This window comes from Oncorhynchus tshawytscha, linkage group LG31, assembly GCF_018296145.1.
Source record: "Oncorhynchus tshawytscha isolate Ot180627B linkage group LG31, Otsh_v2.0, whole genome shotgun sequence".
Classification (NCBI taxonomy): Eukaryota; Metazoa; Chordata; class Actinopteri; order Salmoniformes; family Salmonidae; genus Oncorhynchus; species Oncorhynchus tshawytscha.
Genome location: NC_056459.1, coordinates 25,361,747 through 25,505,272, shown reverse-complemented (window position 1 = coordinate 25,505,272; position 143,526 = coordinate 25,361,747). Strand labels below are relative to the sequence as shown.

The following is a 143,526-nucleotide window of genomic DNA, read 5'->3' as shown; positions in this document are numbered from 1 at the left end:
GTGACTCCAGTTGTGTCCACTGTCGTTTAGCAATCGAAAAAAACTGTAAGTCAATCTTGAACGACCTGGCTGTGCATACTAGGAGTGTTGTGTGTGGGTGGGAGTTTTGGGGGAGCTGTGTGTGTGTGTGTGTGTGTGTGTGTGTGTGTGTGTGTGTGTGTGTGTGTGTGTGTGTGTCTGTGTGTGTGTGTGTGTGTGTGTGTGTGTGTGTGTGTGTGTGTGTGTGTGTGTGTGTGTGTGTGTGTGTGTGTGTGTGTCTGTGTGTGTGTGTGTGTGTGTGTGTGTGTCTGTGTGTGTGTGTGTGTCTGTGTGTGTGTCTGTGTGTGTGTGTCTGTGTGTGTGTGTCTGTGTGTGTGTGTGTGTCTGTGTGTGTGTGTCTGTGTCTGTGTGTGTGTGTCTGTGTGTGTGTGTCTGTGTGTGTGTCTGTGTGTGCAGTTTGATGAAGCGCAGGGGAAGAAATTATCTTTGGTAGTCAGCCACTGTTTTTACACAGCTGGACGATGTAGCGTTCTCTTTAACTCCAGAACGCAGTGAATAAACGATCACTCCTTTAGTCCTCATCATTCCTTCACTCTTTTCCTCCATCCCTCCATTTTTTTACATTTACATTTGAGTCATTTAGCAGACACTCTTATTCAGAGCGATTTACAGGAGCAATTAGGGTTACATTGCCTTCAGAAAGTATTCATACCCCTTGACTGATTCCACATTTTGTTGTGTTACAGCCTGAATTCAAAATGGATTAAATCATTTTTTTCTCTCACCCATCTTACATTCAATACCCCGTAATGACAAAGTGAGAACATGTTTTTAGACATTTTTGCTAATTTATTGGAAGTGAAATACAGAAATATCTCATTTACATAAGTATTCACACTCCCTCGTCAATAATTCCAGCTGTGAGTCTTTCTGGGTAAGTCTCTAAGAGCTTTCCACACCTGGATTGTGCAACATTGGCCCCATTACTCTCTTCAAAATTCTTCAAGCACTGTCAAATTGGTTGTTGATCAACGTTCTTAACCGCTAGGCTACCTGCAACCCGATCCTCCACCCCCTATCTCTACCCTCTCTAGTCCATCTATTCTCATATCCTTCAAAGATCCTGAAAACAGAGGCGGTGAACGACAAACTAAAGACAAACAGCTACCCATGAAATTACAGCATTTTTTATGTTTCTTTAGACAGAGAAAACATTGTAAAACTTAAAATCATCCTGTCCCTACAATGTTGAGATGGCCATGTTGGTCTGTTTCCTCAGAATAGGAAATAGATTAGGACAGAAAATGGACCAGTCCCTCCTAAGATTTGGGATATGGGCTGAATTGTTCAAAGCAATGCCTTGATTAGTTGTGTTTTGCCTCACCTCATGAGGTTCTTTAATTCTGTAAGAGTGGAACATTGGAGTTGATGATCATTGGTTAGTGAGATGGTGGATGTGTCACATATTATGACCTGTTTTATGCTGACTGTCTAGTCTTAACTGTTCTTATAATTGATGTTACACTCTTCGAACCATCCAAACAACACGTCACAATTATTTCCCTGAGCTTTTCCTCTCCTTTCTCTCCTCCATGTTAAAATGTCTCCAATTAAACCTGCATGTTACGGCGTGTCGTGTTCTATGGAGTGTTTACCTTCTGAGTAATTACCCTCTTCATCTTTTATTGTTGCTGTCTGTTTCCAGGTGAAGGGCCTTGTCAATCAAAAATGGTTGTGGTTCCCATGGCAATAGGGGAGTAGAAGTAGTCATCCTCTTCTTCAGTTGATGACCAAAGTCAATACTCACCAATTAGCTTTCAGCCAAGAGTAGGGTTGCTATGGCGAGACAATTACACTTAACAGGGTAGGCCTAGCCATGCCAGACTCATTTTGTAGCTCCTGCCCTGTTCCAAAATAACTTGGTTATCTCTCTTTTCTCTCTCTCGCTCTTTCCCTTAAGTTTGTGATGTGGACAGGCACATTATGTTGATGTTAGGTCAAGTAGTCTTATTCTGTGATTTTTATTCGTAAGAAGAGAAACATCTCTTTCTCTCTCTCTCTCTCTCTCTCTCTGTGTGTGTGTGTGTGTGTGTGTGTGTGTGTGTGTGTGTGTGTGTGTGTGTGTGTGTGTGTGTGTGTGTGTGTGTGTGTGTGTGTGTGTGTGTGTGTGTGTGTGTGTGGTGGATATTCCTGTCATCACACACATGAAATCAAAGTGGCAGCTTTCAGACAGGATCCCTTCCACCGGCTTCCTCTTCGGTCCCACACCAGGAGGACACAGGTGCAACCATACCATCCCACTAACACCCCCACCCCACTACCCTCCACTAACACCTGTTCAACACACACACACGAGAGACACAACTAAACAGGTGACTGCCAGGATGACGACACACGGACACGTGACCATGTTCAGTGTTGCAGCCGCACCAATCAGAGATTGATCCAGTGTGACTTGGCCCCACGCCTGAAAAGTAGAGAACATTTCAGTGGGCGTCTGTGTTGTTGAGATCCTCGTTAATCTGAATCTTTACTAAAACCTTAAATGTTGCCTGCAAAGGAACATTGATTGTTTCTCAATTTAAACTTTGGATTAAACCTATTTTCATTAACACTGATCTGCCGAGAATAATTAGATTCATTAATCCTAACATCTATCTGCATATTGAAATTAACTGTAATTGTCACGGTGGCTCTTCTGAAATACAGTATAATTTTCATTTTATTCTGTTTATCACATTTGTGTGTCATTGAATCTTTGAAATATTTCCAGAACTGTGTGTGGATTCGTCATCAACTGGTCTGTGTGATCTATTTAGAGAAACAGTATGAGATATTTTGTATGTAGAGTATGCATGTGTTCTACCTAATGTATATACAGCGGCAAACTGTAGGAATTCTACATTTTATGTAGAAACTTTTCTATATAGTGTAGATTCTAAAGTAATGAACAAATCAATATCCCAAGATTTGTGTCCCAAATGGCACCCTATATAGTGCACTACTTTTAACCAGAGCCCATAGGGCCCTATGTAAGGCTATGGGCTTTGTTCATAAGTAGTGATCTATATAGGGAATAGGGTGACATTTGGGACACAAATCTTGGGATATTGAGTAGACAATACCGCCCCTATGGACTGGAGTACGGCATCCTGATAACCATGATAAATAAAATGAATGCATTCTCCATATCCTGGTTTTGAACAGTACAGCGCAGGTCAGTGGAGGCTGCTGAGGTGTATGACGGCTCTTAATAATGGCTGGAACGGAACAAATGGAATGGCATCAAACCATTTGATACCATTCCACTCATTAACATGAGCCCATCCTCCCCAAATGAGGTACCACCAACCCCCTGTGGTGCAGGTAGAGACAGTGTTATTTTGTAAGGTGAAACTATCAAATGAAGACAACAAGAAAAAAACGGAGAATGGGGCTGAAGTGGGAGGTGGGTAAGTTTAAGACTAAACATGGCTTTCAAACTTTATTCTGAATCGAACTTGGAAACATCAGAAACACCTTGTGATGATCTTGAGATCATTATCCCCAGATGAGACTGTTTGGTCATAATGGTTATTCATTATCTATTACAATTATATTATTATCTATTTGGAATAGTGCCTCAAACTAAGCACGTTGTGTGTTAGCTTACGGTTAGTTCTTTCCAGTTCGTTTGATTATTTGGTAGTTTTCTTACTTGATAGGGAGGTGGTTGGTGGGCTGGTTGGTTTGGTGGATGAGTTTCCTCTTGATGATACTATCACGTTTCAGGTATTTCCCAGGTGCAGACAGTGTTAAAGAAGCAAAAGTGTATTCTTTGAACAGGGGCAGGCAAACGACAGGTCAAGGCAGGCAGGGGTCAATAATCCAGAGAGGATGTAAAACAGCGGAACAGCAGGTGGGCTCAGAGTCAGGTCAGGCAGAGGTCGGTAATCTAGAGCAGTGGCAAAGGTACAGGCCGGCAGGCAGGAACAGTCAAAAACTGGGTAACTAGAAAACAGGGACTGTAGCAAAGACAGGAGCAAGGGAAATGCTGGTAGGTTTGAATGAACATAATTAACTGGCACAGACAGAAAACACAGGTTTACAGTGGGGCAAAAAAGTATTTAGTCAGCCACCAATTGTGCAAGTTCTCCCACTTAAAAACATGAGAGAAGCCTGTAATTTTCATCATAGGTACACTTCAACTATGACAGACAAAATTAGGAAAAAAATCCAGAAAATCACATTGTAGGATTTTTAATGAATTTATTTGCAAATTATGGTGGAAAATAAGTATTTGGTCAATAACAAAAGTTTATCTAAATACTTTGTTATATACCCTTTGTTGGCAATGACAGAGGTCAAACGTTTTCTGTGTAAGTCTTCGCAAGGTTTTCACACACTGCTGCTGGTATTTTGGCCCATTTCTCCATGCAGATCTCCTCTAGAGCAGTGATGTTTTGGGGCTGTTGCTGGGCAACACGGACTTTCAACTCCCTCCAAAGATTTTCTATGGGGTTGAGATCTGGAGACTGGCTAGGCCACTCCAGGACCTTGAAATGCTTCTTACGAAGCCACTCCTTCATTGCCCGGGCGGTGTGTTTGGGATCATTGTCATGCTGAAAGACCCAGCCACGTTTCATCTTCAATGCCCTTGCTGATGGAAGGAGGTTTTCACTCAAAATCTCACGATACATGGCCCCATTCATTCTTTCCTTTACACGGATCAGTCGTCCTGGTCCCTTTGCAGAAAAACAGCCCCAAATCATGATGTTTCCACCCCCATGCTTCACAGTAGGTATGGTGTTCTTTGGATGCAACTCAGCATTCTTTGTCCTCCAAACACGACGAGTTGAGTTTTTACCAAAAAGTTATATTTTGGTTTCATCTGACCATATAACATTCTCCCAATCTTCTTCTGGATCATCCAAATGCTCTCTAGCAAACTTCAGACGGGCCTGGACATGTACTGGCTTAAGCAGTACACGTCTGGCACTGCAGGATTTGAGTCCCTGGCGGCGTAGTGTGTTACTGATGGTAGGCTTTGTTACTTTGGTCCCAGCTCTCTGCAGGTCATTCACTAGGTCCCCCCGTGTGGTTCTGGGATTTTTGCTCACCGTTCTTGTGATCATTTTGACCCAACGGGGTGAGATCTTGCATGGAGCCCCAGATCGAGGGAGATTATCAGTGGTCTTGTATGTCTTCCATTTCCTAATAATTGCTCCCACATTTGATTTCTTCAAACCAAGCTGCCTACCTATTGCAGATTCAGTCTTCCCAGCCTGGTGCAGGTCTACAATTTTGTTTCTGGTGTCCTTTGACAGCTCTTTGGTCTTGGCCGTAGTGGGGTTTGGAGTGTGACTGTTTGAGGTTGTGGACAGGTGTCTTTTATTCTGATAACAAGTTCAAATAGGTGCCATTAATACAAGTAATGAGTGGAGGACAGAGGAGCCTCTTAAAGAAGAAGTTGCAGGTCTGTGAGAGCCAGAAATCTTGCTTGTTTGTAGGTGACCAAATACTTAATTTCCACCATAATTTGCAAATAAATTCATAAAAAATCCTACAATGTGATTTTCTGGATTTTTTTTCTCATTTTGTCTGTCATAGTTGAAGTGTACCTGCGATGAAAATTAAAGGCCTCTCTCATATTTTTAAGTGGGAGAACTTGCACAATTGGTGGCTGACTAAATACTTTTTTGCCCCACTGTAAGTACCCAGGGGATAATGGGGAAGATGGAGACAAGCACAAGAACAGCTGAAAGATCAGGGAGTGACAGTACCCCACCCTCTAGGGATGCCACCTGGCATCCTACCTGGGCATTCCTGGTTGAGCGGGGTGCCAGCGTTGTAACTCAGAGATGAGGCCTGGGTCCAGGATGTCCCTAGCGGAGACCCAGCACCTCTCCTCTGGGCCATAACCCTCCCATTCAACTAGGTACTGGAAACCCCTGCCCCGAGGTCGAACCTTCAGGAGGCGTCTCACCATGTACGCCGGTTGGCCATTGATGTGACGGGAGAGAGAGGTGGGCCTGGAACCAGAACGGGCTCCAGCCCACGATGGCACCAGTAGACCAGTCAAGTGAGGGATTGTGTCGCTGGAGCCAAGAGAATCCCAAGACTCAATTAGCAGGAACTGGATCATCTCACTGTGGTTCCCTGACACTCGTAGGTTGATGGGGGTGGTATGGTGGGTGACCCAGCCTATAGACCGCCCGTCTAGCGCTCTAACATCCAAGGGAATGGAGAGAGGTTGAGTGGGGATGCCCTGTTCGGACGCCAGGGTAACATCCATAAGACTCATATCGGCCCCCGAGTCGATGAGTATTTCGACTGGTCGCCCCACAGCAGGGTGGCGAGTAAGGTGAGAAGCAAAATTGTCCTTAGGACCCACCAGAGTACTCATTCCTTCAAATGAGCTAGGTCTCTTGAAGAGACAGGTAGACACAATGACCAGCAGTACTGCAATACAGACCACTCTGGGGGTTAAGTCTGCGTACGCGTTCGGCGGTAGACAGCCTAACCCTGCCCGAGCTGCATCGGCTTGGGAAGAAGTAAATTGGCAGTCTTTGGAGGCTCTTGGAGGAACTCGGGTAAGCTCGGATCCTTTCGGGGACGTAGATGCCAGGGACTTCCGGAGTGCATCAGATGCAAGGTGGGATCCTTGAGTGACCGCAATCAGACCTCTTCTCCCTCCTACTTTCCCGTAGCCGTCCATTGATCCGGATGGTTAAGGCAATGAGTGAGTCGAGATCAGTTGGTAGTTCGCGGGCTGCAAGCTCATCCTTTACTTCCTCCGATAATCTGTGCACCAACGTGTTGAACAGCACTTCCGGGTTCCAGGCACCCTCCGCTGCTAGCGTGTGGAAATCTACCACATAGTCTGCCACACTGAAGGAGTTCTGCTGAAGCTGCAGTAACTTCCGGGCAGCCTCCCTCCCGGACACCAGAGCCTCAAACTTTTTTCACCTCCGCCACAAAACCCTCCAGACTGAAGCATAATGCCAACTGTTGTTCCCAAACGGCCGTAGCCCAGGCGAGGGCCTTCCCGGACATCAGTGTGATGAGGTACGCTATCTTATAGCGGCCCGCGGAGGAAAGGTGAAGCTCCATAACGAGGGAACACTGGGCGAGAAACTCCCGATAGGTGCCCGACTCTCCGTCGAAGCGCTCGGGGGGAGGTAAGCAGGGTTTCTTGGTTTCTTGGGAAACGGCGTAAGCGGGGTTTCTTGGTTTCTTGGGAAACGGCGTGATGGTGCTGCTACCAGCCGGGTTACTGAAGGGCTGGTAGATTACCGTTGTGGTAGACTGTCTAGTAGACAGTCAATGCTTGGACACATTAATGTTCGGGCCAAGCCAGGAACCCTTTTATCAGACCGCGAAGCAACTCCTCATGCCCACCAATGGTGGCTCCTTTGGAGGAGATAGCATAGCAGAGCTGGTCCAAGTCTGCTGGGTCAGTCATGGCCAGTTCGTATTATCACGTTTCAGGTATGACCCAGGTGCAGACAGGCGAGCTCAGGGTCAGGTCAGGCAGAGGTCGGTAATCCAGAGTAGAGGCAAAGGTACAGGCCAGCAGGCAGGGTCAGGGTAGGCAGGAATGGTAAAAAAACAACAGGAAACTAGAAAACAGGGACAATAGCAAAGACAGGCGCAAGGGAAACCGTTGGTAGGTTTGAACGAACGAAACAAACTTGCATAGACAGACGGAAAACACAGGTATAAGTACCCAGGGGATAATGGGGAAAATGAGCGGCACCTGAATGGGGGTAGAAATAAGCACAAGGACAGGTGAAACAGATCAGGGTGTGACAGATGCCTTCTGTTACACAGCTATTTTCTTAGGTTAATTTAGTTAATAAAGCCACATACAAACTTATATTTTTTGCTTTCTTGAGTAAGCAGCTCCAAATTGCAGGTGTTTCAGTCTAGTTCAGTGCTTTCCGTGGTGGGGCAGCCAGAGGAAAATAAGGAGTGCAGAGGTTGGTAATGTTCTCTAGTTGCGCCGTGATTGGGTAATGTTCTCTTGTTGCGCCATGATTGGCTCAATGTTCTGTCACTCATGGGGACACGACGTCACCGCCAAATTTAAGGGTAGAGCTCTAAAATCCAAGTCCCTTGGGTGCTGCCATAGAGTTACATTAGAAGTGTCCGTCCAAGAAGGCTCAAGGTCATTAGTCACAGATAAAATGACATCAAATCACGTTATATCTACCGTAGCTTTGAGTGGACTGATCATGTCAACATCATACTTTCAAAATCTTAGCTAGCAAGCTAGCAGTCATCATCATGGATAAAGTCGACAATCTACTGGCAATTGCTTTTTAATCCTTGTCATATGAAGTGAAATAATTTGAGAAATTATATATAAAACGTATCGGTGCTCCTTGGCCATTGGACATAAACATTACACAACAAGTTGGAAATCGCAAATTCAACAATGAGTGGTTTGGAAGGAATTAGTGGCTAACTGCAAGCATTGCAAAGCAATCACTAGCCTGCTATTCGGTGGAGTGGCTTTATGGTTCGAAGTCTGGGTTAGGGTCTCTTTTCCAAGCTTAAAAGGATAAAAATTCAACATTGGCCATGCTGTCAATCCAGCATGAATTCTGAAAAAAACTAGCTCTGACTGGGAAAATACGTTTTGAATGGTCATCAAACTCGGAATTGCAAGTCGGGAACTCGGGCCTCTTTCTAGACCTCTGACCAGGAAATCACTAACATCATCATGATTCAACCTTGTTTTATTCCAAGTTCCCAGTTATCTTGAAAGCACCAAAAATCCAGAGAATGCCAGACTTTGATGACAAATTTGCTCACGAAGGACCGCCGCGCCACCTTCCTGTTCAAGTGAGCACAGCACAACAAGATGAGTCCAAAAATGTATTGTATGTTGCTGCATAAATGATGTAATATGCCAGGGAGATATGTATACTGTAGCTAAGAAAGTAATACTAAGTGTACAGTACAGTGCCTTCGGAAAGTATTCAGGAACCTTTACTTTTTCCACATTTTGTTAAGTTACAGCCTTATTCTAAAACGGATTAAATAAAAAAAATGTCCTCAGCAATCTACAGACAGTACCTCGTAATGACAAAGCGAAAACAGGTTTTTAGACATTTTTGCAAATTTACCAATTTTACAAAAAAACTGAAATACCTTATTTACATAAGTATTCAGACCCTTTGCTACGAGACTCGAAATTGAGCTCAGGTACATGCTGTTTCCATTGATCATCCTTGAGATGTTCCGACAACTTGATTTGAGTCCACCTATGGTAAATTCAATTGATTGGACATGATTTGAAAAGACACACACCTGTCTAATTAAGGTCCCACAGTTGACAATGCATGTCAGAGCAAAAACCAAGCCATTAGGTCGATGGAATTGTCCGTAGAGCTCAGAGACAGGATTGTGTTGAGGTACAGATCTGGGGAAGTGTACCAAAAAAATTCTGTAGCATTGAAGGACCCCAAGAACACAGTGGCCTCCATCATTCTTAAATGGAAGAAGCTTGGAACCACCAAGACTCTTTCTAGATCTGGCCGCCCGGCCAAACTGAGCAATCAGAGGGAGAAGGGCCTTTGGTCAGGGAAGAGACCAAGAACCCGATGGTAACTCTGACAGAGCTCCAGAAACCTTCCAGAAGGAAAACGATCTCTGCAGGACTCCACCAATCAGGCCTTTATGGTAGAGTGGCCAGACGGTGAAGCCTGGTGGTGGCAGCATCATGCTGTGGGGATGTTTTTCAGCAGCAGGGACCGTGAGACTAGTCAGGATCAAGGGAAAGATGAACAGAGCAATGTACAGAGAGATCCTTGATGAAAACCTGCTACAGAGCCGTCATGACCTCAGACTGGGGCAAAGGTTCACCTTCAAACAGAACAACGACCCTAAGCACACAGCCAAGACAATGCAGGAGTGGCTTTGGGACAAGTCTCTGAATGTCCCTGAGTGGCCCAGCCAGAGCCCGGACAAGAACCCCATCAAACATCTCTGGATAGACCTGAAAATAGCTGTGCAGCAACGCTCCCCATCCAACCTGACAAAGCTTGAAAGGATCTGCAGAGAAGAATGGGAGATACTCCCCAAATACAGGTGTTGTTTTTGTTTTATTTATTTATTTAACCTTTATTTCACTAGGCAAGTCAGTTAAGAACAAATTCTTATTTACAATGATGGCCTACACCTGCCAAACCCGGACGACGCTGGGCCAATTGTGCGCTTATGGGATATGTTTTAATATGTTTTATAATGAGGCTGTAACTGTCACGCCCTGACCTTAGTATTCTTTGTTTTCTTTATTATTTTGGTTAGGTCAGGGTGTGACATGGGTGATATGTGTGTTTTTGACTTATTCTAGGGTGTTTGTACTGTCTAGGGGTTTTTGTAGATTTATGGGGTTGTATTCATCTAGGTGTTTATGTTGGTCTATGGTTGCCTAGATTGGTTCTCAATTAGAGGCAAGTGTTTATCGTTGTCTGATTGGGAACCATATTTAGGCAGCCATCTTCTTTGGGTATTTTGTGGGTTATTGTCTATGTGTAGTTGCCTGTGCCAGCACTTGTTATCATAGCGTCACAGTTGTTGTTTTGTTTTAGTGTTCTTTGTGTTTTTCGTCATTCAATAAAAGAATGGATTCACACCACGCTGCGCTTTGGTCTGCTTCTTACGACGATCACATAACATAACAAAATGCAAAAAAAGTAAAGGAGTCTGAGTATTTTCCAACGGCACTACATGTTGTGTAGTATGCTGTTAGTAGCCCATGTACCTTACCATAATAATTTGGTCCCTTTTTCACCTCTTAATTTCGCCTACTGTTTTCACTTGGTGGTGCACATGTAGTCTATAGCCTGTTTTAGAGAAATGTAATAATCACATATTGTAAGAGCTTTCATTGTCTGCTTATTTGCCCCCTTTATTTATCATACGGTTCTGACTTGGTGTACAGTGAGAATACTGTAAGAACAGCCCATGTTCTGAATTCTGTCGCTGTAAATTTCAAATGTGCTGAACAAATAGTTATATTGACTACGTCCGTCCTAGCTCGCTCATTAAAAGCTTAATCGAAATTACGGATTGCCTCTTGTCCGCTCGTTGTCCCCTTATGCCATAGTTTGTACATCTCAATTGTCAGTAGAAACCACATTTGTTTAAAGAATTTAGACATATCAGCTGTGGGATTTTTTTAAGGCAGAAAATGAGGCTGACTGAACTGTTTTGTTGCCAGACTAGGCTCCGCTGAGAGCCAGGTGTAGCAGTGGTAATGTGTTGGGACTGCTGTTGGGATTCTGCTGCTGGGACAGCTTTATGTATGCCTTAACAGTTTGTGGGCACCGTTTGTCACCATTATAGTGAAATTAATGTACTGTTTAGTGTTGTGTAGTGGCTTTGCTGGCATTCATCTAAAAATAAATGTTTTAGTTTGCTTGATAAAATCACCACTGGATACAGAAACCGGATGAGTATCACATTCAATTTTTCAGTCATTCATTTACATGTCATGTGCTTATTTGAGTGCCACTTTTAAAAATAAGTAGTATTTTCTATTTGTCTGGGTAACAAGGCCTGAGTAATTCAGCATCACAAGATATCTGTTGCACAACAAAAAGTGGCATCTGTAGTTAATAGATTGTCAATGAATTGTTCCGTTATTTGCTGTTTTGCACTGCTCACTCTAAATTCAACTACATACAGTACCAGTCAAAAATGTGGACACACCTAATCATTCAAGGGTTTTTCTTTATTTTTACTATTTTCTACATTGTAAAATAATAGTGAAGACATCAAAACTATGAGATAACACATATGGAATCATGTAGTAACCAAAAAAGTGTTAAACAAATCAAAATATATTTCATATTTGAGATTCTTCAAAGTAGCCACTCTTTTGCTTTGATGACAGCTTTGCACACTCTTGGCATTCTCTCATTCTCTCAGCTTCCTTGATCTCTACTCTTGTCTACACTTCACTTCTTTTCTATCTTTACAGAGGTGTTCTACAGTTCTCTGCTGCACTCTAGTGTTTCATTGGAGAATTGTACTCTCCCTCTCCTGGTAGCTCTCTCGAAGTAGGCCATGTGTTCCTCCTCTCTGGTCCTCAGGTCAGAGAGAGCCCTGATCACAGAGCTCTACACTCTACACATCAGAGGGAAACATGCACCATTAAATTAACGGAATACATCTATAATGAGACTAATTTAATATCTGTTTAAGATCTCTATAGGATATATATGATCTATAACAGGGTTTCCCAACCCTCTCCTCGGGCCCCCTCGGACACAATTTTTGTTTTGTTTTAACCCTAAACTGGCATACCTGATTCAATTAGTCAACTAATCATCAAGCCTTTGACTAATTAAATGAGGTGTGCCAGTTTAGGGGTAAAACAAAAATGTGAAATGTCTGGGGGAGGCCCGAGGAGAGGGTTGGAAAACACTGATCTATAGATTTCAGAGTCTCGCTTGGCCATCCTTCCAAATCTCGTACATAAGAAGTTTGTGCTTCTGAGGCTCGACATTCCAAAGGAAACAGTCGTAATGATGTCCCCCAAAGTCTCCTATAGCTAGGTTGGGTTCTGACCTGTACTGTAGGTCCACAGGCTTTCTCATACACATGCTCTTGGAAGGCTCCGGGATGTTGAGACAACAGGACAGAAAGAAGTGGGGCAAACACGCACACAGACACACACACACACAGACGCACACAGACGCACACACACACACACAGACGCACACACACACATAGTTAGTCAAGAGTAACATTTAGACATCTCATATACTGTATCTACGGCTGAGATTATACTTCTAGATTGACTGAGACGTCTATACTGTAATTCATCATGTGCCTGTCTCTTGTCAATGAGTCTGTGATGCTGCCTGGAGGTCTCCCTGCCCCGCTGTCATCCAGTGTACCTGTCAGCCAGGGAGCTGAACCCCATTATACCCCCATGGCTGCGTATGCAAAGTCACTGCCGACCCCGGGCCCCCGTTGCACCATAGTCTTCACCAGTGTCTGGTGGGCGGAGCTAGGATGGCCACACCCACAGGTGTAGGGGCTCTGGAACCCAGAGCAGGAAGTGCCTGAGGACAGGAGAAGACAAAGAGATGAGAGGTAGGTCAATGTAGCCTCACCCTGATCCTATACAACACTCAGCAACTACTTTTAACACAGCAAATTGGAAGGCTGGGTGAATAGAAGGAATATTATAACAATGCTTCAGTGCGTTGCTAAGCAATGGGAACGGTCTCTACCAATGGTCTCTGCACCTTCCCCCCCTTTCATTTCTCCCGCCATTGATTTAGGATTGTAGGCGCAGGTACCTTGATTTACCAATACCTCATCTACCAGTCGGTCAAATAAGCCATCTAATAATTCCTTTCCAAAACGCTTACACTGTTTTGAATTTGAACTTGTTTAATGTTTTTTTCTTCTCAATTTAGCGCCGTGATTGTCTTGTTTTGCACACTTTGTACAAAATAATAAAATGCAGTACTACAGGATATTTCTTAACGTAGCTCTTTATTAGCTAGCTATAAGTGACATGTTCACGTATCGCCAACCAGGATCAAACTGACCATGATTGAACCATTTGGGTGGTCTTAACCAATCATAGCACAGTATGATATGGCGGTAAAATGCATCCAATTACAATTCAGTATGTTTACACATATGACTATTACAGTGATGATAAGGAAGAATGAGCACACTGGACTCATTGACCAAACACTTGCATGCATGTTTATGAGCAATATATTTCCCACAAATCCCTACGGCAAACAGTGAATCGTGATGACGCAAAACACAACACGAGGAGAAACCGGCTGAACTCGCGAACGAATAAAAAAATCAATCCTAGACATGCAAACAATTATACAATGCAAGTTTTACTTCCGAATTGCCTATTTGTTTCAGTTACATTACTCATGAAGATGATTGAATAGTTAGAAGCCGTACTAGCAGAATTTCGGTATCTGCCCTGTGCACTCGTCTGTTCTCGGTTTTGGAATGGGATTGCAGACTGACGTTTTGAACAGCAGAGTGACTCAAAACGAACAAATCCAGGTAATATAACGTTCATTTGTTTTTACAAGGGTTTGATAAAAGGCAATTAAATACTGTTTGAGGTGTGAGACAACTTTGTGGATGTCTGATTTGTCTGACATGCACGATATCAACAAGCTAGGCTAGCAGCTAACTAACTGCCTGAGCACTGGAAGCTAGTTATCTATACCTAGATTTCTAGAAAACAGCCTGACTAACGGTTAAGATAACAATATAGCTATCTCTACTAATATCAAGCTGAAATGTATGTCTTTGTCAAACGGTTATAAAGTATGCTCAAAGTTGAGTCTTGAGGCTCCAAGTCAAGTTATTTTATATCAAATCAGTCATCAAATTTGTGACTCGAGTCCAAGTCATGTGACTCGAGTCCACAGCTCTGGGAAATACTAATATTAATGGATAATGGCAGTGGGAAACCAAACTAATAGATTGCAGTCTCCTTGTCCATAAACTGCTTTCAAGGTAAGGACACAAATATTTTGTTTACTCTCTCTTTAAAATAGATCTGGAAGAAAATCCTGCTTGCTCTGGTATTGGCTTTTTTGTCCTCCAATAATCGGTATCGGCGTTGAAAAATCATAATCGTTCAACCTCCAGTTCATAGTGCTATGGCAAGACAGGACAATGATAAGAGGTTCCACTCGTGTTAAATTGCATTCGCAGATGCTCCGATTTAAAAAATTATTTGGAGCACAGTTGAAATGTTAACACACTATACAAATGGACACATTAGAAAAATAAAAGCAGCACTTTTCAATGCATGAGAAGAGGGTCAAATGCATGTCTCACGGCCAATGAGTGAGAGTTGACAGCTCTGATAACAATGCTTGACAGACATCAAATTGTATTTGTCACATGCTTTGTAGACTAACAGTGAATTGCTTACTTACTGTTCCTTTTACAACAATGCAGGGTTAAAGACCACAGTAAATTTGTTTTCAGTTTGGATATTGGTTTGATATTTAGAATTTGCTCATCAATACCTATTTGACGGGAGGTCCAAGGATGATTAGGGTGATACATCTAGAATCAGATGACAATAGAGAACAAGGTACAGCCAAAATGTTGTTTTACTTCGTTTTCAAAGTGACTATGTTAGTTTCAATTGTTGAATTTTACACACTGGTGGCTAAGGGACCGTCTTAAAAGTGCAATCAGCCAAACCTGCTGTTTAGAGAAACTACATTTTTGTCTCAATTAAATTATCTAGAGATCAACTATGTTTTTACCTTTTTAAGAGAGGTCAAGGAACCCACCGCACTTGTCTGTAGATCATATCGACAGTGAACTATTGCAAACTAGACCTACTACAGGAAATAATGTAAAATCTGTGAAATGAAAAACTGCAATTCTAAAGGGTGTACTATGGAGGAGGGACGTCAGTGACCAACTAAGTTATTTTAGATGTATATGTCATTTGGATTGGCAGCTATTGAAAATTAGATCTGTACATTAATAACCACAGCTGTACTAGGGGAAATATTTTTTTACATTTAAATCACAGGTGAGGAATTTTGAAAAAATAAAAGCTGTACCTTTTGATGAGAGAGGTCGAGGAACCCAATACACTTGTATGTTCATCTGTAACTCATAGACAGTGAGCTGTTGAAAATATCAGGAAATATGAATGGAAAATTGAGCGAATTGACGAGCGGACTCCAAATATAGAAAGTAAAAACACATTTACTGTGGTGAGTTAAAGATAAACTAAAAATATAAATAGTGACATGCAGTCTTTTTTTCAGCATAACACTGGTCATTATGAATTCAAGTTATAAACCTTTTCAAACTAACTTCTACAAGCATTAACCAGAGAGTCTGTATGTTTCTCAGTTCACCATGTAACAATTCACTGCAATTCAGTGCCGTGTCAGGAACACCAGCCTGTTGACAGTTTCTTGCTTCAAAGTTGCCCTATGGCATGTGAACACATTGCCCCCAGTTCTAAATGCTCTCTGAGGGGCAACTTGTGGCAGGGATGCATAGATATTTCTTTGTCTGACAACTCACTTGTGAGAAGTTGGATGTGTGGCCTCTCCACCACTCCAATGGATGAGCCTCACTGTCTGCTACCATCATCAAAGTGTAGCTGTCCAGCTCTTGCTCAATGACCTGTCTCGGTGTTCTTAAGGCAGATGCACTACTGGTTTTCTTAAAAAAGGCACCAAGGCTCTTGGACTTATTTACTGATTGTGGAGCAGTGGCAGCTTCTTTCTCACTCTGGTCCTCTTCAAGAGAGAAGTCTCCCACGGCTGTGTTCCCTACCAGGAGGGCTTCTGTCTCGGAGGCAGCTCTCACATTCACCTCCACCAGCTTCTCAGTGGTCATGTAGGTGGTCATGAACCTTGGGTCCAGAAAGGTAGCCATGGTGAGCAGCTCTACTGTTTCAGGGTCGGTGTATTTGTCATTCAGGTAATTGAGGACCATCATCTTAATCTCTCGGATCAGTTTGGCTTCGCCCTCATATGATTTCAGAACCTCCCTCTTGGCGATATGGAGGACGGGCTTCAGATAGGACACACTCATGTATGTCTCTCCTGACAGGGCATCTGTGAAATCCTGGAGAGGCGTAAGTGCTGCCGTGACAGATTCTAAGACCTCAATGTTTTACCAGGAGTGTGCAAGTTACTATGTTTTTTTTGTCTGCTGCCAGGACTTGTGTGATGGCCTTTTCCTGCTCCAGGACTCTCTCCATCATCGGCAGGTGAGATCCCCACCTTGTCGGGGATTCTGTGATGGGCTTGTGGAGGGGCAGGCTCAGTTTCTCCTGTACACTTATCAGGGCCTTCTGCTTCTTCCAACTATAGGAAAATGTGCTGACCACTTTCTTGTACACTCCTGTGGAAACCGGAGGTTCATTTTGGACACTCCTCTCTAAAAAATAAAAAGGTGAACAATTATTACATATGAATCACAATTATTCAATAGAAATAACTTGGCATCTGCTGTAATTACCATTTACAGAATGGACACTTGGCGTGATTACAAATGTAATCCATCTATAGATTTACATACAACATTTGTGATTAAGAGAGATATGTTCCTTTAGAAAATGGGATCATTTATTGAATAGGCTATTTATTATTGAAAGAGGATAGATTCATATATGGAAACCATAGGCCAATGTATCAATTCTAAATAAAATGGAAATGGGGGTACCTAGTCAGTTGTACAACTGAATGCATTCTACTGAAATGTGAAAAGCTGTAACGGCTTTCTTCCTGGGAAGGAGAGGCGGACCAAAACGCAGCGTGGTTAGGGTTAAACATCTTTAATAAAGACGAATACCGAGAAAACACTACAAATATACAAAACAATAAATGTGAAAACAGTCCTGTGTGGTGAAACAAACACAGACACGGAAATAATCACCCACAAAAACCCAACACAAAACAGGCTACCTAAATATGGTTCCCAATCAGAGACAATGACTAACACCTGCCTCTGATTGAGAACCATATCAGGCCAAACACAGAAACAGACCAACTAGAAACATAACATAGAATGCCCACCCAGCTCGCGTCCTGACCAACACTAAAACAAGGAAAACACACAAGAACTATGGTCAGAACGTGACAAAAAGCAATGTAATCCATGTAATGTTTGGGTATTGCACAGATTTACAAAATATTCTAGGTTACTAGTCCAACGCTCTAACCACTAGGCTTCCTGCCGCCCCAGCTATAACTTTAAACAGAGATAAGGAATACAATAGTTTATTCTGCATTTAAGTTGTTGTTTTTAAGTTATGTTATTTTTCTACCTAGCTCTGTGTTTTGGACATTGAAACTTACCAATAACAATGTAGCCTGTCCCCGAAACACCCTAGTCTTGTCCATTTGTTCAGCTCCAATGCTTTGACCATGTTCGATCTGCTGTTGGTAGTCATGCATACTTGACGCAACTCTTTTAAGCCCCAGGATGAAAGTGCCTCCCTCAGCTCAGCTGGAATTATTTCTCAGGTGTGGTCATCATTGTGTTTCCAAATCCGTACCGCAAGCGATGCGTATTCATGTTCAGACAGAGCGCCGCGGTGCTTAACAAAACTCGCCCCTACGGAAGATACCTTTGTCCGATGACTCTTATGTGTAATGGAACTAAGAGTCATGATCAGAGGCTAAGCCGTTCCTAGCTAGCAGATTGTAGCACAGAGAATTTTCATCCATCCTTGACTTGCCGATACGATCTTCGTTCTCGATTCGGCCAAACGTGTATCTTCTAAAATGTCTGTGTCCAGTTGCATGTGGTTTGTGTGAATTTATGAAATGCTCTTATTAAAATAAATGTTTTGCTCCATGAAGTAATCCAACAATTTATACCACCGCTATTTCAAATATTCTCTTATGGATTTTAGACCGGTGGATCACCCCAAAGTGTCGCATGTCATGATACACTCACCTGTCTTGATCAATGAGAGGAAGATTCCAAATAGACAAGATGTTGGCGACATGTTTTTGGATTACTTCATGAGGCAAAACGTTTGTTTATTTATTTTAGTAATGGAGCATTTTCTCAATTCAAATAACTGGACATTGACAGAAGAGAACAACAACAACAACAACAACATGATTGGTCGAATCAAGAACAAAGATAATTTCGCCAAGTTTGGTTGACAATTCTTTGTGCTAAGCCAAACAGTGCATATCCTTTAATGGCTAGTGGAGCATCACATTCGCCCGTTACAATCTGCTAGTTAGTCGTTCCTGTTCCTATGGCCACTCTGTGAGGCCTCTGAAAGGGCTTAAAGGTAGCTTGTCATCACCCCCCCCAAGTTGTTTTGTCTGCTATACTGTTGTCCGTATCAGTGTGGCCGATACCATAGAGGTCACAGGAAGGGCATGTGTTTGAGACAGTACACTGAACCTGAGCTTCTCTTGTTGTTCTTTTCATAATTTATTCCCCTCTGTTCAGTGTCCCTCGTCCCTTATCTACTCCCTCAATAGGATGTGCCACTCCCACACTCATGAGACAGCAGAGAAATAATTAAAGCATTGACAGAACTGCTGTGAAAAGTGAGATATGATTATTTTATTTCAGTTTTACCTGCATGTATTATTCAGTCTTGATTTAGAAAATGAAAGTAACCTATATATATCACTGTCTGTATTAGAAAATAGGCCTACTGGGCTTCCTGAGTGGCGCAGCGGTTTAAGGCACTACATCGCAGTGTTGAGGCATCACTACAGACTCTGGTTCGATCCCAGGCTGTGTCATTACCGGCCATGACTGGGAGTGCTATAGGGCGGCACACATTTGGCACAGCGTTGTCCAGGTTTGGGGAGTGTTTGGCCAGGGGGGCTTTACTTGGCTCATCACGCTCTAGCAACTCCTTGTGGCCGACCAGGCGCCTGCAGGCTGACCTCTGTCGTCAGTTGAACTGGGTTTCCTCCGACACATTGTTGCCCCTGGTGTCTGGGTTAAGCGAGCGGGTGTTAAGAAGCTTGGTTTGACGGGTCATGTTTCGGAAGGACACATGACTAGGGCTGTGGTGGTCACAAAATTTTGTCAGTCGGTGATTGTCAAGCAAATAACTGTCGGTCTCATGGTAATTGACCGGTAATTAACATAAACACATTTAGCATCTCCTGGTTTCCTCCAAAGCCTACCTTTGGAACATCTACATTTTAAAAAGTCTAATAAATCCATGTAATATAGCCTACACCTTCACAATAAATAGATCATTTATTTTAGACAGATCTAAAGAAGCATGATATGAAGAAAATGTAGTCTATTTCAGAAGAACAGAATAGCATAACTCTGAGTTGTCCTAATTTTAGGTCCTGATCTGGCTATGCCAAATGGCTGAGGGCTACATTAGTTCATTTATCAGACAAGATTTGCTTAGAATTCAGTGGTATTATTTTATAGTATGAAGAATACAATTGAACAAAGCTGAATAAAATAGAAAGGATATTTTCTCCAAACGATTTAATGGAGTGCGCACATGCGGCTATTCTGTTTTGAGAGGTTAACAAAGAAATCATTATTCCTATATGTTTAATTTAGAGTTATTAATGTAACTTTAGTTATTCTACAAACATTGGGCTATATGTTTAGATGTTTAATTCATTGGAAGGCTAAATGAATGTGATGATTTGAAAAAAGTTGCTTGAAAGACATGAACTCTGCTTGTTTTTTTTTGCACAGTCACTCATTCATAATTTGACAAGCACATGATAATGCCTGGAATTTCACGGCGGCATCCCCTTCGTGTGGCCGTAATGCACCATAACAAATCCATGCCTTTTGCCGCCAGTGGCCGTTTTACACTTCTTCCTGAGTGCTGCGCTCTCCATCACGTGATCGGGTCTTTCTCACAGTCTACAAATGAAGACGCACACATTGGGGACGCAGCCGCGCGGGTCCTTATCCAATACCGAGGTGCATATTGAATAACAGCAAGAACACTAGCCTATGTCAATATACTATCCCCCATAGTACAAAGGTCAGCCTATTCTGTGCGAGAAATAAATATTCCAAACATAGTCTGGGACAGTTGTGGGATGCGATAGATCCCAAATGAATACAACCACTAGCATCAAAAAACCTTTTATGCAATGTGGCTGATGCAACACTGCATTTAGCTTAAAATGAATGTTTAGCTTAAAATGAATGTTTAGCTTAAGATGTTGATAAACTGTTAGGATATTTCTTCACGTTATAAGCACAGCAATGCGCACATAGTAGTAGGCTATAAGCGTGAATGTTCCATTATTATAAAGGTGCATTGTAATGGTGAAAATTGTCTTCCCCAAACTTGACTCACACTCTGTTTATATATGCCAGTTAGGCTCTACACTCCTTGTAAAGCAGGTGAATGTGCTTAATTTTAAGAAGTTATTTGGCCACTTTATTTGTGATACAAACCTTATTAATTTAAAACATATAAGCCTATGGGCTAGGCAACATAAGGTGTATGACTATGATTCGAAAAGTCGCAAAAAAAGGCATTGTTTCTGATGCTGGGCATCATTCAAATCAAATCAAATCAAATTTTATTTGTCACATACACATGGTTAGCAGATGTTAATGCGAGTGTAGCGAAATGCTTGTGCTTCTAGTTCCGACAATGCAGTAATAACGAGCAAGTAATCTAACTAACAATTCCAAAAAAAACTACTGTCATACACAGTGTAAGGGGATAAAGAATTTATCAATTGATTTCACAATTTCACATTCACAATTGATAGGCTAATATTGTCACCCATCAGACTATTCTTGATTTTAAACTTGTCTTTACATATACTAAATATACAGTATATGTGAAATTTGTCTTGATTTAGAATTGACCATTATCATGCACCTGTATCGAAACGGGATCAGCGGGGGAAAAATACATGTCATCTATGCACTTAAATAGCGACTGGTGGGTGCTTTTCCCCGTGATTTATTTTCATGCCAGCCAGGTAGGCTATACTCCTGTTGTGAATATAAGCAATGTGCTTAATTGGAAAGTTGAGAATTAAATATAGTAGGCCTAGCCTATATAAAGCTGATCCTCCTATTTTTAGTAGAGGCCATCACTCTGTTGTCTCCTGCAATTGCATAGCCTATTGGAATGTTGTGCAACAAGCTCATGGGCTCTCATGAAGTGTTTGATTCTATTTTTTTTGAAGACATTTGCATTGATGTCAGAGTGATTTAGCGGGACAATTAAAGTGCTGAGTACCAAAAATCAAATCAAATGTATTTATATAGCCCTTCGTACATCAGCTGATATCTCAAAGTGCTGTACAGAAACCCAGCCTAAAACCCCAAACAGCAAGCAATGCAGGTGTAGAAGCACGGTGGCTAGGAAAAACTCCCTAGAAAGGCCAAAACCTAGGAAGAAACCTAGAGAGGAACCAGGCTATGTGGGGTGGCCAGTCCTCTTCTGGCTGTGCCGGGTGGAGATTATAACAGAACATGGCCAAGATGTTCAAATGTTCATAAATGACCAGCATGGTCAAATAATAATAATCACAGCAGAAGAGTTGAAACTGGAGCAGCAGCACGGCCAGGTGGACTGGGGACAGCAAGGAGTCGTCATGTCAGGTAGTCCTGAGGCATGGTCCTAGGGCTCAGGTCCTCCGAGAGAGAGAAAGAAAGAGAGAATTAGAGAGAGCATACTTAAATTCACACAGGACACCGGATAGGACAGGAGAAGTACTCCAGATATAACAAACTGACCCCCTGACACATGAAATACAGATAAAAATGCCATTAACAGAGTTGTTTCTTCCATGCTCATGATTTCTTACATTTTAGTCATTTAGCAGATGCTTTAATCCAGAGCGATTTACAGGGGAAATTAGGGTTAAGTGCCTTTCTGGACAGATTTTTCACCCAGTTGGCTCAGGGATTCAAAACAGCTACCTTTCGGTTACTGGCACAACGCTCTTAACCACTAGGCTACCTCCCTGTCAAAGATGTCTGTTCTACCCAGTGCTTTCTTTCTGAAGTACGTTCCACAACATTGATGTGCCCTTCTGAACCCGGCCCAGATTTCTGATTGATTGTGTCTTGGTGTCATAGATTCTCCACAGATTGAAACATGACACGGATGACTCACCTGTTTCTGTCTGTCTCTCTCTTTCAGATCCTCCCTCTCTGAATGACTCAGGCAGCTATGTATGTGTTTGGGTCCCATGGTTGACTGCCAGGTTTGGGCCCCATGATTGGCTGCTAGGTTTGTAAAGTGTTCTACTCCTCCAAACCCAACCCAACCCAAGCCCTATATCCCCCAGTCATAATCCCTTAGCCCTGTGTCATTATTTTTGCCTGACTAGCCCGAGCTCCACACACTACTAGCCCCAAACCCTTAAGCCTTTGCCTCCAGATCCCTCTCCTTTCTTTCCTAACACCAGCCACCTCCAGACCCAGTACCAGCCCCAAGCCCCTCTCCCAACCCTGTTCTTCCAGTCCCACCCTCTATTCCCCCAGACCCCTACCCCTCTCCCCTGGCCCAGCTCCACATCCAGCCCCAGTACCATGCTGGGGAGGAACATGTCCCAGAAGCTGAGCGTGCTGCTGATCATCATGGGGCTGGCGTGGGGGCTCATGTTGCTGCTCTACACCGGGCAGCAGCAACACCACCAGAGCAGTGGCGAGCTGCATCAACAGATCCTGGAGCTGAGCCGGCGCTATGTCAAGGTGCTAACCGAGGAGAACCGGAACGCACCGGGAGGCCCGCAGGGCACCTCCATGGCTGGTTACGGTAAGGGTTGCTTTAGAGCTAGAGAAAAGTCCAGAAGCCACCATTTAGTATTTTGTTGTGGCACTGGAAATGAGGAAACACTCATCTACTACTTAAACAAAACTACTTACCACATTCTACTTGAACCAAACAAATTGTTTAAGATTTTTATTCTCTCTTTCTCTCTCTCACGTACGTGCACACACACACAAACACAGCTGATCTGAAGAGGACCATAGCGGTGTTGTTGGATGACATCCTGACACGCCTGGTCAAGCTGGAGGGGAAGATTGAGCTGGTGGCCAACACTTCAGTCACTAACTCCTCCCATCTTGCTGTGGGTGCCCTGGCCTCAGCTCCAGTTGCCTTACACAAAGCCACCAAGCAGGACACGCCAGGCAACCACCACCTGGAATCCGCTCACATCTCTCCATACACACCCAGCAGACCTCGGCCAGGGGTATAGTAGGTTGGGTAGCGATTGAGGCCCTGTTCAAGTACTTTACAAGTGCATCCTTTCTTCCTAAGATGGTCACTGATCTAATAAGGTCGGTAGGGTGGTAACTCTCATTTCACTTGTTTATTAATTTACAGATCAGTGATTTATCTCAAGGGAGCAAGGAAAGATATATATATTCCAGATCATTTAAACCTAACCCTGAGAAAGGACTGACTGCCTGTTCATTTCCAATAACTACATGGCTGATTTCAAATTTTTTACGAAGACATTTTAGCACCTTTTTTAATACCTTCAGTCATGGACTATTTTAGGCTTGAATTTTAGCTTCACTTTTTTAATGGTTTCAACATGGATGGGTCTACAAACTGCGGATGTCTTTGAGGATGTCTGTGGGTAACAACATAGCATCAACAATAGTAGAGGAAATAGACAAACTTCTATACTCTGTAGTGTCTTCAAGGAAGCTGATGATGCTGAATGTGAATGGCACTCCCACCCGGATATGACTTACCTCGGACATACTGCCTGCGGATTTGCAATACTGCTTCTAATCCCATCCATATCAGAATGCTGAACTATAAAATGTTCTCATGGTAGTTTGGGATATATTTTGTAGTTTACCGCAGCTCCTGGTGTGTGTGTGTTTGAAATGAAATGAAATAAAACATTTAAATAATAATAATTTAGTCGTTGTACAGTAGACTTTAAAAGGATAAAGTGATGATCCAAAGAATGTTATTTGCACTCTCCTTGAAAGCTTGAGAAATGTGTGTATAACATGTTGAATGTAACTCAATAAGCGGATGATGACCAAGTGATTGCTATTGCCCAATTCCAACTCCAACTTTCCTCTTCGTCACTACCCAGACTGTTAATCCTTGTCGATTTCCCTTTGCCGATCCGAATGGTTAGGACCAGGGGGTTTTCTGACCTGACCAGTAAAACCTCCTATCCCAATCAATGTACAACCTGCTTTTGTCCCAATTTAGCCCTCTGAGGAAGTTGCTTGCCTATTGCTTACACATATCAGTTCCTTTAGTCTGAGATCACATTACACAGTGACTGTTTGGGGAAGCCCTAAAAGATAGTGGGCTAGACCAATCTTTGTGTTTTTTACTTATTGGAGTGCCTTTCTATGGCACACGCTTACCACTTTAATACAAACCATGGGCTGCCTCCAGATTCTCCACTGTTTCAGAAGCGTGCATGGATTTAAAAGCATTGGATTGGTTTAAGCAAAACCCAATATCAGCATTCAGGGGCAACTTCACACAGCACCCTTGTTTGACAAGACAATGGCAAGTTGGCCAAAGCAGAAACCGACTGGAACCCAGGAGGATGGATACATGAGATCTCAAATTATATTTTTAATATATGGGTTTGTAGTTTAACAAAACTGGCACGTACACAATAGTTTACAATGTTTATTAAATGCGTAAATAAATTTGAACAATGAGCACTTGTCTCTCAAATGCATAGTTACAGTTGTTGGTTAGCTAGCTAGCGAATTTGAGCCATATTAGCATAGACGTCAGTGAAAACACCTCAAAACAAGACATGGTATCAAGAACAAGATCAAACTAGCCACTTACGGTTCCCCACATGGTAGTTACTTGTCATTGTTGCGAGCTATATGGCCATCCAGAATCGCAACGACACACGAACTTCTGTTTGGAGCGATTTCAGTGCCAACAGAAACTATTTGAATTCAATATTTTTTTTATTTAGATATTGAATTTGAAGCCAATATTTTTGAATTTGTAATGGACAAATTGAATAATTGAATTCATAAATTGAACTTGTATTTCATGATTTGAAAGTTAATTGAATTAATATTGCATTCAGTTTTCAAATTAAATTGAATTCAAATTCAGTATTTATATATTCAGTTTCAGTATCAATATGGTAAATATTGCATTCATTATCTATCAAGTTTACAAACTATAATTTCTAGGTGACCAAAGTTTCATATTCAACTTCTCAGAATCAGTTCCCTCAATTCAGATTCAAAACCAGAGACGACATCCTAAAACTTTGCATGCAAGGAATGGTAGAAGAAAACAAATATAATCAAACACGCAAAACAATGAGATTATTGTGGACTACAGGAAAATGAGGGCCGAACAGGCAGGGCTGTAGTGGAGCGGGTCAAGAGTTTCAAGTTCCTTGGTGTCCACATCACCAACAAACTATCATCGTCCAAACACACCAAGACAGTCGTGAAGAGGGCACAAAAACATCTATTCCACCTTCAGGAGACTGACAAGATGTGGTATGGGTCCCCAGATCCTCAAAAAGTTCTACAGCTGCACTATCGAGAGCATCCTGACCGAGCATCCTGACCGGTTGCTTCACCGCCTAGTATGGCAACTGCTCGGCATCCAAGTGTAAGGAGCTACACAGGCTAGTGCGTACGGCCCAATACATGAATGGGTCCAAGCTTCCTGACATCCAGGACCTGTATACTAGGTGTGTCAGAGGAAGGCCAAAAAAATTGTCAAAGGCTCCAGTCACCCAAGTCATAGACTGTCCTCTCAGCTACCGCACTGCAAGCCGTACCGGAGGGCCATGTCTAGGTCTAAAAGGTTTCTTTACAGCTTCTACCCTCAAGCTACAAGACTGCTGAACAATGAATCAAATGGCCACCTGGACTATTTACATTGAACCCCCCTTTTGTTTTTATACTGCTGCTACACACTGTTTATTATAACTTTACCCCTACCTGCGTGTACAAATTACCTTGACTAACCTGTACACCCGCACATTGACTCATTATTGTTATGTAATTTTGTGTTACTTTTGTTTATGTAGTTCATATTTTCTTAACTATTTATTGAACTGCGTTGTTGGTTAAGGGCTTGTAAGTAAGCATTTCACGGCAATACATCTGTTGTATTTGGCGCATGTGACAAATTTGATTTGACTCTGTTAAACATGTTTTGGGTGTTTTCTGAGGCCAATGTGGCATGTTGAATTAAATTTCTTAATATGAATTTGGCTCTGCCGTTTGGGCTATAAGCTATTATGTCCAATTCCTGAAAGTGAATACTCTCTGGAACATTGTCGTGCCTTCTGTTCCCCTCTATGTTAGAAGGGAGTGTCAAAAAAAAAAAAAAAATTGACCCCATAACAGTACAGTTGAATAGCACTTCTAAGGATAGCTATTCCACTCCCTATTTAATCTTGCTCTTGTGAATGACTGGGTTCGAACCGGGTCTCCTACATGTCTCAAGACTGTTAGCCCATTTAGCTAATGGGCTAACACAGTCATTCACAAGAGCACACTATAGGGATGAGATTCCCAACTGGTTGCAACCTTGTTCAGTCAATCCATGTGATAATTTGACCCCTATTAATTATTTCACGTATTCATTAGACCCCGAGAATCAAATGAGGTGACATGAAATGCTTAGTAAAATACTTATCTGAAATGTGTCTTATCTGACTGATGTTTGCATTGTGTACTATTTTCCTGTTCCTATTTCTTGGGTTTTCTATTCAAAACTGAGAGACAAATATCCATCAATGGTCAAATGGGTAGAGTTGCAATGGCTTACTATGGTACACATTTGATGACCATTTGGGTCATACAGCAATGGAACACTTGTAATACCATAGCTATATCTCAAATCAAATTGTCACATGCTTTAAAAAAAAATGTACTTGTTTTTTATTTATTATTAACTGCTTTGTTAGTTAGGGGCTCATAATAAGCATTTCACTGTAAGGTCTACACCTGTTGTAGTCGGCGCATGTGACTAATACAATTTGATTTGATTTTGCTTCATAAACAACCGGTTTAGACTAACAGTGCTATGCTTACTTACGGGCCCTTCCCAACAATACTGAGGGGGGAAAAATTTGAAATAATAGAAAAATAATAACACGAGGAATTAGTACACAATGATTAACGATAACTTGGCTAGTCAAGATTCTCAGTTGATTGTCATTCATAGGCCTACAAGATCTTCACTTGCATTTGGATGGACTACTATGGAACTGCCATCAGTATCAAAAAGGCGTGGCAGGAATCACGATGACGTCGGCACAGTCTTCAGTTTATAAACAAATTGCAGTGTCCGCCATCTTGTTACACCGCGAGAAAGAGCAGCACAAAGGAGGACGCGGTTATTTTGTCTGAACACGTAGCGAGCTATATCGTTAGCTATTCTAGTTACAAAATGAGTGACCTAGAGGATGGACACTTTGATGGACGAGTAAGTATTAACGTGCAACGAAAACCAAAATAATGTCTTATCGTTCCTCTCTTTTGCTGACATAGCTAGCTAACGTTAGCTAGTTACGGTTGTTATCAATTGATTCGTTAGTAAGTTAACGCTGTGGCTTGCTAGCTAATTTGCGAGTTTAGTTTGTAATTTAAAATAAAAAGTAGTTAGATTGCAACTTAAAATGTTCCTCACACAATTGTAAGATTGCTGGGTTAACTAGATGAACTCAACATTATTCTTCTAAATGAAACAGATTAGCTAACTAACGTTACCTTTCGCTATTTGTTGCCAGCTGAACAATACAATAGCTAGCAAGCTAATTTACCTAGCTAAGTGGCTAACGACGTTATCGGACATGACGCTACCGGTATCGTAAATGCAACGTTATTACACGTTACACAGATACGCTAACTAACGTTAGCTGTTGCTAGGTTCTAGCTAGCTCACGGGTAAGTTTGGTGGAAGCCTTTGTCGCAATAGTAAGTTGCAATCGGAGCTTCAAGCCACTTCCTGTAGTGTAGTTAAATAAGTTAGAGGTAGCAAGTGTGGTGAGACACAACTGTTATCTCACAATGTTAATTTACTCGGTGTGCAGAAAAAAAAAAAAAACTATGTATTGCAGTTGTAGTCATCATCACTGAACCCTTATGAGTTGTAGGGTAATACAACATTTCTGCAAGTCAAGTACTTGTCCTGCTACAGATACTGTATACATTATTTAACGAAAGATCTTATTTTTCTATAAATTCATGATCTTTAATTTTATTAAATGTTCTTTTTTCATTAAGGTTAATGATCGTGAAGGATTGGAAGAGTTTTATCCAAGAATGTGGAAGAAAATATCCAAGAATAAACGAAGCCTTATGAAAAACAGTTACAGAGCAGAACATAGATGTGGGAAGGGGAAAAATCAATGAAACTGGAAGATTGGTGGTCAGATATAGAAGCGCTTGCAGTATGTATGACTAAAGGTGGAAATTGTTTCTATTTGGGGAAGAGAGAACCCGGAATCAGAAAATGAAAACTGAAAAAAGAAGAACGACGAAGAACAGTAGAATTCCTGAGAGAAGGAAGTAGAGTATATAAAGAAACTGGAAGAAAGAATGAATGTGTCCCTAGGTTAAGTAAATGTATGGTATATGTTCCAAGTGTCTCTACACTACTATGCTCCCTTTCTATAGATAAAACATGCATGATGACTAGTTTGACCCAGGTAGAAGAAACGAGACATGGCATTTGTTAACATTATGACAGGGTTCTAGCAAATTATAATTCCAATTGAAGGATTTTTCCCCATTCTCTATCACATGTAATAGACGTGGTGGAGCGCTAACCTTTTCCTCCACAGTGTATGCGCTCTAGTTGTGTATGTCTGACTTTGAACAGTTGCTTGTCTGTTCCTGTGTGTGTGTAAGTAAGAGGGGTCCTTTTTAACACGTGGTTACTGTAACATTAGGACTCTCGCTCCCCATCCAAATCGGACCGTGGCAGTCCTGTTCGGGTCAAGTCGGAGAGCAGATCCGGGTCGCCGAGCCCATCCCGGGTCGCCAAACACTCAGAGTCTCGGTCCCGCTCCAAGTCCAGGTGAGTCTGTCCTCCTGTTATTGGAACCCCCACTTCCTATCTCATTGATTCCATTCTCTTTTTGAAGGGTAATGTCAAATTGTGCTTTTGCTTAACTTGACAGTGAATCCTTTCTCCAGGTCTCACTCTCGTAGGCACTCTAACCGCCGGTACAGCCGCTCTCGCTCCCCCACCAACCGGAAGAAGTCCCGCTCCTACAGCCCGGAATACCGGAAGAAGAAGAGCCAGAGTGCATCACCTAACCGCCGCCACCCCAGCAGCAGGGTGAGTGACACATCATTTACAGGTCAGGGTCTGGCTGCCGATGGGGGTAGAGCAGTACCTTCTCCTCGGTAACCACCTGACGTTTCAGATATTTGTTGTAGCCCTAAACTGGCACACCTTATTCAACTAGTTATGGGCTTGTTGAATAAGTTAACTGGTTAAACCAGGTGGGCCAGTTTAGGGATACAACAGATATGTTAAACATCTGCTGGTTACCAAGAAGACCGTTGGGAAACTCTGTGGTAGAGGGACCGCTGTGTTGTATAGAAAATACAATTGTCAGATGGGTTTAATGTCTTGCAGCTGCTTTATGGGATTTGATTACGGTGTGTGTAGATAGTTTATGATAGGAATGTTTGATGTTTAGGCAGCACGTTCATTTACCAGTTAGTATTCCTATGCTGCTCCTGTCCTGACCCCTCATGTATCGTTTGTTACAGGAAACAGAATGTGGCATTTAATAACCCCTCTTATTAACCCTCCCTCTTTGTCAATAGAGCCATGACTTCAGAAAAGAGACATTCAGTCAGGGAGCGGGAGGTGGTGAGGATGCCAGGGTATGTACATCTTCTTACCGTGATGCCTTCTACATAGTGTTCTACACAGAATGCAATGTCTGTGGTTTGGCAGTGTGGTCATATTTATGCCTCTCGTGTGTGTGTGTGTGTGTGTGTGTGTGACTGAGACGAAGAGTGTGAGGGCAGAGATTGCATGCTACACCTAGTGGTAATGTAATGTTCATATCAGCTGCTGTGAACTCTGATCCCTTTGACCTCCAGGCGAACCCTGACCCCAACCAGTGTCTGGGGGTGTTTGGCCTGAGCTTGTACACCACGGAGAAGGACCTGAGGGAGGTATTTGGCCGGTACGGCCCTTTGGCTGGGGTTAATGTGGTCTACGACCAGCGCACCGGGCGCTCCCGTGGCTTCGCCTTCGTCTACTTCGAGAGGATCGCCGATTCCAAGGAGGTATGGGACAAACAGAGCAGTCTGGGCATCTTTCTCAAAGGCCCTTCCCCTCAGAACTTATCCAATGGGTTTTTGAGAAGGTGAGAATGCCGGGAATCAAGAAAAGATTAATTGAGAAAGAGCCATGGATTAAGAAGCACATGGTGGGTCCTATTTAAAATAAGAAGTAATGTTGATCATGTTGTGATACACCTAAGAACTGATGGTAACTTTGCTTTTGGTGCCATCAATGGCCTTATTCCTCGGTTCTTAACGGTGTAAAATGTTCAATAAGTCTGTTATGCTAATTCACCTGGAACCGTTGATATTGTACACGGACTAGTCTGTACACTAGTTTCGTTTTCATATTGTGACTCGTGGTTGTGTGATTACTCGTAAGCACCACCAGGTGTCAGTCTTGCCACTCACAAGTGACACAAACTCATCACTGTAATGAAGGTTCAGTCTAATCCCAGGGGCCCAACATCGCGAGACTTCCGGCAATGCCTGTGAAGCAGACTGGGGTTTGAGACGCGAAATGTTTCCTTAGTTGTTCATTTTCACCATTTAAAGGCACAACCTATGTTTGAGACAATGTCTTAAGGAGCTGAACATGTTATTACTCCAACCTCCTAACAGTGACAAACTGTCATCAAATATGACTTTCTTGGGTGCCACCGCCTGCGCAGTTCGGTGTGAGACAACCGTTTGCCCCGATGACTTGTTTCAACACATGAGCTTGGCTAGCCACTGTCGCCTTGACGTCGCCTACACTCCTATTGCAGAAGCAGTTTCTACATATCTTCACACTGAGCCATCTTTGGTTCAGCATTGGCCCAATGGGATGGTTCAAGCTGTGCTCAGTATTAAAATACAAACCTATTCTCTTTTTCATTACCTCAATTCTTTCCCTGTACTTGTAGAACCCATGAGATGGAGCTCATTTTCAGTGATGGATTTTTAAACTGCTGTCTTTTTGTACCTCTGTTTTCCTAGGCAATGGAGCGGGCCAACGGTATGGAGCTGGATGGGAGACGCATTAGAGTGGACTTCTCTATCACCAAGAGGGCCCACACCCCTACGCCTGGTATCTACATGGGCCGACCCACGCAGTAAGTATAGGATGGCGAATCTCTGCTCATTGTGTGGTTTTATGCAGATTTCCACCTTTATTGCTGTAACTGTTTGTCTCCTGTGTGTATTGCTGTTTTATCATCTTGGATGGTCTGGTGTGAAGTGGTGATACTGGGGGGTGACTTAGTTTATTGGCCTGGTGTGAAGTGGTGATACTGGGGGATGACTTAGTTTATTTGGCCTGGTGTGAAGTGGTGATACTGGGGGATGACTTAGTTTATTGGCTTGTGAAGTGGTGATACTGGGGGTGACTTAGTTTATTGGCCTGGTGGAAGTGGTGATACTGGGGGATGACTTAGTTTATTTGGCCTGGTGTGAAGTGGTGATACTGGGGGATGACTTAGTTTATTGGCCTGGTGTGAAGTGGTGATACTGGGGGATGACTTAGTTTATTGGGAGTTATGAGCTGTCTGAAGTGGTACCCCATCCCCTATATAGGGAATCTGGTGCCATTTGGATGCAGCCAGTGTTGTGTTTGAGGAAGTCTTAACACTTGTTGTTGTTCCTTTCCTCAGTAATGGTGGTGGGGGGGAGCGAAACAATGGTGGTGGCAGCGGTGGTGGAGGGAGGAGGGGACGGGACTCGTACGACCGATACGACGATCGACGTGGTGGCGGGTACGACCGTGGATACGACCGTGGATACGACCGGGGAGACCGGGGATATGACAGATATGACGAGTATGACAAGTACAGGTGAGTGATACTCAAGATGTTAACTTCTTCCAATAGATTCACATTCACCTCGGTTAGCTATGACTATACAGTACCAGTCAAAAGTTTGGACACCTACTCAAGGTTTTTATTTTTTACTGTTTTCTACATTGTAGAATAATAGTGAAAACATCAACTGAAATAACACATGGAATCATGTAGTAACCAAAGGTGTTAAATGAATCAAAATATAATTTTGATTCTTCAAAGTAGCCTGCCTTTCACAGATTTGCACTCTTGGCATAGTTAAAATAAAAACCCTGGAATGAGTAGGTGTCAACTTTTGACTGGTACTGTATTTGGAATACAGATGAACATATTGAACTCGTTAACACTGTTGGTGTTCTTCAAGTTAAATATGAGGGGATGAATGGGGTTGCTTGTCCTGTATTGTGAGTGTATTGTGTTCTTCTCACTAGTATAAATCTGTTCTCTCTGTCCTTCAGTCGCAGGCGCTCTCCCTCACCCTACTACAGTAGATACAGGTCACGCTCCAGGTCTCGCTCATACAGCCCACGTAAGTACACATGTCCACACACACCTCAAAAGCCATTGTTCAACTCTTAACTATACTCAGTTTGATGTCTGAGGGACTCACACTAACATGGATCCTATCACACTAACATGGATCCTTGTCTCTTTACAGGACGATACTAACAAACTTTCATCAAGGTCAAGGTTTTTTTTCCCTCTTTTTTTTCGTTAAGCACATTGGAACAGAGCGGATCGGGAGCGCTGTCAAGCCAACTGAAGTGTATGTCAACAGACGAAGCGCCTCTGCAAGAAAGTCAGTTTGTAAGAAGTCTTGTTTACGTGCTGTAGATGTCTTTATTTTTTTACTTTGATGCATCCATGTAGTGTCTGTGCTGAAGACCGAGGGGAGTAATGAAACTCATTGTGCCCGTTTGAGTATCTTTTAAAACAATCCCTTCTCTTCAGCTTGTCACTGATCTATAAGTGACTGGATAAATTGAATTGCTGTGTTGCTTTCACCAATCCAGCCTTGTCAGATCAGTGGTTACCTCAAGGAAGGAAAGAAGGATGTTCAATATTCAAAGTATTCAAACGGGCTTATTGGTTTTGACAGTAAATGTGAAATTTATCAAGTATCATTGGTTTGAGGAGGGTCTTTGTTGTTAAGTTTCGGATGTTATTGGGATATCCTCCAGAGATGTTTATTTTGATGTTTTTATGGAAATAATAAAACTGAATCCTCAATGTAAATGTATTTTCATTCTGAATTCAAAGTTAAGCTGTGTGAAGGTATCATTCAGAAGAGTTGTCTCTGGGATCCGCATGGCAATACATTTCTTTGAATGAAAGTTTTGATTGATTTTATGTACTTGTTTTACCTGTTTGAGCAATAAAGATAAGTGGTGAAATACACTGAACAAAAAATATAAACAATTTCACTGAGTTACAGTTCATATAAGGAAGTCAGTCAATTGAAATAAATAAATTGGGCTCTAAATCTATAGATTTCACATGACTGGGATTAGATGCCCCAACAAACATAGGGGTGAAGTTGCTGAATATTGGCGCGAGTTAGTACACATCAATCCCAAACATGCTCAATGGGTGGTGACCTGTCTGCCATGGAAGAACTGGGGCATCTTCAGCTTCCAAGAATTGTGTATAGATCCTTGTGACATGAGGCTGTGCATTATCATGCTTAAACATGGTGATGGGTAAATGGCACGACAGTGGGCCTCAGGATCTCATCACAGCATCTGTGTATTCAAATTGCCATTGATAAAATGCAATTGTTTGTCTGTAGCTTATGCCTGCCCATACCATAACCTCACCTTGGGGCACTATGTTGACATCAGCAAACCGCTCACCCACACGCTGCCATCTGCCCAGTATAGTTGAAACCGGGATTAAGCCGTGAAGAGCACACTTCTCCAGTGGCAATCGAAGGTGAGCATTTGCCCACCGAAGTCTGTTACAACACCCAACAGGTCAAGACCCTGGTGAGGACAACTGGTATGCAGATGAGCTTCCCTGAGATGGTTTCTGACAGTTTGTGCAGAAATTATTTTGTTGTGCAAACTGTTTCATCAGCTGTTGGGTGCCTGGTCTCAAGACGATCCCGCAGGTGAAGAAGCCGGATGTGGAGGTCCTGGGCTGGCGTGTTTACACGTGTTCTGCGATTGTGAGGATGGTTGGATTTACTCCCAAATTCTCTATAATGATGGCGGCGGCTTATGGTAGAGAAATTAACATTAAATCTTCCGGCAACAGCTCTGGTGGACATTTCCGCAGTCAGCATGCCAATTGCACGCTCCCTCAACTTGAGACATCTGTGGCATTGTGTGTGACAAAACTGCACATTTTAGAGGGGGCTTTTATTGTCCCCACCATAATGTGCACCTGTGTAATGATCATTCTGTTTAATCTGTTTCATGCCACACCTGTCAGGTGGATGGATTATCTTGGCAAAGAAGAAATGCTCAGTAACAGAGATGTAAACAAAATTGTGCACACAATGAGAGAAATAAGCCTTCTGTGCATATGTAAAATGTATGGGATCTTTTATTTCAGCTCATAAAACATGGGACCAACACTTTACATGTTGCATTTATATTTTTGTTCATTGTATTTGCCAATGACTTGCTCGTAAGAACAGTATAAGCACACATGATTGATAAATGAAACCACTGCTTTTGACATTCATACCTTCACTGAAATGTGCCTACTTCTCAAGCTAATTATCCCCGACTGACAAGTATTGTATTCAGCCCATCTCTGATCAAACAAGCTAAATTCACACCTCTTTGCTCCTCTGTTTTTGACAATACCTGTTAATGTTTACACTAGTCAGACACTCCTTTATAGTGTGTGTTCAGCATGGGGAACCATACCCAACACTGCAGATAGCAATACACTAAATACTGTAGAAAGAACCTGTTCTCCACATAAAATGTGAATTACAGCTCTACACTCCACTCAAGAGGACATAGCGTTCAGATCAATGTGGTGTAGAAGAGCAGATCATAGAAGACCACAGGGATTGTCAGCTCTATGCATTGCATTTCTGCCATGCTGGATAATCCAATCAGTCCAAGAGTGAGTGACACACCTTGGCTAAGAAAATGCTGAGTAAAAAAAGTGCCAGAGAAGATCAGGCAGGCTAGGTGACTGAGCAGAGGCAATGGTATAATAGAAGGGAGAAAACAAATGTTTATCTGGAGACCTTGGCCCTAATGACAGTGGAGCCACCTGGGTAATGGCTACCATCACACTACTGTGGCCAGGAACATAAACTATAGAAGATAATGCTACAGATTCATAAGAAACCATTAGTTCTAGTACAAGGTTCAAAGTCTTTTCTCAAGAACAAAACCATTTTTATTCCAAGATACACTTACTACGGAAAATATAAGTAAGTACACCTACTCTACTAGTCTATGTTGACCAGCGGTCAAAAAGTACCCAATTGTCATACATACTATCAAAGTATAGATACCTTCATAGAAAATGACTCAAGTAAAAGTGAAAGTCACCCAGTAAAATACTACTTGAGTAAAAGTCTAAAAGTATTTGGTTTAAGTATACTTACAGATGAAGTCTGAAGTTTACAGGGGGTGGCCAGTCCTCTATTGGCTGTACCGAGTGGATATTATAACAGAACATGGTCAAGATGTGCAAATGTTCATAGATGATCTGCAGGGTCAAATAATAATAATCACAGTGGTTGTAGAGGGTGCAACAGGTCAGCACCTCAAGAGTAAATGTCAGTTGGCTTTTCATAGCCGAGCATTCAGAGGTCGAGACAGCAGGTGTGGCAGAGAGAGAGAGAGTCCGGTGAACAGGTCAGGGTTCCATAGCAGCACGACCAGGTGGTAGTCCTGAGGCATGGTCCTAGGGCTCAGGTCCTCTGGGAGGACAGGGAGAGGGACATGGTGCATGTATATGTGTGTTTATTACTGTGTGCATGTCTATGGGTAATTGACTGTGTTTGAGTGAGACTCTTACCCATGGAGTGCCATACGTAGACGTAGCCCTTGTGTCTCCAGTCGTTGCTCTGAGGGAAGGGTTTCCCATCTGGGAAGACGTTACATCTCTTCAGGTCAGTACACTTTCCAAAGCCGTAGTCATCTAGCCAGGAGGTCCAGTTAAATACATAGCCAGACTTAAGCTGACTGTTCGCTGAACAGGGCAGTGGAGGGGAGAATTATAGTCAATTCACAGAATGTAGTACACCCTAGCCTATTTCAGCCTATTTCATGTGTTATTCCATTTTTGTTTATGTATAATTAACTTGTTATCAACTGTCGTGGTGTTGTAAAGTGTGTGTGTGCATTTATGTGCAGGGGCGTATTTAGTGATTTCACAATCCCCAAGTGAAGAACAGACTATGGGAGGTGCACAGTACTACATAGAGCCATGGCTACATGGAACTCTATTCCACATCAAGTAACTGATGCAAGCAGTAGAATCACAATTTAAAAACAGATAAAAATACACCTTGTGGAACAGAGTACTGTGAAGAGATACTCAGGCACAGACACACACACAGTTAAAGTTGGAGGTTTACATACACTTAGGTTGGAGTCATTAAAACTTGTTTTTCAACCACCCCACAAATTTCTTGTTAACAATTATAGTTTTGGCAAGTCGGTTAGGACATCTACTTTGTGCATGACACAAGTAATTTTTTCAAAAATTGTTTACAGAAAGATTATTTCACTTATATCTCACTGTATCACAATTCCAGTGGGTCAGAAGTTTACATACACTAAGTTGACTGTGCCTTTAAACAGCTTGGAAAATCCAGAAAATGATGTCATGGCTTTAGAAGCTTCTGATAGGCTAATTTACATAATTTGTGGCAATTGGAGGTGTACCTGTGGATGTATTTCAAGGCCTACCTTCAAACTCTGTGCCTCTTTGCTTGACATCATGGGAAAATCAAAATAAATCAGCCAAGACCTCAGAAAAAAAATTGTAGACCTCCACAAGTCTGGTTCATCCCTGGGAGCAATTTCAAACGCCTGAAGGTACCAAGTTCATCTGTACAAACAATGGTACGCTAGTATAAACACCATGGGACCACGCAGCCGTCATACCGCTCAGGAAGGAGACATGTTCTGTCTCAGAGATGAACGTACTTTGTGCTCAGACTGTCCGCAATAGGCTGAGAGAGGCTGGACTGAGGGCTTGTAGGCCTGTTGTGAGGCAGGTCCTCACAAGACATCACGGGCAACAACGTCGCCTATGGGCACAAACCCACCGTCGCTGGACCAGACAGGACTGGCAAAAGTGTTCTTCACTGACGAGTCGTGGTTTTGCCTCACCAGGGGTGATGTTCGGATTTGCGTTTATCGTCGAAGGAATGAGCGTTACACCGAGGCCTGTTCTCTGGAGTGGGATCAATATAGATGTGGAGGGTCCATCATGGTCTGGGGCGGTGTGTCATAGCATCATCGGACTCTAGCTTGTTGTCATTGCAGGCAATCTCAACGCTGTGTGTTACAGGGAAAAGATCCTCCTCCCTCATGTGGTACCCTTCCTGCAGGCTCATCCTGACATGACCCTCCAGCATGACAATGCCACCAGCCATACTGCTCGTTCTGTGCGTGATTTCCTGCAAGACAGGAATATCAGTGTTTTGCCATGGCTAGCAAATAGCCCAGATCTTGCCTTGGTGCAAGAGTGGGGTATTAGCTCACAGCAAGAACTGGCAAATCTGGTGCAGTCCATGAGGAGGAGATGCACTGCAGTACTTAATGCAGCTTGTGGCCACACCAGATACTGACTGTTACTTTTAATGTTGACCCTCCCAAAGGTTCAGGGACACATTATTCAATTTCAGTTAGTCAACTGTCTGTGGAACTTGTTCAGTTTGTCTCAGTTGTTGAATCTTATGTTCATGCAAATATTTACACATGTTAAATTTGCTAAAAATACAGTTGAAGTCGGAGGTTTACAAACACTTAGGTTGGAGTCATTAAAACTCGTTTTTCAACCACTCCACACATTTCTTGTTAACAAACTATAATTTTGGCAAGTCGGTTATGACATCTAGTTTGTGCATGACACAAGTCATTTTTCCAACAATTGTTTACAGACAGATTATTTCACGTATAATTCATTGTATCACAATTCCAGTGGGGCAGAAGTTTACATACACTAAGTTGACTGTGCCTTTAAACAGCTTGGAAAATTCCAGAAAATTATGTCATGGCCTTAGAAGCTTCTGATAGGCTAATTGACATAATTTGAGTCATAATTTGAAAAAATTGTCTGCAAGTATAAACACCATGGGACCATGCGGCCGTCATACCGCCCAGGAAGGAGATGCGTTCTGTCTCCTAGAGATGAACGTACTTTGGTGCAAAAAATGCAAATCAATCCCAGAACAGCAGCAACGGACCCTGTGAAAATGCTGGAGGAAACAGGTACAAAAGTATCTATATCCACAGTAAAACAAGTCCTATATCGACATAACCTGAAAGGCCGCTCGGCAAGGAAGAAGCCACTGATCCAAAACCGCTATTAAAAAGCCAGACTACGGTTTGCAACTGCTCATGGGGACAAAGATTGTACTTTTTGGAGAAATATCCCCTGGTCTGATGAAACAAAAATAGAACCGTTTGGCCATAATGACCATCATTATGTTTGGAGGAAAAAGGGGGAGGCTTGCAAGAACACGATCCCAACCGTGAAGCACAGGGGTGGCAGCATCATGTTGTGGGGGTGCGTTGCTGCAGGAGGGACTGGTGCACTTCACAAAATAGATGGCATCATGAGGCAGGAAAAATATGTGGATATATTGAAGCAACATCTCAAGACATCAGTCAGGAAGTTAAAGCTTGGTTCTTCCAAATGAACAATGACCCCAAGCATGTTTCCAAAGTTGTGGCAAAATGGCTTAAGGACAAGAAAGTCAAGGTATTGGAGGGGCCATCACAAAGCCCTGACCTCGATTCTATCGAAAATTTGCAGGCAGAACTGAAAAAGTGTGTGTGGGCAAGGAGGCCTACAATCCTGACTCAGTTACACCAGCTCTGTCAGGAGGAATAGGTAAATTTTTGCCCAACTTATTGTGGGAAGCTCGTGGAAGGTTACCTGAAACGTTTGACCAAAGTTAAACCATTTAAAAGGCAATGCACTCAATTAGTATTTTGTAGCATGTAAACTTCTGACCCCATATGATGAAAGAAATAAAAGCTGAAATAAATAATTCTCTCTACTATTATTTTGACATTTCACATTCTTAAAATAAAGTGTTGATCCTAACTGACCTAAGACAGGGAATTTTACTAATATTAAATGTCAGGGATTGTGAAAAACCGAGTTTAAATGTATTTGGCTAAGGTGTATGTAAACTTCCAACTTCAACTAAGTATAAAAACAGAATTGCTAAATTATACTGAACTATCAAAAGTAAAATTATAAATCATTTCAAATTCCTTATATTAAGCAATGCAGACAAGCACCATTTTCTTTTTTTTTCTTTTTTTAAATGTATGGATAGCCAGGGGCACACTCCAACACTCAGACATTATTTACAAAAGATGCTGTTGTGTTAAGTGAGTCCGGCACAACGTAGGCAGTAGGGATGACCACGTGTTCTCTTGATAAGTGTGTGAATTTCACAATTTTACTGTTCTGCTAAGCATTCAAAATGTAACGAGTACTTTGGGTTGTCAGGGAAAATGTATGGAGTAAAAAGTACATTATTGTCTTTAGGAATGTAGTGAAGTAAAAGTTGTCCAAAATATAAAAAGTAAAGTACAGATACCCCAAAAAACTACTGAAGTAAAAATACTTGAAAGTACTACTTAAGTACTTTACACCACTGATGTTGACCTATAGTTTCATCTTCCTCATGTAAAGAGGAATAGCTACAGTGAAAGAGGTCGTACTTTGAGGTTTCCTGGGGACCAGACAGTGAATATCGTAATACACCGTCTGGAACATGAGTGTTTGATTCTGGAAATGGGCCTCTCAGGTCCTCTACAAGCCGGATTGTTGAATACAATTATATTTGGATTTATTGGTCCAACTGCTCAAAATTTGAGACAAATAATACTTTCCTGTGAATATTGTTCCAGACTTTTTAGAGAACCGGTACAGAAGTAGAAATGTATATCACCTGGCACATGCGCAAAACCACCTGCAAGACTTTGGTTAGTATGCTTGGTTTGCATGCATGTACTTCCATCTTGTGCTCATGCATTCGGTCATGAGCAAAAGACAATCTTGATTGTCACATAAATAGATCCCGGTTTTATAATACTTTCCTGTGGGTATTTTCTCTCAAATTTCAACCAGATGTGGGACCAAAACCACAGACAATTGGCAGAGTAAGCTTAAATACACAGAACAAAAATATAAAATGCAAGATGTAAAGTCTTGGTCCAATGTTTCATGAGCTGAACTAAAATATCTCAAATGTTCCACACGCACAAAAATCTTATTTCTCTCAAAATTTTGAGCACAAGTTGGTTTACATTCCTGTAAGTGAGCATTTCTCCTTTGCCAAGATAATCCATCCACCTGACAGGTATGGCATATCAAGAAGCTGATTGAGCAGCATTATCATTACACAGGTGCACCTTGTGCTGGTTACAATAAAAGGCCACACTAAAATGTGCAGTTCTCACACAATGCTGTTGCCAGTGAATGCAATGTTTGTTTCTCTACCATAAGCCGCCTCCAACGTCGTTCTAGAATTTGACAGTACGGGCCAACCGGCCTCAACCTCAGACCATGTGGATGGCATCGTGTGGGCGAGCGGGTTGCTGATGTGAATGTTGAAAACATGATGTGCCCCATGGTGGGGTTATGGTATGGGCAGGCATAAGCTACGGACCACAAACACAATTGCATTTTATTGATGGCAATTTGAATACACAGAGATACTGTGACAAGATCCTGTGGCCCATTGTCGTGCCATTCATCCCGCGCCATCACCTCATGTTTCAGCATGATAATGCATGGCCCCATGTCGCAAGGATCTGGAATCTGAAAATGTCCTAGTTCTTCCATGGCCTGCATACTCACCAGATATGTCACCCAATGAGCATGTTTGGGATGCTCTGGGTTGACGAGTTCCAGTTCCCGAAAATATCCAGCAACTTCGCACAACCATTGAAACGGAGTGGGACAACATTCCACACATACAATCAACAGTCTGATCAACTCCATGCGAAGGAGTTGTGTCGCACTGCATGAGGCAAATGGTGGTCACACCAGATACTGACTGGTTTTCTGAAAAGGCATCTGTGACCACCACAGGTGCATATCTGTATTCCCAGTCATGTGAAATCTATAGATTAGAGCATAATTAAATTATTTAAATTGAATGATTTCCTTGTATGAACTGTAACTCAGTAAAATCTTTGAAATTATTGCATGTTGTGTTTTATCTTTTTGTTCAGGATATAATATTACTCAACATTCGTGACAGACAAGGGATGCTAAGAATTTTTCTACGTAAATGTGCGTGGCATTGTCTACATAATTTGAAGACTTCGCCACGTTTCGTAACTATCTTAGAAAAGTAATGGTTGAATTAAAGTAGAGTAGCACATGTTTGAAAGAGGGTAAACGACTCAAAAGACCACATTCACCTTTCTCTGACCACCTTTAAAATCAGCATCACCATCTGTTACAGAGACTTGTTGGTGAATAGTAATGTAAACATTCTAGAACATTGATCGTAGATACATACATACTTATTGAAAATTGATCATACATACTTATTGATCACAAGTATTTAGCATTTAAAATGCAGATGACTTCGGAACAGTAAGCTTCACCTGCTTTTCACTGGATGAGACTGGGAAAACATCATCAACTAAATCATATCCAAACATTGGTGAATCAAACATTCACCAGTTAAACCAATAAAACAAAGTTGTGTTAGGAAATGTAAAAGTGACTTTCACATGTGTGGAAACCAGATGAGTGGCCCTTGAGGTTGAAGCCCGACACAACTGCACGGCTATCTCTGCTATATGTCTGCAAGGAGAAAAAGTGGCACAAGGATATCCTCTTCCTCACAGTCAAGATGAGCTGATAGCCTATTCCCTGACCTCATGAGCAGAAACATGATGTGTCCCCCAAAGGGCACCCTATTCCCTAAATAGTGGATTACTAATGACTAGTTCCGCCCGGTTCCAAAACAACCCTAGCACCTATCACTTCTGTATCTGCAGATTTGAAAGGACCAGATAGGTTTGAGCAATATGGCAGAGACAACTTTAGAGGTCTATCACCATGTTGCTTACACCTCTCGGTCTCTTTCAGATCTGCAAACACCAGCTGAGTAGACAAGGGTCTAGGCGTGGTTTTTGGACTGAGATGATAACTGTTCATCATCCCTGATCTATCATGACTGTCTATAGACCTACTTTAACAGAGTTAATATTAAGTTGGTATGATATTGTAGTATCTAAATGAATCAGGCAAGATCTCTTTTCCATTGACCAAAGGCTTACTTTAAAGATTTTCCTCTTGTAGGACAATATATGTTATTCTGATTCTGGGTGCCAAGTTCCCACCATGGCAGATGAAAATATGATGTCCAGAATATAGAACAGACATGATACTTTATCATGTAATACATAAGTCATTATACTCTATTCATCACACTTCTATCTGCAACATTCTGAATGTTGCACTCAGCTAATTTTTCACCTGTTAATTCAAATTGATTTGTTTTTTATTCATTTGAAAACCTTTACCGGCTGCCAGCTTGCATGCCAGTATTGTTTTTTAACATTCTTTTATTGGTGAGAGGTGTTTTAATCTGTTTGGTTTTCAAACTTGCAGAGGCTAGGTCTGAACTTAAGTATATTTTGTTGTCTTCTTATGAATGATCTTACCATTGGCACTAAGGGCGGCAGCTAGTCTAGCGGTTAGAGCATTAGGCCAGTAACCAGAAGGCTGGTGGTTCGAATACCTGAGCAGACAAGGTGCAACAAATATGTTGATGTTCCCTTGAGCAAGGCCCTTAACCATAATTGTATCCAGGGGTGCTGTACTACTATATCTGACCATGTAAAACCTATTTTTTCTTTGTACAGTTGCTTCAATACAACACCAATAAATAACCGTTTCAAATATGATTTCATAACACCATAATCAACCATTGATCACAAGTTAATTATACATCAATTCCAAAGCAACTTGGTGTTAATAAATTAACATAGGCTAATGTATGCTTGGTGGTGTTCAAATGAAGTGACTTGAAGAGTAGTTTGCATCAGAGCTTGGGTCAGTTCCATTTTACCTGAAGACCATTCAGATTCAGGAAACTAATTTGATATCATTTAATATATAAAAAACAGATACATTTTCAAATCATGAGGTTTACTTAAATAGAATTCAACTGCATAATATTCCCTGAGGTTATCATTCATAAATTTGGTTTTTTTTGTATTGAATTGGAGTAAATAAAATGTACCATGAAATGACGATATACTGCAACTTGATATTAGACCATTTCTATCAAGAAAACAATTAGCTGACATTTATAAATCAGTTGATTTATTGTTTAATGGAATGTTGTACAGTGTAATTTATCAACATCTATTTCTGGACAGGTTTCTGACAAGTGAATTTCTGTTATCAAACAAATATTATATTATTAAAACATTCCTAAGCTATTTCTAAAGTTCATTACCAGAAACCTTTTACATCTTCACCAGCAATACTATGAATCACTAATTAAAACGATCACACTTACATTCACATAAAAGTAGGCCTAGATCCAGAGGCTGACAAAACGGGTCTCGAACAACAATTTGAATGCATAGTCCAATGCAAATCACGTAAAACAGTCTTTAACATCACACGTTTTTTTAAAGGACTATGTAAAGGGAACAAACCATGTTTAGAAAGTTAATGTTAATGAATTTCATATTTTGTCATTTGCTTAGAAACTTTCATTACCAATTGACATTGTTTTCTAGAATGATTATTGAAATTGGCTTAGGCAGAACACCGCCATTTTCTGTGTGGAAGTCTATAGGGGGACCTCACAGGGGAAAAGACAAATACAATTATTAAAAAACAAAACATTTTAAGGTACATTTCATGCAATTTAAGTGCCATATATGAATGTCGGTTTCAAAGAGCAATTTATCCAATATCACATCAATTATAAAAATCCTTAGAGAAAAGTTCTCAAACACGTTTTTCGACATTCACTACAACATGGCGTTCACTACAAGAATGTTCCATACGTTCTAGCTCAAGCAGTCAACCATTGGAATACATTGTGACTAACAAAGAGATGATAAGAGATAGTCGACTGAAGTATAAATAAATAGATAAGGGTTCGATTGTAGTTGTTAAGGGTTAGATTGTAGTTTCACCCAAAACGGTATCCCTTGTTTCCATAAAGGTATCCCTTGTTTCACTTAACAACCGGAACGAATGAGACATTGTTCCCCACAACACGATATATCACGTACTATATATATATATTGTTTAAACTTCCATATGGAAAGAAATATCATCCAATTTGATCTTAAAATCTCACCGACGTTTCCCGTGTGCTTTCCATTCATAACTATCTTTAATCATTCCACACAAGACGTAGTCTCGGATATGAAACTTTCTTTATGGAAGCCTGTTTACCCCTATGGAATACAGCCATACCGAAGTTTCCCCCCAAAGAATGGGGGCGGGGACTAATTATGTACATTCCTCACGGATATATTCACCCTTTCGCAGTTCCTGAGCGCCTTGTACAAGCCTGGAATCGTAAACCAGGACTGCGACTTTTGTTGGACGTGAACAAAGTGTAGACTTTAAGTCACACTGATAGTCCAATCTTTTATCTATATGAACACATAGCCTATTACACATTTATAGAAAACGGTCTCATATAAAAATTTCGTTATTTCACAACGCATGTAATTAGAGTTGGGCTCATTTAATAAATTGAATCAATATAGGCTATTGAACTGTAACGAATTCATAACGCGGTTGTTTATTGTTTAACGTTTAATAGGCTTTTACATGATTAGGGAAAGATTACACATATCTAAATGTTCACCATTTAATCAATTACATGTGAATTTGCGAAGCAGAAGAACGTATAGGCCTAATAGTGGTTTGTTTGAAACCCTTTCATTTAGGACTTTCCTTGTAATTATATTTTCATTTTATATAAGATAATTCCCATCTCCAAATTTAACTCACTTTACCAACTCAAATAATGGGAATGCTTTTGTGGCGTAGCCTAACATGTATCTAGTTGCATCTTAATTATTTCGTTAGATTAAGAATTGATTATCACCTTTATTCATAAGTAGAAAAACTACATTTTCTTTCGCGCGCTGATTCATATAGAATAGCGGTGCAAAATAGCCAATGACTGAACACGCTGAGCTCGAGCCAGCGAGAGTGGTAGGGGTGTGAGAATGAGTTCTGTGATTGGTCAGTCTTTCCAACCAATAGTAGAGCACTCTGTTTGGCCAGCTCAGAGTACGTCAACTAAAGTGCTGCCAGTGTGCCTTAGCAGAGGGCCTACCTTTTGAGGCTTTGACAAGTCACAATTGATTTCCTTATGCCTAACATGAACATGTCCATAAAACTGAAATCATCAATTGTTCTTAAGTTGTCTAGAAGCAAAATACTAACGTTTCCTGCAGTATACATTTGAAGTTGGCATTTTCTCAATATGGCATTAGATGTTGATCACACACATTATTTAAAAGTTGAATAATCAGCTGAATAAACTATATGCACTCCCATGCATATTGTGTAGTACTAAACAAGTTGTACAGGTACTGGCTAAACTATGAACTATCCAACTCTGCTCAGGTATGTGTGCATAAAATCACTAAAACGGAATTCAACAGTGGCCATGCATGCGTTTCGAACGTGGGCCAATTGAGCAGATATAAATCCACTTTATAACGTAGAATAATTAGACCAAGTATAATTACTTCCATTATATTATTCCCTCAATGTCTTTAGCTGAACATATTTTTAGTAATTTTAGCCTGAATATCAGCATGGATAGTTGACGGACTGAGATCATACGTATGGTAAATGTAGCCTAGTAATTTGGTACTTGTCAATGAAGTTGCACGTTTGTGAATTTCATCTACCCCTAACTACACTTTTACACTGGATACATATTAACAAGTGTAATTAATTATCTGAATTAACGTACTAAGCCCAGCCAGACTGTATTTGAAAGAAACCTGCTTGCTTGTTGTCGCCAATTCGCTAGGGGCATTTCTCTGGATGACGAGACCTTCCCTCTCTGAACAAAGCATATATATACCCATGCCGGAAATAGTAAGCGGTTCGCCATATGCAGTAGGTTCTACTATAGGTTTCTTCTCCAGATGGGTGTTTTCGAAAACAAACAAGCAATCTCGCCCCAAGACACCCTATTCCCCTCTCTGCCATTTCGTGTGGACATGGACAAATCTGTATTGTAGACTAAAGCAGGGAACCACCTAAATCTTGTTAGAGAAGATGGATGCCGTCATGTGGTTGGTAGTAAGCGTGTCATTCCCATGTTGACCGGGCCATGGGCCTAAGGAGGACGCATTCTAAACTTTCATTGATTCAATTCAAATGTCTTTCGCATGCATAAATTATGTCGCTCGACGTTATAATTTATGAATGGCACCGCCCCCTTCTTCCTCTCCCACCATAACGTTCTCTATAGTATGCCTACCCTACACCCACCGCAGTCTCGCGTGCGCGCAACACTGTTGCCCCTTGCTATATCCGTGCGCGCACTGCTGTTTTACTACTTCGACCAGCGACCAATGGGAAGCGAGGTTTTGCAGAGAAAGGCACACAAATGTGATTCTAGTAAAAGATACACTGGGTTCTCACAGAATCTCTTAACTCACATAGCTCGCCAGGTTTTTCCCCCAACACCAATCCACTCTTCCCCTCATTTTCTCTCGACTACGGTCCCCACCCCAGATTCCCGTGACATATTCCCAATCCAACAATTAATTGAGCAACTTGGATTCCTCACGTGCGGGGTTGATTTGTAGTTTGAACACGTGGCTCATTCAAAAAAGCCGGAATATCCTAGTTTTTTTTCCTTCCCCTTCTTCATATTGGTTTTATTCAGAGGCGGGCACGAGCCTTAACGTGTGTGAATTTATCTGTCTCTTTGCCAAGGGGTTTGGAGGAAGACAAAAAAGTCGTGTCTCCTTTTTCACTCAGTCAGCTATCGTTTTGGAGAAACTGAATAAATAATTAAGATTAAAAAAAATTGCGCGATAGAGAAGAGGCGAGTAAGCGCAAACGCGACGAGGTTGCCCGTCAAATATATCTGTGGCTTCAACGACTGGGGGAAGCACGCCACCGCCACTCCGTTGAGTAGTAAGGCGATTTTGGCGACTCCAAACCCGAGAGAGCAAATCACGATTTCCTTCTGCGTAAAGATTGTCAATTTCAGCGCAGACCATGAATAAGCTGTACATTGGAAACGTGAGTGAAGAGGCGAGTGCCGAGGACTTGGAAACTATCTTTGAGCAGTGGAAGATTCCGCACAGTGGTCCGTTTCTCATCAAAACTGGTTATGCATTCGTGGATTGCCCCGATGAAAAAATAGCAATGATGGCCATCGACATTCTTTCAGGTGAGAAAATAAAAAAGGCGTTCGAACGGTGCTTTATTGCGGAAATGGCTACGGGTTTACTTTAACCGTTGTAGATGGATGCATGGAGCCCAATAGGGTGGGGGTGTATCCAAGCTTGTCTCCTTGCCTCACGCTTGGCTCCTGACACCGTAGAAGGATAGTCCATGCCTTTGATAAATTCAAAGTGTGAATTTTCTCTTGTACAAAAACGTTGAAGTAACTTGTTTGAGTGAAGGAAGGAAGAAACGCCTGTCCAGGGTAACGCCATTCAGAGCAACCGGGCACACAGGCAGTGGCCGCACATTGCAGGCTTGTGTCTAACATGGATCACTTCGATTAAATGTAACTCTGTATTGTTACTTTTGTTGCCGCCTTTGAGTTTGCACTCTTCGTGGACCAACAAAGTCTTAATGGAAGTATGGCCTAACTTGTTAAATTATAGCACACAGTGCATGTGCCCTATGCTGACACACCAGGTGGCTTAATTGTGTATTGGTCAAATGTAGGCCAACGAAATGCAAGACTAATGCAAACGACTTTTTATTTACAATTTAGAAACGACAACAAATGTACGCAACGTGGGACAAACAGTGGCATTCAGCAGGCCACAATCTAGGAATAAAAAATTACGATTTTACGAAATATCCTCGTATTGAGCTCAGGTGTCGGATACTTGTCATCGATACCATATTTAACCTTTTAGAATAGACATTCACGTTACGTTCGGTGAAACTTAGTGAAAATAAAGTAATTTCTGTCATTTGAATGGTCACACAATTGTGCTTCCGATTGAAATTAACGGTATTTCGTGCCAGGCCTTTTTGGTCATAAACTACAGTTGAGGCCTACTTTTGGCTGCCTATGAGAACAGTTGAAGAGAACTTAACTAATTGTGAACTAAAATTTGCATTTATTCTCCTCACTATAGGTAAAGTTGAACTACATGGAAAACTCATAGAAGTGGAGCACTCGGTCCCTAAACGTCAAAGGTAAATTCTGATTATAAACTCATTTATTGTCCAACTGATCCATTTACGCTATAAGGGGCTGCTGTTGTCCTCAGCCAAATTGTACATATCTCCATCGACACTTCTGGAAACATGTTATTTTTGTAACGTTATTTGATTGAAGTGGTCTGATTGTGTCTTGTAGTCAGTGTGTTTGGGGCGTCAGCAGGAAGGGACGGAATGTTTGTTCATTTGGGGCAAGCAGAAATTCATAGGGTGTGTGTAGAGGTCGAATTATACGGGCATGAAGGATCTCATACCGTCAAGCCTATGGCGACCTAAAATATGCGACTTGTTTAAAAAAAAAAATAATGTACCTTATTTTAGACACCATTCCCATCTGTGGAAGTAGTTAGCCTATATAGTGCAAATCTCCAAGTGTTTAACACTTGCAAACTGTAGGACTATTTTAAGCAGCAATAGCATTCTGGGCCTGCTTAGGTGTGTGTACATGTATGAATGTGTGTGTTGAGGCGTAGGCCCTCTGAAGTCGTCCATTTGAGAAGGATCTGGCCGTGATTCTCCCTTGCTGCCCCATGCTTCTGCTCTCCTCGCTCATTGTGATGGTGCACGAGATGGACTCGGAAAACCCCCGGTCTGCTAAAGACCATGTAGCTCCGTGTAGGCTACAGTCAACAGGATTAAGCTATGCTGAGTTATAGCCTTTAGTCTGGGGCGATATTGATCCTCATTTACGTGGAAGAGGGACAAAAAAATGCAACAATTTGGCGTGGCATGTAGGATACCCGCCACATGAAACATTTAGTCCTTTATTAAACCTTTCTTGGATTTTAATTGCTGTCATTGAAATGAGTAATTATTGAAATCATTTGAGGATTTGGAGGAAGAGGATTTAGAGCCGAAATGCACTTTAATGTGTTTATATGTGCATTTTAATGATTGAAATAATTTGAGCTAAAAGCAGTGGATAAAGGCTACTTATGTTTGGCTACTGCTATGTTTGTAAGGAATTAGAAACAAGCATCTGGTCACAACTTTTAAATGTATATTGAAGTCAAGTTAAACATAATTATGATTTGTGTAATTTCCGATACCACCATGTAGGCCTACTAAATCGAATAATCTGTTTTTATTGACATGCTGCACAAAATGGTGCTAACATATTTCAAATATACAATTATTATAGTGGACATATTTATTTGCATGCTTTGAAATGTCCATGCATTGAATTGTCGAGGTTAAGGCCAAAATTAACTTCTGCAGGGCTCCCCCTAAATGCGTTTACTGCTTTTAGCTCGTTCATTATTGGGATGGAATCATTAACCTATTTAAAAAGAAAAGCCAAATCACTCTGGTCAATTTGTTGACCTTTCCCCTCCCAAAGTGCAAGATATTTTTTGCTAAATGATTAGTCTTTGACGTGTAGGTTTACAGACACTGGCGATTTGTAGTGGTAGGCCTTTTAACTGACTTGCCTAGCTAAATAAAATAATAAAAATAAAAAAATATATATATAGTGAAGTGTAAGCCTGGTGCTTTTTGGCCTCCACCTACAGAAAAAGGAGAGAAAAAAGATTAAGTCCCCCCTTTGCCACAGGAAATGTTATAGGAGCGACTGGGAACAGTATCCTGCCCATCACACACACACACACTGAGGTGTGCACTGGGGCCCCTCTGCATTCCAGCCCGCTGAGTGTCAGCTGGAGGCTCGGCCAATCACCACAACTTAACCTTTGAACTTGTGGGAAGGGGAAGTGCGAGCAAGGAGGCAGAGGCTCCTGGTGTCCTCCAGTGTTCCAGGGTGGGACTGTAGACATTAAAACCAGTAGATGGTGATAGCGCTGATGTCATCCACTTATTCCTGTGGAAAACTCCCAATGGCACGTGAAGCTGGAACTATTTGAATTTGAAGCCCGCCATATTGCTGAATGGCACCAAAAAAATATTTAAGGATTATGGTGAAAGTGGCCTTTACTAGCAAAGGATCATGGTCAATATAATCATTTTCATCCTGCCTGAGAGAGTCAACCTTAATGTCGAAGGTAGAGGTATTCAAGTCTTGCCCTATGAGGTCCAGAGCCTGCTGGTTTTCTGTTCTAACTGATAATTAATTGCACCCACCTGGTGTCCCAGATCTAAATCAGTGCTCAATTAGAGGGGGGGTAGTGGAACTAGCTTTGAGGTCCAGAGTGGATGAGGGCATGAGCTTCATTGTAACCTGCTGTCCCGTGATTGGTCTGTCAGCACGTGGTCATGTATGACTACAAATGTAGTAGTCAGAATGGATCACTATTTAATTAAGTATCTTGATTTATCTCGAACTTTTAAAGGATTCACCACTGGAATGGAACTTGATCCTTATCAACAAAGTTTAGAGCCCAAAACGTCTCTCTATAAATTGTTTAGCCGTTCTGGGGATTGTAATTTACATATGCTTTCTAGGGCAAACAAGGGGCCTCATAACTGTTGCGTAAATTTCACAGTATTTACGGCCGCCCTTTCTGAAAAGACTGCGCTCGTACAAAAATATCTAAAGATTTATAAACTTGGCGCACGCCATACATACGAATGTTTCCCATTTATAAATCAGAATGTCCTGAAATTCTGCGAACAAACAAGCATTACTACTCCACCTGAAAAATGCCTATTATTCACCTTTTTATGGTGACAACAAAAAAACCTATTTTCTGCAAACTTTGGAAGTATTGGAATTGGGCCGAGGCAGTTTTCTGAAGGAAATGGCAATGGCGAACTTGATCAAAGGTCTTTGGTGGTTTGATAGCCATGACATTTGCTGCAGGCCAAGGCTACCTGACAGACAACATTATTGAAAGACAAACACAATTACAAATTGCTGTGGAGCTGTAAACGGGTGTTTTGTATTGACTTTTTATTTAACCTATACGCTTCACTGCCCACGACTTCTGACACGATGTGTATTTAGTGGGAGCCATACACACTTCAACGCAGAAGATGAGCTGTTCACCTGTTAAATTCTACTATTTGTTATAAACTATGCTCCCTACCTTTTTCATAGAGCAAAATACTTTAAAATAGCCTGTCTACTGGGGCCCAATTAATTTGTTGTAGGATACCTCGGGAATATGAACCTATGAAGGCCAGAAAGGTGAGGAATTTATTTTGCAAAGGTTATGAAAATATATTATGTTTATAAATAAAATATTGTCTACACACGAAATTTGAAGTGACAGTGTTGAGACGTATGGAAGTAGCCTATACTGCCCTACCAAGCAAAAAGGCAGTAACTGATCATAGCATGGAACTGAGAAATTGGTTTAATTTACCTTGGTTTTACAGTAACTTTATGCAGTTACTGCTAACATGACCCCCATTTTCTCCAAAACACATTACAATAGAGGCAGGATACTAGTCCACATGATTAAGCATGTAGTCATTTTTGCAACAATAAATAACACATTTCTGACTATTAGCAGTTACTGCCTTTTTTGTGTGATGGGGCAGTGTAATCGTCCATTCTACTGCTAAACTAAGCTCCTGACCAGACAGCATACAGCAAAGTACTTGAAATAGTAGTAAATAAATAAGCTATCAAGTGTCCTATTAAACGAAATATCAGAAGAATGGTATTGTAACTTGTTGTAGGCTACCTGGTGAGTATGAAAACAACACAGAAAAGGTTTTTAAAAAATCAGCAATTGAATTAAAGTTTATTTAACCTTTTAATATAACCAGGCAGGTCAGTTAAGAACAAATTCTTATTTACAATGACTGCCTACCCTGGCCAAACCCTAACCTGGACCAATTGTGCGCCGCCCTATGGGACTCACGGCCGCTTGTGTTAACAGCTTGGAATCGTAGTAACGCCTCTAGCACTAAGATACAATGTCTTATACTGCTGTGCCACTCTGGAGCCCTCAATTATCATGGAAATAATATAATGAATATAGCCTAGCAAAATAGATGCCTATCTCTAAATATTTTAGAATGCCAAGATAAACTAAATTGATCTTTCTTCTCACTAACGACAAACAATTGCATATTGTTATTAACCTGTTATGAACAAACGAGTCCATTTTATCCGCCATTTTATCAAAATACTTGGCTGCTTGCAATGCAATAGTTCCACCACTAGAAACTGTGTACACGTGGTCTAAAGTTTGTGGGAAGCTGAGCACAATCTCACTTCAAGTTAAGTTTTTGTTAAAGTAAATGGCAACTTTAGAGTGTGAACTAGAGCACCCATGTTTAGGGTCATATTTTGTACATACACATGGTTTATAAATGAGGTCCAAGGGCTTTTGGCACCGCTAGGTTGCTACGCATTAGCCGCCCAGCAGAGCTCGTGACTTCACACTCCAGACCAAACACTGAGGGCCTGGGTGGGATAGGCCCATCGAGGTGTGCATGCAGGTTGTTGTGGTGGGTGGGCTAAGTTTTGGTGCAAGTGTGCCATTTGCCTTAGTTCTACTCCAACGTGCCATTTTCCATAGTCATTGTTGGTCTTTGGCCTACGCATTGTAATCGCTGTAGCTTGATCATGAGGGGCTACAGGAGTTAAATGTAATAATGCAATAAGTTAAGGTCGTTTTGGGCCCAGCGGACAACCACTGACATTTAGGGTGTAGGTGTATTTTGGCTACTTATAGTTCCTCACTAATTAGTTTATTTCATGTTAACTCTCATGCTCTATAGCTGTAATAGTCAGTTTGTAGGACACACACAGACCCTATAACATGTTACACTGTGACCTGATTAAAGCTATATTCATTAGAGTAAAACACAGAAATAAAATATAACTTCCATCTGTTAAAAAAAATAAAGAATTGCATGATTTGAGAGGTGTCCCATGTGTGGGGCATTCAGGCAGGTCAAGGGGCGAGTAGGAAGCTGCTGTGTAAGTGTTGATGAATCAGTGTTATTGAATGTCAGTAATGTAAAATTCCACAACTCGTACCAGTCTGCCTTGTGAAGATGGTTCAACTTGAACCTAGTTTAGTATTAGTCTAGGACCTTGTAAAAAATATTTTTATACCAGACAACAAATCTGAAGTTGTATTGGCACAGTAACTTACTCACACGTTCTGAAACTGCAGATCAAATATTATCAATATTATCATCAAATGGCGAAGGGCGTAGGTCATTAAATCCTAACCATCGTCATTTAAACCACAAAAATACACCCATTCCCCTATTCATTTAACCAACAGACAAAAAAATTGTAAGTTGTATAAGCAAAGCCCACTTCCATGGTCATTCTAACCCAGTAACTGCGGCTTTGTGAGGAGTAGTAGCTCCCAGCTCTTATTAAAGAATTTGGGGTCAGGAGGTCACTGTGGGGCCCAACCTGCAAAGAAGGGATTTTGGATAGAAGCACGGGGGTGCCCGAAATTCTCTATGGCCACTTGTCCCATCTAGCTATTGGGACTAAAGGTCCCTAAACTCACTCATGCTTATCATGGAGCAAGAGACACTGTGATAGTGTGGAGTTTTATGCTACAGAACCATTACATACCATGCTGCAGGGAAGTACAATTTTTTTTAGCTATTTATGCGTGCAAATCATCCGATTTTAATTTAGAAATATTCCAATTCTAGCTCAAACCAATTTAGCAATTTTTTTTGCTTTACATTTTAGCTTTTTAATTTTTTTTTTACTGCAGAATGGACACTTGTTGTGCAGTGGAATGGCCCATGTAAGAGTGCAGTGGAATGGCCCATGTAAGAGTGCAGTGGAAAGTGAGCAGTTTTTTGAGATCAGTCATTCAGAACGCCTGCATGCTGAATAGTCAATGAGTGTGGATGGATGGGCGTTGAGCACAGACCTGGGTGTGTGTGTGTTTCCTGACATGGATAGGTTTTTATAATGTGGGTGTCGGTGTTTCTGTTGAGTATTGTTTGTATGATAAGATGGATGGTGGGGGAGGGGTAGTGACATGGATGATCATGGTAGTGAGAAACAGGGATGGATGTGGTGAAGTCCGATGTTGCTCGACATGGGATTCCTCCTATGGGTTTTACACACACACTACATCACAACTCAGCCCTCATGGTCCCCACACCCCTCCATGTTTCTGTCAGTGGACTTGTGTCCATGGAAACACGAGCCCCACCCCTACAGGGCAGAGGGCCCTTGTGGCTGTCCCCCAAACCACCCCTTTTCCCAAATCAAAGGCTGGGACTAGGGAATGTACCCCCTCCCCCCAATACCCCGGCTGACTTCGTCCGTGTGTGTGTGTGGAGCTATAGGTTAATCTGGCTTGAAGTGCTTGGTGCATTTGCACATTTTGCACAGCATTCCCACTGCAATGCAGAGCAACGTGCACAGGGAAAAAGGGGCCTGGATCAGCCAGGAATGGCACAGTAGACCGGAAAGGGCTGCAATTCCTCTCGGACGCTTAATGGTATTTTTTTCTACAATTCGCCATTTAGAATATATCTATGTTTATGGTCCAAATAAATGAATAACATTTCATTTGAGGCCCTGTTGGTGTGACAATGCTGAAAGTTCCTCCAGATTGAGTGTGCATGTTAAAGAATCTGTAAATCTTCTTGTGGTACGTGAGGGGGTTGGAAATAAATAAATGAATACTAACGGCAAATGCCATTGAACTTTCCCCTACTAAGTTTTCACTGTGGCCTAGTCCTGCATGCATGGACGCCCACAAACCTTCTAGACTGCAGATGTGGATTTCTGTGCATCACATTTTTAGTATGCTCCAATGTAAAGCTTGTTTTCTCTCTTCATATAATGAAGTGTGAGCTGGGCTGTGTGGGTGGCGGGCTGAGAAACATCTTTAAGGCTACCAACCAGCCTGTTCATGGAAACGTTAACATTTGACTCACTCATTGACTTGCACAGCTTAAGACCAGTTGAGTAGGAAAGCATGTTTTCAATTTGAACCAATCATATTTCGATTGTATAGTCTATTAGACTTCTCTACTCTTTTAAACTTAAGTCCGTGAAGAGCAGGAGTGTGATATGCACATCCTGAACTTGAGGAACTAATACAGATGAAGAATTGAGGCCTGCTCATTGCTGCTCTGCAAAGCTTTAGTCCTGACCCACAAAATACAACGTTTCCCATGTATTTTTTGTCAGGTGTCAAAGGGTCTTTTGACATTTCATGGTAAACACACCCAAGTCTTCATTTCCTGGTCAAAACTGTACTTTTAGCCATGATATGGATTTTTTTTTTTTGGTCCTAGTGGAAGTTGTTGTTTTTGGTGTCGTTTGTCTTGACTAGATGTCAGTGGGAGAAGTTTACAGTAAGATTGTAGGGGTTTTGGTTAGGAGTGTTGGATAGATGTTGTGGGTGTACGGTCTGTGTAGAACTGAGTAGGGGTCACAGTCTGCCCTGGAACTCCCAGCTGCATGTACATTGTGTTCCTTTAGAACAGGTGGTGGACTTTAGAGCAGCCTGGACACTTTTCCCACGTTTATCTCCGTGGTCCAAACATCACCTTTTTATGAAACGTGTCACAATTACACCAAATGACATTGTACATTTTTGTAATTTAGTAGATGCTCTTATCCAGAGCGACTTAGTAGTGAGTGCATACATTTTTCATACTACTTTCCAATACTGGTCGATGAGAATCGAAACCCACAACCCTGGCATTGCAAGCGCCATGCTGTACCACCTGAACTGTTTAAATCCAGACTCGTTACAATTCACTACTCCAACCAAGCATCTGTATGACCTCTAAAGTATTTGTGTCCTTGGTATTCACAATGTTTTCATCGAAACCAAACGTTTTCAAAATGTGGTTTGGAGTTTGAAATGCAGGACATTCTCAATACTAACAGTAATTGGTAGGATAGTCTGTTCAGCGCCATTGTGCTCCTGTTGACTGTGATGTGAGCACTCCTTCGTTCTGAATCCCCATCTGTTCTCTCTGCTTTGACACAGCTAGTGGAGGTTCCCTCTTTCCTGGGCTTGGCATCCCTCCCTTTTCTGCGCTCACTCTCCTCCTCTGCCTTCTTTCTGCTCCTCTCTCCTCCATACCCCTCCTCTGCCTTTCTTCTTTCTGCTCCTCTCTCCTCCATACCCCTCCTCTGCCTTTCTTCTTTCTGCTCCTCTCTCCTCCATACCCCTCCTCTGCCTTTCTTCTTTCTGCTCCTCTCTCCTCCATACCCCTCCCCTCCTTTCTTCTTTCTGCTCCTCTCTCCTCCATACCCCTCCCTCCATCCCCTTTCTTCTTTCTGCTCCTCTCTCCTCCATACCCCTCCCCTCCTTTCTTCCTGTCTCTCTTCCATCCCCTCCTCTCCTTTCTTCTTTCTGTCCTCCCTCCATCTCCTTGCCTTGCTTTCTGCTCTGCTCCTCCCCCTACCTCTCCTCCCTCCATCTCCTTGCCATGCTCTCTTCCTCCCCCTACCTCTCCTCCCTCCATCTCCTTGCCATGCTCTCCTCCCTCCATCTCCTTGCCATGCTCTCCTCCCCCCCTACCTCTCCTCCCTCCATCTCCTTGCCATGCTCTCCTCCCCCCCTACCTCTCCTCCCTCCATCTCCTTGCCATGCTCTCCTCCCCCTACCTCTCCTCCCTCCATCTCCTTGCCATGCTCTTCTCCCTCCCTCTCTCCCACCCGATGCTTCTCATTATCAGCTGGTTTGAACAGTTTCTCCACACGATCAAGCTACCAGTCCAACAATGTAACGGCCTCTCTCTCCTTCCCTCCCTCCCACTCTCCATCCATTCCTCCCTCCTCTGGTGCACACCCGCTGGGCTTGGGAGGGGGTATTAAAACATTAGTCATGTCCACAGCTTGTGCACCTCTCTCCTCTTACAGAGCACAGAATGCTGGAAGGAGGCACCTACTAACTTGCTGTTTTATTACTTTATTTTTTTTGAACCGGTCAATTTGTCCTTTAGCCCAACGAACCCTTAATGCTGACTTTTGGATCCACTAATTTATTCCCTCTTCCCTTCTCTACCCCTCTCTTTCCATTTAGGAGCTGTAAGCTGCAGATCAGGAACATCCCGCCTCATCTGCAGTGGGAGGTAAGTGTTAATTGGTCCATTGGTAAAGCTTTGGATCTAACGAGCTATACTCTGTCCCGTTCAATGGGAACTAAGGTTTAAAAAATATTTTGAAACAGGATGTGAATGTAAGCCTTTTTATTGGGTGTAAACGAGTCCACTGACGAGGTTCTTTGCCATCTTTGCGTTCCATTTTGGTTTTGGATCCACTCATTAGTTCTTTAGAACAGAGGCTAGTCTTGCAGGTCGCCATTTTCTTCTGGCTGTCTCATTATGGTACTTTTATATTTAGGCTCACGCACCAAAGGGCACCCTATTCCGTATGTAGTGTGCTACTTTAGACCAGGTCCCATAGGGTCACTATGAAAGGAATAGGTTGTGTTTTGGTACTTAATTTACTTTTTTAGTACAGGTAGGTATTTAGCAGTTGATTTTGTAAGAATATTTCATCCAGAAAAACTTGATTATGGAGGTGAGTACCAGCATAAAGCAAGCATAGGACGGTCTTTTTCAAGCTATTGTTGGTGGTAATGACAGTATCATATTTCACATGTGCCTACATTACCTCATCTATTTCATTGCTGCAGACTTGTTGGTTGTTGTGCTCATGCCGTGTGTGTGTGATCAATGGAGCTGTGATAGTCTGTAACAGTGGAGGATTACCTTTTAGGCGAGTGACCTACTAATGAACTGCAGGTATACAGTAAGGTGCGTTGTGCAACAAGAGTGTGACACGCATGACGTGTGTGTGTGTGTGCGCGCATCCCCGGCCTGTGAGAGATCAAACCTTGCTCATGCAGACATGGTCAGATCTCTTGTTATTTCTACACACCACCTACTGCCATTCATTCTCAATTTATCAATTGGATATTGTCCTGCAGTACTGCCTTCAGAAAGGGATTTATACCAGGGGTCGTTTGTTAGTAGGCCTGGGAGATGTACCTTATACCAGGGGTCGTTTGTTAGTAGGCCTGGGAGATGTACCTTATACCAGGGGTCGTTTGTCTCAAGAATCAGACTCATTCTCAGTAGGCCTGGGAGATGTACCTTATACCAGGGTATTACCAGTTACTGACGGTATGATTTTGAAACCCCTGCAGCAGGGTTGTGTGCTATTATGCCACTGCTTATAACTATAAGTTAAGCAGAACTATAAGAAATCTAACATGTGTCAAATTATATCCAGCGCTAGGCTCCAGCTATGCATTTGGTTTGCTAACTTGCTATCTAAGTGCCTAAATGTCAATCTCAAGCTTCTTGTTTACAGCGGAGACATTCAAACCCCTCCTGGATCAAGCTTCCTGGTGTCTAAATTGTTTGTGCACAAAAAAAACGTTTATTTTGTTTTTTTTATAGTGCCCCTGGTGTGCACGTCTGGTACTACTGTTTATCCCAATATGGTACAGAAACGGTATGAACATTTAACGGTCAACCCTAAGTCATCTTCGGTATTGCCCACAGGTTGCTCATTTAGTTCCACTTGTCTAAGATAATCCTTGATCCTTTCTGCTCGCTGTCTAAAGAGAATGGACTGGGTCTGTATCACAGGAAACATCTACTTTAGAAAAGGGTGTTTCAGGTCTCATTTTGACCAAATAGAATAGAGTTAATGGACAACGTTCTCTTCCATTGTAAACTCGTAGTGGATGGGCCAAAGTGTGACTGATTTGAGCCTCTCCATCTTTGACGTAACTGCTCTAAATGGACAAAAAGCATTTTCCACTAGTTGTCTTGTGCTGTGTAAATGGGTGGAAGTCTATAGCATGTTAGTTAGCTGATGGTTATTTGACCAGAATGGGGATGGGGGTTGGAATGGGGGAGGGAGGGACTGAACACAGAACGGTCTTTGCCGTGAAGGAGACCTTGTATCTTATCAGGGAGATAACATGGTGCCTCAGTACACAGCCATGCAGGCAAAGAGCTGGCTTGTTCGCTAGGATAGCTCGTGGTTGGCGGGTGGGCCTGCTCTGTGTTGCCTCCATGTGCTATGGACAGACACTCACAGAATGTGTAGCATTACTCCTGTCCCACCCCTCCCCCAACCCAACCACCGCTTCCTGCAGGAATGTACTCCACCCTTTCCTGAATGGCCTGGATTCTCATTGGCTGAGCCCTGGAGACGGGCAGACGTGGAAGCCTGTGAATATGCAGGTGCTCTTAACCACAGGGAATGTAGGATCAGTGCTGGAACAGCCAATGGGACGGCTTTGAGATGGTTCAGGGGCGGGAGGGAAGGGGATTGGTGGTTTGGGAGAAAGGGGGCCGGGAGCGACTCTGATTGGTCAGAAAGGGGGGTTGTGAGTGCTCGGGTGTGGCTTTCAGTAAGCCTGGGCATGATTGGAGGTCCTCTCCCTGTAGGCTGTGTTTGGACTCCTGTCCCTCCCTCGCTCTCTCCCACCTTCTCATCCATGACTACACTTGAAGAGGAACATTAGATCTAGCTAGTTGAAGTTTTCCAGATTGGTTTGGCTCCGACAGATTTTTGGTGTCTTTCTCTATGGACTCACAAGTGGATAAAGATCAGTTCAGCTTGATAATGTGGGGAAATTAAAGATCACAAATTTAGAAAGATCTCTCTTCTGCTTGACTTGTACAGCCTGGTTGATAGGTGGTGTTGAAGGGCCAGTTGGATCACAGGGCTGATGACAATCTTTGTGCTGTTGTCTGTGCCAAATGTTTGTACCATGTTCTGTGATGCTATGGTGTGTTGATACCATGCTATGTTGTCGTAGGTCTCCCTGGGTGTGTGTGTGTGTGCGCGCGCTCATATTTGTATTTTTAATCTCAGCCCCCTTCCTGCAGGAGGCCGTCATTGTAAAGAAGAGTTTGCTCTTAACTGACTTGCCTAGTTAAATAAGAAGGTACATCTAGCTAGATGTACTCGGGCTTATTTGAAATTAGCTAGCTTCAGCATCACATTCCAGCTCAAGCTTCATCCATGTTACGATGGTAGATATTGGTTGTGCACCTGTTGCTTCCTGGAGCCTGCTCCACCTGGGCTTGTAACTGCCTGTTCACGTTGCACATGGCTAGTCTACCGCCAAACTCATCAATGAGATTATGTTGAAACATCAACCCATGGTCTGTGCCACAACTTAATTTTTGCCGAAATCTAAATGAAAAGTTTACCTGCAGATTCAGCAGGATATGTGAAATGGGTTATTAGAAGGGCAGTGTTCCTAATGCATATCTTTCTTTGGTGTGACATTGTTTGGTGTTGAGCTGTTATCAATGCACAAGTCCCTTTTTTTTTACAAAGTTTCACTGCACGTTTTAGTTTCAAATGTCTATGTATTTGAACATTGCTTTAACTCATTTTAATGAATCAAAAATGTAATCAGTCATCTTCCTCATTTGGTCCGGAGAATGAAGGAATTTGATTGGTCTTCAACTCACTTCTCAAACACTTCATTCAGGGATAACTGGAGTTTAAACCTGAGTTGGCCTACCACGGAGCAGGTTAGTTCTGGAGGATTAGAAATGTACCTGGCTAAAAGGTGAGCCACATTGGTGGTACCGGTTATCCTGAGTTAAACTCAATTACCTCGCTAATTCCTCAAACCAGATTGGTAGTATAGGGCTCTGGTGTTATCCACATGGATTTTGGACTGTATATATGTAGTTGTGGTGGAGTAGGGGGTCCGAGGGCACAGTCTGTGAATGTATAGTTTTTAAAAGTGTATAAACTGCCTTTAATTTTGCTGGACCCCAGGAAGTGTACTGGGGATCCATAGTAAATACAAAATATTGATGAATGTGTGTCTTAACTGTACATGTTTATTATCGTGATTGGCCCATGGGCTTGACATTGGGATGTGGCTGTAGTATGTTGCCCCTCGACCCTTCGGTCAGTTTTACATTTCCCCCACTAATAGTTACATTTAGAATTGGGGGAGGTAAAGTTATCCCCAGGGCATGTGTTCCTGATCACCTGCTGGGTGTTTATGAACGTTGGCGTTAACCTGTAGAATCTTACAGAATTTAACTAAAATTGCTCTGCTGTTTCCTGTTTTGCACTGAACTGTGCACCCCTGCGATAGACTAACGTCCTGTCCAGGGTCCTGCCCTGTCCACTGATGCATCAAGCAGCCTCACGCTACAGAAACAGGAGATGGATGGGCCGTTCTCTCACACAAGGCTTACCTACTAAACTGTACTCACTAGAAAGCCAGTTTGAGTCCCCATGACAGTGTGAAAAAGACATTGGTATCTAACTGGAACTCTGGTCTGGTTCTAGTCACATTCTCTCCCCTGTGGTTCTGACTCAGGTTCTGGATGGCATGTTGGCTCAGTATGGCACAGTGGAGAACTGCGAGCAAGGTATACACACACACCATAGCCTTTCTGTATCTGCTGTTTCTAGGAGGTTTTTGTTCAAGTCTGTGACTGTTCAGTTGAAGTGCATGTTTAGTGTATAAACTTGTATTGCCCTGTGGGTGTTAAGTCTGTTCTCCCTCCCTCCACAGTAAATACAGACACAGACACGGCAGTGGTCAACGTTCGATACGGTGCCAAGGACCAGGCCAGACAGTAAGCACACACCTTTTCTTACTTTAAGACTGCTCTTGTAGAATGCAGAGACTTGTTTAGGTTGTTTGCACTTTTCCCAGCACTGCATTTGAATTGATCCCCTTTGATTTGTTAGTGCAGCGCATTCCTCGTCACCCTCCAAAGCAGTCCATTCTAAGTGGCTGCTATAGGAGTAACATGCTGGCTGAGAGAAGCTAGCTCACTGCTGCCCTCTGGTGTGTGTGGCGCCCTGACCATTCCTGATAAAGTGGGCGTGGACGGTGTATGAAAATGAATGGAAACATTTAGTGCAGTTCACAGAACAGTCAGTCCTGGCCTTGAAGAGCAACAGGGGTTTGTTCCACCCCTGCACTAATACACATGATTCTTCTAGTGCTTTTATCATCCAGATCTGGTTTCAGTAGTGAGAAAATAAAATTGTCAGTTGACCTTGGAACACAACTGACCTTGCATCAGTAGCCTATCCAGAGGGATCAAGCAAGTTCCTCCCCTTGTGACTGACAGCTTTATATTATTAGTGCTGTGACAGTAGCTATGTTTATGTTAACTTGGAAACTGGATCCTGGACTTCCTGACGGGCCTCCTCCAGGTGGTAAGGGTAGGCAACAACACATCTAACACTCTGTTCCTCAGCACGGGAGCCCCTCAGGGGAATGTGCTTAGTCCCTTCCTGTACTCCCTGTTCACCCACGACTGCATGGCCAAGCACAAGTCTAACACATAAAGTTTGCTGACGACACAATGGTGGTAGGCCTGATCAACGATGAGACAGCCTATAGGGAGGAGGTCAGACACCTCTCCCTCAACTTGAGCAAGACAAAGGAGATGCTCGTGGACTACAGGAAAAGGGGGGGCCCGAATACGCCCCCATTCGCATCAACAGGGCTATAATGGAGCGGGTCGAGTGTTTGTTCCTTGGTGTCCACATCACCCACAAGCTAACATGGTCCCAAGAAGGTTGTGAAGAGGGCACGACAACACCTTTTCCCCCTCAGGAGACTGAAAAGATATGGCATGGGTCCCCAGATCCTTAAAAGGTTCTACAGCTGCACCATCGAGAGCATCCTGACTGGTTGCATCACTGCCTGGTATGGCAACTGCTTTGCATCTGACAGTAAGATGCTAGAGGGTAGTGCGTACAGCACAGTACATCACTGGGGCCAAGTTTCTTGCCATACAGTAACTATATACAAAGTGGGGGGTTTAATGTAAATAGCCCAGTGGCCATTTTAATAACTGTTCAGCAATCTTATGGTTTGGGTGTAGAAGCTGTTAAGGAGCATTTTGGACCTAGACTTGGCGCTCGGATAACGCATGCCATGCAGTAGCAGACAAAACAGTCTATGACTAGGGTGACTTGAGTCTCCACAGAGTACCTATATACAAGTTGGTGTCAGAGGAAGGCCCAAAACATGGTCAAAGACTCAAGTCACCCAAGTTATAGACTGTTTTCTCTGCTACTGCATGGCATGCGTTACCTGAGCGCCAAGTCTAGGACCAAAACGCTCCTTAACAGCTTCTACACCCAAGCCATAAGATTGCTGAACAGTTATTAAAATGGCCACTGGGCTATTTACATTAAACCCCCCCCCCCCTTTGTTTTTACACTGCTGCTAATTGCTGTTTATCTATGCGTAGTCACTTTACCCCTACTTACATGTACAAATTACTTCGACTAACCACATTGACTCGGTACCGGTACCCCCTGTACAGTGCATTCAAAATATTCAGACACCCCTTGACTTTATTCACATTTCGCGGAAAATGGATTCAATTGTTTACCCCCCTCATCAATCTACACACAATACCCCATAATGACTAAGCAGAAACAGGTTTTTAGAAATGTTAGCAAATGTATAAAAATAAACTGAAATATTACATTTACTTCAGTATTCATACCCTTTACTCAGTAATTTGTTGAATTTGTTTGGCAGGGATTACAGCCTCGAGTATGATCCTACAAGCTTGGCATACCTGTGTTTGGGGAAGTTTCTCCCATTCTTCTCTATAGATCCTCTCAAGCTCTGTCAGGTTAGATGGGGAGAATCGCTGTACAGCTATTTTCAGGTATCTACAGAACTGTTCTTTCGCGTTCAAGTACAAGCTCTGGCTGGGCCACTCAACGACATTCATAGACCTGTCCCGAAGCCACTCCTGTGTTGTCTTGGCTATGTGCTTATGGTCCTTGTCCTGTTGGAAGGTGAACCTTCACCCAAGTCTGATGTACTGAGTGTTCTGGAGAAGGTTTTCATCAAGTACCTCTCTGTATTTTCCCTCGATCCTGTCTAGTCTCCCAGTCCCTGATGCTGAAAAACATCCCGACAGCATGATGCTGCCACCATGCTTCAACGTAGGGATGGTGCCAGGTTTCCTCCAGATGTGATGCTTGGCATTCAGGCCAAACAGTTTAATATTGGTTTCATCAGACCAGAGAAACTTGTTTCTCATGGTCAGTCTTTAGGTGCCTTTTGGCAAACTCCAAGCAGGCTGTCATGTGCCTTTTACTTAGGACTGGCTTCCATCTGGCCACTCTACCATAAATGCCTGATTGGTGGAGTGTTGCAGAGATGGTTTTTCTTCTGGAAGGTTCTCCCATCTCCACAGAGGAACTCTGGAGCTCTGTCAGAGTAACCATCAGGTTCTTGGTCACCACCCTGACCAATGCCCTTCTCCCCCGATTGCTTAGTTTAGCCTGCTGGCCAGCTCTAAGAAGAGGTCTTGGTGGTTTCAAACTTCTTCCATTTAAGGCTCCCGAGTGGCGTCACTATAGACCTAGTTCGATTCCAGGCTGTATCACAATCGGCCATGATTGGGAGTTCCATATGGCTGCGCACAATTGGCCCAGCGTTGTCCAGTTTAGGGCTTGGCCGGGGTAGGCCATCATTGGGGCGGCAGGGTAGCCTAGTGGTTAGAGCGTTGGGCTAGTAACCGAAAGGCTGCAAGTTCTAATCCCCGAGCTGCCAAGGTACAAATCTGTCGTTCTGCCCCTGAACAAGGCAGTTAACCCACTATTCCTAGGCCGTCATTGAAAATAAGAATTTGACCTTGACTGACTTGCCTAGTTAAATAAAGGTTAAATGAAAAAGAATGGAGGCCACTGTGTTCTTGGGATCCTTCAATATTGGAGTCATTTATTTTGGTACCCTTCCCCAGATCTGTGCCTTGACACAATCTTGTCTCTGAGATCCACGGACAATTACATCGACCTCATGACTTGGTTTTCACTCTGACATGACCTGTCAACTGTGGGACCTTATATAGACAGGCGTGTGCCTTTCCAAATCATGTCCAATCAATTGAATATACCACAGATGTTTCTACAACGATTAGAGTCCATCTCAAGGATGATCAATGGAAACAGGATGCACCTGAGTTCAATTTCAATTCTCATAGCAGAGGGTCTGAATACTTATGTAAAGTTTAAAAAAAAAAAAAATGTAAACAAAATTTGCCTCCATTTCTAAACTCATTTTCACTGTCATTATGGAGTATTGTATGTAGAGTGATGAGAAACAATTTAATCAAGTTTAGAAAAAGGCTGTAGCAAAATGTGAAAAGTCAAGGTCTGAATACTTTCCGAATGCACTGTACATACCTTGTTTTTTATTTTATTTTTTTATGAAAAAAATGTACTTTTATTTTGTAAATATTTTCTTAACTCTGTCTAGAACTGCTTTGTTGGTTGTAAGTAAGCATTTCACGGTAAGTTTGTATTCAGTGCATGTACAGTGGGGTAAAAAAAGTATTTAGTCAGCCACCAATTGTGCAAGTTCTCCCACTTAAAAAGATGTGGCCTGTAATTTTCATCATAGGTACACTTCAACTATGACAGACAAAATGAGAAAAAAAATCCAGAAAATCACATTGTAGGATTTTTTAATGAATTTATTTGCAAATTATGGTGGAAAATAAGTATTTGGTCAATAACAAAAGTTTCTCAATACTTTTATATACCCTTTGTTGGCAATGAGAGGTCAAATGTTTTCTGTAAGTCTTCAAGGTTTTCACACACTGTTGCTGGTATTTTGGCCCATTCCTCCATGCAGATCTCCTCTAGAGCAGTGATGTTTTGGGGCTGTTGCTGGGCAACGCAGACTTTCAACTCCTTCCAAAGATTTTCTATGGGGTTGAGATCTGGAGACCGGCTAGGCCACTCCAGGACCTTGAAATGCTTCTTACGAAACCACTCCTTCGTTGCCGGGGCGGTGTGTTTGGGATCATTGTCATGCTGAAAAACCCAGCCACGTTTCATCTTCAATGCCCTTGCTGATGGAAGGAGGTTTTCACTCAAAATCTCACGATACATGGCCCCATTCATTCTTTCCTTTACACGGATCAGTCGTCCAGGTCCCTTTGCAGAAAAACAGCCCCAACGCATGATGTTTCCAACCCCATGCTTCACAGTAGGTATGGTGTTCTTTGGATGCAACTCAGCATTCTTTGTCCTCCAAACATGACGAGTTGAGTTTTTACCAAAAAGTTATATTTTGGTTTCATCTGACCATATGACATTCTCCCAATCTTCTTCTGGATCATCCAAATGCTCTCTAGCAAACTTCAGACGGGCCTGGACATGTACTAGCTTAAGCAGGGGGACACGTCTGGCATTGCAGGATTTGAGTCCTTGGCGGTGTAGTGTTACTGATGGTAGGCTTTGTTACTTTGGTCCCAGCTCTCTGCAGGTCATTCACTAGGTCCCCCTGTGTGGTTCTGGGATTTTTGCTCACCGTTCTTGTGATCATTTTGATCCCACGGGGTGAGATCTTGCGTGGAGCCCCAGATCGAGGGAGATTATCAGTGGTCTTGTATGTCTTTCATTTCCTAATAGTTTCTCCCACAGATGATTTCTTCAAACCGAGCTGCTTACCTATTGCAGATTGTCTTCCCAGCCTGGTGCAGGTCTACAATTTTGTTTCTGGTGTCCTTTGACAGCTCTTTGGTCTTTGCCATAGTGGAGTTTGGAGTGTGACTGTTTGAGGTTGAGGACAGGTGTCTTTTATACTGATAACAAGTTCAAACAGGTGCCATTAATACAGGTAACGAGTGGAGGACAGGAGGAGCCTCTTAAAGAAGGTACAGGTCTGTGAGAGCCAGAAATCTTGCTTGTTTGTAGGTGACCAAATACTTATTTTCCACCATAATTTGCAAATAAATTAATAAAATCCTACAATGTGATTTTCTGGATTTTTTTCTCATTTTGTCTGTCATAGTTGAAGTGTACCTATGATGAAAATTACAGGCCTCATCTTTTTAAGTGGGAGAACTTGCACAATTGGTGGCTGACTAAATACTTTTTTTTACCCCACTGTATATGTGGCGCATGTGACAAAACATTTGTGTGGCTGGCCGGGTGCCTGCAGGCTGACTTCGGTCGTCAGTTGAATGGTGTTTCCTCTGACACATTGGTACGGTTGGCTTCCGGGTTAAGTGGGCGGGTGTTAAGTTGTGTGGTTTGGCGGGTCATGTATCGAAGGAGTTGCAGCGACGAGACAAGATCCTAATTGGATATGACGTTGAGGGGGGTAAAAAAACAAAATGTATTTATGCCTAATAAGCCATTGTTAACTTCCCGTCTGGTTATTTAGCCTACAGCTAACAGGTTATGGATTCCGTACAGAGAAATGATTTGTTTGCAGATGCAACTGGGGCCATGACATGCCCCCCGTACCTTCATAATGATTGGGCAATTTTGGTCACAATAATGAACATTCAACAAAATAAGAATTAAACCCCATCGAACAGGTAAAAATTCTCTATTAGAAATGTATTCTATATCTGAAGTTTCCATGACACGTTTTATTTTTTTGACACATTGCTTTTCTCAAATAAACCTGCATCAATGGAAACCTGCCTAGTGACTGACGGCTTTTTCTTTGTGGTTGCCAGGGCGATGGAAAAGCTGAATGGCTTCCTGATGGAAAACTTTGCCCTGAAGGTGTCGTACATCCCTGACGAGACGGCGGCAGCTGCCGCCCCGACCCTGGGAGGGGGTAAGAGGGGCTTTGTCCCCCGTGGCCCTCTGCGATCGGGTTCCCCAGGCCTGGGGGCGCGCCCCAAACTGCAGTCGGACGTCCCTTTGCGCATACTCGTCCCCACACAGTTCGTAGGAGCCATCATCGGCAAGGAAGGAGCCACGATTCGCAATGTCACAAAACAGACACACTCAAAGTAGGACTGCTTCCCTAATCATGTTCACATTCATGTACACAACATTCTAATGGGGTGCATTCAGCAGGATGCAATGTTGTGCATGTACAACAAACACCCCTCTCTTACATGTAGAATAAGGAATCATATTGGCTCTTAATGACATTTCTATCTGCTATTTTTGGCTACTGAACATGGCCTTGATTTATAACCATAAATATCATTTTATGAGGCTTGGCAATACAAAGCTCACTCCCACAGAATAAATTACTCACTGAGAAAATGTTAATTTTGGCTCCAACTACCTATTGATGTGAACCTCTCAAGGCATCTCAAGTTAAACGATGGACGTTGACTTTTTCAACCATCTTTAGTGATTCTGTGGGATTGAGCCAGTACGGAGGGTGGACACCGGTATTGAACGACTGTCTCCGGTTGGGAGTAGTACGGGACCAGCCGGTAATGTAACCGCTAGAATAGACTGTTTAGAGGGTAACAAAAACGACTCTTCCCTTCTAAATCAGTCTCTCTCTTGCCCCTCTATAGGATCGACATCCACAGAAAGGAGAATGCGGGAGCAGCAGAGAAGCCCATCACGGTCCACTCCACCCCAGAGGGCTGCTCCAATGCCTGCAGGACCATCATGGAGATCATGCAGAAGGAGGCCCTCGACACCAAGTTGTGAGTTCAGCTGGAGAATGCATATACATACACACGCACATAACCAGCAGGCCTCCAAAATCATGTTGAGTTCAACTGCCCTTGCCTAGTCAGTCATGTTAGGATACCAAACTTCTATTCTTAATTATTATTCTATAACTTGACCCATTGAGCCGTCTTCTCTCTTGTCTCGGTGTCTCCTTTATCCACAGTACTGAGGAGATTCCATTGAAGATTCTGGCTCACAACAACTTTGTGGGCCGACTAATCGGGAAGGAAGGACGGAACCTAAAAAAGATTGAAGTGGACACAGAGACCAAGATCACCATCTCCCCGTAAGGCCAACATCCCATACAATCACCCATAAACTCAAATACACAAGCCATTGTTTTCAAACCAAGATTTCTGGGAATGCATTGCGAAGCAGACTGTTTCTGGAGTTCTTAATCTATAGGTTCTTTGCACATACCTTCAGAATGATTACAGCAGACAAGATGAGTGTGTCATGACAAGGGTTGCACATTTTGGGCAATATTCAGGAAACTTTCTGTGGGATTTAATGGGATTATGTGGGAATTAACGTGAGTATGTGAGAATTAATACCATTTAAATGTAGATGTTTTTTTGCATTGGATATATTTACCATATCGTATGGAGACAAACATAAACCTTTTACCTTATCATAAGTAGACATCATTGCAAATGATTAAATCATTCAAATAGAAAGAGAAAAATAATTTAGTTACGATTTTAACTTTTAATTAAATGAGTTGACACTTCACATGGGATGATTTCACTGAACAACAAAAGAAAGGGAATATTGAATGATCCATCACATCTCCCAAAAAGGTTTTCAACATAGATCTGTAAAACTATAGTCTAGAAACTAAAGCCTTGGTTGTCTTCCTCTCAGGCTTCCATGTCTTCTCCCTGGACCTCCTCAATGTCCACCTCTTGAACATCAGACTCTGAGGCCTCATCTTCACTGTCACTTTCCAACCTTGTTGAGGATGGCTCGTTGTCAGGCTCAAAAAGCCTCAAATTTGTCCGGCTTGCCACCAATTTGTCAACCTTTGTATTGGTCAGCCTGTTGCGTGCTTTGGTGTGTGTGTTCCCAAACAAGGACCAGTTGCGCTCTGAGGCGGATGATGTTGGTGGGATTTGGAGGATGATAGACACAACAGGGAAAAGAGCCTCATATCAACAGTCCCTTCCACCAGGTGGCTGATGAGATATGTTGGCACAACTGGCATATTACATCTCTATCCCAAAGCCCTTGCTTGGAAGTGTACCTTTCCAGACTGCCAAGAACCTTGCCCTCATCCAGGCCAAGGTGGTGAGACACAGTAGTGACGACACCATAGGCCTTGTTGATCTCTGCACCAGACAGGATGCTCTTGCCAGCATACTTGGGGTCCAACATGTACGCTGCGGTGTGTATGGCCTTCAGGCATGATTCTTCACTCTTTTTGATGCATTTCAGAACTGCAGTTTCTTCTGCTTGGAGCAACAGTGAAGTGGGCAGGGCAGTACGGATCTCTTCTCTCACTTCTACAAGCAGAGTCTGAACATCAGACAGGATGGCAATGGCTACTGCTATAGGTTTCAGGCTGTTTACCACTCTCTTGCAAAATTCATTATCCAGGAGGATCCTCTTGATGGGGGCTGTCCATCTCAGCAGACTGTGATATAGCCATTTTCTTGGAGAGACTCGTTCCCCTCCAGGAGACTGTCAAACTTCAATGTGGTGCTCTTATTTTTCTCACTTTGCTTGGTGAGGTAGATTGCTGTTGTAACTTGATGGCCCTTAACATAACTAAACATTGCCTTGGCTCTTGTAGAGTGTATCCATTGTTTTCAGTGCCATGATGTCCTTGAGGAGCAGATTCCATGCATGAGCAGCTCAGCCAATGTGTGTGTTAGGGTAGAACTCCTCCACTTTAGACCAAGCAGCCTTCATGTTCACAGCATTGTCTGTCACCAGTGCAAATACCTCCTGTGGTCCACCAAGGTCATTGATTGCCTTCAGCCCATCTGTAATGTAGAGACCGGTGTGTCTGTCCCTTGTCTGCTCTGGTAGAATACTGGTTGAGGGGTGGCAATTGATGTAGTTAATTATTCCTTACCCACGAACATTCGCCCACCCATCAGGGATGGTTGCAATACATTCTGCTTTCTCTATGACTTGCTTGACCTTCACTTGAACTCTGTTGAACTTTGCATTCAGCAAATGAGTAGATCAGCATGTCTGGTTGAAGGGGTGTATGCTGGCCGAAGTACATTCAGAAATCTCTGAGGGAACTTTATGCACTTGGCCATATGATTCTGCATCTTTGTTGCATTCTTCACATATTATTTGGCATAGTATTTGGAAATGTACACAGCTTTTCCTTCTACATTAGCTGCACTGAAATGTCTCCACACATCATAGTGCCTATGGCATTTTCCTGTGACGATTAGGAAAAAAGAGTAAAAAACAAACCAAATCCATGTTCAGATAAATAGTTAAGCAGTTAGATTAAACAACTCCTTTGTAAGATAAATGTTTTAAAATTAAACCTGTATGGAAACAGGTGAATTAACACTCCTCAGTTAGCAGGCTCAAGCAAGCTAAAACTAACTAGCTGAAATGAGTAAGTTTAGAAATGATTTAAACACACTTTGCTGTTGGCTACTATTTACTAGTTAACAAAAAATAATTAGTCATATAAAATATATTCACCCCACCCAGTATTGTAATCAAAATTTACCAGAAAGCGTGTAGTCCTTGTCTCAGTGTGGTAGTGTGGGCTCAATAGCATCTCATTAGTGTGCAAGATCTTGAGAATCAGCTGTACATGTGATGGAGGAATGCGCTGTGCATGCAGAGGGTTGCAATTCCATTGAATTGGGGATAGCTTAACCAAAATATGCCACAAGTCCTAACATTGCCTTGTGCCCCCCCACCCCCAAAAAATGGTAAACTGTTAAAAGCAAACTATTTTGAATTTAAGCAAAATTCCCGGGCTTAACTTCCCATGAGAAATGTTCTGGAAAATTCTGGAAATTTACCAGAAAGTTTCCAACCCTTTGCAACCCTAGATGTGACTTGACTTCTAACATTAATCTGAATTATTTAATCCAGCATGTTTAATTGTTACCCGATTCTTTTTTTTATTATCATGCAACATTTAACTCATTAGGATTTAGGGCACCACGACAGCGGTTCTTTAGTTACCATCTCCCGAATTAAACTGAATGTTTTTACCAATTTCATCGATAAACATATCTTATTAATCATTACCTCTTATATAATCATTCTGAACAGTCGTAACCTCCTGAATCTGCAAAAATCCCAGCCTTACTTATTATTCAGTACTACACATTGGTTTAATTATTTATTTACTAGCTAACTAAATGATAACACAGGACAAACATGCACACTGAATACATTTAAAAAACGGTCCTAGTAGACGGACAACAATATGGCTGCTTGTTACAAAAGACACGGAGAGGGACCGAGACGAACTTAACGTTGGTACATTTTAGAAACTACTCTCACTTTTAGCACCTATACTTTACACATAGACCCTCCCCCCCTGCTTGGACTAAGAAATCGTGAATGTATTTACGTGAAAGGTCGTACCTCTCGGAACTGGCCCCCTTGAAGGTGGTTGGGCCTTTTCGCGGCATGCTTGTAAGGCTCGGCCCAAAATGGTTCCAACAAGTCTCATACTGTTGTCTTCCTTTGTAGTTGTCCGTTATCTCGTGACTTGTCGTGTAGTCCTGAATAGAACTACAGAATTGATTTTCTTTCCATTCGCTCCTGAAACTTCCTCTTTGAAGATGGGCTAGCTAGCTGTGTAGATGGTTCCCAGTGGGGTGATGAGTAGGGCAATACGGTGATTTGAGCAGAGTAGTAGAATAGTCCCACTTCAATTCCCTTTTCTAAATACTTAGGACAGATAATCAGCGTACCAGTTGTCTGGGAGGTCTACCAGTTGTCTACCTCATGTTGAGATTGAGTTCAAACCACTTTAAATGTCAGCTGCAGCTCTACGTCTCTAGTCTAATGTTAATTCTTAACCCATTTTATACAGTTTGTTAAGGGGCGGTTCCATCAGGCTGACACGCTCTGACCTCACTCAAGGGGGCAGTGACTACATACTGTGCACAGTTTTAAAACCAATTTCCTCTTATAGTTTCTAAAATCACCTCCCCCAACAGAAACACATTTTTCATATAGCATGCACAAGATGGAAACTTTGTACATGTAGTTTGTACTTCTCAAGTTACAGTATTTCCTTTATAACATTTTTAACTTTATCACCACAAAATAACAACCAAGACGACAGTCTTCTTTCAGGTCACCTCTGCCTGTTCCCCACGTTCTATATTAGAAATATTGTTGCTTTCGAACGTGTTAGTTTCATCAAAGTCTTAAAGCACATTCCTTGGGTGAATTTGGAGAGGGGTGTTTTGTCCTTGATTTACAACAGGGCATGAGGTGTTAAACCCCCCCCCCTCTGCGGGTGAGAGGTCTTGTTGAAGTTATTTATTGCAAGCTGATCTGACCTATTTAGAGCCTCACGGGACAGTCATGACTAATGTCTCATAAGACACACACACATTAGATACCAAGGTGGTAATGGATGTCCTTCAGTCTCCAGGACCTGACTCTGTACAACCCTGAGAGGACCATCACAGTGAAGGGTTCCATCGAGGCGTGCTCCCGCGCTGAGGAGGAAGTGATGAAGAAGGTCAGGGAGTCGTATGAGAACGACGTGGCCGCAATGAACGTAGGTCCTTGTACTAACCCACTGGGGGCACTGTTGGTGGAACCAAATAATCTGGAGGAGTTCAAAATGGCACCCTACTTCAACTTTTGTGTACTATAGGGAATAAATAGGGTGTCATTTGGGATGCAACCTGGGAGATCATGGCTTTTTTTTTAGGCTGTGCAGCTACCCACATAAAAAGTTAACTTTGTATTTGAGTCGTTTATCCCAGAGAATGTTTCTGTTCTCTTTAATTTTGTCTAGTAGTAAATCTTTCTCTCTACCCAGCTCCAGTCTAACCTGATTCCAGGACTCAACCTGAATGCCTTGGGTTTGTTCCCTGGTGGTGCTCCAGGTATGGGCCCCTCCATGGGACACAACGCCCCACCTCCCGGTGCCCAGGGTGGCTACTCCTCCTTCGGGGTGAGTTTCTGGACCCCCCACACACCTCCCTGGGTTTACTCCACAGTGCCTCTTGGTGATGCTTAAAGATGTCTGCTCTTTACAGAGCAGTTCTGCAAGAAGAAACCTACAACAGACCAACGTCTGACTGAGAAGCAATTTTGGATCTTTCAGTGACCGTGTCTGTGTTCCTCTCTCCTTATAGAGCAGCCATTTGGGGGCAGGACAGTGACTTGGTTTTGTGTTATTCTCTCCTATAGAGCAGTTACTTCGGGGGCGAAGGGCCATTTTGGGCGTCTGTGCTGTCGGCGAGCAGCCAGCCCCTCTCTGTAAGTCTCCCTTCCCACAGTGCTTTGCACGGCTTCTGGCTGCTAGCTGCTGGATTGGGTAGAAAGGCAGGGCTTGCCACAGCCAAGCCCCTCCCAGTAACCTATGACCCCTAGCGATTGCCTAATTCATGTTTTGTTCATTTCCCTCAAATCTCCTGGGTGGTGGCCACAGTTTCTACTGGGTTTAGTTTGGCATCAAATCTTCAGCTGAAGAAAGTGTAGCAATTGAACGCCGTGGCATGTTTAGAAGGTTACAAATGGTCGCAGATGTTTCCAAACGGGCACCTTTCTATTAGACAATTTGATCTGGAACAGCCTCCTGGTGAAAAGGTTTTCTCCCATCTGGAGCCTTCTGAATGTGATCTCGGGTTGGATGACTTTACCCCCAACTGAAGTGTAATGAGTTGGTGTCCTCTAGATTAAAACCAGCAGCGCTGTCCCAAACGGCACCCTATTCCCTATAGTGCACTACTTTTGACCACAGTCACTAAATAGGGAATAGTAATCCCTGCAGGACCATGCCTCCCCGCCCCTTCATCTAAAAGATCTCACCCATTTCACTTCCCTCTAACACCAGGCATCTGTAGTGTGTGTGTGTGTGTGTGTGGAAGCGCTGGTGAGTGACTAAGCCGGGTCAAGCATTCTGAAAGGGATTATCTGAGTGGTCCATCCATATACTATGGTTTAGTTGGATGTGTTCAGTTGCTGCAGAGAAATGGAGATCCCTCTAGGAATGCTGTTACTTGAGCTAGGTGCTGGATGCTACATTTTCTCATCTTTCTAGAGTCAGGGTCTCTTATAGCCTGGGTGTGTCCAAATAAATCTCTCCTTCCTCACTCGTTCACTATTCCCCACTAATTTAAGTGTTGTATTGTCATGGGCAGGAGGGAATGTCCATATACCAGTCTTTTTTTTTCTTTTTCAAAACCATGAAGGGAAGTGAACAAGTGTTCATTTGGGGAGAAAGGAGAGATAATTGGGACCCACTCCACGTTCGGAAGTTGAGGATTTTGTTTAGTTGTATTCAACCTCTTCAAATATGTATGTACAGTTCCATGATTATGCAGTGCTATTGGGATTCTATATGCTACGGAGGGGAAAAGTTAGATTGGGATAGATTTGACTGGCTAAGAAAGTTATACCTCATATTTAATGAAACACTTAGGAAGTTTCCTATCAGGTCTGCTTCTGGTCTCCCTGGCAGTATCTTAAATGACCCCCTATTCCCTCTATTTCACTGCTTTTGACCAGGGCTCATCGGGCTCTGATCCAAAGTAGTGCACTGTGTCATGACCGGGAGACACATTAGGTCCAGCATCATCCGGGTTTGGTCGGATGTCCTCGTCCCCTCGTGCTCTATCGACTCCTTGTGGCGGGCCGGGGGCCTCCTTTGGTCGCCAGTTATATGGCGTTTCCTCTGACACAGTGGTGTGGCTGGCTTCCAGGTTAAGCGAGAAGTGTCTAGAAACAGTGTGGCTTGGCAGGGTCGTGTTTTGGAGGACGCATGGCTCTGGACCTCTCCCGAGTCCATACGGGAGTAAATCAAAATAAAGTAGTGCTCTAAAGAGGGAATGGGGAACCATTTGGAACGCCAGCCCTGTGAGGCTTCTTCCTGTGTTGCTGCATCAGTTGCTTGGTTGTGGTCAACTGGGCTGCTATTGCTGTTTGCCTGGTGTGGTCTCCTTACGGTCAGACTGGCTCTGTTGTGTTCTCATTATGGTCGTGTGGCCTCTACTGTTCCACAGGGCCAGGGGCAGCCGGAGTCGGAGACAGTCCATCTGTTCATCCCGGCGCTGGCGGTCGGAGCGCTCATTGGAAAACAGGGTCAACACATCAAGCAGCTGTCGCGCTACGCCGGAGCCTCCATCAAGGTGAGGGACTTAACTGACAGGAGGGGTTTGAGCTGCATCTCAATAACTTAAAATAGCTTCTCATATCATTTTGTTCTTTTCATCTATTCTCCCCCCTCCATTTTAGATCAGTGCAGATGAACTCCGTGTCGTAGATGCAAACCAGGTATTTTAATTTCAAATATTCAGATTCTTTTTTGTCTTATATCCATCTTCTCTCAGATCTCCAGTTCAGATTGGATTAGAGCTCCAGTTCAGATTGGATTTGGGTGGTGCCCTCTTCAGGCTGTTATGATGCACCCCTGATGGGGTAAAGGGAAGCAGTGGGACCTGATTTAGATCAGGTAAAGTGTGTTAACGTGTTATGTCCCTCCCCTCAGGTAGCACCTCCAGACGGCATGGACGCCAAGCAGAGGATGGTGATCATCGCGGGACCACCAGAGGCCCAGTTCAAGGTAGGTGCCCTTGGGACCCCTGTCGCTTTCTCCACCAGCCACGCGGTGTCCAATACCCACAACACCAGAGGAAAAGCCTTGTATTTTTTACTTCCAGAAATCCATAGAACAAAATCGTAGTCTGTACAGTTAACTGGCTAGCTGACTAAATCTGGCACATTCACAGATGTTGATTGATGCACCAGTCAAGTTAATTAAGATATTTTGAAGATGAAGACGCTTGAATCAAGGGTTGTGGAAATTCCTCTGACTCTCGGCCTTGTTCCAGGCTCAGGGTCGTATCTTTGGGAAGCTAAAGGAGGAGAACTTCTTTGGGCCGAAGGAGGAGGTGAAACTGGAGGCTCACATCAAGGTGCCCTCCTTCGCTGCTGGGCGTGTCATCGGCAAGGGAGGCAAAACGGTAGGCAGACTCCTGTGTGTGACTATGGTTGCGAGATGTATTCTAATTCTGCTGCAGAATAATTGAAAGCACCACCTATTACCGAGGCTGTAATATGAATGGATATTTTGTTTTCTCCATTTCTCACCCTCCCCCCAGGTGAATGAGCTGCAGAACCTGACCAGTGCTGAGGTGGTGGTCCCCAGAGACCAGACGCCTGATGAGAATGACCAGGTCATTGTCAAAATCACTGGCCACTTCTATGCAAGCCAGGTATGATACACTTCAAGTGAAGTTGATTCTTGTATTTTTTTAAATTGCAACAGCAAATAATAATGATGTTCTGAAAGGATCAGATGGATTGATCTATCATTTCTAGGATGTTCCTCCAGCCCTGTCACTGGGCAAGGCAGTGTCTGCTCATGGCACTGAGTCATATCTGGCAGGGGGATATTCATCCCAGTCAGCTCTGGTAGCAGTGGGCTAAAAGGCTGGTTCATGCTGAAACTGACCATTAGAATGTGCTGTAGGGATTAACATGGGTAACGAGGATCCTGAGACTGAAAAAATATATAATGACAAGACTTGTGAAATTACAGCATTTGGCACTAATGCAATTCCACAAAATACACAACATGAACAGCATCAGATAAAACATTTTTTTAAATGGTGCATTATCCAAGCGGGTTGTCCCACGGAAGCCTTTAGCCTTTAGCATATTTAATTCACAGTCGGCATTAATTCAAAGTACACACATTGACACTGCCGGACTGCACGAGCGACCCAAATGCAGTTAATAATCCCTACAGGAAACGCCTGCAGTAGAACCTATAGCTGTCATTGTGACACTTCAAACAGTCACATGTTTGATGGGTCTATGCATCTCTGTCAGACATGAAGTCTGTTAGCATTTTCCCTCTGATCTTCTCCTGTCCTACAGCCTAGGCTCTCTTCCTATCCATTTCCACTGTAACCCAAAATCCTGACTCCTGTCTCACATGAAGATTCCTAACTTCATTCTGTAATATATAGGTTGCATTATCAAAGCACACCTGTTGCCTTCGCACGTCAAAATACCGCTGTAACGTTTCTCCTGTACTTGCTGCCCACATGAGGGCTTCGGTAGAGAATGTGTGATGAACTAACGGTATGAGTAGATATGGATATTTTTAAAGCAGAGTTGGTCCCTGTTAAAATACCTTGATATTTCAACTATTTTCACTCCCCAGTTATGCATGAGCTGAACTGCTATCTGTATAATCAACTCGATTTTGACAAAAATAACCTCCAAAGAATGACAGATTCTATCTAGCAAGCTTAGCAACTTTTGTAATTTGACTGCCGTTATGTTTGATTGGCTAACGCTATACTCTGGGTGTGTCCTGAGTGTGCTCTGTCGATCGCCTACTCCTGAAATGCTCTGAATTGAAGAACATGGTAACGCTCAATTTATGAATGTCCTGTTTCACAATTCATAACGTAATGAAAAATGGTTACTCTATCATGACTGAATCTGTTTTAATTTGCTCTGAAATGTTTCCATAGTGGTGCTGACAAGGTGGCGCAGCACCCCTCTTTGGGGAGAACCCTGGCATGTCGGCCATATCTTGATTTTTAAATGCTTTAAGTGGGCACTTCCGATTTGAGGTATTTCCCGGGGCTCTCGTGATAAATATGAATTATTCCCAGTATTGTAACTTGGTAGGTTCTCTAAAATATGAATCCCTACTGTAGGGTAAAGGGAGTATAGTTATGTGCTGTAGGTCAGGGGTTCCCAAACTTCTTCACTCTGGCCCCTTTCAGCATTATGGAACATCCTGCACCCCCATGTGTGTGTGCATGTACCCTGTCTATCTATGGGCACAAACTGTTCACACCCCCTCATGTTGCAGGTTCCAATCTTATTTCCTGTAATTATATACATTTTGCCATGTCTAATGTGTGTGTGTGTGATATTTGAGTGACTAAAACATTACAACAAAATCTATGGGCTAAAAACCATTAGCTGACATGGGCTAGTTGATCTGGACATTTCTGAAACGTTATAAATATCGCTACGGTATGCAGTGACTGACATGACACGAACATTGATGCACTACCCAATTTTGAAATTGTACCGTGTGCATTCTACTATTACAACTTGCAAGAGTAAGTTGAAAGCTGGACTGAGTTCCTTAAAAAATGAATTGGGAACCACTGCTGTAGGAGGAAGGGAGTATAGTTGGGTTGTTGAACCTTGCTAAAGCCAACAGATGTGGTTTGAGTAAAATGTACAATGTCTGCTTCCTTATGTAATGATTGTCCACCATACTGCTTCACAGCTGTGTAGCATTAACCAATGTCTGCATCTGAAATGGCACCCTATTCCTTATCAAGGGCACTAGTTTTGACCAGGGTTGTGCTCCAAACTATTCAGACCCTTTGGATTTCTTCATTTTATTTTTACAAAGTGGTATTTAATTATTTTTTTGTCAAGCCTAAATTGGTTCAGGAGTAAAATGTGGCTTAACTAATCAAAAAGTGTACATGGAAATGATAGGGGTTGACATGATTTTTAAATGAGTAACCATTCCCCTGTCCCCCCATACTTCTATAAGGTCCCTCAGTTAAGTAGCGAATGTCAAGCACAGAATCAATTACAAAGACCAGGGGGGAAAAATCATAAGACTCATAAAGGGCAATGATTGGTAGATGGTTAACAATAACAAATGAGACATTGAATCTCTTTAAGCATGATAAAGTTATGCTGTGGGTGATGTATTAAACCACCCAGACCCATCAAAGATGAAGTCATCCTACTGAACTGAGCTGCAGGACCGGAATGAAGCTGCTCGGGGACGTCACCATGGGGCCATTGGGTGGTTCTAAGAGCTACTGTTCAGTGGCTGTGACGGGAGAGCTAAGGATGGATCAACATTGTAGTGGCTCTACAATAATGACCTCAATGACAGTGAAAAGAACACTAATGAACAAGTTATAATTATTCTGAACATGCATCTTGTATGCAACAAGGTACTAAAGTAATACTGGGGGAAAAACATGACAAAGGAACGCACTTTTTGGCCTAAATGCAAAGCCCTATGTTTGTGGCAAACGGTCTTATTTTGAAGCATGGTAGTGGCTGCATCATGGTATGGGTCTGCTTGAAATCTGCAAATACTGGGGAGTTTTTCAAGATGAAAAGAAATGCAATGGAGCTAAGCTAAGGCAAAATCCTAGAGGAAAACCTGCTTTCCACCAGACACTGGGGGATTAATTCACCTGTCAGTAGGACATTAACCTACAACATAAAGCCAAATCTACACAAGTTGCCTAACAAGAAGACTGAATCTTCTGAAGTGGTTAAGTTAGTTTTGACATTAATCTGATTGAAATACTATGCCAGTACTTCAAAATTGCTGTCTAGCAATTATCCCCAACATCTTGACAGAGCTTGAAGCATTTTGAAAAGGGACAAATATTGTACAATCCCGAGAAGACACAGCTGTAATGGCTACCGAAGGTGTCTGACATGTATGGACTCAGGAAACTGAATACTAATGCAACAGACATTCATCTTTAATATATGCTAGAGTATTTTGTGTAGATTGTTGATGAATCCATTTTAATCCCACTTTGTAACACAATGTGAAGAAATCCAAGGGATCTGAATACTTTTGCAAGGCAGTGTATATAAGGAATAGGGTGTCATTTCAGTACTATAGGGTGTCTTTTCAGTACTATAGGGTGCCGTTTCAGAAGCCGCCACATTAACCTTGGTGAATTCTTTATTCTACTTACCTTAAAAGAATTGTCTGTGTGCATGCCAGTTAGATGAGGTTCCTGACCTTTGCTCTTTGACCTCTCCCCAGCTGGCCCAGAGGAAGATCCAGGAGATATTGTCCCATGTGAGACGGCAACAACAGCCAAAACCCTCGCCCCGTGGGGAGGGGCCGCCCCGTGGGGACGGGCTCGCCCGGCCCTCCCGGAAGTAGACCTGGGGACCAGTGACTAAACCGCCCGAAGACAGAGCAGAGACCAGAGGGGTAAACACGGGCAGGAACGACGCGCTCATCTCAGGGGTTAAGGGTCATGGGTACCCGACTGTACACCCCATACCCCTCAATGACCTCCTTGACCAACATCACAGTGTGGATAGACCTTAACCCCCCCAAAACAAAATCACCTCACCTCTCTGTGATTATACTTCAGAGGGTTCCAACATTGTCACACACCCTCTCACCACACGGATGGGTCCTGATTGGTTCCTTTTTGTAGACAACACCAAGACATAAGAATTATCCCCCTCCCTGGTGTGGTAACACTCACCACCTCACATGTTGACAGGTGTTCATTTTGACACTCGTTTCAGTTACCTTTTTTATTTAGACTTGTTTTTCGCCCTGGATGAAGTGTTTGTTTAATTGGTTGAAGCTTTCTCTCCTGAGTTTTCTGTGGAAAGAAAAAGGCATTGCTCTGAGTCCTGGTAGGATGATGAAAGATTACGGGAAGGGGTTTAGACGGATGGGCAGGGCTAGGGGTAATACTCTTGTTTGATTGGACAGGAGCCCCAGCGGTGGTTTAATGGGGTGCCCCTGTGCTGGTATTGATAGTGGCATTTTATAAATTCGGATGCATTTTATAGATATATAAATATATATTTAGAGTTGAGGATAAGTTAACACTTAAGGGACGTGTTGAACAGTGTTGGCCAGGAAAACGAATTTAATATGCATTTTACTGAACTACCTCAGGATCTCTAGTACCTCAAGAAGACGACGAGAAAAAAAATAAGAAAATTGATATATAATATATATATGAGAAAAAAAATCATTTTTTAAAATTTGCTTTGTGGTATTTTGTATACTTTATAAAGCTAATAGTTCTTGAACATTTTTATTTTTTTAAGAAAATTAACAATTTGGTCAGCTGCCAACTGACCTTGCCTTCAACTCTAGTGCTCTCCAGCAGCATCAACGTACGTGACGACGGTGGCCCTGTACATAAAGTCTGTCTGTACATAGAGCCAAGGGCGGAGTTGGCGCTCAACTCAGTTGGCTGCTGATGGGAGTATCAAGAGAGAATACATCACCTCAGTTTTCCTGAGGAATCCACCATCTTCTGAAAACTACAAAAAGCACGTCTATATTAGAGTAATGCCGATTCATGCCATCCGTACATACTGCAGCGACGCCGTTTTGGGATTCTGACACTTATTGTTGACGGTACGTTTAAATGTTTTCTTTTCTGTCTTCCTGGAAGGGCAATGGGAGGGGCCTGAGCACTGAGTTCTCTCTCTGTTGCCTTCATAGAAATAGACACGGCAGAGCAGCACGGTCTGTTGTTTTTCTGTTACCTGCTTAGGCCTTGAACCATCAGTCTCAAATTCGCTTATAGTGCAATACATGGGGAATAGGGTGAAATTTGGAAGTTACTCCAAGTTTCTTACAAGTGAAAGTGCGGTCCACAGCCTGATGGGTTTAAAAAATAAAGAGCGACTTTGCAGTGGCCCCAGTAGCCGCCGAGTCAGTCTGTTAGTGGAGTTTACTGCATGGTGAAGGTAGGGGGAGTCACACTGATGGATGCCTTTATGGAATCTACTGTAACTGTTTAACCAGCAGCAGCAGCTGTAACATTTGATTGAAGTGAGAGAAAGCAGTTCAAATTAGTATTCATTACAATAAGCCAAGCAGCACACAACATTTTACTAAATGAACCCTGTTTGGGACGTGGAAGATGAGTTTTTAAAAAATCCAACAACAAAGAAATACTATACCAAGTTTATCCTTTATTTTTTATGCAGAATGTAAATATGTTTTGATTGTGGTAAAAGTGCTTGAGTGTATCCATTCTTCCACAATAGAACGCTGTCTACCTCAGCCGAGGGGGGGTTTGTGGTGCCATGTGCCCTCACCTCCCCCTAGCGCTCGCTCCCATACACCACCTAGCGCCCCCCCCCCAGTGCCCACGCACTCGCTCCGACACGTCAGTCTCCCCCAACACTTCTCTGCATGGGGAAGCGCGGTCCAACCTCGCGCTTACATACATGAGGGGCACAAGTGACGTTTACCCCACCCCCACCTCGTCATCTGTTTTTTGATCTACCTCTTTAGAAACACATTTTGAATTAGAGGCATACTTCTATTTATTAGATTTGGGTTCTTCTCCCGCTGTCCCCCCCTTCCGCTGTACCCCCTTTCGCTGTCCCAGATATAAACGAAAATTAACAAATCATGTTGTACACTTTTAGAATTTAAAGGAATAATTGAAAAAGTGATCCAAAATATTTCATTTTGCTAGCATTTATATAATCTACTCTTGCTTAATTGATTGAAAACCCTCAAACATTGCTTTTTCTGCTTTTATTTTTGGTAGTGGCTTCCATGTATTGAACTTTCTTGCTTGGGTTTTTTGTGAAAAAAGGTCTTCTCACCCGTGCAGTTTTTTGATTCAGTGAATGGACGAACGATAAGTAAAAAATAATTATAAACTGTAAAAAAAAAAGAAAAAAAAAGGGGCCTGCCTTTTGTTTCTGGTTTGACACTAACAATAAATACTGTCTTTCTTACCTTTGTCTTCACGAATGCTACATTAATTTGATAGCGATTTGTTCTGTTAGTATTTTCTTCGATGTGTAACATGGAAATTCATGTTTGTGGGGAAAGTGGAGGGACTGGGTTAGGGAGTCCCTTTTTTTTGGAAAAGTGGTCTGCTTTAAGCACGATGCCCCCTCTGTGAACATGCTTGTGCCCCTTCACATCGCTCAACTTGTCAAACGCCTCTGAATAAAAACTAAGTGACATTGGCTCCCATGTCCTTCACTTTATTTCTCATGTATTTTTCCATCTACTGTAAGATGCACTTTTTCTAAATGTTTTGTGTAATTTAACCTTTTGTTAAAGTGGAAGTTCAGGATATTACAACTTGACGTAAATGGTCCCTCGCCCTGAAAGTAGTTTATCGGCCAGGAGAAACCGTAATCTATGGTTTGGTTTTCTCTAAACGGCCTCTACATACTCTAGCTACCGCTAGCCAAACATTTTTTGGAGTGATATTGGCATGTGTGCAGTTGTCAAAATTGTTAGTTGGTCCATTACTACAACCGTGTAATAGTGTTCAGTCCAATTTTTTATGAATTGTATTTTCAGGTTACTTGTTACATCTCTTGGGAGCCCCCAAAGAGACGCATACAGATAGGTAGGTTACACATTTGCAGTATATTCAAAACTGATCTTAAACTTTCCAGAATGAAATGTCAGTTTCACACAACAAAAATCAGTAACTCGTAACTTCAGTACATTTGTGCAACACATGTAGATGGCACAGAGAATGGACAGTATTGTCAAACTGAGAAGTTATTTTAATAAATTCATAAGTAAGGAAAAAATCGATACCTCTGAAGATCTGTCAACTTTCTGCCCAGCTTCATTTTGGTTCCTAGGCCCTTTGCCGTTCACAGATCTAAAAAGGCTAATGGAAGCGGATAGATATTGAAATGGGACGGGAACTTACTATTACTCTCCCACCAGAGCTGCCTCAAACATTGCCCCAGCCCAAACGGTTTTCGTCATTTGCCGCACACAGTCAACACCCCTGGTAACTTTAAAAAAGTGTCTTTAATTAAGCATGATAAAGTTAATAGTTTATGATGTCTTAAACCACCCAGACACATCAAAGATGTCCTTTCGAACTGAGATGCAGAACTGGAAGGAAACTGCTTAGTGATATGAGGCCATTGGTGATTTTTAAAAAGGCTACAGAGTTCAATGGCTGTGACGGGATCAAACTGAGGATGGATTAACATTAATGACTCCACAACAATGACATGCAGTGCTTTGGAAAGCATTCAGACACCGTCTCACATTCCACATGTTGTTAGGTTACAGCCTTATTCTAAAATGGATTAAATAAAACATGTTCCTCACCAATCTAACCAAATACCATATAATGACCCCAAAAATTAGTTTTTAAACCCATTTAGCAAATTTATAAAAAAATTAAATCCCATTTCACTTAAGTATTCAGACCCTTTACTCAATACTTTGTTGAAGCACCTTTGGCAGCAATTACAGCCTTGAGTCTTCTTGGGTATGATGCTACAAGCTTGGCACACCTGTATTTCTCATATTATCCTCTGCAGATCTTCTCAAGATCAGATCTCTCTCAGGTTGGATGGGGAGCATTGCTACACAGCTATTTTCAGGTCTCTCCAGAGATATACGATTGGGTTCAAGTCCAGGCTCTGGCTGGGCCACTCAATGACATTGAGACTTGTCCTGAAGCAAGTCCTGTGTTGTCTTGGCTGTGTGCTTAGGGTCGTTGTCCTGTTGGAAGGTGAACCTTTGCTCTAGTCTGAGGTACTGAGTGCTCTGGAGAAGGTTTTCATCAAGGACCTCTCTGTACTTTGCCTCGATTCTGACTAGTCTCCCAGTCCCTGCAGCATGATGCTGCCACCAAGCTTCATCATAGGGATGGTGCCAAGTTTCCTCCAGATGTGACGCTTGGCATTCAGGCCAAAGAGTTCAATCTTGGTTTCATCAGACAAGAGAATATTTTTTTCTCATGGTCAAGAGTCTTTTAGGTGCCTTTTGGCAAACTCCAAGCAGGCTGTTATGTGTTTTACTGAGTGGCTTCCATCTGGCCACTACCATAAAGGTGTGATTGGTGGAGTGCTACAGAAATGGTTATCCACAGAGAAACTCTGAAGCTCTGTCAGTGACCATCGGGTTCTTGGTCACTTCCCTGACCAAGGCCCTTCTCTCGATTGCTCAGTTTGGCCGGGCGGCCAGCTCTAGGAAGAGTCTTGGTTCCAGACTGTGTACTTGGGGACCTTCAATGCTGCAAACATGTTTTGGTACCCTTCCCCAGATCTGTGCCTCGACAAAATCCAGTTTCGGAGCGCTAAGAACAATTCCTTCGACCTCATGGCTTGGTTATTTTCTTTTCACATGTACTGTCAAATGTGATACCTTCTATAGACAGATGTCTTTCCAAATTATGTCCAATCAATTGAATTTACCACAGGTGGACTCCAAGTTGTAGGAACATCTCAAGGATGATCAATGGAAACAGGATGCACCTGAGCTCAATTTTGAATCTCATAGCAAAGGTTCTGAATACTTATGTGAATAAGATTTCATTTTTATTTCTAATACATTTGAAAAAGTCTAAACCTGTTCTCGCTTTGTCATTATGGAGTATTGTATGTAGATTGAGGGGGAAAAATGTATTTAATCCATTGTAGAATAAGGCTGTAACATAACAATGTGGAAAAGTCAAGGGGTCTGAATAGTTTAATGCACTGTGTAAGACCAGTGTAAAGAACACAAATATTCTTAAACATGCATCCTGTATGCAACAAAACAATAAAATACACTTTTTGGCCTAAATGCGAAGCCTTATGTTTGGAGCAAACACATCACTCATTTTTAAGCATGGTGGCTGCATCATGTAATGGGTCTGCTTGACATTGGCAAATTCCGTGAAAAGAAATGGGATGGAGCTAAGCACAGGCAAAATCCTAGAGGAAAACCTGCTTCAGTCTGCTTTCTACCAGACACTGGACAATTAACTAACCTTTCAGCAGGACATTAAGCCCAAATGTCCACTGGAGTTACCAAGAAGACGGTGAATGTTCCTGAGCTATCAAGTTACACTTATCTGCTTGAACAACTATGGCTGCCTATCCCTGATCCTCAACACCTTCACAGAGCTTGAACAACTATGGCTGTCTAGCCCTGATCCTCAACACCTTCAGAGCTTGAACAACTATGGCTGTCTAGCCCTGATCCTCAACACCTTCACAGAGCTTGAACAACTATGGCTGTCTAGCCCTGATCCTCAACACCCCCACAGAGCTTGAACAACTATGGCTGTCTATCCCTGATCCTCAACACCCCCACAGAGCTTGAACAACTATGGCTGTCTATCCCTGATCCTCAACACCCCCACAGAGCTTGAACAACTATGGCTGTCTATCCCTGATCCTCAACACCCCCACAGAGCTTGAACAACTATGGCTGTCTATCCCTGATCCTCAACACCTTCACAGAGCTTGAACAACTATGGCTGTCTAGCCCTGATCCTCAACACCTTCACAGAGCTTGAACAACTATGGCTGTCTAGCCCTGATCCTCAACACCTTCACAGAGCTTGAACAACTATGGCTGTCTAGCCCTGATCCTCAACACCTTCACAGAGCTTGAACAACTATGGCTGTCTAGCCCTGATCCTCAACACCTTCACAGAGCTTGAACAACTATGGCTGTCTAGCCCTGATCCTCAACACCTTGACAGAGCTTGAATATTTTTTTTATGGGAAAATATTGCACTACAGGTGTGCAAAGCTGTAATCACCGCTACAGGTGATTCTAACATGTATTGACTCGGGGTGAATACTTATCCAATCAAGGTATGTTAGTGTTTTATTTTTCATTGATCTTTAAAATATATACCCTTTGTGTAGGCTGTTGACAATTACAATGAAATCCATTTTAATCCCACTTTGTAACACAAAATGTGAAGGGTGGGTGTAGACTTCCTATAGACATACTTTTCTACAACAAAGTCAACTAAACAGAAAAGGCACGAGTATTTTCATATCAAAAGTTAAATGTTCCTCTTGCTATCTTATTAACAGTTGTTAGTTCTCTTAGTTATTGGTATAGATATCTTCTTTGTGATGCATTTATGAACGTGCTAAAATTAAACTTGGTACTGAAGAACCTCTGAGTAAAAATCCTGGGGCCTGTTAAGGATTATATAAAGTTGCAGAACATTGAGATAGAAATGTATTGTGTAGAACAGATATGCTTGTCTGTCAGGTACGAAAGCGAATCCAGTTATTTCTATCTGCACCTTTCAAAATGTTTCACATTTTCAAATTTGCAGCCTGTGGCTGTAGTACCATCGATGGGTCTACATGGGGTGTCTGTCCGACAGCAGGCGGCGACTCTCCTCGTTGGTGGGGAATATTACCTCCCTCAGCCGGCCCATACGACCCCCAACACCAACATGGCCACTGGCGTCCTCCACCAGGGACCTCCTCACCCGCTTGTAGACTTTATAGCGCCTGGGAGGGGAGAGAGAGATGGATGGGAGATGACGGAGGAGGAGAGAGATAAGACGGAGGTGGGGAGGAGAGGGGGAGGTGGGGAGTGAGGGAGGAGAGATTGAGGGAGGGAGTGAGGGAGGAGAGATGGAGGGGAGGGAGGGAGGAGAGATGGAGGGGAGGGAGGGAGGAGAGATGGAGGGTAGGGGGTGAGGGAGGAGAGATGGGGGTAGGGGGGAGTGAGGGAGGAGAGATGGGGGTAGGGGGAGAGTGAGGGAGGAGAGATGGGGGTAGGGGGAGTGAGGGAGGAGAGATGGGGGTAGGGGGAGTGAGGGAGGAGGAGAGATGGGGTGGGGGAAGAGAGATGGAGGGGAGGGAGGGAGTGGAGAGGGGGAGGTGGGGAGTGAGGGAGGAGAGATGGAGGGGAGGGAGTGAGGGAGGAGAGAGATGGAGGGGAGGGAGGGGAGGGAGGATGAGGGAGGTGAGATGGGGGGAGGGGGAGTGAGGGAGGAGAGATGGGGGTAGGGGGAGTGAGGGAGGAGAGATGGGGTAGGGGGAAGAGAGGAGGAGGGGGAGGGAGGGAGGAGGGAGGTGAGATGGGGGTGAGGGAGGAGAGATGGGGGTGAGGGAGGAGGGATGTAGGGGATGGGGGTTAGGGAGGTGAGGGAGGAGAGATGGAGGGTAGGGGGAGGAGGGAGGAGAGATGGAGGGTAGGGGGAGTGAGGGAGGAGCGATGGGGGGTAGGGGGAGTGAGGGAGGAGAGATGGGGGTAGGGGGAGTGAGGGAGGAGAGATGGTGGGTGAGGGAGGAGAGATGGGGGTGAGGGAGGAGAGATGGAGGGAGGGGGTGAGGGAGGAGGAGAGATGGAGGGAAGGGGGTGAGGGAGGAGAGATGGAGGGGGGGGAGGAGAGATGGAGGGAGGAGAGATGGAGGAGGAGAGATGGAGGGGAGGGGAGATGGAGGGTAGGGGGAGTGAGAGGAGAGATGGAGGGTAGGGGGAGTGAGGGAGGAGAGTGAGGGAGTAGGGGTTGAGGGAGAGGGAGAGACGAGGAGGAGTGGACAGAGATAGGGGAAAGAGATGAAGTGGGGGAAATGGAGATGAGAAATGAGTAAGGGAAACTGAGTGTGCACAAGTAATACTGAGTGGCTTGACTTACTTGTAGACCATGAAGGCAGTGAAGGCAAAGATGGCTACCAGAATAGCACTGGAGGAGAGGACAACCTCTGCAGCATGAGGAGCTTTAGACTCTACAAACAGATGGTGGGAGAGACAAAAATGTGAGGGAAATTGACAGAGTAAAAGAGCGGTGGGATGAATCGAGGGGAGTCGAGAATCAAGGGTGAGGGATGGAAAGAAGTGGAGAGAGGTGGGATGAGATTAGGAGAGAAATAAACCACTTTAATATCAGGTGTAAACTGTGCCTCAATACCATCAAACTTCAAAATGCAAAATGAAAATCCCATCTATGGCTGTGGATTTATACACATTCACAACATTGTATCCCAAATGGCACCCTACCCCCTATATAGTGATCTACCTTGACCAGGGCCCATCCATACGGCAAACTATTCACTATATACAGTGCATAAGGAAAGTATTCAGACCACTTCATATTTCCCAAATATTGTTGTTAGAGCCTTATTCTAAAATGGATTATAGAAAACAAAAATCCTCATCAATCTCCACACAATGCCTCATAATGAAAAAGTGAACAGGTTTTAAAATGTTTTGCAAATGTATTCAAATTAAAAAACAGAAATACCTTATTTACATAAGTATTCAGACCTTTTGCTATGAGACTCGAAATTGAGCTCAGGTGCATCCTGCTTCCATTGATCATCGTTGAGATGTTTCAACAACTTGATTTACCAGTGGTAAATTCAATTGATTGGACATGACTTGGAAATGCACACACCTGTCTATTGAAGGTCCCACAGTTGACAGTGCATTTCAGAGCAAAATCCAAGCCATGAGATCGAAGGAACTGTCCGTAGAGCTCCGAGACAGGATTGTGTTGAGGCACAAATCTGGGGAAGAGTACCAAAAATGTTCTGCAGCGTTGAAGGTCCCCAAGAACACATTGGCCTCCATCATTCTTAAATGGAAGTTTGGAACCACCAAGACTCTTCCTAGAGCTGGCCGCCCAGCCAAACTGAGCAATCGGGGGAGAAGGGTCTTGGTCCGGGAGGTGACCAAGACCCCGATGGTCACTCTGACAGAGCTCCAGAGTTCCTCCAGAAGGACAACCATCTCTGCAGCACTCAACCAATCAGGCATTTATGGTAGAGTGGGCAGACAGAAGCCACTCCTCAGTAAAAACACATGACAGCCTGCTCTTTGCCAAAAGACACCTATAGGAATCTCAGACCATGAGAATCAAGATTCTCTGGTCTGATGAAACCTAGAATTAACTCTTTGGCCTGAATGCCAAGCGTCACGTCTGGAGGAAACCTGGCACCATCACTACGGTGAAGCATGGTGATGGCAGCATCATGCCATAGGGATATTTTTCAGCAGCAGGGACTGGTAGACTAGTCAGGATCAAGGGAAAGATGAATGAAGAAAAGTACAGAGATCCTTGATGAAAACCTGCTCCAGAGCATTCAGCCCCTCAGACTGAGGAGAAGGTTCACCTTCCAAGAGGACAACGACCCTAAGCACACAGTCAAGACAACGCAGGAGTGGCTTCGAGAGTCTCTGAATGTCCTTGACTGGCCCAGCCAGAGCCTGGACTTAAACCCGATAGAACAACTCTGGAGAGACCTGAAAATAACTGTGCAGCGACGCTCCCCACCCAACCTGACAGAGCAGGTGTGCTTGTAGCATCATACCTAAGAAGACTCAAGGCTGTAATTGCTGCCAAAGGTGCTTCAACAAAGTACTGAGTAAAGGGTCTGAATACTTATGTAAATGTGTAATTTCGGCTTTTTATTTTTTATAATAAAAAATAAAAAAATGTTAAAGAAAATTCTAAAAACATGTTTTTGCTTTGTCATTATGGGGTATTGTGTGTAGATTGATGAGGGGAAAAAACTATTTAATCCATTTTAAAATACGGCTGTAATGTAAGAAGATAGGGGAAAAAGTCAAGGGGTCTGAATACTTTCCGAATGCACTGTAGGGTGCCATTTGGGACTCAACCTGAATAAGACCCCAGGGTCTAGCCCTGTGACCTACCGGGTGTGTCAGGGTCAGTGTTGCTTATGGTGATGGTGGTGGTGATGGTTAGGGCCAGACTGCTGGCGTCCTCCAGGGTGATGTTGACACAGTAGGTCCCTGGCTCCAGGAAGGTCCTCCGCAGGCGCACCTCGCACTCCGACGATGGGGGCACGTCATCACACACGATGTTCCTCACCTGCTGGCAAGAGGGGTCCGAGACGATGGTGCAGGCTGAGGTGGGAGTGCTGGGGAAGGGGGAGAGGAGGAGGAGGAGAAGGAGAGAGGAGGGTGGTTATGGTAGATGGATGGGGCAACTATGCAGTGGTTTGTGGGTTAATATTCATTACAAATTATATTTTTCACTAGTCCAAAAACATGTCTGAGGGTTGCCTTAGCCACATCCAATTGTGTTCCACTCACCTGCCCAGGCACTTGACCAGGAAGCTTATGTCAGTGTTGGTGACCTTGGCAGCAAACACGTCCAGGATCCGATTGGCTGGCTGGCTGTTGATGAAGTGCTTGGGTTCTGTGATTGGGTAAGGCATGGATGGAGTGATTAAAACCTGCTTGGATTGAAGACTTTTCACAATGGGCAAATACTAACTTCCACTCCCATTGACATCAATGCATGATTAAGTGAACATTTGTGTAGACATTGGCCAGTGGAACTTAGTATTTGCCCCTATGAGAGTGTTTATGGCCGAAATGCCACCCTATTCCCTATATAGGGCACTACTTTGACCAGAGACATATGGGAGCCTTATGGGCCCCAAAGTAGTGCACTATAAATGGAATATGATGCCATTTGAGACACACTATATCCTCATCCACCCACCAATAATGGTGATGTTGGTCTGGAAGGTTCCGTAGAAGTACCGGAAGCAATCATTGCCTGCCAGATGTGCGTAGCGGAGCTGGGCCATGGGGGTGGGGCCAGCCGGCAGGGACATTGGAGTAGGGCCAGTGGGCAGGGACATGGGGGTGGGGCCAGCTAGCAAGAACTGTGCAAAAAGTTGTATCGGGTTGAACAGCGCCAAGGTTACGTCAGCAACCGTCGGGGGGAGGGGCTCTGTTGTCGGGAAGCCTGTAGTCATAGGAACAGGTGTGTTGGAGGCGGGTCTGGCAGTGGTGACTGGCACTGGAAAGGAGACAGTGGAATTTGGACAGTTGATGTCAGCTGAATAGAACTAAACTCACAAGAGAAAACACTATCTCATACACTCTGGCAGATACTTCTATTCAACGCACATTACAGAGGTCATTCTTACCAAAACCATGGGTTGTCTCCATTTTGCGAGTGATGGCATGAGTGCCAGGGGGAGGTGTGTGGGCCGCTGAAGGAGAGAAACAGAGAGATATGACATAACGCTTCAAAGACGGACATGGGGCTGCAGCGCAATCAGCTAAAACAACATCCCCCAATGGTGCATACCTTATTCCAGGCTGAAGGGCCAGTAGTATGGTGAAAGATGGAGCTCATCAATGTGTACTATGTACTTCTAGGTTTGTGTACCTGCAATATCCACTGAAGTGAAGTGTGTGACTCAAGTGTGCGTACCTGTAGTTTGCGTGGGCGGAGGACATGGGATCTTGAACGCCGCCTCCACCCTCAGCTTCACGTTGACATCTCCTACCGCACTGTAGGAGTGAGTGGCTACGTTGCTATGGGTGACCAGCTGGTTGCCGTCCTTGAAGTCCCAGATGTAGTCGACGGCGTCTGCGGTCTTCAGGTAGTCACTAGGGTCGTGAACGGACACACTGAACACAACTTCCTCGCCACGCACAAATACGCTGTCCGACAGGTTGGCTGATGCCTTCTGGGAAATATTCACAGCCACTGGGATCTTGTCTGCGGATGGGTAAAGGTTAATGAGAAACCCTTAGACATGACACGTCCGTTCATCTATCTGTATCCAGTGCTTCATTTGTAAATCAGGAGGTCCCGGAACGCATAGGGTGTGTTTGTAAATCAGGAGGTCCCGGAACACATAGGGTGTGTTTGTAAATCAGGAGGTCCCGGAACGCATAGGGTGTGTTTGTAAATTCTCTCTGGTTATCTACTCCGATTTCAGAGCTCTCACGTCTGAGTGTACCCGAGCGCAGAATAACTGATGAATTTACAAACGAGCAATAGAATATGACCGGTGTCAGTGAATGGTCAGCAAAAGAAAATAATTAAATCGTTGCCAGCAGCACAGTTACAGTCACCAACACTCTGGATAACATGAAAACTGCCTAACCAGCTCTGCTAGAGAGGTTAAAATGGTCAGAGTGAGGTGTTCTCTCATTTGTGTCCAGAAGTAGCTGGCTAGAAAACGAACTTTAGCCAGTTAGCTTGGGTGCTTGACTGCCGTTGTGAGGTCAGAACGCACGGATCAACCCTACTCATCGACCAGAGCGCCCTATGAGCGAAACACTCTTAATTTACCAACAGATAATCTGACAACACTCTGAATTTACGAACACACCCATGGTGAGGGGGTTGGGGGGTAATTTTGGGGGGTATGAGGTACCGGAACATATTAAGAAAACATATTAAGAAAAAAAGTGACAAACTCAACATAGCAGCGCAGCACACAGAGTAAACAGCCAAGTAGCCTACTGTCTATGGTGGTGAAATGGACAGCACTCTCCAAGTAGCCTACTGTCTATGGTGGTGAAATGGACAGCACTCTCCAAGTAGCCTACTGTCTATGGTGGTGAAATGGACAGCACTCCAGCACTCTCAAGTAGCCTACTGTCTATGGTGGTGAAATGGACAGCACTCTCCAAGTAGCCTACTGTCTATGGTGGTGAAATGGACAGCACTCTCCAGCCTACTGTCTATGGTGGCCTACTACTCTATGGTGGTGAAATGGACAGCACTCTCCAAGTAGCCTACTGTCTATGGTGGTGAAATGGACAGCACTCTCCAAGTAGCCTACTGTCTATGGTGGTGAAATGGACAGCACTCTCCAAGTAGCCTACTGTCTATGGTGGTGAAATGGACAGCACTCTCCAAGTAGCCTACTGTCTATGGTGGTGAAATGGACAGCACTCTCCAAGTAGCCTACTCTCTATGGTGGTGAAATGGACAGCACTCTCCAAGTGAAATGGACAGCCTACTGTCTATGGTGGTGAAATGGACAGCACTCTCCAAGTAGCCTACTGTCTATGGTGGTGAAATGGACAGCACTCTCCAAGTAGCCTACTCTCTATGGTGGTGAAATGGACAGCACTCTCCAAGGTGCTGATTAATTCAAAGCATTTTAGACGTCACTGCAGTAAACCCACACACTTGAGATTAGCTGTGGGGTTTACACAAGTCCAAAATTCTTATAGCCTCATTTTCTAGACATCAATGTACAGCGACATTTACATCACTGTAGAACACAAGTCATATGCATTTGCACACACTCAGCTGTGGGGCTCACAACACCCCAATGTCATATCATTTACAAGACATCAATGTCGCAGTAGAACAAATATCACAATATCAGAATGAAACTTCAAATAAAATAAATGAATGTAGGCTACAGCAGAGCACACATTTGAGAATATATTGGCCTCCTGCCTCTGTGAAAACATGAAGCACATATTCAGATTAACTTCACAGTACAGAACAAGTTTGTGAAAAAAACATTTTCCTCCCTTAGTTTTCAAAACATGACTATCCCCATGTCAAGTCCATTTAATTCCTGACAGTCAATTTCTTGCTCAAAGCCATGAGCAGGCATGTGGCTGTGACGTTTAGCCTCCTTCTACGGCTGTTTGGATGATGTGTAAGAGAGACTATACTATGCCTGCGTTCCAATCAGCAAAATCCCTGACTCCCTATGGCTAGTCAGAATTGATTGAATAAGTGAAAGCAAAGTGCTAAAGCTGCACCTGACTATGGGCTTGGTGACCTATAAGATGTACAAGGGGAGGGGCTTGGTGACCTATAAGATGTACAAGGGGAGGGGCTTGGTGACCTATAAGATGTACAAGGGGAAGGGCTTGGTGTCCTATAAGATGTACAAGGGGAGGGGCTTGGTGACCTATAAGATGTACAAGGGGAGGGGCTTGGTGACCTATAAGATGTACAAGGGGAGGGGCTTGGTGACCTATAAGATGTACAAGGGGAGGGGCTTGGTGACCTATAAGATGTACAAGGGGAAGGAAGGATAGTAGATGGGAGGAAGAAAGGTTGCTGATTGATATACGTGATGCTTGGAGAGTAGACATGTAGTGTATACAGTGAACTCACCTGTGACAAAGAAGACTGCCTTGTCGGTGGCCAGGGGGCTGTACTTCCTGCGCTCGCGTTTCCTGTACACCATGACCTCCATCAGCTCCGCCCCCAAAATTATGTCACTGGTGTTCACTGTTAGGGTGGAAGAGGAGCCATCACACGTCTCAGAGTACTGACCTGGGGGAGGGAGAGAGAGGGAGGGAGAGGAGGAGGGAAGGAGAGATGGAAGGAGGGAAGGAGGAAGGAAGGAGAGATAGAGGGATTGAAGGAGGAAGGGAGGAAGGAGAGATGGAGGGAGGATGGAAGGAAAGAGAGAAGGAAGGAAGGAAGGAAGGAAGGAGAGGGAGGGAGGGAAGGAGGGGAAGGGAAAGGAAAAGGAAGGAGAAATAGAGAGGGAAGGAGAGATAGATGGAGGGAAGGAAGAAGTAAGGAGAGAGAGAGGGAAGGAAGGAGAGAGAGGGAGGGAGGGAGGGAGGGAGGAGAGATGGAGGGAGAGAAGGAGGAGGGAAGGAGAGAGAGGGAGGAAGGGAGGAGAGAAGGAGGGAGGGAGGAGGGAAGGAGAGAGGAAGGAGGGAAGGAGAGATGAGAGAGGGAGGAGGGAACGTGAGATGGAGGGAGTAATCAGAGTGCAGAAAGAGTTTGAGTAATAGCAGATCTCCATCTCTAAGCACCTGCCTCCTCACCTTCAATAGAGCTCATCTAATCAATCAAATTCAATCCATTGTATTTATAAAGCTCTTTTTACATCAGCCGATGTCACAAAGTGCTTATACAGAAACCCAGCCTAAAACCCCAAACAGCAAGCAATGCAGATTGAAGCACGGTGGCTAGGAAAAACTCCCTAGAAAGGCAGGAACCTAGAAAGAAACCTAAAGAGGAAGCAGGCTCTGAGGGGTGGCCAGTCCTCTTCTGGCTGTGCCAGGTGGAGATTAAAACAGAACATGGCCAAGATGTGCAAACGCTCATAGATGACCTGCAGGGTCAAATAATAATAATCACAGGGGTTGTAGAGGGTGCAACAGGTCAGCACCTCAGGAGTAAATGTCAGTTGGCTTTGCATAGCTGAGCATTCAGGTCGAGACAGCAGGTGCGGTAGAGAGAGAGAGAGTTGAAAACAGCAGGTCTGGGACAAGGTAGCACGTCCGGTGAACAGGTCAGAGTTCCATAGCTGCAGGCAGAACAGTTGAAACTGGAGCAGCAGCACAACCAGGTGGACTGGGGACAGCCAGGAGTCATCAGGCCAGGTAGTCCTGAGGCATGGTCCTAGGGCTCAGGTCCTCTGGGAGGACAGGGAGAGGGACATGGTGCATGTATATGTGTGTTTATTACTGTGTGCATGTCTATGGGTAATTGACTGTGTTTGAGTGAGACTCTTACCCATGGAGTGCCATACGTAGACGTAGCCCTTGTGTCTCCAGTCGTTGCTCTGAGGGAAGGGTTTCCCATCTGGGAAGACGTTACATCTCTTCAGGTCAGTACACTTTCCAAAGCCGTAGTCATCTAGCCAGGAGGTCCAGTTAAATACATAGCCAGACTTAAGCTGACTGTTAGCTGAACAGGGCAGTGGAGGGGAGAATTACAGTCAATTCACAGAATGTAGTACACCCTAGCCTATTTCATGTCTCAATGTTGAGTTATTCCGTTTTTATGAATGCTTAATTGCTGAATGTATAATGATCTTGTAATCAGCTGTTGTGTGTGTGTGTTTTTATGTGCAGGGGCGTATTTAGTGTTTTCACAATCCCCAAGTGAAGAACAGACTATGGGAGGTGCACAGTACTACATAGAGCCATGGCTACATGGAACTCTATTCCACATCAAGTAACTGATGCAAGCAGTAGAATCACAATTTAAAAACAGATAAAAAATACACCTTGTGGAACAGAGTACTGTGAAGAGATACTCAGGCACAGACACACACACAGTTAAAGTTGGAGGTTTACATACACTTAGGTTGGAGTCATTAAAACTTGTTTTTCAACCACCACACAAATTTCTTGTTAACAATTATAGTTTTGGCAAGTCGGTTAGGACATCTACTTTGTGTATAACACTCATTTTTCCAACAATTGTTTACAGACAGATGATTTTATTTATAATTCACTGTATCACAATTCCAGTGGGTCACAAGTTTACATACACTAAGTTGACTGTGCTTTTAAACAGCTTGGAATATTCCAGAAAATGATGTCATGGCTTTAGAAGCTTTTGGTAGGCTAATTGACATCATTTGAGTCAATTGGAGGTGTACCTGTGGATGTATTTCAATGCCTACCTTCAAACTCAGTACGTCTTTGCTTGACATCATGGGAAAATCTAAAGAAATCAGCCAAGACCTCAGAAAAAAAAGTGTAGACCTCCACAAGTCTGGTTCATCCTTGGGTGCAATTTCAAACGCCTGAAGGTACCACATTCATCTGTACAAACAATAGTACGCAAGTATAAACACCATGGGACCACGCAGCCATCATACCGCTGAGGAAGGAGACGCGTTCTGTCTCCTAGAGATGAACGTACTTTGGTGCGAAAAGTGCAAATCAATCCCAGAACAACAGCAAAGGACCTTGTGAAGATGCTGGAGAAAACAGGAACAAAAGTATTGATATCCACAGTAAAGCGAGTCCTGTATCGACATAACCTGAAAGGCTGCTCAGCAAGGAAGAAGCCACTGCTCCAAAACCGCCATAAAAAAGCCAGACTACGGTTTGCAACTACACATGGGGACAAAGATCGTACTTTTTGGAGAGACGTCCTCTGGTCTGATGAAACAAAAATAGAACCGTTTGGCCATAATGACCATCATTATGTTTGGAGGAAAAAGGGGGAGGCTTGCTAGCTGAAGAACATCATCCCAACTGTGAAGCACGGGGGGAGGGCAGCATCATGTTGTGGGGGTGCTTTGCTGCAGGAGGAACTGGTGCACTTCAGAAAATAGATGGCATCATGAGGGAGGAAAATTACGTGGATATATTGAAGCAACATCTCAAGACATCAGTCAGGAAGTTAAAGCTTGGTCGCAAATGGGTCTTCCAAATGGACAGTGAACCCAAGCATACTTCCAAAGTTGTGGCAAATTGGCTTAAGGACAGCAAAGTCAAGGTATTGGGGTGGCCATCACAAAGCCTTGACCTCAATCCTATAGAAAATGTGTGGGCAGAACTGAAAAAGCGTGTGCGGGCAAGGAGGCCTACAAACCTGACTCAGTTACACCAGCTCTGTCAGGAGGAATGGGCCAAAATTCACCCAACTTATTGTGGGAAGCTTGTAGAAGGCTACCCGAAACATTTGACCCAAGTTAAACAATTTAAAGGCAATGCTACCAAATACTAATTGAGTGTATGTAAACTTCTGATCCACTGGGAATGTGTTGAAAGAAATAAAAGCTGAAATAAATAATTATCTCAACTATTATTCTGACATTTCACATTCTTAAAATTTACTGGTGATCCTAACTGACCTAAGACAGGGAATTTTTACTCTGATTAAATGTCAGGAATTGTGAAAAACGGAGTTTAAATGTATTTGGCTAAGGTGTATGTAAACTTCTGACTTCAACTGTACACATGATAACTCACGCACTCTACACATAGGTAGACGTGGATTTTGTATTGTAGATATGTAGTAGTAGAGTAGTGGCCTGAGAGAACACACTTGATGTGTTGTGAAAGGTTTTGTAAAATGTAATGTCATATTTTTATTGTATATAACTGCCTTAATGTTGCTGGACCCCAGGAAGAGTATCTGCTGCCTTGGCAGCAGCTAATGGAGATCCTTAATAAATACAATACAATACAATGTGGAGGCCCCAGGCAGAGGCCAGACTGAGGACACTGAGGCACACATTTTGAAAATGGGTTCTGTCATGAAGACATTTAATTTAACTGTAAAAATGTATCACCTTTTAATGTGCCATGAACACAACCAGCTTTCATTTGATTTTCAAACAAATCACTTCAAAAAGTAGGTTACCTTTGCATATTCATCCAAAATAATTGCAGGATCTGAACAGTGCACTACATATCTTCCCACTTTCCATCAATTCGCATGTAGCTGAAACTATCTCATAGCAGAACGTCTATTCTAAATTCAACGTCTATTCTACCTTGGTTTGACATAATTTCATTTCTATTATCTGGAAACAACGTTGATTCAACCAGTGTGCCCAGTGGGACATGTCCTCTGCCTGGAGGACTACGGCAGTATTATCAGCAGCACCTTATTATCAGCAGACCTGTCCTTTTACTAAAGAATTTAGGTCATTTTTCTGTTAAAAATGACATCTTTCTGTTTCTTCTCATTGCTACAACTTAATCTCAGAGACAGTCACGTTTGCAATCATATCACGTGAAACAATGCACAGGAATGAGGCCACTTGATGATGAGAGGCCTGAGGTAATTGCCTATTCCTCCTCATGGTAAGTCCACCAAGTTACATGTGTGTGTGCATGTCTGGGTGTCTCTGAGTGGGAGTGTGTAGGTTTGTTTGTGCTAGGTGCTTGTGTTGTGACAGTGAGTGTGTAGAGTGGTTTGTGGGAAGGACCTGAGGCCTCCAGCTCCATACCATCTGGACAGTGCTCATCCCACACCAGCTCCCCGTTGGTGTCCTCCTTCTGACATGGCGGGTACTCCAGCTTGGCAGTGAATGACACCACAGAACCTTTGATTGCTGGACTGTCGCTGGTCAGGCGCACTTTGACGGGCTTACCTGGATCCAGAGGTGAAATTAGTTGATAAATGTTGTAATGTTTTAAAGTGGTAACGATATCAACTTTATTTGCATAATTTGACAAGGTGCTCACCTTTTCTCCGCGTTAGTTCCTTGGGACCAAAGGGCGGGTAGATATAGTCATCCCACGGGTTGCTGTCTGGGCTCCAACCAGGGATCGGCGGGAACTTCATCGACAATGAATGCTTGTGAGGGAACATGTCCCGGTAAGCTGAAAGAAAGAGGAAGGGAAAGAGAGTACAATTTTGTTTTGAGACTTAGGCCTATAGATGTATGGTTAAAATTGCGCTTTTAAAAACGTTGGAAAATCTATCTAATGTGAGAGCCCTAATGTAAGTTTATCGTGTTAATTCGTTTAAAAATGTCTATTTCCTTAACCATAATAAACTGTACTTTTCTGGATATGGACTGACCAGTGGAAAATATTTTGTTTAAAGTCGTGTTGTATACTGAATAAAAGTAACCTTTGGAAAATGCACAGGACAGATCTCCAAGTGCATGCGCGCAAATGGTGTAATTGGGCTCATGGGACTGTGACTGACAGGACAAGCGCACGGACGTTGGCAACGCAATAACAGCTCGCGCTTCTCTGAAATTCTTATGAGATGAGCAAGGTCAGAAGAAAACAATTAAAGGAGCGTTGCCTTTTCCTTGTAAATAGTATTTAGAAAACCACAGGGTAAACTGAAAAAAGGCATATAAATGTAAATGATTTCAACCTATAGTTAATTGAAAGACTTGACAGAGTGCAGTAATAAACCTTTATAGGCTGAAAATGACAAATAGAAAACAAACCGCATAGCAATTATCAATTAACAATGTAACAAGTATCCCTATATCATTTCAGTTAATAATTTGCCAAAACCGGATACGTCATCTGCATCCAAGCATCCTATACCGCAAACCTGATTGATGGGCACAGCTAAAACCCCAAAAAGCTAACAAAAATGTACTTACTTTTGAGTCCATTTGCTTGAGAAACGAAAACAGTGCAAGCCAGAACACACACATAATGTAAAGCTCCCATTTCGACTTTAATAAAAAGCTGCACCTCACGCAGACCCCACCAAAAACAGAACTGCTCCTTCACGCACACACGTATTCTCCCTTTCTTCCCCCGCATGCCCCGAGTTCCATAATTTAATACAGGGCTGCATGCACGCGCAAACATGTGATGTTGATAACAAGACGCATCTCATCCTTCATTAGGTCGCGAGCCTCATGTGGACCGTCTCAGTCCCCATCCCCTCTGCTCTGTCCTGTCTCTTACATTTAAAACACCTAAAAAAATGTCTCATGTTTTCTCGTCACCTAAACAACAACATAAATAATAATTTACCAGTATCCAAGAAGTGGAAGAATACTTGGAGGTCTGAAAGGGTAGAAGCTATACGCATGGAGTCAAATCCTAGTCCAATTTGGTGGAGGCTGTAGTTTTCAGAAGACTCCAGACGTCAACAAATTCGGATTTGTCTGGCTAAAAGGCCTATAGCCAGGTCTGGATTTGTATGAAGCATCGAAATTCAATGAAATAGAGACCCAAGCTATTTCACGAGTTATTGTAATAATCAAAATCCCGAATATTATTTTACCAAAATATTCGCATATTCTACTTAAAGCCTATTTTGAATCATGACAGTTCCTGTACATCTTGATCAAACAGAGCCTATTAATTTTAATATTGCCTTATTACCGAGTTTTTTATTGATGGAGATAATATTTTCGAATGTGTTTTGTGTTGTTCAATCCTAGCCATTTTTAAACAAAAATCAATAACAATTTAGGTAAAACATCAAAAGAAAACATATTTCGATAGGCTAATAAATACATATTTGTGTAGGCCTATGGCCTTTTGCTTAAAGGCAGCATTTCAACAGGAATGTGAAATTCCTGCATTCCTGTTGAAATGCTGCCTTTACGCACAAATCGCATAATCAAATAAATGACTTTATTCAACGTATATCTGACGAATTTTACAGCATAGGTCTTGGGACATTCTCCCAAATTCATGTCAACGCAGCGGTATAGGTCTATACTGCCCTATGCAAACCGGAAAGTGTGCGGTTATCTTATGACGCGCGAGCCGTCTCGTTAACTCAGCCCAACCTGTGACGATCATCGTGACCGGCCATCAGTCTGCTGTCACGAGAACAGCTCCAGCGAGTGCAAAAACAAGGCAATGATAAATCTGTCATGTAGCCTACAGTTGGCCAGTCTATTGGTCTTCACAAATAGATTATTTCGATTCTTATCAAAAGTGTGTTTTATTTCATAAAAAACGGCTGCAATTTGTCATGGCGTTTTGAGTGGTGTAGGGATTCTTTCTGTTAGTCATAAAAGTAGCTACAATTATGTATTGTTTAGCGAGAAAATACTGGATTATCATGAGAGTAGCCTAACTGGCACGTGGGAGGAATTTTAATGACAGGTGGTCTGATGATTTGGTAACCCAGTGAAGTTGAGAAAGCTACTATGCCTGTTCTAGTCGATATAGTCAATCATTTTGGTCCTGCCATCACGTGGTGCTGTTTGATGAATCCTAATGATCATTTAATAACGTTGTTTTTGACAAACTAACCCTCTATACTATCGAATTGGCCTATACTGTATTTCCCCTTAGTCAGACTCAATGGGTCATATTCAATCAATCCAAATCAGGCACTGGGTTCCTATATGACAAAAACAAACATTATTACTCTGAGAATTCATATTTGGGTTAATTCAATTAAAGCACTTAACACCATTTGTGAAAACAATTCAAATGAATGATACAATTTCTCACTACAAAATAACATACTCCTGTCTGTTTACTATTGTCTCGCCTATGCCCACTCCGGTGCTCAACATTGCTGGTCTACTAACCACCGGCAATCTTCATTATGCACACCTGGACTTCCTCATCACCTTGATTACCTTCCCTTTATTTAGCCCTCAGTAGTCTCAGTCATCAGGCAGTATTGGTTTGTTTTCATTTATGTTCTGTATGCTTCTTATGTTTTGTTAATCTGCATTCTTCATTATTTAACTCACCTTCTGCACCTGCGTATACACTACCAGGCAGAAGTTTTAGAACACCGATTCATTTAAGGTTTTTTCTTTATTTTTACTATTTTCTACATTGTAGAATAATAGTGAAGACATCAAAACTATGAGATAACACATATGGACTCATGTAGTAACCAAAAAAGTGTTAAACAAATCCAAATATATTTTATATTTGAGATTCTTTAAATAGCCACCCTTTGACTTGATAACAGCTTTGTACACACTTGGCATTCTCTCAACCAGCTTTGTGAGGAAGTCATATGGAATGCATTTCATTTAACAGGTGTGCCTTTGTAACATATGTTGATCGTACTCTCCTTGCATTGTGTTTTGTCCAAATAAATCACCCCAGCCAGTGGTCCCAGTTGAGCATTATTTATTATCTGCTGTTGTTCAATAGGAAACAGCACGTTAGTTGTGCAGGGCTTGATGATGTTGATGGCTATCGATGGTCAAATCTGTAGCATGAAAACAACTGTGTTAGCAGTGGGCTTATGTGACCAGCATGCTAGCTAACACACTTATATACAGCAATCATATACTAAAGCACATCCCAGAAAGCCCCTCAATCCCCGAACAGGTACCATATACCCATACATGTATAAATTAGCAATGTACAGCAAACCTGTACACATTGTAAAATAGAAAACAGTATTCAGAACGTGACCTACCCTTGCATCACATTTTCATACTGGGGAGACTTGGCGTTCGGGATCTCCCCTATCTGCAAGCGAGGCCAATCACAACACGCCTTATTGTCATCGGAGTTGAACCAACCAATAAGAATGCTTGAACACTAAATACACCTTTCTTTAGAGGCAACTGGAAACATAACCAACCCTGTTACATTCTCCCATGCTAAATTACACTTGCATACTATAAAGAAACAAAACGAGGTATGCAATACCTTGCAATGCATATGTCACCAAATATTCCAGTGCAAAGACTATTTTCTAAAGAGAATTAGGGGAATTCAAAGACCCCACAGGAAAACATGCATGTTACATGTTCAGTACACTCAGTGACAATAAGAACCCACGCCCTGACCTTAGAGAGCCTTTTTATGTCTCTATTTGGTTTGGTCAGGGTGTGATTTGGGTGGGCATTCTATGTGTTGTATTTCTTTGTGTTTGGCCGAGTGTGGTTCCCAATCAGAGGCAGCTGTCTATCGTTGTCTCTGATTGGGAATCATACTTAGGTAGCCTTTTTTCCCACCTATGTTGTGGGATCTTGTCCTTGTATTGTTGCTGTTGAGCACTACAAGGATGTACGTTTTGTTGGTTAGCGCTTTCTTGTTTTTCTGGTTATCATTAAATAATATGATTAACCTATCCAACGCTGCATCTTGGTCTAATTCCACCAACGATGATCATTACAACCATGACAGAAAAACCTTGGCCTACTTGACCTCTGACCCAGTACCTCCATGGGGTCTCTTGAAAGTAAAAAAAAAGAAAGGGCTACAGACCTGGAAATCTACAGGCCAACTTGGATTCTAATCCTATGCCCACACAGGTATTCTAATGAACTCTGTATGAAAAACCCTCTGTGTCTGCATAGTCTCACTGGGCGTTTCCTATCCTGACCGGCCCCTGACCTGACAGGCCTTACCGAGATATCATTATGTTTAACCTGTTCAACTACAACCAGCATTGGTGGGTCACTGTACACAGTCGGTGGATAGTCAAGGTCAAAGGTTCTGTGACTGTTGCTGGAGCTTGTGCTACCAGCGGCATCTTCAGAATGCCTTCCTTCTTCAGAGGGTTCAGACATTTCTTCTCCAAAGGTTAGCGCTGACACGCTTGTGGCACCCTCAGAATGTGGTGAGTTCTGAGGGTCCCTCGCCAGTGGCCCATCTTCCAGCACATCTGGGGTCTCTTTCAGAGGGCTCCGACTGTGTTTCCTCCGAGGTCTGTTCTGATACCCACACACTAGTCCTCTCACCAACGTCCATTTCTGGTATATCGTTCATTAATGAGTCCTCCATCTCCTCACTCTGAACCTCACGGTCTCCCGTATTAGGTGTCTCTAAGGCAGTGTCAGGGAGAGGCTAGAAGTTTACAGGCATTATCAGGTTACGGTGGACCGTTTTCTCCTGGCCAGTAGACATGTTCTGTATTTTGAAGATGTGGATGTCACTATTCTTCTCCGTAACAATATAGAGGTTGTTTTCCCAACGATCAGCCAGCTTCCTCTTTCCACGTTCACCCTTATTCGCCAGCAGCACCCGATCACTGACCTCCACTGGAGCTCCTCTGATCTTCCTGTTGTAGAGGCCCGCATGCCTCTTCAGCTGTTTGGTTGCCCACACCTGTACCGTCTCCATGGCCTCCCTCAGGTCTCTCGTCAGGGACTCGATGTACTCGTCATAGTCTACAACCTTGTCTTGCAGCACATTTTCATACGGGGACTAAACAAAATACAAAAATACAATGCAAAATATAACGTGTAAATACCTGTTTCAATTAACAGGTGTGCCTTAAAGCTAATTTCCTTCTTAATGTGTTTGAGCCAATCAGTTGTGTTGCGACAAGGTGGGGGGGTATGCAGAAGAAAGCCCTATTTGGTAAAAGACCAAGTCCATATTATGGCAAGAACACCTCAAATAAGCAAAGAGAAACAACAGTCCATCATTACTTCAAGACATGGTCAGTCAATACAGAAAATTTCAAGAACTTTGACAGTTTCTTCAAGTGCAGTCGCAAAAACCATCAAGCGCTATGATGAAACTAGCTTTCATGAGGACCGCCACAGGAATGGAAGACCCAGAATTACCTCTTCTGTAGATAAGTTCATTAGAGTTAACTGCACCTCAGAAATGCAGCCCAAATAAATGTTTCACAGAGTTCAAGTAACAGACACATCTCAACATCAACTGTTCAGAGGAGACTGTGTGAATCAGGTCTTCATGGTCAAATTGCTGCAAAGAAACCACTACTAAAGGACACAAATAATAAGAAGAGACTTGCTTGGGCCAATAAACATGAGCAATGGACATTAGACCGGTGGAAATTTGTCGTTTGGTCTGGAGTCCAAATTGGAGACTTTTGGTTCCAGCTGACATGTCTTTGTGAGATACGGTGTGGGTGAATGGATGATCTCCGTGTGTGTATTTCTCACCGTAAAGTATGGAGGAGGAGGAGTTATGGTGTGGGGGTGCTTTGTTGGTGACACTGTGATTTATTTAGAATTCAAGGCACACATAAACAGCATGGCTACCACAGCATTCTGCAGCGATATGCCATCCCATCTGGTTTGGGTTTAGTGGGACTATCATTTGTTTTTCAACAGGACAATGACCCAACACACCTCCAGTTTGTGCAATGGCTATTTTACCAAGAAGGAGAGTGATTGAGTGCTGCATCAGATGACCTGGCCTCCACAATCCCCCGACCTCAACCAAATTGAGATGGTTTGCGATGAGTCGGACTGCAGAGTGAAGGAAAAGCAGCCAGCAAGTGCTCAGCATATGTGGGAACACCTTCAAAATTGTTGGAAAAGCATTGAAGGGGAAGCTGGTTGAGAGAATGTCAAATGTGTGCAAAGCTGTTATCAAGCCGAAGGGTGGCTATTTGTAGAATCTCATATATAAAATATATTTGTTTAACACTTTTTAGGTTACTACATGATTGCCTATGTGTTATTTTATAGTTTTGATGTCTTCACTATTATTCTACAATGTAGAAAATAGTCCAAATAAAGTGAAACCCTTGAATGAGTCGGTGTTCTAAAACTTTTGACCGGTAGTGTACGTGACAACTATCTGCTTTTTGCCTGGTTGATAAGCACAAATGAACATGTGACCATCAGAGATGTCCTATCAATTAGACAGCTTAACAAGAGACACCAGTTTGGACCACTGACTGACCCATGTCTGCCTTGTCACATGATATCAGGACAGCAAATGATTTCTACACCTAATAGAAATATTTGGGAGGTGCGTGTGGAGGGAGGGGGGGACAGAGAGAACATTCACTCTCTGACTCTCACTCACTCACTACTCTACCAGTACATTGAATTAACTGAATTAACTGAACTTCTGCAGTATTTATATTATCTCTCTCATTTTCATTTCTCTGTAGTTAACTTGCAGATTGATGACTGTCATGAGCCAACTGTGGAGTCCAGACATGCTGTTGACCGCAGGATCACGATCAACAACCCTGAGTCTAGCAACCAGATAGTCTCCATGCCTTTGCTTGCTTTAATTCAGTAGGAGTGCCACTACGTGCTAAAACATGGCATGGTGAATCCAAGCTTGACATTGGTTTGCATCACAGGAGGTTGGTGGCACCATAATTGGGGGGATGGGCTCGTGGTAATGGCTGGAACAGAATGAGTGGAATGGTATGAAATACATCAAACATGGTTTCCATACTCGGCCTGCAATTCCATTTGTGCCGTTCCAGACATTATTATGAGGCGTCCTCCCATCAGCAGCCTCCTGTGGTCTGAGTTGATGTCGTCTCAGGCCTCATCCATGGCCAGAAGGAAGGTGTCATGTTTATAGGGATGGCGATCGTACACCTTCCATCTCCATGCTGAAAACAAATCCTCAATAAGAAAGGAGAGTATGAGTACGGGGGCAGGTATAGGGTCACAAATCGGGGATGGGCCCAAAACCATGCCTGAACCGCCTCTGCATGGTGGAACCAGACATTGTCCCACACAATGACATTAATCCTTCACCTTGACATGTCTGCTCAATTTCACATAGAAATAAAATGAAGTGTGCAGCATTGTAGGATGAAAGTAATGGCCTACATCCTACCACACAATGATGGTAGGCCTACATCCTACCATACCATACCATACTATTCAGAGATAGCTGTGCACATGGAGATGTTTCCCCCCGTTGTCCAGGTGCTTGGACGGTCGTCCGTCGGCTGGTGAGGTTAGTGCTGTAACTGAACATAGTCAGCCTGCAAATGTTTCACCCGGTCGTTGTTTCTCTCAAAAGGCACCAGGTAAATGTGTTTCATAGATACCTGGTGCCTCTCCAAAAGGCGGGTGCTTGTTGGCAGGCTGATGGATTCCACATTGGCAAAGGTGTCATCATTCTCATCAATGTCCTGCTTTCTTTCAGACAGACGTATCTCATTCCTGGCCCTCACCATTTCCACCACTGCCCACTACTGCTGGTCGGTCAGCGCACGGCGCACTAAGAATAGGTCAGCGCACTAAGAATAGTGTAACATGTTTTGTGAATTGACATGCATTACAATATTAATTTACTGTAAATGCAATGGTAAAGCATAGTCCATATCCTGCAGACTTAACGGTTTTCTTGGTGAATTGACAGTTGATCTTTTCAGATTGGGTTGAACTAACCTAACTAATCAGCCTCTGCCATTGTAAAGCCTCTGTTAACCACATGGTCACCGATGATGGCCCGGACTTCATTAGACACAACAGTTCCCTGCCGTCTGCCCCCCTCTCTCTTATGTCAACCTCTAACGGGGCCCATGTCCACCTCTTTGTCGGGGCCCATGCCCACCTCTTTGACAGGGTCCATGCCCACCTCTTTGACAGGGTCCATGCCCACCTCTCTGAGGGGCCCCTTGTCCACAAGCTCTTTGATTTCGTCCTCTCCCTTGCTGTCTATCTGCCCCATGTTGAAAGTGTTCAAACACCCCCTTCTAACTGTATATGGTGATCAATTGTGGTTACCACTATGTGAAACCATCAGCAATAACCAGTAGTCATTATGTATGGTTATCATGTATCATACATGTCATTAGATGTTTATAATTTACAGTAGTCATTATGTATGGTGATCATGTATCATACATGTCATTAGATGTTTATAATTTACAGTAGTCATTATGTATGGTTATCATGTATCATACATGTCATTAGATGTTTATAATTTACAGTAGTCATTATGTATGGTTATCATGTATCATACATGTCATTAGATGTTTATAATTTACATAGTCATTATGTATGGTTATCATGTATCATACATGTCATTAGATGTTTATAATTTACAGTAGTCATTATGTATGGTTATCATGTATCATACATGTCATTAGATGTTTATAATTTACAGTAGTCATTATGTATGGTTATCATGTATCATACATGTCATTAGATGTTTATAATTTACAGTAGTCATTATGTATGGTTATCATGTATCATACATGTCATTAGATGTTTATAATTTACAGTAGTCATTATGTATGGTTATCATGTATCATACATGTCATTAGATGTTTATAATTTACAGTAGTCATTATGTATGGTTATCATGTATCATACATGTCATTAGATGTTTATAATTTACAGTAGTCATTATGTATGGTTATCATGTATCATACATGTCATTAGATGTTTATAATTTACAGTAGTCATTATGTATGGTGATCATGTATCATACATGTCATTAGATGTTTATAATTTACAGTAGTCATTATGTATGGTTATCATGTATCATACATGTCATTAGATGTTTATAATTTACAGTAGTCATTATGTATGGTTATCATGTATCATACATGTCAATAGATGTTTATAATTTACAGTAGTCATTATGTATGGTTATCATGTATCATACATGTCATTAGATGTTTATAATTTACAGTAGTCATTATGTATGGTTATCATGTATCATACATGTCATTAGATTTAATTTACAAACACACATTTTATTCATGTAGTTCTCAAATCCATATATAGTAGACAACCCAGTTTAAAACCTATAAGTTTACCAAACGGTTTAGTGAGTAAACATTAATAAGCGCAGTTGGATTAAGTGAAGAGGACAGCAGAGAGCCTGGAGAAAAGCCTGGAGCTTCGGGAGAGAAGTAGGAAAGACGGTCTGATCCACGAGGGCCAGTGCTGTAAAAAAGAGACAGAGACGTGTGGAGCAGCCCATGAAGAGGATGGTGGATGAGATCAGAGAGGGGGTTTGGGAAGCCCAGACGGATGACCAGCTTAGGAAGGTCTTCATGGAATCCAAGGGGGACATCCGGAAGATGATGGCTGGAGCTGAGTTTGACCGTGAGAAGGAGTTCACCACCACGAACATCATAGAGTCAGAGCGGGATGAGTCTGACAGAGCGTAGTGGAAGTTAGAGCTGGGTGGGGGCGTGGGCGGACCAGTAGGTCTGGTGGTTAAGGGGCAGGGGCCGTAGCTGAGGGGTGATCGGATTAAAGGGGCGTGGCCTGGGTGGTAGATAGACATGGCCCCTCCCCCTGTTATAATCTCCACCCGGCACAGCCAGAAGAGGACTGGCCACCCCTCACGCCTGGTTCCTCTCTAGGTTTCTTCCCAGGTTTTGGCCTTTCTAGGGAGTTTTTCCTAGCCACCGTGCTTCTACACCTGCGTTGCTTGCTGTTTGGGGATTTAGGCTGGGTTTCTGTACAGCATATATCAGCTGATGTAAGAAGGGCTATATAAATAACATTTGATTGAAATTTGACTGAACTGTTCGTTGGAAGCTTCATCAAATGGGTTTCCGTGGCTGAGCAGCCGCAAATAAGCCTAAGATCACCATGCAAAATGCCAAGCGTCGGCTGGAGTGATGTAAAGCTTACCGCCATTGAACTCTGGGGCAGCGGAAATGCGTTCTCTGCAGTGATGATTAACGCTTCACCATCTGGCAATCAGACAGATGAATCTGGGGTTTGGCAGATGCCAGTTGAACACTACCTGCCCCAATGCATAGTGCTAATTGTAAAGTTTGGTGGAGGAGGAATAATGGTGCGGGGCTGTTTTTCATGGTTCGGCTAGGCCCCTTAGTTCCAGTTACGGGAAATGTTTACGCTACAGCATACAATGCCATTCTAGACGATTCTGTGCTTCCAACTTTGTGGCAACAGTTTGGGGAATGCCCTTTCCTGTTTCATCATGACAATACCCTGTGCACAAAGCGAGGTTCATACAGAAATGGTTTGTCGAGATCAGTGTGGAAGAACTTGACTGGCCTACACAGAGCCCTGACCTCAACCCCATCGAACACCTTTGGGATGAATTGGAACGCAGACTGCAAGCCAGGCCTAATCACCTAACGTCAGTGCCAAACCTCACTAATGCTCTTGTGGCTTGATGGATGCAAGTCCCTGCAGCAATGTTCCAACATCTAGTGGAAAGTCTTCTCCAGAAGAGTGGATGCTGTTATAGCAGCAAAGGGGGGACCAACTCCATATTAATGCCCATGATTTTGTAATGAAGAATTTGACGAGAAGGTGTCCACATACTTTTTGTCATGTAGTGTATGTCTGTTCTTAGTGCAGGACTTAATGCAGAGCTAGACTACATTTCTGTTCTGGGGATGTGATTAATGTACATTGTAATTTGAGTGATAACTGTCTCGTTCACAGGTGGAGACTATTTCTGCATTGCTCTTGTTTATAATCTCAGTGGGTCTGAGACACCATGACGCTCTCCTCGCTGTCCAACGCTTCTCCAGGCGCCAAGCTGCAACACACACACACAAAAAATATCTTTGTTTGTACTTGGGTTTTTAAAATCGAATTACATTTTCAACTCATCTATTGGTTGTAGTGAACCAACCTCCAATGTATATTGGTTTTGTGTGACCGGGGGTTGGTTCACAATTTACAATATTTCTGATGATGTCTGAGGTCTGGGGATATAGCATATCTTAGCTCTGGCTGAAAATGAAAGGATCTTGGCGAAGCTTCAAATAAGTGATGTAATGAAATGTATTTACATAGAGAATGGTCCTGTGGGGTTGGGAGGGAGGTCTCTACCTGCGTAACCTGAATTTTCTCTTTGATTTACTGGCTGTCACTCTGGTCCCAATGGCTGAAGGTTCTGCTGGAATCTGGAAAAATAATGATCCAGAGCTACTGATCTTGAAGCACATGACACCGAGAATATTTACTCTCTGGCTGAACACTCATGCCACCCTCTGCTGGCTAGACCTGATAACTGTCATCTGAGTTCACACAAAACCAGGAAGTGTTGACAGAATACAAGGGCTTCCAATACATAACACAGCCACAAAACCAGACTCCACAGACACAAAGTCAAATTTGGCTACAAAAATGTGCTTTTTGGTCATAATTTAAGGTTAGGGTTGTGTTAAATAGTGACGACCGAATACAACCCAACGCTTTGCGACTGTCAGATAGAAATAGGCTATTCAGAACAAACATACCTCTGACAAGGGGGAGAGGGGGGTGGGAGGGAGGGTGGTGGTTACAAGCAAGCCCTTGCCCCCCTCCTTACTTACACCACTGGCTTCTAGATGAGGAAGGAACGAAGGAACATTCCTGAGGAGGATGTGTGGGATGAGAAATCTGCCCTGTAGAAAGATGCTCTCTTTCTTCTTTCTAACATTCCTTTCTTTCATTTTCTAGATCGTATTTTTACCTCTCATCCCCTCTGTCACTTAGTCAGCCTTTCTTTCTCCCTGACTTGGCTCTCTCTTCCCTTCTCTCCATTCCATCTCATCCTTTCTTCTTCACTTTACCTCTCCCCCTCCTTCTCTCTCCAGGTGTGCCCTCCCCCTCCTTCTCTCTCCAGGTGTGCCCTCCCCTCTCCAGGTGTGCCCTTCCTCTCTCCAGGTGTGCCCTCCCCCTCCTTCTCTCTCCAGGTGTGCCCTCCCCCTCCTTCTCTCTCCAGGTGTGCCCTCCCCCTCCTCTCTCTCCCCCTCCTTCTCTCTCCAGGTGTGCCCTCCCCCTCCTTCTCCTCTGTAATCAGGAGTAGGGGGGTCACCCCTAGACGCTGATCTAAAGTAAACTTTGCATTGTCCGGCCTCCCGGGTGGCGCAGTGGTTAAGGGCGCTGTACTGCAGCGCCAGCTGTGCCACCAGAGACTCTGGGTTCGCGCCCAGGCTCTGTCGTAACCGGCCGCGACCGGGAAGTCCATTGGCCTAGCGTCGTCCGGGTTAGGGAGGGGTTGGCCGGTAGGGATATCCTTGTCTCATCGCGCACCAGCGACTCCTGTGGCGGGCCGGACGCAGTGCGCGCTAACCAAGGTTGCCAGGTGCACGGTGTTTCCTCCGACACATTGGTGCGGCTGGCTTCCGGGTTGGATGCGTGCTGTGTTAAGAAGCAGTGCGGCTTGGTTGGGTGGTGTATCGGAGGACGCATGACTTTCAACCTTCGTCTCTTCCGAGCCCGTACGGGAGTTGTAGCGATGAGACAAGATAGTAGCTAGTAAAACAATTGGATACCACGAAATTGGGGAGAAAACGGGGTAAAAAATTTTAAAAACAAAAAAACTTTGCATTATCCACACTAAATGTTAAGGTTAGGATTAGGGGAGGGGAAGCTGATCCTAGATCTGTACCTAGGGGAGACTTCACACACGAGAGCATGGAATCACCAGACCTCAGTGGACTCCATTACCCAGGTGCCTCAGGGAGACTGATGTCTCCGCCCTGTCATCAGTCTCCCTGAGGCCCCTGGGTAATGGAGTCCACTGAGGTCCGGTGATTCCATGCTCTCGTGTGTGACGTCTGTCCCAGGATGAAATCCAGGGGACCCTTTAGAGGGGGACACACGGATTTCATCCTGGAGGGGACCGCTTAGTGGGGGGAGGGGGGGCAGAGCTATACCACCCACTCACTCTGTGTAATTATAGAGACAACCAACTATAAAGACAGAACTAACTCTGTCAACACTGACAGACAGGCATGCCAACACAGAGAGAAGACCATATATCAGGGGTGGGCAATTCCAGTCCTAGGGGGCCTTATTGGTGTCACAGCTTTGCCCCAGTTAACACACCTGACTCCAATAATCACCTAATCATGATCTTTAGTTTAAAATTCAATTTTATTAATCAGCTGTGTTTGTTAGGGATGGAGACAGTGTGACACCAACCAGACCCTGGAGGACTGGAGTTGCCCACCCCTGTGATATATCATGAGACTGAGACATAAGGAGAAACATACAGAGCGACAAGATAGAGACAGACTTAAGATGATATGGACTATGTAGACTATGTATTTCTCATGTTGTCCTTTCAGCATACTGTGGCCACCTTCACACTAGCGTTAAAGTTGGCTGCATGGGCCTCATCGAAAATATGTTCAATCTAAAAGTTGACCAAAAGGGGAGAAGGAGGAAAGGAGATTTTGGGCCCCTGTGGAGCCCTGCTTCCAACAATGGGGAAGAAAACAGCCGTGGAGGCTGCCAATAATCAATGTGAAAACTGGAGAGATCGTGTCTGCGGCCGCTGGCCTCGCAGCGCAAACAGACAGTCATGGGACCACGAAGCAGTTGGCCAGCTGGCTTGGGGAAAAACGTTGATGTGTGACGCACCGGGGAGAGATGCTGTCTTGAGGTCACTGCGAGGAGGGAAGTACACTCACACACCATTTAAAAAAACAAAAATATATTGTAGTAATTTAGCAGATGCTCTGGATTTATAGTAGTGAGTGCATACATTTTCATACTCCCCCCCATACTGGCCCCCATGGGAATCAAACCCATAACCCTGGTGTTACAAGTGCCATGCACTACCAACTGAGCCACACAAATAAATTATGTTGATGAGCGGGTCTGTTCTCTGTTTATATTGCCCCTTCTTTCAGTTTGACAACAGATATAGGCCCTAATGATGGCTAAATAGTTACTTGTGACAAATGGATTTGGATGACCTAATGTATTTGAGTTATTTGCCTCTATTTTCTTTTCTGTTTTTATAGTAGCCTGCCTAAGGCTATAGATATTGGTTCCCTAAAATTAGGTCAAATTAGTTTTATATTGGATATATGGTGGAAATTCGTTTTTCTCTCATCAAAAGCTCTTGAACCGAGCATGCCTTGACTATTCTGAGTCAGGGGAGGATGGACAAAAATCCACAGCTTTAGTTTTTTAGTTTATTATTGCATTTTTTGCTTTCAATCTTCAATAGCTGTTAGACAAAGTGTGCCATGACTATGTGTAGAGATCGACGCTGGTAGAAACGAGAAGCAGGTACAGGGAGTGAACATTTAATAATCAACAGACATGGATCAGGAACAGGACAGGGCAGCGTCTGGATAAGAACACATAACGACATTCATCCAGACACAGGGAACAAACAGGGGAGCAGATCATTATAGATTGGGCAATCAACAAAGTAAAAAAGAGTCCAGGTGAGTCCAATGAGCGCTGCTGCTCGTAATGATGGTAACAGGTGTGCGTAATGAAGGGCAGCCTGGCGTCCTCGAGCGCCAGAGAGGGAGAGCGGGAGCAGGTGTGACAGTATCCCCCTCTAGGGGCGCCATCCGGCGTCCCACCTGGGCGAACCTGACGATCCGGCTGAGGCGTTGGAGTCTGACGATCCGGCTGAGGCGTGGGAGTCTGACGATCCGGCTGAGGCGTGGGAGCCTGATGGGCCGGCTGAAGCATGACGTGGTGTGGGCGCCTGCAGAGCCCACTGAGGCAAGACGACCTTTCTAGCCAGCTAAGGCATGGTATCCCGAGGAGCTAGCTGAGGCACCCCCAGTTCCCTCCGCGACGGCCCCCGGAACCGACGTCACCAACCAAAACTCCCTGATGCTTCTTTTAGTGGTGTCTGCATTCTGTAGGGATCGAAGCTGGTCGAGGCGAGACGCAGGTACAGGGAGTGAACATTTAATTATCAACAGACATGGAAGGGAACAGGACAGGGCAGCGTCTGGATAAGAACACATAACAACATTAATGCAGATACAGGGAACAAACGGGGGAGCAGACAGTTATAGACGGGGCAATCAACAAAGGGAAGGAGTCCAGGTGAGTCCAATGAGCGTTGCTGCGTGTAATGATTGTGACAGGAGTGTGTAATGAAGGGCAGCCTGGCACCAGAGAGGGAGAGCAGGAGCAGGCGCTACTATGAAAACGATATATTCTGGGGGGAGGATGGATAAAAATCCACTGCATTTAAAAAAAATTTTTTTTTAATGTTTAGCTTTCAATCTTCAACAGCTCTTACATAAAAAGCGTGTCATGACTATGAAAATTATATATTCTGAATCGGGGGAGGATGGACAAAAAATCCACTGCTTTTATTTTGTGGAATTGATTTATTATTTAATTGCTTTCAATCTTCAATAGCTCTTACACAAAGTGTGCCATGACTATGAAAACGATATATTCTGAATCGGGCTTAGATTTTTTTTAAATGTCGTATTTATTTGATTTGTTTTGCCTTCAGTCTTCCATAGTTCTTAGACAATGCGTACCATGACCATATAAATCATATATTCTGAATCAGCGGAGGATGGACAAAAATCCACAGCTTTTTGGGGGGATATCTTTAATAGCTCTTACACAAAGCGTGCAATGATAATGAAAGTGATATATTCTGGATCAGGGAGGATGGACAAAAATCCACTGTTTTTATTTTGTATTTTTTAAATTTATTTGAATTTTGCTTTCAGTCTTCAAAAGCTCTTACACAAAGTGTGCCACGACGTTGGCAATTATATGTTCTGAATTGGGGGAGGATGGACAAAAATCGAAATTTGTAAAAAACTAAAGCCTTAGATTTTTGTCTATCCTCCCATTTCAGAATATATAACTTCTATAGTCTTGGCACACTTTGTGTAAGACCTATTGAAGATTGAAAGCAAAAATATATATATAATACTTTTTGTCAAAGCCGTGGATTGTTGTCCATCCTCACCTGATTCCGAAAACATAATGTTCATATTCATGGAACACTTGTGTAAGAGCTATTAAAGACTGAAAGCCGAAATCTTATTATAAAAAAAAGTTATACAAAAAAATGATGTGGCTTGTTCTCCATCCCTGATTCAGAATATACCATCTTCATTGTCATGGCATGCTTGGTTCAAAAGCTATTGATGAGAGAAAACCGAACATCTATCGAATATCCAGTATAAAACGAATTTGACCTTGGTCTTTCCTAAACTGTTATTCCCATTAAGTCATTATGGTGACAGAGAGCTACAGTGTTTAAACAGGTGTGCGCTTCAAATCCGTTATTCTTGCAAGGGTTAAATCTTGCGTTAGGACCACGGGAGCGCAGTGGAAGGGAATATTTTACGCACCTCTCTCATTCCCACAGCAATGAGCATCACGAACAAGGGGCATAGAACTGCAAACCAGCGGCACTTCGGATGCACTTGTCCAAGCTGAGGCGAAGTGCGTAGAAATGAAGTTTTGGGAAAAATGTAGGCTCGTGGTGGAATTACCATGCATGGATGAAAAAAATCTAGATCAACAACATCTGTGCGTAACACCTTTGGGACATTTAATTCCGGACTATATGTTGCAAGCCTGAAGCTTCATGATTAAATTGTAGCCAAAAGGCACAGCATCTGTAAAGGATGTAGGGAATACGATTCAGCGCTGATTTATCTATGTGAACCCTTCCGCCTCCTCTCTCTCCCTATGAGGCGTTGGAGCAGACCTTGAGCCTGCCGACAGATGATGCTCTGTCTGACTGCTGGTCTTTCGGGATCAAACCCAGACACCGCCCAGCTTGACCCGCCGTCCCGTCCAGCGTCTCCCCGGTGATCGTGAACTCCTGGGACCGGGCCAAACCGGTCTCCAGTCGCTTAACTTGCTGCAGGAAGGCCAGCTTCTCTACATGCCCTCAACCCAGGTGAGGAACCCAGCTCTTCCACAGAGGAAGGGTGGTTACCGGGTGGTTATATTGAGCGCTAAGAAGGAATCGACAGTCCCGGTGCTACCGACGCCCGAAGATATGGGGAGACCGGTGCGGCTGAAGCTGGAGGGGCTGGAGAAGGACACGAAGAAGTCTGCTTTGCAGAAGTACGGCTTTAACGAGGTGGTGGAGAGCGAAAGGATGTCACTGCACAGAAGACTGTCCGAGGCACGTCATCCTGCGTAAGTGTCCTGCATGTGCGGAAGGAGTGGACCACGGTAAAATGGCTTTTCTTCTTCGTTTAACCTTTATTTAACTAGGCAAGTCCGTTAAGAACAAATTCTTATTTACAATGACGGCCTACACCGGCCAAACCCGGACGACGCTGGGCCAATTGTGCGCTGCCCTATGGGACTCCCAATCACAGCCTGTTGTGATGCAGTCTGGATTCGAACAAGGGTGTCTGTGTGACGCCTCTAGCACTGAGATGCAGTGCCTCAGACCGGGAGCCCAAGTTGCAAAAATAACTAGATAACTCGATCAAGGATAAATATGTCTTCTATTTTCAAGATACCCCTACCACGAAATATGGTATATTGCTTAATGGGAAGCCTATGGGTTCATGCGTAATTGTCCACCCCCTCTCTATTCTCCCGCCAATCAATGGGAATGCTTTGACTGGTGCCTCGTGGAACGTTACAGTGAGTCCCTGCCGCCCGAGAGCGTAGTGGATCTGTTTCCATGATGAGGCTTGGTCCGCGCTTCTGCGCACTGTGCACAGCATGCCCAACACTGCGCCAAAGCAGCACCTGCTCAAGGTCCTTCTCGTGGACGACTTTTAGTCAGCATGGTGCATGAAGAAGACACAGTACTCAAACACAAGACAGGAAGTGTATCTCAATAGGCTAAAGTACCACTACAACATAACTGCATATCAAACTAAACTTGTTCACTCTCTTCTCACCTTTTTAAACTATTTTCGTTAGCTGAATAGACCCCTAGCCCCCAAGTAGTCAATCTGAGTGGTGCTATGCCCATGTTACAACTGTGCCCATCCATCCCAAGGGTTCATTTGGAATTGGGCATTTGTCTGAACCTGACCCTACATCTCTTATCTCTAGGCACCTGAATCTGACCCTACATTCCTTACCTCTAGGTCACCTGAACCTGACCCTACATTCCTTATCTCTAGGTCACCTGACCCTACATCCCTTAACTCTAGGTCACCTGAACCTGACCCTACATCCCATATCTCCTGACCCTACATCCCTAACCTCTAGGTCACCTGAACCTGACCCTACATCCCTTATCTCTAGGTCACCTGACCCTACATCCCTTACCTCTAGGTCACCTGACCCTGACTCTGCCTCTCCTATCTGAAGGTCACCTGACGAATGTGCAGAGTGAGTATGTGTCGTGGCTGGAAGGAGTGCGTCTGGTCCGCAGGACGCGGTGTCTGGGCGTGGCAGGTCGTCACACTGTCAGAGCTGTGGTGGAGGCACTGGTCTTCATGGACTCACACTGCCAGAGCTGTGGGGGAGGCACTGGTCTTCATGGACTCACACTGCCAGAGCTGTGGGGGAGGCACTGGTCTTCATGGACTCACACTGCCAGAGCTGTGGGGGCAGGCACTGGTCTTCATGGACTCACACTGCCAGAGCTGTGGGGAGGCACTGGTCTTCATGGACTCACACTGCCAGAGCTGTGGGGGAGGCACTGGGGGCCAGAGGCACTGGTCTTCATGGACTCACACTGCCAGAGCTGTGGGGAGGCACTGGTCTTCATGGACTCACACTGCCAGAGCTGTGGGGGAGGCACTGGTCTTCATGGACTCACACTGCCAGAGCTGTGGGGGGCAGGCACTGGTCTTCATGGACTCACACTGCCAGAGCTGTGGGGGGGGAGGCACTGGTCTTCATGGACTCACACTGCCAGAGCTGTGGGGGAGGCACTGGTCTTCATGGACTCACACTGCGGGTGCAGCAGTGGCTGGCTGGAGTCACTACTGGAGTGGCACAGGACAGGTATCCACACATCAGGACCGCATGCACACAAACATCTCTCTCCCTTATGTCTCCGTGTATTATATCCGGTCCTGAATTGCCTCTGGACCTACAGTACGTAGCTGGTGTGCAACCGGGCTGAGCTGTGTCCAGCAGGGTAGCAGCCATTAAGACTAGTTGATTAAACAGAGTCCTTATGCTGCTGCCTGGCACTACTCCACCTCTCTCTCCCTCTCTTTCTCCTCCCTCTTCTCTCCTCCCCCCTCTATCTTTCTCTCCCCCCTCTTCCCCCTCCCTATCTCTCTCTTCCCCCTCCCTCTCTTTCTCCTCTCTCCCCCTTCCCCCCTCTCTTTCTCCCCCCACCCTCTCTTTCTTTCTTTCCCACCTCTCTCTCTCTCTCCCCGCTCCCTCTTTCTTTCTCCCACATCTCTCTCTTTCCCCCTCTCTATCTCACTCTTCAGCCACTTTATTTCCTTACTGTCTCCATCCCCCTGCTCCTCTTCCATTATCTTTTATGAAATGATTCTGGTTATGAAATGGTTACTTGCAGATAACTATATCCAGCTGGTCAGAAATCAGCAGCAGAATGGCTGAACTGATTTTTGGTTGCTATGATACAAGTCCCCCCAGATAAACATATTATATATATATATTTTTAAAAACATTTTAGTCATTTAGCAAACACTCTTATCCAGAGCGGCCTACAATTAGTGCATTCGTCTTAAAACAACACATCACAATCGTATCAAATACATTTCCCCTCAGCAAGTTATTTATCAGCAAAGTCGGTGCTTTTTGGGGGGCGCCGTGAGAGTTATTTAAGATACTCTTCAAAGTGGTAGGGTTTCAGACGTTATCGAAAGATAGGCAGGGACTCCGCTGTCCTGACTAGGGGGAAGGTTGTTCCACCATTGGGGTGCCAGGACAGAGAAAAGCTTTGATTGGGCTGAACAGGAGCTGCCCTCCCCTATGGGTGGGAGGGCCAAGAGACCAGAGGAGGCAGAACAGGAGCTACCCTCCCCTATGGGTGGGAGGGCCAAGAGACCAGAGGAGGCAGAACAGGAGCTGTCCTCCCCTATGGGTGGGAGGGCCAAGAGACCAGAGGAGGTAGAACAGGAGCTGCCCTCCCCTATGGGTGGGAGGGCCAAGAGACCAGAGGAGGCAGAACAGGAGCTGCCCTCCCCTATGGGTGGGAGGGCCAAGAGACCAGAGGAGGCAGAACAGGAGCTGCCCTCCCCTATGGGTGGGAGGGCCAAGAGACCAGAGGAGGCAGAACAGGAGCTACCCTCCCCTATGGGTGGGAGGGCCAAGAGACCAGAGGAGGCAGAACAGGAGCTGCCCTCCCCTATGGGTGGGAGGGCCAAGAGACCAGAGGAGGCAGAACAGAGTGCTCGGGTTGGGATGTAGGGTTGGAGCAGGGAGCAGAGCCTGAAGGTAGGGAGGGGCAGATCCCCTTGCTGCTCCGTGGGCAAGCACCAGGGTCGGGAAGATGATGCAAGGTTTGACAGGAGGCCAGTGGAGTGTGCGGAGGAGTGGAGTGACATGGGAGAACTTGTGATGGAGAGGTCATGGAGCGAGCAGGCATTCCCCTGGAAGAAGAGCAGCGTCATTAGTCGAGGTTGCGCTTGATGTGGAGGGCCGACATCCAAGCTGAGATGTTTGACAGGCATGCAGAGACATTTTGACATGGTAGCAAAAGTAATGGAGTCTGATTGGACTCAATGGAGACTCTATGTCTGTCTGTCAACTCTCTAAATCTATCAAATGTGTTTGTCTGTCTCTGCCAACTCTCTGTGTCTGCCAACTGTCTCTGTCTGTCTCTACTGTATGTTTGTCAACTGTCGGTCAGTCTGTCTATCTGTCTGTGTCTCTCTGTCCAGGTGTAGTTGTGTGGGGGATTTCATGGAGGTGGTCCCCTGCTCCAGAGTGGCTCACTTGAGGAGCCATCACCTGTCCTACCCCCTCCCTGACCAGGATATCCTCCAGAGGAACAACATCTGCATCACTGACACCTGGCTGGAAGATCTACTAACAGAGAGATCACTTCATCAGACAGGTAAGTGGTGTGTGCATGCATTTATATCAGTGGAGGTTGCTGAGGGGAGGATGGCTCATAATAATGGCTGGAACGGAGTAAATGGAGTGTCATCAAAAACATGGAAGCCATGTGTTTGATATATTTGATACCATTCCGCTCCAGCCATTACCAAGAGCCCATCTTCCCCAATTAAGATGCGACCAACCTCCTGTGGTTTGTATCCATAGGTGTGTTTGTGTGTGTGTGTGCGCACATCTGTGTGTGTTTGTGAGGGTGAGCGAAAGCGAGAGCGTGAAAGAGAGAGACAGCGTCATTGATCTCAAATGAATTTGTGTGTGTCCTCACATTACAGAGCTAGTCAGACTGAAGAAGAGACCGGGCTGCAGAAACTTCCACTGGTTCCTGACTGACGTCTACCCAGAACTCTATATGCCACAGGGCAGACCTTCACTCTCAGGGGAGGTAGGAGTCTCTCTCTCTCACCCCCCCCACTTATCTGTGTTTTTATTTGATTAATATACTGTTTGTTTTTTCTTGTATGTTGAACATGTATCCTGTGACATATTATGCCTGTATTTTTTAAGCTGTACAATGTTGGCACTGGCTATTGTACAGATGACCCTGGAGGACGGAGTCCATAGCACTCTGCAACAGCAAAGGGTACCAGGTAACCATGATGATGAGTGGTAATGATAATCATGATGACGATGATGTTGATGATAATGATCCGGATAATGGTGGTGATGATGATAATTATGAAGATGTTGATGATAATGATCCTGGTAATGGTGGTGATGATGATGTTGATGATAATGATCCTGGTAATGGTGGTGATGATAATGATCCTGGTAATGGTGGTGATTATGATGGTGTTGAGTGGTGATGATGACAATGATCTAATGATCCTGATAATGGCGGTGATGATAATGGTGGTGATTAGGATGATTATGATATTTGAGACTGTGAGAGCAGATGGTAAATTCCTAAATCAAAACGTCATGACGATGCTGATGTAGTGATAAAGACTGTAGAGTTTTACTTCCGTCTGTTCTCTCTCCACCACTGTGAGCTGAACTCCATGGTCGAGGTGCTTTGGGTGCCAGAAAAGGCAGCTGTGTTTTGACGCCCAGGGGGAGAAGGTGGTACTAACACCATGTCCCGCCCATCAGCCGCCCCACAGCAAACCACAGTAGAGGGTCATCAAGGTCAGTGAAAGGGCAAAGGTCATGAAGTGACATCAACGCCCACAACTGCAAACTTAAAAAAATAAATCATTTATATTTGTATGAAATTTTACTTATTTACAGTGCATCAGACATTATTCATACTCCTTCAATTTTTTTTTAAAACCCATCTACGCACAATACTCCATAATTACAAAGTGAAAACATGTTATTAGAATAAGTATTCACACCGCTGAGTCAATACATGTTAAAATCACCTTTGGCAGCAATTACAGCTGTGAGTCTTTCCACACCTGGATTGTTCAATATTTTACCATTATTCTTTTTATTTGCTCTGTCAAATTGGTTGTTGATCATTGCTAGACAGACATTTTCAGGTCTCCATAGATTATCAAGCTGATTTAAGTCACAACTGTAACTAGTTCACTCAGGAACATTGAATGTCGTCTTGGTAAGCAACTCCAGTGTATATTTGGCCTTGTGTTTTAGGTTATTGTCCTGCTGAAAGGTGAATTTATCGCCAGTGACTAATGGAAAGCAGACTGAACAAGGTTTTCCTCTAGGATTTTGCCTGTGCTTAGATCTATTCCATTTCTTTTTATCCTAAAAATCACCCTCGTCCTTGCCGATGACCAGCATATCCATCCATAACCTAATGCAGCCAGCACCATGTTTGAAAATATATGTCGTGGTACTCAGTGATCGGTTGTATTTGCCTCAAACATAAAGCTTTGTATTCAGGACATAAAGTTCATTTCTTTGCCCAACATTTTCTGCAGTTTTACTTCAGTGCCTTATTGCAAACAGGATGCATGTTTTGGAATATTTTTACTATGTACAGGCTTCCTTTTCACTCTGTCAATTAGGTTAGTATTGTGGAGTAACTCCAATGTTGTTGATTCATCCTGTTTTCTCCTATCACAGCCATTAAACCCTGTAACCATTTGAAAGTGCTTTGGCTTCATGGTGAAATCTGACGGTTTCCTTGATCTCCGGCAGCTGATACACTATGCTCAAAGAGATATTCAACGTCGTTGTTTATTCTTTTTTAAATCTACTTTTATCTAATAGTTGCCCTGCTTTGCGAGGCATTGGAAAACCTCCCTGGTCTTTGTAGTTGACTCTGTGTTTGAAATGCTCCTCTGAGGAACCTTACAGATAACTGTATGTGTGGGGTACAGAGGGAGTCATAAAACAATCATGGTGAACATTATTATTGCACACACAGTGAGTCCATGAAACGCATTATGTCATTTCTTATTTAACTCGGCAAGTCAGTTAAGAACAAATTCTTATTTACAATGACGGCCTAGGAACAGTGGGTTAACTGGCCTAGGAACAGTGGGTTAACAGCCTTGTTCAGGGGCAGAATGACAGATTTTTACCTTGTCAGCTCGGGGATTCAATCCAGCAACCTTTCAGTTACTGGAGTAGAATGGTATCAAACACAACGCTCTAACCACTAGGCTACCTGCCGCCCCCAACAAAGGGGTTGAATACTTATGGACTCAAGACATTCCAGCTTTTCATTTATTTGTAAAGATTTCCCCCCAAAATAATTCCACTTTGACATTACGGGGTATTGTGTGTAAGCCAATGACACACAATCTCCATGTAATCCATTTAAAATTTAGGCTGTAACCCAATACAATTTGGAAAAGGTCAAGGGGTGTGAATCAGTGGAGGCTGCTGAGGGGAGGACAGCTCATAATGGCTGGAACAGAGCTAATGGAATGGTATCTAAAACATGGAAGCCACGTGTTTGATACCATTCCACTCCAGCCATTACCACGAGCCCGTCCTCCCCAATTAAGGTGCCACCAACCTCCTGTGGTCTGAATACTTTCTGAAGGCACTGTAGGTGTTTGTGTGGTTTTACTTGACATGAAGATACAAAGGCAATTCATTATTTAGATTTTTCTTCAGCTGAGTGGCGAGATTGTTCACCTGCAGACCCAGAGATGTCTAGAAGCTGTGGAGGAGAAGGACACGGAAGGTCACCAGAGAAGGGCCAACGCTACCCATGTGGCATCAGAATCTTGCCTCTGTTGATACCTGTATTTAGATGTGTTTCTGTTAAGGATATAATGCAAGTGCTATGGTGTGGAAATCATTTACCCATACATTACAGAGGAAATTAATTATGATTTTGTACAATGCTGCACATAAAGGAATATTCTATTTTATGAAATTGCCAGAGTTTGTTGGCAAATAGCCTATAATGTAGGCATAATGAATAATCCTTTTATTTGTTTTTATTGAAAACAAACACAAAACAGGCAGGTACAATGAACAGGTTACAATTACATCATCTTTCAATCAGTCAATTTCCAATGATGAATCCCATTTCTCCCAGTATTCCTGGCCTCTCTCATTCTGTGTTCTAAAGGTCATAGTAATGATGCCTATGTGAGATGGTGTGCTGCGGTGTGTTCTGCCGTCTTAAAAGAGGAGTCGTGCTGAGGGCCTGACCTTTTTTCACACATCTGGTTCACAGGGCAAAAGGAAAGGGGACATACAGGCTCTACAATGCATTCGGAAGTATTCAGACCCCTCACACTTTTTTCATATTTGGTTACATTGTATGTATTTTACAATAAGGCTGTAATTACATTTTCTACACACAATACCCCATAATGACAAAGCAAAAACAGGTTTTTATACATTTTTGCAAATGTATTACAAATTAAAAACAGAAATACCTTATTTACGTAAGCATTGAGACCCTTTGCTATGAGACTTGAAATTGAGCTCAGGTGCATCCTGTTTCCATTGATCATCCTTGAGATGTTTCTACAATTTGATTGGAGTCCACCTGTGGTAAATTCAATTGATTTGACATGATTTGTAAAAGGCACACGCCTGTCTATATAAGGTCCCACAATTGACAGTGCATGTCAGAGCAAAAACCAAGCCATGAGGTCGAAGGAATTGTCCGTAGAGCTCCGAGACAGGATTGTGTTGAGGAACAGATCTGGGGAAGGGTCCCAAAAAAATGTCTGTAGCATTGAAGGTCCCCAAGAACACAGTGGACTCCATCATTCTTAAATGGAAGAAGTTTGGAACCAACAAGACTCTTCCTAGAGCTGGCTACCCAGCCAAACTGAGCAATAGTGGGAGAAGGGCCTTGGTCAGGGAGGTGGCCAAGAACCCAATGGTCCCCCTGACAAAGCTCCAGAGTTCCTCTGTGGAGATGGAAGAGCCATCCAGAAGGACAACCATCTCTGCAGCACTCTACCAATCAGGGCTTTATGGTAAAGTGGCCAGACAGATGCCACTCCTCAGTAAAAGGCACATGACAGCCCACCTGGAGTTTGCCAAAAGGCACCTTAAGGACTCTGACCATGAGAAACAAGATTATTTGGTCTGATGAAACCAAGATTGAACTCTCAGGCCTGAATGCCAAGCGTCACGTCTGGAGGATACCTGGCACCATCCCTACGGTGAAGCATAGTGGTGGCAGCATCATGCTGTGGGGATGTTTTTCAGAGGCAGATACTGGGAGGCTAGTCAGGAAAGATGAACAGAGCAATGTACAAAGAGATCCTTGATGAAAACCTGCTCCAAAGTGCTCAGGACCTCAGACTGGGGCAAAGGTTCACCTTCCAACAGAACAACGACCCTAAGCACACAGCCAAGACAACGCAGGAGTGGCTTCGGGACAAGTCTCTGAATGTCATTGAGTGTCCCAGCCAAAGCTTGGATGTGAACCGGATTGAACATCTCTGGAGAGACCTGAAAATAGCTGTGCAGCGACACTCCCCATCCAACCTGACAGACCTTGAGAAGATCTGCAGAGAAGAACAGAAGAAACTCCCCAAATACAGGTGTGACAAGCTTGTAGCGTCATACCCAAGAAGACTTGAGGCTGTGATCACTGTCAAAGATGCTTCAACAAAGTGCTGAGTAAAGGGTCTGAATACTTAAGTATGTAAATCTGATATTTTTTTTGCAAAAAAAAAAAATGTTTTTGCTTTGTCATTGTGGTATTGTGTGTAGATTCGGGGGGGAAATGATTTAATCCATTTTAGAATAAGGCTGTAACGTAACAAAATGAGGAAAAAGTCAAGGGGTCTGAATACTTTCCAAATGCACTATGTATTTGCTATGCCTCCCCTAGTTCAGATGGAAACAGTTGTAGCCATTTTCTGAGGATAACTGACTGAATAATTTTGTATTAGAGTACACAATCAAGATTTGAGCCATACAATTCAGACCATTCAGATGGCTGACTGATAACTTTTATTTCTCTTTCGTAGGCTTTGTCACCATCAGTTGTTACCAGGAGATTCAACAGTAATATTATTTGAAATGAAATGAAAAAAAGTCCTAAAAAGGGTTTTCATTAACAAAACAATGTAACTATGATCTACTATACTGAACAAAAATATAAACGCAACATGCAACAATTTAAAAGATTTACTGAGCTACAGTTCATATAAAGGAAATCAGTCAATTAAAATAATTCAATTAGGCTCTAATCTATGTACTTCACATGACTGTGAATACAGATATACATCTGTTGGTCCTAGATACCTTAATTAAACATAAAAGTATGGGTGTGGATCATAAAACCCGTCCGTATCTAGTGTGACCACCATGTGCATCATGCAGCGCGACACATCTCCTTCGCATAGAGTTGATCAGGCTGTTGATTGTGGCCTGTGTAATGTTGTCCCACTCCTCTTCACTGGCTCTGCGAAGTTGCTGGATATTGGTGGGAACTGAAACATGCTGTCATACACGTTGATTCAGAGCATCTCAAACATGCTCAATGGGTGGGATGTCTGGTGAGTATGCAGGCCATTGAAGAACTATGACATTTTCAGCTTCCAGGAGTTGTGTACACGTCCTTGCGACATGGAGCCGTCCATTATCATTCTGAAACATGAGGTGATGGCGGCGGATGAAGGGCACCACAATGGGCCTCAGGATCTCAATATCTCTGTGCATTCAAATTGCCATCGATAAAATGCAATTGTCTTGGTTGTCCATAGCTTATGTCTACCCATACCGTAACCCCACCACCACTGGGCATTTTGTTCACAACATTGACATCAGCAAACTGCTTGCCCACACAATGCCATACACATGGTCTACAGTTGAGAGGCTGGTAGGATGTACTGTCAAATTCTCTAAAACGTCTTGAGGCGGCTTATGGTAAAGAAACTAACATAGCATTTGTCTGGCAACAGCTCTGGTCGACATTCCTGCAGTCAGCAAGTCAATTGCACGCTCCCTTAAAACTAGAAACATCTCTAGCATTGTGTTTCGTGACAAAATGGCACATTTTTTTAGGGCCTTTTGTCCCCAGCACAAGGCGTACCTGTGTAATGGCCATGCTGTTTAATCAACTTGTTGATATGTCACACCTGTCAGGTGGATGGATTATCCTGGCAAAGGAAAAATGCTCACTAACAGGGATGTAAACAAATTTGTGAGCAATAAGCTTTTTGTGCGTATGGAAAATTTCTGGGATCTTTTATTTCAGCCCATGAAACATGGGACCAACACCGTACATGTTGCGTTTATATTTTTGCTCAGTATAATAATGTTTCAATGTTTTCCATGACTATATAACGTTATTGTTTTACTGTGGTGGATTCATCTAAAAGTGATTCCTATGAATACAATGAATTTCATAATAAAAAAGGTGTCATAAAAAATGTCAACCATGATCATTTACGACATCTAGGCAGGTGTTTGGAGAGATGTGCTTTCCGAGTGAAGCTGAAAAGGCAGTGGGGGCAGGGATACGGTCTCTCCCCTGTGTGGGTCTTCATGTGGACTTTGACGTGACTCTGTTCATAAAAGCTCTTCCCACATTCTTGGCAGGAGTATGGCTTTATATCACGGTGAGTGTGGGTCCTCATGTGACTGGACAGAGAACCAGAACGGTTAAACCGGCTGGGGCATTCAGGGCATTCAAATGGCTTCTCCCCAGTGTGTAGGAGCTTGTGCTTGGACAGATCCCCAGACTGAGTGAAGCTTTTACTGCACTCGGTACAGGTGTATGGTTTCTCACCCGTGTGAGTCAGGTGATGGTTCTTCAGGTGTGAGAGTCGAAAAAACTTCTTGTCGCACACTGTGCAGTGGTAGGGCCTCTCCCCGGTGTGTGAGCGCATGTGTAACTTCAACAACCCCAGCCTCAAGAACGCCCGCCCACAAACCCCACAGTGGTAGTTCTTCTCGTTGCTGTGGATCTTCAGGTGTGTTTTCAGATAAGCTTTGTCAGCAAAGTCTTTACCACAAACGGTGCATTTGAAAGGTCTCTCCCCCGAGTGTGTTCGCAGGTGAAGCTTCAGATGGGCCCTGCTTGCATACCGCTTATCGCATTGGGTGCAGGAGAACTTCCTCTCACCAGTGTGAACCGACATGTGAGTCCAGAGGAGCGACTTCCGTTTGAAAGTCTTCCCGCAGTCCTGGCATTTGAACGGCTTGAGCCCCGAGTGTATTAACGAGTGATAACGGTAACCGCTGTTCTCTGAGAAGCGCTTGCCGCACTCCTTACATTCGTACGGCTTCTCTCCAGTGTGGATACGCATGTGAGTGTCCAGGCTCGTAGGAGTACTGAGGATCTTCCCACACTCTGAGCAATGGAAGCCGACTTCCAGACAGACCACAGTCTTAGTGTCCTTAGGTTTAGTGCCCTCTGGTTCTTGACACCGATGTGGCCCTAGTCCCCAGCAATTTTCAAAGCTCTTCCCACAGTCAGCACAACTGATATGACCATCGGTGCGAAAAACAGCCATTTTGTGCAAATTCTTGCAGTGCTTCAGCAGGGTTCCCAGGTACGGGAATCTACGGGCACACTGCGGGCAGGGGTGGAGTTTCCCTGGAACCCTGGGGGGACGGGCAGGTTTCTGGGGAAGGGCGGAGGGGTGGGCCTGGCGGGTGTGGATGTGTAGCTGTCGTGGGGTATGGAACATGCAGCTGCACTGGGGACAGCTGTGTGTGGGTGCGTACACGGTTTTACTCTTTGAGACGTGGCTTTTCAGCATGGCCAGGTACTGCTTCTGGTGTTTGGTCTTGATGTGGTTCTCCAGGAAGTAACAGTCAGTGAAGGAGATGGTGCAGTGTGGACAAGGAAAGAACTGCGGAGAAGAGACTGAGGGAAAGGGATAAAGAGGTGATTAGGCCTTGAACTCAGAATAGCCTGTTTTCTGTTCAGCTTGTGAAGATGAGGAGGACCAAAGATCAACATTGATAGCTTGCTACTACGATAATAGATTTTTATTAAAAACAATAGGTTTCTTGCCCGTTATGTATTTATCAGAGTTGTTGACCTCACAATAAGCCATATTCGAGTAACTTACATTGTGGTGCTGAAACTTGAAGAAGCAGCCGCAGCACAAACAGGCCTACCTGTTTGACAGACTAAATTAGGCTATATAGACTGCTATATCCATAGATTTTATTGGTCAATTCCTACACCCAATATCCACTCTTTAAATAGCATACCTCTGTCAGTGAAGGGCTGTTAATTTAAAACCAAGACTTGAATTGAGAAGGTATGAAAGAAAATGGCAAAACGCATGTGTCCAACACACTATGAGAAGATTGTTAGCTTAAGATTTCAGAAAATAAAACAGATCTGATTAAATAAAGTGATGTATAACAGAGCTTTGGTCCGAGATGCTTTGTGAAACAAGCTGTAAAATACACAGGACAGACGTGACTCCAATGCATATGGGGATATGTATTGCTAAGGTAGGCCTACTCTGTCTGGGGTGGAAAGGTAGGCCTACTCTGTCTGGGGTGGAAAGGTAGGCCTACTCTGTCTGGGGTGGAAAGGTAGGCCTACTCTGTCTGGGGTGGAAAGGTAGGCCTACTCTGTCTGGGGTGGAAAGGTAGGCCTACTCTGTCTGGGGTGGAAAGGTAGGCCTACTCTGTCTGGGGTGGAAAGGTAGGCCTACTCTGTCTGGGGTGGAAAGGTAGGCCTACTCTGTCTGGGGTGGAAAGGTAGGCCTACTCTGTCTGGGGTGGAAAGGTAGGCCTACTCTGTCTGGGGTGGAAAGGTAGGCCTACTCTGTCTGGGGTGGAAAGGTAGGCCTACTCTGTCTGGGGTGGAAAGGTAGGCCTACTCTGTCTGGGGTGGAAAGGTAGGCCTACTCTGTCTGGGGTGGAAAGGTAGGCCTACTCTGTCTGGGGTGGAAAGGTAGGCCTACTCTGTCTGGGGTGGAAAGGTAGGCCTACTCTGTCTGGGGTGGAAAGGTAGGCCTACTCTGTCTGGGGTGGAAAGGTAGTCCTACTCTGTCTGGGGTGGAAAGGTAGTCCTAACTTTTGAAAGTACCATGCTCAAATTCCTAATGATGTCTCAGATTTAATTATTTGCAAACAGGGACAGTTTTGTTGCAAACAAGACACACTGATTTGGCATTCGAGAAATATGATAAGATTAACACATAGGCCTCGCTCTCCGTCCATTTGTATTATCCTGTAATTTGTGTGTTATTAAAAAAGATTCTGCTAATATGTACAATTGCATGAAATGTTTATAAAAAGGCAATTTTTTCTCTGACCTAAAAGCATAGTGACAGATTCATGCAATGATTTTACAATAAAGGAGATCTTTCCACCCCAACTCTTGTCCATGGCGAACTCACAACCTTCAGGCCCTCAGCCCTGTGTGCTATAAAAATTCCTGCATTGCCATCTAATGCACACAGGTCGAATAACAGTTTATAAAACTACATATGTAAGGCTCTAGTCTGTCCAAGAAGTGAGGATAAATGCTAGGCATGTTTTCTGGTACCCGCTTTGTGTTTTAATTCTTATTTGGGTATAGGGGAGGGTCACTTGTTTTTTTACAGTCTTCAGGGAGGGTTTAGGTTAAATATATTTTGCTGAAGGGAGGCCATCCATTTCCATTAGAGGTCTGATTTTCTTCATCAAACCCTTATTGTAAATAATGTTCACTCCCTATGGGGTGGGAGAGGGAACACATAAAAAAGAGAAATGTAATTTTCCTAATTCCAGAATAAAGAAATAATCCCTGCTGATATCAAATTAAAATCTTCAGTAATGTATCACCCATTTTCACTGCAGTATTGGGTGTAGACTGGAGTATGTACATGTCCTACCTTCACTGTTGTCTTCATCCCTCCTGGCATCTGTCTCCTCCTTCACCAAACGCACTTTAGTTTCTCTCAGAAGAGTCTTAAGCACCACCTTATAGATTAGAAAGATGAAGAAACCACAGTAAGCATAAACCAACCACCTTCACTGAACAAAAATATAAAACGCAACGTGCAACAATTTCAAGGATTTTCCCGAGTTACAGTTCATAGAAGGAAATTGGTCAATTAAAATAAATTAGGCCCTGGTCTATGGATGTGGCCTGTGTAATGTTGTCCCACTCCTCTTCAATGGCTGTGTGAAGTTGCTGGATATTGGCGGGAACTGGAACTTGCTGTCGTACATGTCAATCCAGAGTACCCTAAACTTGCTCAATGGGTGACATGTCTGATGAGTATGCATGGCACGACAATGGGCCTCAGGATCTCGTCACGGTATCTCTGTGTATTCAAATTACCATCGATAAAATACAATTATGTTTGTTGTCTGTAGCTTATGCCTGCCCATACCATAACCCCACCACCACTGAGCACTCTGTTCACAACGTTGACATCAGCAAACAAAGGTTAGCATTTGCCCACTGAAGTCGGTTATGACTTCAAACTGCAGTCAGGTCAAGACCCTGGTGAGGACGACGAGCAGCAGATGAGCTTCTCAGAGACGGTTTCTGACCGTTTGTGCAGAAATTCTTTGGCTGTGCAAACACACAGTTTCATCAGCTGTCAAGGTGGCTGATCTCAGACGATCCCACAGGTGAAGGACCCGGACGTGTAGGTCCTGGGTTGGTGTGGTTACCACATGCCAAATTCAAAATGACCTTACATAATTTGTTTATGAGCTGTCCATCTTCGATTGATTGTGCTGCGGCTGCAGCTTTAGTTTCAGCACAATGTAAGTTACTCAAATCTGGTTTATTGGGAGGTCAATAACTCTGATAAATACACAATGGGCAAGAAACATAATTGATTTAATTAAAAACAATATAGTAGCCGCAAGCTATCAAAGTTGACCTCAGGTCCTCCTCATCTTCGCACTCTCCTTCTCAAACTGAACAGGACACAGGATATAGACTAGTCAGCGAGCAAGATAGTTAATCTTTTGGACTAGGCCTAATCAAATAGTATTTGCGGAAGAAGCATTTGACTCTCTTGCTGAACTGCCACCGTAGGCCTACACAGCACAGCCATTGGTTAGGCAGATCAGCAAGAGCAGAGCAGGCCAGGGCTCGGGGTTGGAATATCCATTGCAGTGTATAATGCAGCCTAGTTGTATTTACAGCATCCCAGCAGCTCTTAGAAATATAACTTTGCTCTGTGCATCACACTAAATAGCCAAAAGGCTCACTTGATATTGAGTGCCCAGCTGAGAATCAGAGATGAGGGGCAGCATCAGGCACGTCGATAAATAGCCTAATAAACAACTAATTCTAAAACACTGAGAATTTGACATTCCATAAATTACATGACCCCTGGACTAGATTTTCCTCCAGGTAACCATTCTATAAATTTCGATCCATCCTTAAAAGTCGCATGTTTGGGAAAGACTACTAACTCATCTTACGTTGGACAATTTTGTTAGTATCACCACAGGACTCCTCGATATCTTGCTATACCGGGTCGCTTGGTTGGACGTAGTTTGATGTTGCTTGACGTGCTTTTGCTTCTCCAGCACAGGACGTTTGGAATGGTCACCAATTTCCTTCCGTTCAAAGTCTCCTGGTTCTTTTTTTATTCGGATGGAGTTGAAAGTAACCCCATTAGTGTTAGACTGTATAGTCCTCTTGGTTGTGTTGCTTTGCTTTTTCCCAGGTTTGTTATTCATCGTGTGGACTTGAGTATCTTCGTCGACACGTTCCCCTTCCTTTGAATTCTGCGAGAAAGACTAGCTAGGTAACGTTAGACTGAACTCAAGACCACCTCACCACAATGATATCCTATCCAACACACTAAAAAATAAAACATTAGGCTGCACTATCCCAAAAAATAAATCCGCAGATTTATGCAGAAACTATACATCTGCATGACTCAAATGCTGAAGCCTAACTGATTATTGATAGAACATCCATGTGGCATGCGCAGTGTCTGCGCAAATGAACACACGAAAGAACATGCCGTCAATCACTTCCGGAGTCAACAAATCTTCCACACATTTCAGGAATGTTATCTAACCTGCAAGAAGATCATATCAAACATATTGTCATACATTGGCAAGACTTGCTTTTCAGAGAGACTAGCTATATTTCGTAGGGAATGCAGTCAGTGCTACGATAGCTGTAAATGTTAAGTGAAAGGGCATAGGCTTGTTGTGTGACTGGGCTGGCTGAGTTAGCATGCTATGGATTTCTCTGTTTTAAAAACGGTGGTTGCACAGTTGGTTAGCATCCTAGCTACACCAAACGTAAACGTTAGCTAACTAGCTACTATCGACAAAATGACTCACATGCTTGCTGTCATCTGTTAAATCTGGTTTAGATCACTATAGCGTCAGCTAGCTAGCCACCAACACCAACTTTCTCCACTTTCTACCTCAATAGGTTGCCTCTCTAAAGAAAAGGTAAAGTGACATTATATTGCACATGAGCGTCCTCTGTATACTTTCCATGGCGGCTCGAAGCTTCACATTGTCGGGGGCGTCCGGCGGTCTGATACGGTCGCGTGTATTGTTCCCGTGTTCGATCACAAGGTGAGTTGAGTTTCATATATAATATGTCGAGTATTGTTGCTGTCAGGTGGCCCGTCACCCCTCTGTCACTGTTGGGGGGGTTAGGGCTTGGGGTTGATTGTGCGGCTACTACACCTGTCACGTCTTTAACAACACCAAAGCTGCCATACACCCGGAGCTACTCGCTTGTTTTTAGATGATCATGATTTACTTAAAGTTTGCTGGACCCATCTGACAATGGGTACAAGTCTATTAATTGTTTGTTTTGACGTCAGCACACAGGTGAGACTGCAGTCTTTCTAGGGGCCATAGAGGTTATACACGTAACTGACCTTTGTGCTGATTCGCTTGGCTACATTATTTTCTGATAGACAGACATGTTTAAATAAAGTAGGCATTTCTGTTGTCTTTTCAGGAAAATGTCATCCAGAAGACAAATGGACCATCTAGAGAGGACAGCCAGCAACTACAGACAAGATGTGAGTGACCATCCAGTTGTGTTTGTACTGTAGCAACAAACCTGTGGCTTATGCAATCCAAAACTGAAAACAGTTTTAGTTCTGTGTTATGATGAGACTGACAATATCGAAGACATTTTGTTAATCTGTGTATGTCTAGGCTAAAGGTTTCTAATGTACAGATTCTCAACTATTGCCACAGTTTAATTGTGTTAATCTTCATGATTGATTGACAGGTTATTTCATTTGTAAACTGTGTGTTGGTGTGTGTGTCCAGCGTGTATATCCGGCGCGGGTATGCAGCATCATGGACGAGTCTGAGACAGTGAAACGCCTCCGGCTAGCTGTCCATCCAGACTTCACTTTCAGAGCTGGCCAGTGGTGAGTAGTACAGTACTGTCATTTGTTTGGCTACATTCATAGCTCATTGAAAGGAGACTGAATACAGCATTTACACCAATGGCTTTGGGGAGAGGATGTTTACACCTATCCAATCCTTTCAGATCTGCACAAGTGCATAGGCTATAGGTATGGGTAGATACGGTATAGGGGGAGAGGCAGTGTGTTGTCACAATTAAATTAACCAGTATATCACATCAACAGTTTGTTGGACAAAACCTCTATACCCCTGTATGGACCTTATCAAATTCATTATCTGGCACAGGCTGCTGTCAATCATCACGCACAGTGAGAGAAATTACCTGTTGCAATCCATCAAGGTCTTGTGCAAACCTCTTTTTATAATGGCTGTAATACCTTTACCAGGCACTAGAGGGAAGTGTTGTATTGAATGTGTGTAATGCTATTTACAGTGTTGCTCTCCCCTGCCACTGTTCCCCCAGGTCATTGTGTTAAAAGACAATGTTCTCAATCAACCCACCTGGTTAAAATACAGGTAAATAAATAAGTTGATAAACAAATGCATATGATGACAGCAGGAAGCAGTTAGGGGGGATTTCCAACTTACAAGATTGTTTCAGACCCACTAACAGGCTTCATAACATGTGCCATTTAGCACTCTGTTTTTCCAAAGCGACTTCGTCATGCGTGCATTCATTACCAATGGGTAGTCCCGGGAATCGAACTCACTACCCTGGCGTTACACGTGGCACGCTCTACCCACTGAGCTACAAAGAAAAACAGCATTAGGATTGTAGCTAAAAGCAAAGCACACATCCATAAACATGTTTAATTTATGATGTAAAAGTACAGTTGATAAATATCTCCTTCAACTCTGTGGTCCATACTGTTGGTGGGTGGTTTGTGTATAAACAGAAGAGGTTGGTGAGTTGCCCCGCCGGTGTTCAGTAATGGATGTAAAACGGATGTAAATACTATACCTTACACCTCCTCCAGTCCATATGACAGATGGGTAGGAGGAGTGGGAGAAACATATGTGTGTGTCTCTGTTTACGTGTCAGAGAGGGAGAGATGCTTGCTAGTTGTTATTGCCTTGGAGGGCTGTGTACTTTTTTTCTTCTTTTTGTCCAAACTTGTGGAAAGTTACCACTTCCTGTGGTATGTTATGTAAAGATATGTGAGTGACATGGACACATTGTGTACATTTTGAGGTTGCTTTTGAATCCGTTAGATTACGTTCTCAGTTGGACATGTTTTGCATTATTTAAAAATAAGGATTCTCTTGTTGTCTCTCGGTCTGTCTCTCTGTGTGTCCAGGGTGGACTTCTTTATCCCTGGTATGGAGAAGGTAGGAGGATTCTCTGTATGTTCCAGTCCAGGTCTGCTGTTATTGAGCTGGCTGTCAAATGCACAGAACATCCCCCCCGCACATTGGATACACACCAAGGTGAGTGTGTGTGTGTGTGTGTGTGTACATTGAAATGAACATTTTCACATATAGTTTGTTTCTGCTTCAAAATCAATAGCATTGTCAGTGTCTGTCAGTCTTTCTGCCTGTCTCTCCATTTGGTGTGTGTGTGTGTTTTTCTAGGTTGTATTGTAAGTCTGATCTCATCCAGTAGCTGTGTCTTCTCTGAGCAGTAAGCTGTGTGTGACTGTGGTTGTCGCCACATAAAGCTGTCTGATATTCCACAGTAAAGTGGTTGGAGACTGTACTCAGCCTTGGGATTGTTTGATGAGCCTGTTGTTAACTCTTCCGTCTGTACTGGGTTAGAGTGTGGGGACTGTGACAACAGATAAAGCAGAAGAGTGTGTGTATACACGTGTGTGTATAAAGGGAAAAGGAGAGGGAATTTGCTGCTGTTGTCTTCAAAATACCTCCCCCCACCAGCTATAAGATCTCTCTCCCATCGTGTGTGTGTGTAACAGGTGTGTGTGTGTAACAGGTGTGTGTGTGTGTGTGTGTGTAACAGGTGTGTGTGTGTAACAGGTGTGTGTGTGTAACAGGTGTGTGTGTGTGTGTGTGTGTAACAGGTGTGTGTGTGTGTGTGTGTAACAGGTGTGTGTGTGTGTGTGTAACAGGTGTGTGTGTGTGTGTGTGTGTGTGTAACAGGTGTGTGTGTGTGTGTGTGTGTAACAGGTGTGTGTGTGTGTGTGTAACAGGTGTGTGTGTGTGTGTGTAACAGGTGTGTGTGTAACGTGTGTGTGTGTGTGTGTGTGTGTGTAACAGGTGTGTGTGTGTGTGTGTGTGTAACAGGTGTGTGTGTGTGTGTGTGTAACAGGTGTGTGTGTGTGTGTGTGTAACAGGTGTGTGTGTGTGTGTGTAACAGGTGTGTGTGTGTGTGTGTGTAACAGGTGTGTGTGTAACAGGTGTGTGTGTAACAGGTGTGTGTAACCGCTGTGTGTGTGCGTAACCGCTGTGTGTGTGTAACCGCTGTGTGTGTGTGTAACAGCTGTGTGTGTGTGTAACAGCCGTGTGTGTAACAGCTGTGTGTGTGTGTGTGTAACAGCCGTGTGTGTGTAACAGCCGTGTGTGTGTAACAGCTGTGTGTGTAACAGCTGTGTGTGTGTGTGTAACAGCTGTGTCTGTGTGTGTGTAACAGCTGTGTGTGTGTAACAGCCGTGTGTGTGTAACAGCTTTGTGTGTAACAGCTTTGTGTGTAACAGCTGTGTGTGTAACAGCGTCTGTCTCCTGAGACTCCGATGCTGCACTGGATGTCTTTTTTTAATCTCTAAAACAGACTTTCTCCACAATAGGGAACAGAAAGCAGACTTCTAGAATGTGGACACATCTCATACCTGAGTTATTTATCATTACAAAATAAACATATTATTCCTTCTCTCTCTCTCTCTCTCTCTCTCCTCAGTGCACTATGGACTCCCATGTAGCGATGCGTGTGGGTGGTAACTTCTTCTTTGACCCCCTGCCCTTTGACCCCTGTGTTGACCTGTTGTTGGGGGCGTGGGCATTAACCCTTTATACTCCATCCTGCTTCACGTCGCTGACCTGCTATGACAGAACCCCGCAAAAGTAGGGAGGGGCTACAACAGGCTCCACCCACCTCTGCTACAGCGCCAAGAACGCACAAGAGCTGCTCTTCAAAGTGAGGGGGGCGAGGGGTATGTGGGTTGACTCATAACTCGCAATCCGTGTGGTTATATCCGCAGGGCGGGTGGGTTTTTGGGGGGGGTAGGTGGGTCTACATTGAGGTTTCTTTTATTACCTGCTGTTAGTGTGTAGCCTAAGGGACTTCAAATCCATTTTTATTGGTCACATACACATATTTAGCAGATGTTATTGCGGGTGTAGAGAAACGTGTTCCTAGCTCCAACAGTGCAGTAGTGTCTGTCAAAATGGCACGTCAAGGGAACTGTGCTGTTCAGATGGGTTAAATGGAATAGTAACCTAACTGAAATCTGGACTGTAGGTCTATAACCTCTCACATTGCCTAATATGACATTAACGCCTGCAGAATGAAGCATTTGTTGCAGTAAAATTACACACCAAATGTAAATTTTGACTCAGGAACAGGAGTGGAGAAATATGATTTATTTATTTCATCATAGAGAATGAATACACGGTTAGCACTGCCACATTTACAGACGGGCCCTATCTTTATAAGCACCATAAAAGCTGATTTTAGTCATTCAACCACATAAAATATGCATCTAAGCCAAACAAAACATTTTTTGGCTCATTTTAACAGCTTTTAATTTCCTTAAAACTGGTCAAACTGATGTCAGTTTGAAAATGTTGCTTTCTTTGCGTTATTGCATTTTCTCCCCAGTCCCTAAACATCTTTGCTGTGTGAGAGAAGCAGAGAGAATTTAGATTTTATTTTATTAGGATCCCCAATATGGTGACATTTGGTCTTACTGGTGTCTGACACACAACAAAAAAGACTACAGACAAGACTTTACATGCATTCAAAAACATGTAGTGTGTGTATCAGTTACACCGCAAGTAGGTCACATAGGGAACAGGCGTTGTGCCGTGAGGTGTTGCTTTATTTGTTTTTTGAAACCAGGTTTGCTCTTCACTATGGAAGGGAGTTCCATGCAGTCATGGCTCTGTATAATACTGTATGTTTCCTTGAATTTGTTCTGGACTTGAGGACTTTGAAAAGACCTCTGGTGGCATGTCTGGTGGGGGAAAGTGTATGTTTCTCAGTGCTGTATGTAAGTTGACTGTTCAAACTATTTGGAATTTCTTATAACTTGAAGTGATGCAGTCAGTCTTTCCTCAACTCTTAGCCAAGAGAGTCTGCCATGCATAGTATTGATATCACCCCACTGATTATAATGAAGAGTAAAATGTCTCACTCTGTTCTGGGTCAGCTGCAGCTTAACTAGGTCCATCTTTGCAGAACTTGACTATAATCAAGATGACCACCCTTGATGCATTCATTCTATTGATTTATGACATTCTGGTGAGCAAGGGTTTACAGTTGAAGTTGGAAGTTTACATACAACGTAGCCAAATACATTTAAACTCAGTTTTTCACAATTCCTGACATTTAATCCTAGTAAAAAGTCCCTGTCTTAGGTCAGTTATTATTTTAAGAATGTGAAATGTCAATAATAGTCTTTTATTTCTTCCATTACATTCCCAGTGGGTCAGAAGTTTACATACACTCAATTAGTATTTGGTAGCGTTGCCTTTAAATTGTTTAACTTGGGTCAAACGTTTCAGGTAGCCTTCCACAAGCTTCCCACAATAAGTTGGGTGAATTTTGGCCCATTCCTCCTGACAGAGCTGGTGTAACTGAGTCAGGTTTGTAGGCCTCCTTGCCCGCACACGCTTTTTCAGTTCTGCCCACACATTTTCTATAGGATTGAGGTCAGGGCTTTGTGGTGGCCACTCCAATACCTTGACTTTGTTGTCCTTAAGCCATTTTGCCACAACTTTGGAAGTATGCTTGGGGTCATTGCCATTTTCGACCAAGCTTTAACTTCCTGACATGTCTTGAGATGTTGTTTCAATATATGCACATTTTTTATTATTTTGTGAAGTGCATCAGTCCCTTCTGCAGCAAAGCACCCCCACAACATGATGCTGCCACCCCCGTTCTTCACTGTTGGGATGGTGTTCTTTGGCTTGCAAGCCTCCCCCTTTTTCCTCCAGACAAAACGATGGTGATTATGGTCAAACAGTTCTATTTTTGTTTCATCAGACCAGAGGACATTTCTCAAATGTACAATCTTTGTCGCCATGTGCAGTTGCAAACCGTAGTCTGGCTTTTTTACGGCGAATTTGGAGCAGTGGCTTCTTCCTTTCTGAGCAGCCTTTCCGGTTATGTCAATATAGGACTTATTTTACTGTGGATATAGATACTTTTGTACCTGTTTCCTCCAGCGCCTTCACAAGGTCCTTTACTGTTGTTCTGGGATTGATTTGCACTTTTCGCACCAAAGTACGTTCATCTCTAGGAGACAGAACACGTCTCCTTCCTGAGCGGTATGACGGCTGCGTGGTCCCATTGTGTTTATACTTGCGTACTATTGTTTGTACAGATGAACGTGGTACCTTCAGGCATTTTGGAAATTTCTCCCAAGGATGAACCAGACTTATGGAGGTCTACAATTATTTTTCTGAGGTCTTGGCTGGTTTCTTTTGATTTTCCCATGATGTCAAGCAAAGAGGCACGAAGTTTGAAGGTAGCTTTGAAATACATCGACGGGTACACCTCCAATTGACTCAAATGATGTCAATTAGCCTATCAGAAGCTTCTAAAGCCATGACATAATTTCCTGGAATTTTTCCAAGCTGTTTAAAGGCACAGTCAACTTAGTGTATGCAAACTTCTGACCCACTGGAATTGTGATACTGTGAAATAATCACAAAGTAGATGTCTTAATCGACTTGCCAAAATTATAGTTTGTTAACAAGAAATTTGTGGAGTGGTTGAAAAACAAGTTTTAATGACTCCAACCTAAGTGTATGTAAACTTCTGACTTAAACAACTGTATTTAGTCTTCTGGGGCAACAAGTAATGACAGAAGAGAAGCTGCATGTATCTAATTATAGACAAGTTGACTAACAAACAGCCTCTCAAAAAATCGTTCTGCTGTCTGACTGTAGACAACAGTGCATTTTCTATATTCGCTGGTTAGTGTTGGGTGTGGGCTCAGATTTCCACTTTATCACATATAGCCGGGTGGTTGCAGATGGGTTATTAGCAATTGTGGGCGGGTGAAAAAACAGTTGACCCGCGCATCACTAGTGTGTGTGTTAGTGTTACTGAGCTACAGTTCATATAAGGAAATCAGTCAATTTAAATAAATTCATTTGGCCCTAATCTATGGATTTCACATGACTGGGAATACAGATATGCATCTGTTCGTCACAGATACCTTAAAAAAAAAAAGAAGTATGGGTGTGGATCATAAAACCAATCGGTATCTGGTGTGACCACCATTTGTCTCATGCAGCGCGACACATCTCCTTCGCATAGAGTTGATCAGGCTGTTGATTGTGACCTGTGGAATGCTGTCCCACTCCTCTTCAATGGCTGTGTGAAGTTGCAAGTCCCAAATTTGCTCAATGTGTGACATATCAGGTGAATATGTAATGCCATTGAAAACTGGGACATTTTCAGCTTCCAGGAATTGTGTACAGATCTTTGTGACATGGGGCCGTGGATTATCATGCTGAAACATGAGGTGATGACGGCGGATGAATGGCACGACAATGGGCCTCATGATCTCGTCACGATATCTCTGTGCATTCAAATTTCCATCAATAAAATTCAATTGTGTTTGTTATCCGTAGCTTATGCCTGCCCATACCATAACCCCACCGCCACCATGGTACAATTGAAACCTGGATTCATTATTGAAGAGCACATTTCTCCAGCGAGCCAGTGGCCATTTGAAGGTGAGCATTTTTCCACTGAAGTTGTTTACGACACCGAACTGCAGTCAGGTCAAGACCCTGGTGAGGACGATGAGCACGCAGATGAGCTTCTCTGAGACTGTTTCTGACAGTTTGTTCCGATAATTCTTTGGTTCTACAAACCAACAGTTTCATCAGCTGTCTGGGTGGCTGGTCTCAGATGATCCAGCAGGTGAAGAAGCTGGATGTGGCGGTGCTGGGCTGGCGTGGTTACACGTCTGTGGTTGTGAGACCGGTTGGACAAACTGCCTAATTCTCTAAAATGACTTGAGGCAGCTTATGGTAGAGAAATTAAAATAAAATGTCCTGGAAACAGCTGTGGTGGACATTTCTGCAGTCAGCATACCAATAGCATGTTCCTTCATCTTGAGACATCAGTAGCCTTGTGACAAAACTGCACATTTTAGAGAGGCCTTTTATTGTCCCCAGCACAAGGTGAACCTGTGTAATAATCATTCTGGTTAATCAGCTTCTTGATATGCCACACCTGTCAGGTGTCATAATCCATCCAGATTATCTTGGCAAAGCAGAAATGCTCACTGACAAATTTGTTCACAACATTTGAGAGAAATAAGCTTTTTTTGTGCGTATGGAACATTT

The 143,526-nt window shown here is 43.4% G+C and overlaps 6 protein-coding genes across 13 annotated transcripts; 4 read left to right on the top strand and 2 right to left on the bottom strand.

The window, feature by feature from the left end:
* Positions 1 to 13,022: 13,022 nt before the first annotated feature.
* LOC112229441 (coiled-coil domain-containing protein 126) lies at positions 13,023 to 25,079 on the top strand. 4 transcript variants are annotated; one of them, XM_024395271.2, is made up of 5 exons: positions 13,662 to 14,025; positions 16,679 to 16,729; positions 16,833 to 16,914; positions 22,604 to 23,221; positions 23,419 to 25,079. In XM_024395271.2, the coding sequence occupies exons 4-5, from the start codon at positions 22,996 to 22,998 to the stop codon at positions 23,664 to 23,666; spliced, it is 474 nt and encodes a 157-aa protein (XP_024251039.1). In that variant the 5' UTR covers positions 13,662 to 14,025; positions 16,679 to 16,729; positions 16,833 to 16,914; positions 22,604 to 22,995; the 3' UTR covers positions 23,667 to 25,079. The 4 variants fall into 4 exon arrangements, with proteins under 4 accessions (XP_024251040.1, XP_024251039.1, XP_024251038.1 ...); XM_024395270.2 differs by lacking the exon at positions 16,833 to 16,914; XM_024395272.2 differs by lacking the exons at positions 13,662 to 14,025; positions 16,679 to 16,729; positions 16,833 to 16,914 and adding an exon at positions 13,023 to 13,074.
* A 2,642-nt stretch (positions 25,080 to 27,721) lies between these two features.
* LOC112229440 (transformer-2 protein homolog alpha) lies at positions 27,722 to 33,917 on the top strand. 2 transcript variants are annotated; one of them, XM_024395267.2, is made up of 9 exons: positions 27,722 to 27,877; positions 29,346 to 29,473; positions 29,593 to 29,737; positions 30,235 to 30,294; positions 30,517 to 30,705; positions 31,681 to 31,796; positions 32,334 to 32,513; positions 32,978 to 33,048; positions 33,239 to 33,917. In XM_024395267.2, exons 1-9 carry the CDS (start codon positions 27,842 to 27,844, stop codon positions 33,280 to 33,282), a joined length of 969 nt encoding a protein of 322 aa, XP_024251035.1. In that variant the 5' UTR covers positions 27,722 to 27,841; the 3' UTR covers positions 33,283 to 33,917. The 2 variants fall into 2 exon arrangements, with proteins under 2 accessions (XP_024251035.1, XP_024251036.1); XM_024395268.2 differs by having other exon boundaries at positions 33,178 to 33,917.
* A 13,430-nt stretch (positions 33,918 to 47,347) lies between these two features.
* LOC112229438 (insulin-like growth factor 2 mRNA-binding protein 3) lies at positions 47,348 to 84,339 on the top strand. Of its 3 annotated transcripts, XM_024395262.2 has the most exons (17): positions 47,349 to 48,117; positions 49,046 to 49,106; positions 58,019 to 58,067; positions 62,315 to 62,366; positions 62,513 to 62,576; positions 68,463 to 68,744; positions 69,270 to 69,404; positions 69,596 to 69,718; positions 74,026 to 74,161; positions 74,429 to 74,563; positions 74,803 to 74,871; positions 76,617 to 76,742; positions 76,849 to 76,887; positions 77,102 to 77,176; positions 77,445 to 77,576; positions 77,715 to 77,828; positions 81,407 to 84,339. In XM_024395262.2, the coding sequence occupies exons 1-17, from the start codon at positions 47,943 to 47,945 to the stop codon at positions 81,527 to 81,529; spliced, it is 1,890 nt and encodes a 629-aa protein (XP_024251030.1). In that variant the 5' UTR covers positions 47,349 to 47,942; the 3' UTR covers positions 81,530 to 84,339. The 3 variants fall into 3 exon arrangements, with proteins under 3 accessions (XP_024251032.1, XP_024251030.1, XP_024251031.1); XM_024395263.2 differs by lacking the exon at positions 74,803 to 74,871; XM_024395264.2 differs by lacking the exons at positions 74,429 to 74,563; positions 74,803 to 74,871 and having other exon boundaries at positions 47,348 to 48,117.
* A 2,470-nt stretch (positions 84,340 to 86,809) lies between these two features.
* LOC112229437 (protein QNR-71-like) lies at positions 86,810 to 101,806 on the bottom strand. Of its 2 annotated transcripts, XR_006080568.1 has the most exons (13): positions 101,641 to 101,806; positions 100,757 to 100,894; positions 100,519 to 100,662; positions 97,335 to 97,508; positions 95,973 to 96,134; positions 93,303 to 93,593; positions 93,013 to 93,078; positions 92,580 to 92,882; positions 92,165 to 92,270; positions 91,763 to 91,989; positions 89,742 to 89,832; positions 87,823 to 88,605; positions 86,810 to 87,773 (listed from the first exon to the last, which is right to left on the bottom strand). XR_006080568.1 is itself a non-coding variant. In XM_042310485.1 (12 exons), exons 1-12 carry the CDS (start codon positions 101,804 to 101,806, stop codon positions 88,452 to 88,454), a joined length of 2,022 nt encoding a protein of 673 aa, XP_042166419.1. In that variant the 3' UTR covers positions 86,810 to 88,451. The 2 variants fall into 2 exon arrangements, 1 of the variants encoding a protein (XP_042166419.1); XM_042310485.1 differs by having other exon boundaries at positions 86,810 to 88,605.
* A 27,101-nt stretch (positions 101,807 to 128,907) lies between these two features.
* On the bottom strand, positions 128,908 to 134,615 carry LOC112229445 (gastrula zinc finger protein XlCGF57.1). The gene is made up of 3 exons (XM_024395275.2): positions 134,113 to 134,615; positions 132,558 to 132,645; positions 128,908 to 130,582 (listed from the first exon to the last, which is right to left on the bottom strand). Exons 1-3 carry the CDS (start codon positions 134,371 to 134,373, stop codon positions 129,153 to 129,155), a joined length of 1,779 nt encoding a protein of 592 aa, XP_024251043.1. The 5' UTR covers positions 134,374 to 134,615; the 3' UTR covers positions 128,908 to 129,152.
* A 41-nt stretch (positions 134,616 to 134,656) lies between these two features.
* LOC112229446 (oxidoreductase NAD-binding domain-containing protein 1) lies at positions 134,657 to 139,186 on the top strand. The gene is given in 7 exon segments (XM_042310183.1): positions 134,657 to 135,234; positions 135,629 to 135,692; positions 135,949 to 136,052; positions 137,349 to 137,478; positions 138,899 to 138,983; positions 138,986 to 139,041; positions 139,043 to 139,186. Coding segments are annotated over 7 exon segments (675 nt in total). The 5' UTR covers positions 134,657 to 135,127; the 3' UTR covers positions 139,172 to 139,186.
* Positions 139,187 to 143,526: the final 4,340 nt, after the last annotated feature.

What these genes read in the sequence shown, in the direction of transcription:
- LOC112229445 (XM_024395275.2), bottom strand. Translation starts at nt 134,373, where the DNA reads ATGAATAACAAACCTGGGAAAAAGCAAAGCAACACAACCAAGAGGACT. An exon ending in TACTAACAAAATTGTCCAAC is followed by an intron (nt 132,646 to 134,112) that starts GTAAGATGAGTT and finishes CTAATCTATAAG; the next exon opens with GTGGTGCTTAAGACTCTTCT. An exon ending in GGATGAAGACAACAGTGAAG is followed by an intron (nt 130,583 to 132,557) that starts GTAGGACATGTA and finishes CCTTTCCCTCAG; the next exon opens with TCTCTTCTCCGCAGTTCTTT.
- LOC112229440 (XM_024395267.2), top strand. Translation starts at nt 27,842, where the DNA reads ATGAGTGACCTAGAGGATGGACACTTTGATGGACGA. An exon ending in GCCGCCACCCCAGCAGCAGG is followed by an intron (nt 29,738 to 30,234) that starts GTGAGTGACACA and finishes CTTTGTCAATAG; the next exon opens with AGCCATGACTTCAGAAAAGA. An exon ending in GAGGTGGTGAGGATGCCAGG is followed by an intron (nt 30,295 to 30,516) that starts GTATGTACATCT and finishes TTTGACCTCCAG; the next exon opens with GCGAACCCTGACCCCAACCA.
- LOC112229437 (XM_042310485.1), bottom strand. Translation starts at nt 101,806, where the DNA reads ATGCGGGGGAAGAAAGGGAGAATACGTGTGTGCGTGAAGGAGCAGTTC. An exon ending in GGAACTAACGCGGAGAAAAG is followed by an intron (nt 100,663 to 100,756) that starts GTGAGCACCTTG and finishes CTCTGGATCCAG; the next exon opens with GTAAGCCCGTCAAAGTGCGC. An exon ending in CTACGTATGGCACTCCATGG is followed by an intron (nt 96,135 to 97,334) that starts GTAAGAGTCTCA and finishes TCCCTCCCCCAG; the next exon opens with GTCAGTACTCTGAGACGTGT.
- LOC112229438 (XM_024395262.2), top strand. Translation starts at nt 47,943, where the DNA reads ATGAATAAGCTGTACATTGGAAACGTGAGTGAAGAGGCGAGTGCCGAG. An exon ending in ACCAAGATCACCATCTCCCC is followed by an intron (nt 69,719 to 74,025) that starts GTAAGGCCAACA and finishes GATGTCCTTCAG; the next exon opens with TCTCCAGGACCTGACTCTGT. An exon ending in CACCAGAGGCCCAGTTCAAG is followed by an intron (nt 77,177 to 77,444) that starts GTAGGTGCCCTT and finishes GCCTTGTTCCAG; the next exon opens with GCTCAGGGTCGTATCTTTGG.
- LOC112229441 (XM_024395272.2), top strand. Translation starts at nt 22,996, where the DNA reads ATGCTGGGGAGGAACATGTCCCAGAAGCTGAGCGTGCTGCTGATCATC. An exon ending in CACCTCCATGGCTGGTTACG is followed by an intron (nt 23,222 to 23,418) that starts GTAAGGGTTGCT and finishes ACACAAACACAG; the next exon opens with CTGATCTGAAGAGGACCATA.